The sequence below is a fragment of the Sus scrofa genome, unplaced genomic scaffold, assembly GCF_000003025.6.
Source record: "Sus scrofa isolate TJ Tabasco breed Duroc unplaced genomic scaffold, Sscrofa11.1 Contig1409, whole genome shotgun sequence".
Lineage (NCBI taxonomy): Eukaryota > Metazoa > Chordata > Mammalia > Artiodactyla > Suidae > Sus > Sus scrofa.
This window is the reverse complement of record NW_018084870.1, coordinates 106,653-239,178: the sequence shown is the minus strand read 5'-3', so window position 1 is coordinate 239,178 and position 132,526 is coordinate 106,653. Positions and strand designations below refer to the sequence as shown.

General features: G+C 39.5%; 5 protein-coding genes, 1 long non-coding RNA gene and 4 pseudogenes across 6 annotated transcripts; 3 read left to right on the top strand and 7 right to left on the bottom strand.

Annotated features, from left to right (window-relative positions):
* Positions 1–21,907: 21,907 nt before the first annotated feature.
* Positions 21,908–24,398, top strand: LOC110258144 (annotated as a pseudogene).
* LOC110258152 lies at positions 23,758–24,132 on the bottom strand (annotated as a pseudogene).
* A 4,497-nt stretch (positions 24,399–28,895) lies between the features above and the next one.
* LOC110258143 lies at positions 28,896–29,811 on the top strand (annotated as a pseudogene).
* A 6,900-nt stretch (positions 29,812–36,711) lies between these two features.
* LOC110258153 (olfactory receptor 4C45-like) lies at positions 36,712–37,929 on the bottom strand. The gene has a single exon (XM_021081306.1). It carries the CDS (start codon positions 37,788–37,790, stop codon positions 36,837–36,839), a length of 954 nt encoding a protein of 317 aa, XP_020936965.1. The 5' UTR covers positions 37,791–37,929; the 3' UTR covers positions 36,712–36,836.
* Positions 37,930–54,120: 16,191 nt separating this feature from the next.
* LOC110258154 (olfactory receptor 4C45-like) lies at positions 54,121–55,181 on the bottom strand. The gene has a single exon (XM_021081307.1). It carries the CDS (start codon positions 55,072–55,074, stop codon positions 54,121–54,123), a length of 954 nt encoding a protein of 317 aa, XP_020936966.1. The 5' UTR covers positions 55,075–55,181.
* A 15,817-nt stretch (positions 55,182–70,998) lies between these two features.
* LOC110258155 (olfactory receptor 4C45-like) lies at positions 70,999–72,059 on the bottom strand. The gene has a single exon (XM_021081308.1). The coding sequence runs from the start codon at positions 71,950–71,952 to the stop codon at positions 70,999–71,001; it is 954 nt and encodes a 317-aa protein (XP_020936967.1). The 5' UTR covers positions 71,953–72,059.
* Positions 72,060–72,885: 826 nt separating this feature from the next.
* LOC110258150 lies at positions 72,886–132,010 on the top strand. Its single transcript, XR_002340995.1, has 4 exons — positions 72,886–72,975; positions 97,294–97,392; positions 114,590–114,688; positions 131,878–132,010. It is a non-coding gene; the product is annotated as an uncharacterized LOC110258150 (long non-coding RNA).
* On the bottom strand, positions 95,419–96,430 carry LOC110258147 (annotated as a pseudogene).
* On the bottom strand, positions 112,335–114,110 carry LOC110258149 (olfactory receptor 4C45-like). Its single transcript, XM_021081305.1, has one exon. It carries the CDS (start codon positions 113,661–113,663, stop codon positions 112,710–112,712), a length of 954 nt encoding a protein of 317 aa, XP_020936964.1. The 5' UTR covers positions 113,664–114,110; the 3' UTR covers positions 112,335–112,709.
* On the bottom strand, positions 129,622–131,525 carry LOC110258148 (olfactory receptor 4C45-like). The gene has a single exon (XM_021081304.1). The coding sequence runs from the start codon at positions 130,949–130,951 to the stop codon at positions 129,998–130,000; it is 954 nt and encodes a 317-aa protein (XP_020936963.1). The 5' UTR covers positions 130,952–131,525; the 3' UTR covers positions 129,622–129,997.
* Positions 132,011–132,526: the final 516 nt, after the last annotated feature.

Sequence of the window (132,526 nt, the reverse complement as noted above, 5' to 3'; positions counted from 1 at the left end):
CCTCAGCCCTTTGGTGTCCATACCAGGAAGACAAGCCCCCCCCCCCTTAGCTGAAAAACCAGTTGGGATTACTGGAGGCTATAAGAAACTGAGACTATGCTCTTAAACACACACACACACACACAGGCACACACATGCTCATGGGTGCTTACTCCCAGTCACAGTATAAGGCAGCAGGTAGAAAACTTCCTGGGGTTCTTGTTTGCCTGCCAGGACCATCTCAGTGTGCTGTCCAGCCCACAGCAGGCTCCTGCTTCACCCCTATTCCTCCTGGTGTTTCTCCTCATTAAGACAGAGGCTGCCATTGCCGGTGAGGATGGGCACACTTTGGGTTAACAAAGCCAGTTTGGACCCTGGTCTTGCCTCTAATCAGGATAGAGGCAGCCATTGCCAACATATGTTTTGGGAGAGAGCAAGGCTGGCTCCAGAGTGGATACAGCCACTGCTAGAACACCTGCCCCTGCACACACTCTCTGAAGGGAAGGAGGCTAGCTTGGGTGGAAACCTCCATCCCCAGAGTGTGTCGTGTGCACACTTGACAGGGGATGGGGCAGGCTCAGTTGTGTGGCACCAACCCCCCAGGCCCCAACCCATCCTGTAATGAAGGTAGAAACACTGGGAAAAAAGTGAAACCAACACACTCCAGACATGTCCCAAACCAGGGTAGAGACTGACACCACACCTGGGAGAAACCCAATTCCCTAAGGGATCCCTCCCATAGTAGGGCAGTGAGGGCCATTGAGTGGACCACCAAAGCCACTGGGCACACATAGACCACACAGGAATGCTCCCACCAAAGAATGTGCCTTCAAGATCAGGATAGGTGACTAAAACACTGCTTTCACAGAGAGAGAGTTAAACAAAAGGAGAAAACTGAAGGATACACTTCAAACAAAAGAAAAACAACAACTAAAAAAAAAAAATCCCAAAGAACCTAAGCAAAACAGAGATAAATAATTTGCAATTCAAAAGATTGTAATAAGAATGCTAACTGAATTGGTAAAAGAACAGGCAAACACTGAGAATTTTAACAAAGATTTAGAAAATATAAAAAAGAACTAGTTAAAGCTGAAGAATAAAATAACAGAAATGAAAAATGCAGTGAATCAACAGCAGAATTAGGTGATTCAGAAGAATGAATAAGTGATTTGGTAGATAAAATAATGGAAGTCACTAAACCAGAACAGCAAAAAGAAAAACAAATTGAAAAAAATGAAAATGTTTAAAGGACTTTTGTCACAGCATCAAATGTACCAACATTCATATTATATGGCTCCCAGAAGGAGAAGAGAGAAAGGGGTAGAAAATGTATTTGATGAAATTATATCTGAAAACTGAACTTGAAGAAGGAAATTGATATGGTGGTAAGGAATCACAGAGAATCCCAAACAAGATAAACCCAGAGAGCCACATGAGGACATAATTAAAATGGCAAAAGTTAAAAAGAGAATTCCAGAGTTCCCGTCGTGGCGCAGTGGTTAACGAATCCGACTAGGAACCATGAGGTTGCGGGTTCGGTCCCTGCCCTTGCTCAGTGGGTTAATGATCCGGCGTTGCCGTGAGCTCTGGTGTAGGTTGCAGATGCGGCTCGGATCCAGTGTTGCTGTGGCTCTGGCATAAGCCGGTGGCCACAGCTCTGATTCGACCCCTAGCCTGGGAACCTCCATATGCCGTGGGAGCGGCCCAAAGAAATAGCAAAAAAAAAGACAAAAAAAAAAAAAAAAGAGAATTCCAAAGGCAGTAAAATAAAAAGAGCCACATATAAGGGTACCCCCGTAAGGGTAGCAGCTGATTTTTTCAGTAGAAACTTTGAAAGCCACAAGGGAGTGGTGTGATATAGTGCCGAAAGGGAAAAACCTACAACCTATGATATTCTGCGAGCAAAGTTATCATTGGAATTGAAAGAGAGATAAAGAGCAAAAATTAAAAGAACTCATTAATACTAAACTATCCTTAGTTATTATTAACTTCTTATTAACTAAGAAGTGTTAGAGGGTCTTCTTTAAGAGAAAAGAAAAGGCTACAACAAGAAATAAGAAATGATAGGAAGGGAAAAATCCCACTGGTAAAGGCAAATATACAATAAAGACTGTGGATCAACCACTTAAATAAGCTAGAGTGAAAGTTAAAAGACAAAAGTTATAAAATCAACTATAACTATGATAAATAGTTAAAGGAAAGACATGAAGATGTAAAATATGACATCAAAAATATGGGGGAGGAGTAAAAATTATAATTCTAAAATTGAGATTTGTAGAATGTTTAAACTTCAATAACTATCAATTTAAAACAAGTAGATAAAATTATAGGTCATTGTGCCTGAACTCAGTGATAACCACAAATAAAAAAACTATGGTAGATACACAAAAGTAGAGAGAAAGGAACACAAACATAACACTAAAGAAAATCATCAAACTACAAGGGAAAGAACAGAGAAGAACAACAACCAGAAAACAAAATCACCATAAGCCCATACTTATTAAGAAACACTTTAAATATCCATAGACAAAATGCTCCAATCAAAAGCCATTGGGTGGTTATTTGGATAAAATAAAGAAGACCCATCCATTTACTGCCCAAGAGACTCACTTCAGCACTAAAGACAACCCCACCCACTGAAAGTGAGGGGATGAAATAAGGTATTCCATGCCAGTGGAAATGAAAAGAAAGTTGGGGTAGCAATTTACATAACAGACAAAGTAGACCTTAAAACAAAATCTGTAATAAAGGACAAAGAAGGACATTATATAATGATAAAGGGATCATTACAAGAAGAAGAAATAACATTCATAAACATAAGTGTCGAGTACAGGAACATCCAAATAAATAAATATTAACATAAATAAAGGGAGGAATGAATAATAATGCAATAATAGGAGGGGACTTTAACACCCCACTTACATCAATGGACAGAACATCCAGATGTTTAACATCCATTTAACATCCTATCCACCCTCCAATGCCCATTTGCAATGCTCCTGCCTTTCGGAAGCTTTCAGGATTATCCCAAGCAGATCTGTCTTCTTCCCTCTTTGAATTTCCATGGCACTCAGAATCTTTTCAAGCTTTTACTACCTATATTTCAGTGTTTTATTTCCTTACCCTCCTTCCCCCCAGCTGTCACTCTCTTGGGAATATGTTATGAATCTTAACTTATATCTAGCTCTAAATGATATACAATGAAACAATAAACATTTGGTCAGTTAAATTTCTGAACGTCAGTAGTGCTTTAGACTATATGTGACTAATGGTTATTACATCTATTTTCATCTCAATTATCTGAATAATATACTAACATTATACCACTAAGACCAACCAATAATCACTGAGAATTGTTTCAGAGAATAAATATATGTGCAAAAAAAGAGCATGTATTGTGTGAATATTTTACTATTAACCAAGAGACTTCCAATTTTACCACTAACCAAGAATATTTTAATCTCATTTCATCCCAGAACACTCAGCTGATGTAGGTATGAGTCTCCTGTTTTATAAAGAGACTGAGGCTGTGGGAGGTCATTGCTTTGATACTGGTCACAGAGTTAGTAACTCCCAGTGTCTGAGTTCAAACCCAGGACTGCCTGATTTCTAGGCTCTTGCTCTCCCTGTGCATTCCTCTGCTTCTCTTTAAACATCATCAGAATGCTGACATAGCTAAACCTCTGAATTCTAAATCTGAGGTCTCATAATCTCCTTATTGTCAGGCATTTTTCCATGAAATCATTTTAATGTTAGGGATTTTTTTTTAATATAGCATGTACTGCCTTATGATGTTCACAAGTATTCCTGGGTCCACATAAAACCAGGGCCTGAGATACCAGATCTGGGAGTGGAGGGTAGGAAAGCAGCAAGATATGATAGTTCTGTTAGCTCAGCCTCCTGTTCTCATGACAGCAAAATCTGGTCACTGAACTGCCAGAGTTACCTAATATATGGGATCAAAACCCAATATATTGGTGAAGAAATTTTTTAAAATGCTGAAAAAAGGCAGCATTATTGAGAATAACATACATTTCAGAAAATGGGAAAAAGAAATCAAAAGATTAATGTGAATTGAGCGTCCACCAATAATATTCCTAAAATTAGATCTCAGGGAAGACAAAGCTCACTTTACAGCTGAGAAAACTTCAGGGCAAGGACTCATCAGAAGCCCTTGATTTTGTTTTTTTGTTTTTTTGGTAGCAGTTGTTTGCGAATAATGATTTAGAATCCAGAATTCCTCAGATACCTCCGGGATGGGTGCAGGGGCAGAGCAGGGGAGGATGGGAGGCAGCTGAACAGGTAGCTGTGGGATTTCAATAAAAGCAGCTGATTATCTCATTAAAAATATGTTTTATATAAGATTTATGTTGATGAAAAACAGTCAAATCGTTAAAAAAGTTTAAACCTACTCCAATATGCTGTGTCTATACCTCTTTCTTGATTGGTCATAGTCAATCAAGTTTGGATGTGGAGTTGCAGACTTTAGGAAATGACTTCCATTCTGAGCAGGGGAAGCAAAGCCAAAGCTTCTTCTAAAAGTCATATCCAGAGAGTCAAGGCAAGAACCTCCCTGTTGAGAGTGAAGGTGTGCCTCAGAACACATAGCATGTCCCATTGGGGTGAATGCCCTTGAACATGTGGCGTTGACTCAGCCCAGCCTGAAACTGCCTCCACTCCTGGGATGATGAAACTCTTGTGTCTTTCTATTATGGTTGCAGACTGTGGCATAAGACTTATGGCATTGAGTCTTCCTCGTAATCTTTCTTTCTTTTTTTTTAATTTGTGAGTCACAAAGGAAATAGAAATACCTTCTAGTCTGACCTCCTTGCCCATTAGATATTCCAAGTTTTATGATTCTTTGTACTTAAAATTTAATAAAAAATGTTTTGAAATAAATAGAAATAGAGAAGAACCTGGAAATAAAGCCGTTGCATGCTATCTCCCACTTGACTCTGACATGCAACAATTGAGATCTAATAATACTTGATATTAAATAAGCACCTACTAAGAAACTGCATCAAATACTTCTACACTCTCTCACTGTCGCTGTCTTAGGTGGTGTGTAGTATCATCACCAATCTGAAATATGTGGAGAGAGAGTTTCTGAGGTGTCAAGCAACTTGCCCAATGTCATTCAGCTAGGGAATGGGAGAACTGGAAATCAGTTTTACAGAATCTGCACCTAGATTCTTGCTGACTGTGATGGTGCTGCCCAGAGCAGTTTGCCCTTGATGGCCTAAACACCAACTGTGTTGTTCCAAGCACTTGGTCATTTGGTTTTACAGAAGAATGTCCTTGCTGAGTTTTTTTTTGGGGGGGGGGATGGTGAAGAGTATCACAAAATACCAGCTAGAAACAACAAGCATGTTTTACACTTATCATAAGACCAAATAAAAATAAAATATGGTAGAATTTCTTTTTTGTGAAATATGCTTAGGTAACTTATCTGCTATCAACGTCTTTTTGGGGGTCATACATGGTGATTATATTATTTTTGGTTATAGCATTCCTTCAATGGAAGGACCTGGCTGGCTATTTCCAAGGCTGTTTCTCCTTTTTTGTCCTGTGGTTAAAGATAACCATCTGATCAAACCATTTTCAGACTTTTAGAAGGGAGTAGGAAAATGATTTTGCAGTAAAATACATATATTTTCTTCTGGGAATTTCTGGGAGCAGGAAATGCTTAATAAGCTTGGGCAGAATGTCCCAGGAGAGGACAATTATTTCCTGGTTCCCACCTCTGGCATTGTCATTGCTTATTGTTCTAATTTTCATGTGTATCTGAGTTTGGCTCCTCTGAGTGAAACCCCTTTGTGCCAACCTCAGTGAGTATATGCCAAAGGCATTTTGGTTCTTCCTCTCAGTCTTCTGTCAATCCTGTATCAGGATCCTAAGTCCCTGGGAGATGTAGGAACTGGAGCTTATCTAAGACCTTATAATACATGGTGGAGGACTCTCTGGACTCTTCTGCTAGTAACAAATATAATTTGACTTTTTTTGCTACCACAGTAACAGAATGACTGTTGATACAAAGGGTGCTCAAATATAGGTCTGTGGGATTTCACTTTCCTTATCCCCACCGTCTAAAATACTGCCCTTGACAGTGAACCAGAGATAACAATCAGTGTCCTCCCATCACTGATGTGCTCACTGTAGACTTACTGCAGGTTTCCAAGGTTATTGTCAGGCCCAGAAGAGAAGTCCTGCCCATATAAAATGAGAAAATTAATAAAATGTATTTCCAAAGGTGACTGTGTTGAGATTTAAACTGATATATGCAAGGAGGTAAGCCTCTGTCTGGCACATATTAGTGTAAGTAAATATTAGCTCTTTGACATAAGATTATGTGCAATTGTGAAGTCCTATATATGTATAATTTTTTAAGCCCTATAAGTATCATTTATTCCTTCAATCTGGAAATATACATTGAGCGCCTGCAATGTGTCAGGCAATGTTCTAAGCACTCAGCATGCATTAGAGAAGAAAAGAGACAGTGAACCTTGCCCATGGAGCTCATATTCTAGTAAGGAGAGGCAGACAATAAAATATAAATATAATAAATTAATTATATTCTATATTTGAAAGCAGTCTGTGGTATGGAAAGAAGAAAAAGCAAAACATAGCAAAAGGGGCTGGGTGTGCTGAGAGGTTGCAGTTTTAGCTTTCTTTTTAAAAAAAAATTTCAGTTAAAGTATAGTTGATTTACAGTGTTCTGTCAATTTCTGCTATACAGCAAAGTGTCCCATATATATATATATATATATATACATATATATATATATATATATATAACATACACACACACATTCTTTTTCTTATATTATCTTCCATCATATTCTATCACAAGTGATTGGATATAGTTCCCTGTGCTATACAGCAGGACCTCATTGCTTATTCATTCTACATGTAATAGTTTGTGTCAACTAACCTCAATTTCCCAGTCCATCCCACTCCCTCTGCCTCCCCCTTGGCAAGCGCAGGTCTGTCCTCTATGTCTGTGAGTCTTTTTCTGGTCTATAGATAGGTTCATTTGTGCCCCATTTTAGATTCCACATGTAAGTGATATTATATGGTATTTGTCTTTCTCTTTTTGACTTAATTTACTTAATAATGATTTTTACTTAATAATTTACTTAATAATGATTTTTAAAAATGATTTTTACTTAATAATGTCTTCTATTCCTTTTTCTCTTTCTATTCCCCACATTGTCCCTGCCCTTTCCCCCAAAGCTCTCATAGCTATCAGATTAATTATTCACTCTTCAGATATATTAATCACCTAGCATCTTATAAGTTTGTTCTTTTTTCCCCACCTGGGTTTATTCAATATAAGTCCCTGCCCAGCCCTTCCTCAGAGAAATGACTAAGCTGGGGAACAAAACACAGGAGGGCTGCTGAGGAGTGAGTGTGGATGGGGTGGAGCCTGGGGTGAGGTTAGGATGTACCTGGGACATTGGCTCAGCCTCAGTGCCCACCCCTGGACCACCAGCAGGCTCCAGGTGGGGTCAGTGAAGGTGTTTGTGAGAATAGGTTTTTGATTTTCTGCCAGTGTTTTAAGCCTGCATCCTTGACCCTGGTGCCTTTCCTGGTAGGAGCTAGAGATATAGCCGAAAAGAAACAGACAAAAATCCTTTTACTTATGGAGCTTATATTTAAGTGTGTGTGATAAAAGCTGACATTGAATTCTTCTAATATTCCTTTCTGGGACTATTTTAGAGTATTGATTCAATTATTTTAATAAGTATGAGACAATTAAGGCTTTCTGTTTCTTTTTGGATCAGTTTTAGTAGAAGGTTATATTCATTTCATCAAACCTTTTGAATTCATGAAATAAATTCATAGTTCACTTTTAATAGTTGGGAGGGGGATCCTTGATGGGCTTCCCTTACAGTTGAGAGATTATTAATACCTCAATGAGTGTCCTATTCAGGGTCTGCTTGTTCCACATTGATATTTCTCAGATAATCTTGTCCCCTGTAATGCTCCTATGATGCCATGTTTAATTTTATCAATTGATGCTGGAGATCTCAGTTGATCTGTATGCCAGAATTGCCATATAACATGTAAGGTACTATTACGACAGAGAATGGGAGCTCCACAGGGTGGAAAACTTGATGAACTCATTTCTGTGCTAATTCTGGAATGTTTTAGTGCACTGCAGTTAACATGAATCTTGTTTAATGGATTATATTATTTATCTTGTTTAAACTAACCATCTGGAAATGGACATAGGTCCAAAAAATTTCTTTCAAATAATCCCCAGATGGGCATTCCTGTCATGGCACAGCGGAAACAAATCTGAATGGGAACCATGAGGTTGCAGGTTCGATCCCTGGCCTCGCTCAATGGGTTAAGGATCCAGCGTTGCCATGAGCTGTGGTGTAGGTCATAGACTTGGCTTGGACCCCGCATTGCTGTGGCTGTGGTGTAGGTCAGCAGCTACAGCTTCGATTGGACCCCTAGCCTGGGAACCTCCATATGCTGTGGGTGTGGCCCTAAAAAGACAAAAAGACAGCAACAACAAAAAAATCCCCAGATAAAAAATAATACCATTAACACACACACACACACATCTCTTTAGTTGTGATACATCTCATCCTTTAATGTAATAAAGCCATTAAGGTTAGCAACGTGTTTAATTTTTTTCTTTTTAGGGCTGCACTCATGGCATGTGGAAGTCTCCAGACTAGGGGTTGAATTAGAGCTGTAGCCTCTGGCCTACGCCACAGCCACAGCCACAGCAGTGACATATCAGAGCCACATCTGCAACCTACATCGCTGCTCATGGCAATGCCAGATCCTTAACCCACTGAGTGAGGCCAGAGATTGAACCTGAGTCCTCGTGGATACTAGTCAGATTCATTTCCTCTGAGCCAGACGAAACTCCAGTAACATGTTTTAAAATATTTTATTTCACATTTCTCATTCTTTAAATTTTTTGATATATTTAAAAATCTATCAAGTATCTTTTTTTTTTTTTTTTGTCTTTTTGCCATTTCTTGGGCTGCTCTCTCAGCATATGGAGGTTCCCAGGCTAGGGGTCAAATTGGATCCATAGCCGCCAGCCCATACCAGAGCCACAGCAACACGGGATCCGAGCCGCGTCTGCAACTTACACCACAGCTCACGGCAACGCCGGATCCTTAACCCACTGAGCGAGGCCAGGAATCAAACCTGTGTCTTCACAGATACTAGTTGGATTCATTAACCACTGAGCCACGATGGGAACTCCCCAAGTATCTGCTATTTAGGCTACACATGTAGATGATTTATTAAATGTATAAATTAAAACTTTTTAGTAGTAGAGGCAAGATTAAACAGTTGAGACAACTGCACTATTCCCCATGTTTGTTTTCTTCTTCACACTAATGCAATGTCTATTTCTTTGCTTCTTTATTTGTTTATTGTCTCTCTCCTACCAGGATTTAAGCTCCTTGAGGGCAGGAACTTTTTCATCTGGGCACACAGACTGCATTTCCTAACCTTCTTACCTCCATGTGGGCTCTTGTCACTAAAGCGTGGAAATAATGTTCCTGTTTAGGTTTGGTCCATAAAATGTCCCCAGTGATCCTTCATCTATCTCTCATCTTTGGCTGACTGGGTGCAGATGACCCAGCAGATGGTTCTGATACCCTGGAGACTGGAAGTGTCACAAGTTGGAATGGGCCTGTATCCAGGAGTCATAGCCTGGTGGAGAACTGCCCACAAGTCCTGCCTGATAATACAGATCTGCATTGGACTTAGTGTGAATGAGAAATAAAGTTTTATTGGGATTAAGCTACTGAGTTTTGGGCTTTTTAAAAAAATTATTATTACTATTATTATTTTTTGTCTTTTTGTCTTTTCTAGGGCTGCACTCGCAGCTAATGGAGGTTCCCAGGCTAGGTGTCCAATCGGGGCTGTAGCTGCTGGCCTACGCCAGAGCCACAGCAAATTGGGATTCGAGCTGCGTTTGCAGCCTACACCACAGCTCATGCAACGCTGGATCCTTAATCCATTGAGCGAGGCTGGGGATAGAACCTGCAACCTCATGGTTCCTAGTCGGATTCATTAACCACTGCGCCATGACGGGAACTCCATGGAGTTTATTTTTGTGTATGGTGTTAGGTGTTGGACTCTTTGTAATGACCCCAAGTTCATTTAACTCTTTTATGAATTTTGATTAAATTTTCCAAAATCCTATCTTAATCCTGTTTTTAGGGTGTGAATTGAAGAAAAAAAAAAGATAAATAGCAATCAATAAGTTACTTTTTTTCCTAGAGCTTTGCAATGTTTACAATCTGTTCATTTATTTATTTATTTTTTGTTTGATCCCATCAACACCCTCTCTGACGTTTATAAGCCCTAATCACCAATCAGGGGTTGGAGCTTAGTTATAGAGAAGGGCATTGCAGAACTTGAAATAGAGGGATCCCGAGTTTAGGAGGGCTGGGGTGTGGTGGAAAAATCCATGGAGCACGTGGGAACGAATGGGAGATGTGAGAGGCTATCATCCAGGGGCCATGAAGTGGCAGAGGCAAGGTACCCAGGTGAGAGTTGAGTACATCTGTGCAGTATGAAACAGACTGCCTGATTTCTTTCACAGCCCTGAGTACCGTTCTCTCTGTGATAACAGGGACCACGCTGGTTTCATCTGCTGCTTCCCCATCAAGCAGCCCAATACCTGACGTAATTCATAATGAGTAAATGAATAGAGGATCTAAGAGTTTTTCCATATCTCAATTCTATTTTACTTTGATTTGATTTATTCTAGGAGGTGTTTGCTGATCCACTAAGGTGGAGAGCTCCATCCGTATGAAAGCTAATCAGAAAGGGACCCACCAGGGTTGCCAAGGCCACTCTCAGGAATACACTACTGCTCTTTTGCTGTGTTAACACTGGGTTAATACTGTAATATTAATATTTTCTTTCTTTTTGAATAAAAACATTCCTTGGGTCATTCATATCTGTTAGAACGCTGCAAGTTGTTGTTGTTGTTGTTGTTGTTTTCTTTTTACAGCTGCACTGCAGCACCAAGGAAGTTCCCAGGCTAGGGGTCAAATCAGAGCGGCAGCTTCTGGCCTGCACCATAGCCACAGCAATATTGGATCTGAGCTGCATCTGTGACCTAATGTTTTAGCCCATAAATCTCCTGTTTACCCAGAGTGAACGTCTGCTCCTTTTGGCAGAATCTGTCTAATTGTTATTCCCAGCCCATCACAACTGATTTTTTTTTTCTGCACCTATCGCATGTGGAAGTTTCTGGGCCAGGAATCAAACTTGCAATCCTGATCTGTGCCTCAGCTGCGGCAACGCCAGATCCTTAACCCACTGTGCCAAATGGGAACAGCCACAATGGATCATTTAAAACTTCAGGATCATTCCTTTTTGAACCCCTAATGTGTATTCAAATGGCTTCAGTGAAAATCCTGACTGGGCCACTCATTGGTCATGGGAGGTAATCTTGAGCATGCTACTTATCTTCTCTTTGGCACAAGTCCTTCAATGTAAAGATGGCACTCAACTTTTTTGGATCATTGTGGAGATGGAGTGAGCTAATGCATGTAGAGAGCTTGGGACAGAGCCCCAAATGATTACACATCAGTATGTGCTTGTTCTTACTCTCTCTATAAAAAACTAATTCTATTCCTTGGTTGTTCTCGCTCTGATTCCTCCTCCCCGGAAGCTTTTTTTTGTAGATATTGCCTGTCTTTCCATATCCTTTTAGTGAGACTTTTCCCTCTTGTCTGTAAGTCTGAGGATTTTTCTGTAGCAGAGTCATCTTAGACACTAAACTTTGGCTGGGTATATGAGCCTTTCTGACTTTGTTGAAATTCTTGTATATGGTTTTCTCGAGGTGATGGGTTCACTACATCGTGTCTCCTCATGACCAAGATAACTGCAATACGACCAGGAGAGTGCAATACATGTTTAGAGCTCTAGTCTTAATCTATTAGGTGTTTGTTTTTTAGGGCTGCACCTGCGGCGTATGAAGAGTCCCAGGCTAGGTGTTGAATTGGAGCTGTAGCTGCCAGCCTACACCACAGCCACAGCAATGCAGGATCTGAGCCATGTCTGTGACCTACACCACAGCTCACAGCAATGCCAGATCCTTAACCCACTGAGAAAGGCCAGGGATTGAACTTGCGTCCTCATGGATGCTAGTCATGTTTGTTAACCTCTGAGCCATGACGGGAACTCCTCAATCTTTTAGCTTTTTGTCTGTAGTTTAGGTTGATATGTCTGCAAGGAATGTGGAAAATGGAGGATGAATTCCTTCATTGCTAAGATTGTACCTAGGTCCATTTTCCCCAAGCCACCAAGAGAAGGTATTTTTGGGTGGAGTGATTGTGGGTGAGAGTTTCAGATCTACTGTGGATCCAGGGAGCTGTGGGTGAACTCTGATTTTATTTGGCTTACAAATAATTTGTGATATGTCCATCATGATTTTCCATAGCTCATCTTTCAAGATGTGGAGAGAATGTTTAGAATCCTTCTTTCAGACTTGCAGTTGCTGAAATCACTAACTTTGGAGTTGCATGGGACAAAATCAGTGGATTGATGGCCAGCGTCCTGAAGGAGTGAGCTGGCCTAGAGGGATCCCTGAAGGTCATTTGTGATGATGCCAGGGGAAAAAGTAAAAGTATAATTTATTCCTTTATATAAACAGAAGAGGACATCGAGGCATAAAGAGGTTAAAAATCTGCTCAAGTTCACATTATCAGTAAGTGCCAAGGGAGTTCCTATTGTGGCTCAGTGAGTTACGAACACGAAATAGTGTCCATGAAGATTTGGGTTCCATCCCTGGCCTCACTCAGTGGGTTAGGGATCTGGAGTTGCTGGAAATTGTGGTGTGGGTTGCAGATGTGGCTCAGATCCCACATTGCTGTGGCTGTGGCAGAGGCCTGCAGCTGCAGCTCCGACTTGACTCCTAGCCCTGGAACTTCTATATGCTGTAGGCGAGGCCATAAAAAGAAATAAAGTGCCAAGCCTGGGATGCAAATCCAGGTCACAGATTATGTTCAGATTATAATTTGCAAAAGCAGTGGTTCACAAATGCAAGGGAAAAGTTCAGTTTACTAATAAGGCGGGTTAATTATAGCTGATAATACTTTCTCCACCTCCAGTTTTCCTCACTTTACAAGTGAGAATACTGTGGCTTAGGAAGATGAAGTGAATCTCCAAAGGTCTCAGTTACATATGGCTGACTTAGGACCAGGCCTCCTGACTCCAGGTCAGGCACTATTACCACCAAGTTGTGCTGCTTAGGAAAGAGAATTATGAAACTCTGAAGCAGTTTTCTAAAATAAGAGGATGATACAATGAAAAGTGTGTGAATCTGACATCAGATATAGCTGTGGTCAAGTTGTTTTCTTACTTACTAGCCTTGGGATAGTAGGTAGGAGAAGAAATTTCACTGATGTTTAATTTCATCATCGATGAAGGAGAAAATAAAATCTGCTTTTCAGTCTCATTGTAATGATAAAACAGGATGGTGTATAACAAAGTTCTGAGTTACTCATTCAAGCAGACCAATTATAGGGACATATGATTTTCTTTGCCAGTTCCCAAACTGGCTCCCCAAGAAAATTGGGAAACGTCATTCATCTACTAAGTTACTTCTCAGTTCATTTGAAATTGCTCTTTACAGCTTTAATAATTTCCAAAAGAGAGACCTGGATAGAAAAACAAAGAATGTTACCTACTATCAGCAGTGGCCAAAAAAATATAAATTTTTTAAAAAAGATAAAATTTAGAAAAAATATCCTTATATCCATTACTGGCTGGAATGAAAGAGAGAAAGAATTGACCTCATTTTGGTGACAACTGTGTAAATTGGGAGGTCCCTTTTGGTGAGAGATATTACAAATCTTTATAATATCTGTACTGCTCTATTTTGTATACATCTGAGAAATTATTCTAGGGATCCAGAAATAATTTAATACATGATGAGTTTTTTGTGGTGTTAGAAATAATGACATTATTAGATACATCCACTTAGAATAATATGCAGTCATTAAAAGTGATACTTTTTGGAGTTCCCATCGTGGTGCAGCAGAAATGATTCTGACTAGGAACCATGAGGTTGTGGGTTCGATCCCTGGCCCTGCTCAGTGGGTTAAGGATCCGGCATTGCTGTGAGCTGAGGTGTAGGCTGTAGATGCAGCTCAGATCTGGCATTGCTGCAGCTGTGGCATAGGTTAGCAGCTACAGCTCCAATTCGACCCCTAGCCTGGGAACCTCCATATGCCTCAGGTGCAGCCTTAAAAAAAAAAAAATTAAAAAATGATACTTTTAAAGAGTTTCTAATGATATGGGAAATGTTTCAATTATAATACTAATCAGGATGGTATATTAAATATATGATGAGATTTCACATGAGAAGTGAGCAAAAATCTACATATGGAAGAAAGACTGGAAGAAAAATACACTAGAAAATTGATAGTTTTTCTTTTTGGATGGCAGGGTTAAGAGTAATTTTTTTCATCCCCTTTAAATATTTTCTGAAGTTTGCCTAATCATCATGTGTTATGTTTGTAACTACTTTTACTCTCCTTTTCCTTAGAGGATCTGCTGATACACAACCTTGGCAAAAAGCAGAGATAACCACTCGGTCTTTTTTCTGTTCCTTTGTCCTCTCCATGGGCTGAGTAATCTGGGTTCTGAGATGACACATTATGATGTAGGAGGGGTACAACCTGAGGAGTCAGAAGACATGGGGTCTGCGTTCAATCTCTCACAACCTCGCTTCTGTGACTTGGGCTGCCTACTTAGTATTTTCAGCTCAAAATGTTAGCATTTTAAAACTAAAGATGTTTGCCCCAAATTCTCACCAAATCACTGTTCTTAATGAGTTTTTAGTAAAGAAAATGGGAAGTGATGATTTAAGCGGCCCCCTGTAGCCCATAAATGGATGAAATCCCTTATGCAGTTTTTGAACCCATGTCACTTAGTGGGAGATTTCCAAGTCAGGGAAGTGATTATGAAACCATGCAGTTTATCACTGCATTTTTCCTCTCTGCAGGAAGCTTCTTTAATCCTGTCTAGGCATCATTCAAAGCAGGGGAAGGAGGATCAGACGTTGCAGAAGGATGGACCAGATGACCTGTTAGGATTTCTATTTGTTCTCTCACTCTGTCATGTTAGAATGTAATAAAAATTCTTTTTTTTCTTTTATTATTATTTTCCCACTGTACACCAAGGGGGTCAGGTCATCCTTAGATGTATACATTGCAGTTACAGTTTTTTTCCCCCACCCTTTCTTCTGTTGCGACATGAGTATCTAGACATAGTTCTCAATGCTATTCAGCAGGATCTCCTTATAAATCTATTCTAGGTTGTGTCTGATAAGCCCAAGCTCCCAATTCCGCCCACTCCCTCCCCCTCCCATCAGGCAACCACAAGTCTCTTCTCCAAGTCCATGATTTTCTTTTCTGAGGAGATGTTCATTTGTGCTGGATATTAGATTCCAGTTATAAGTGATATCATATGGTATTTGTCTTTGTCTTTCTGGCTCATTTCACTCAGCATGAGATTCTCTAGTTCCATCCATGTTGCTGCAAATGGCATTATGTCGTCCTTTTTTATGGCTGAGTAGTATTCCATTGTGTATATATACCACCTCTTCCGAATCCAGTCATCTGTTGATGGACATTTGGATTGTTTCCATGTCCTGGCTATTGTGAATAGTGCTGCAATGAACATGCGGGTGCATGTGTCTCTTTTAAGTAGAGCTTTGTCCGGATAGATGCCCAAGAGTGGGATTGCAGGGTCATATGGAAGTTCTATGTATAGATTTCTAAGGTATCTCCAAACTGTTCTCCATAGTGGCTGTACCAGTTGACATTCCCACCAGCAGTGCAGGAGGGTTCCCTTTTCTCCACAGCCCCTCCAGCACTTGTTATTTGTGGATTTATGAATGATGGCCATTCTGACTGGTGTGAGGTGGTATCTCATGGTAGTTTTGATTTGCATTTCTCTTATAATCAGCGATGTTGAGCATTTTTTCATGTGTTTGTTGGCCATCTGTATATCTTCCTTGGAGAAATGTCTATTCAGGTCTTTTGCCCATTTTTCCATTGATTGATTGGTTTTTTTGCTGTTGAGTTGTATAAGTTGCTTGTATATTCTAGAGATTAAGCCCTTGTCAGTTGCATCATTTGAAACTATTTTCTCCCATTCTGTAAGTTGTCTTTTTGTTTTCTTTTTGCTTTCCTTTGCTGTGCAAAAGCTTTTCAGTTTAATGAGGTCCCATGGGTTTCTTTTTGCTCTAATTTCTATTGCTTTGGGAGACTGACCTGAGAAAATATTCATGATGTTGATGTCAGAGAGTGTTTTGCCTATGTTTTCTTCTAGGAGTTTGATGGTGTCCTGTCGTATATTGAAGTCTTTCAGCCATTTGGAGTTTGTTTTTGTGCATGGTGTGAGGGTGTGTTCTAGTTTCATTGCTTTGCATGCAGCTGTCCAGGTTTCCCAGCAATGCTTGCTGAATAGACTTTCCTTTTCCCATTTGATGTTCTTGCCTCCCTTGTCAAAGATGAATTGACCATAGGTGTCAGGGTTGATTTCCGGAGTCTCTATTCTGTTCCATTGGTCTGTCTTGTCTGTTTTGGTACCAGTACCACACTGTTTTGATGACTGTGGCTTTGTAGTATTTCTTGAAGTCTGGGAGAGTTATGCCTCCTGCTTGGTTTTTGTTTCTCAGGATTGCTTTGGCGATTCTGGGTCTTTTGTGGTTCCATATAAATGTTTGGATTGTTTGTTCTAGTTCTGTGAACAATGTCATGGGTAATTTGATAGGGATTGCATTGAATCTGTAGATTGCTTTGGGTAGGATGGCCATTTTCACAATATTGATTTTTCCAATCCAGGAACATGGAATATCTTTCCATTTCTTTACATCTTCTTTGATTTCTTTGATTAAGGTTTTATAGTTCTCGGCATATAGGTCCTTTACCTCTTTGGTCAGGTGTATTCCGAGGTATTTGATTTTGTGTGGTACAACTTTAAAAGGTATCGTATTTTTGTATTCCTTTTCTAATGTTTCATGCTGGTATACAGAAATGCAACTGACTTCTGAATGTTAATCTTATATCCTGCCACTTTGCTGAATTTATTAATCAGTTCAAGGAGTTTTGGGGTTGAGTCCTTAGGGTTTTCTAGGTATAGTATCATATCATCTGCATACAGTGACAGTTTGATCTCTTCTCTTCCTATATGGATGCCTTTTATTTCTTTTGTTTGTCTAATTGCTGTGGCTAAGACTTCCAAAACTATGTTGAAGAGCAGTGGTGAGAGTGGGCATCCCTGTCTTGTTCCAGATTTGAGTGAGAAGGCTTTCAGTTTTTTCCCATTGAGGATTATATTTGCTGTGGGTTTCTCATAAATGGCTTTGATTATATTCAGGAATGTTCCCTCTATACCCACTTTGGCGAGGGTCTTGATCATGAATGGATGTTGAACTTTGTCAAATGCTTTTTCTGCGTCTATTGAGATGATCATATGATTTTTGACCTTTTTTTTGTTAATGTGGTGTATGATGCTGATTGATTTGCGTATGTTGAACCATCCTTGTGAACCTCGGATGAACCCAACCTGGTCATGGTGTATAATTTTTTTGATATGTTGTTGGATTCGGTTGGCTAAGATTTTGTTGAGAATTTTTGCATCTATATTCATCAATGATATTGGCCGATAGTTTTCTTTTTTGGTGGTATCTTTGCCTGGTTTTGGAATGAGGGTGATGGTGGCATCATAGAATGTCTTTGGGAGTATTCCTTCTTCTTCAACCTTTTGAAAGAGTTTAAGGAGGATGGGCACCAATTCCTCTTTATATGTTTGGTAAAATTCACCTGTGAAGCCATCTGGTCCTGGACTTTTATTTGTAGGGAGTGATTTTATGACCTCTTCAATTTCATTTCTAGTGATGGGTCTGTTCAGTTGGTCTGTTTCTGCTTGATTCAGTTTTGGCAGGCTGTAAGATTCTAGAAAATTGTCCATTTCTTCCAGATTGTCAAATTTATTGCCATATAGTTGTTCATAGTATTCTCTTATGGTTTTTTTATTTCTGCTGTATCCGTTGTGATTTCTCCTTTTTCATTTCTAATTTTGGTTATTTGGGTTCTTTCTCTCCTCTTTTTAGTGAGTCTGGCCAGGGGTTTGTCAATTTAGTTCACCTTTTCAAAGAACCAGCTCTTGGTTTTATTAATTTTCTCTATTGTTTTTTGAGTCTCTATTTGATTGATTTCTTCTTTGATCTTTATAATTTCCTTCCTTCTGCTGACTTTAGGACTTTTTTGTTCTTCTTTTTCTAATTCGTTTAGGTGGAGGGTTAAGTTGTCAATTTGGGATCTTTCTTCTTTTTTGAGAAAGGCCTGGATTGCTATAAATTTCCCTCTGAGCATTGCTTTCGCAGCATCCCATAGATTTTGAGAGGTTGTGTCTTCATTATCATTTGTTTCAAGGTAGTTTTTAATTTCCTTCTTGATTTCCTTATTGACGCATTGGTTTTTTAGTAGCATGTTGTTTAGTCTCCATGGAGTAGGTTTTTTCTCTTTCCTTTTCCCATGGTTGATTTCTAATTTCATGGCATTGTGGTCAGAGAAGATACTTGAGATAATTTCTACGCTCCTAAATTTATTGAGGTTAGCTTTGTGTCCCAATATGTAGTCGATTCTTGAGAATGTTCCATGAGCATTTGAGAAGAATGTGTATTCTGATTTTTTTGGATGTAGTGTCCTGAAGATATCAATGAAGTCTAACTTTTCTATTGTTTCCTTTAGGATCTCTGTTGCTTTATTGGTTTTCTGTCTAGAGGATCTGTCCATTGATGTGAGGGGGGTATTTAGGTCTCCTACTATGATTGTATTCTCATCAATATCTCCCTTTATGTCTGTTACTATTTGTTGTATGTATCTGGGTGCTCCTATATTTGGGGCATATATGTTGACGATAGTAACATCCTCTCCTTGGATGGATCCCTTAATCATTAAATAGTGTCCTTCTTTGTCTTTCTTTATGTCTTTTGTTTTAAAGTCTATTTTGTCTGATATGAGCGTTGGGACTCCTGCTTTTCTGTCATGTCTATTGGCGTGAAATATTTTTCCCCACCCTTTCCCTTTCAATCTATATGTATCTTTTGTCCTAAGGTGAGTTTCTTGTAGGCAGCAGATTGAAAGTTTTTGCCTTTTTTATCCACTCAGCCACTCTGTGTCTTTTGATTGGGGCATTCAGTCCATTGACATTTAAGGTGATAATTGATAGATGATTATTTATTGCCATTTGAATCTCGTGTTCCAGTTGATTCTATGGTTCTCCATTTTTTTTTTTTTTTTTTTGGTTGGATGGTCTCCTGTTATTATCTGCTTGAGTGTTTTTTTTTTTTTTCATTTTTTGCAAATGCAATATTTGGTTTTGTCTTGTGGTTGCCCTGTTTTTTAAGTATGCTAACCCCTTCCCATAAATGTGTGTTTTAGCCTGATGGTCCTGTAAGTTCAAACACTTCATTACTATATTAAAATTAAGAAGAGAGACATACATATAAGCAAAAAGGGTTATTTACCTCCTGACATCCCTTGCCCACATTTTATGGTTTTGATGACTCTTTTTTATTTTTTTCTATTTAATTTTATTTTGTTTGAAGCATGTTCATGATTAAATCTGTATGCTGGCTTATTTGAGTGACTTCTCTCTGATTGCAGTTTCCTCAGTCCTAGTTCTTCCTCTTCTTCTTCTTTTTTTTTTTCTTTTCTTTTTTCTTCCCTTTCCTTCCTTTCTTTTTGGTTTAGAGATGCCCTTTCAATATTTCCTTTAACCTGGGTTTTGTGTTGCTGTATTCTTTAAGTTTTTGTTTGTTGGGAAAAATTTTTATTTCCCCTTCTATTTTAAATGATATTCTTGCTGGATAGAGTATTCTAGGTTGCATATTTTTTCCTTTGAGCACTTTAAATATCTCTTGCCATTCCCTCCTGGCCTGTAGTGTTTCTGTAGAGAAATCAGCTGATATTCTTATGGGGGTTCCCTTGTAGGTAACATTCTGTTTTTCTCTTGCTGCCTTTAGGATCCTCTCTTTATCACTAACTTTTGCCATTTTTATTATGATGTGTCTTGGTGTGGGTCTGTTTGGGTTCAGTTTGTTTGGGGCCCTCTGTGCTTCTTGTATCTTGAATCCAGTATCCTTTAGACTTGGGAAGTTTCCAGCAATAATTTCTTCAAATATATTTTCCATTCCCTTATCTTTTTCTACTCCTTCTGGAATTCCTATTATGCGTAGATTGGCCTGCTTTATATTATCCCATAGGTCTCTTATATTGCTTTCCAGTTTTTTGATTCGGTTTTCTGTCTGTTGACCAGATTGAGTGATTTCCATTATTCTATCTTCCATATCACTGATTCGTTCTTCTGCATTATTCATTCTGGTTTTTACTGCCCCTAGTTCAGTTTGCTTCTCTGCACATGAGTGTTCTAGTTTTTCTTGGCTCCTCCTTATATTTTCTAGCTCCTTTCTGAGGGTGTCTGCATTACTGTTCATATCTTCTCTTAATTCCTTCAGTATTTTCACTATTTCTCTTTTGAACTCCAGGTCTGTCTGACTGCAGAGATCGGTTTCATTGTTGAATGTTTTAGGTGAGTTCTCCTATTGGTTTGCCTGGGGGTGGTTTCTCAGCTTCTTCGTCTTGCTTGTTGTTTTCTTTCTCCTGAGGGAGTTGTACTCTCCGTGATCGGGCAGTGTTTGCCCTGTCTCTGCCGTGGAATATTCTGAGGGCTGGCGTTGTTGGTCAATCTTTTTTGAGGCACTGTATCTTTTCTGGAGTGTTGATGGGGCTAAGAGTGTTTCTTTGAAGCAAAGGAGGACTTCCTGAGGGCAGACAGGCCTGGGAGGTCCACACCACGATGGTAGCAGATTTCACTTGCTCATGCAGAGCTTGCTCTAGTGTTTTTAGGCTGTGGGGTTCTTGCAGGGGGTTGGCGGTGTTGGGCAGCTGCTCTTCAGGGGTGCATCACCCCCTGGGGGCTGGAGCAGCTATCTGGGTCACTGACAACCTAAGAGGCTTTTCCCTAGGGCAGCCCAACTCAGAAGGACAGCCTAAGAATGTAGGCGGATCTTTTCACAGTCTGGCTGAGCTTGTTGCAGCTTTTCTGGGCTGCAGGGGGTCCTGCCTGGAGCTGGCAGTCCTATGCAGCTGGTCCACTAGAGCATCCCCTGGGGGCTTGGGCGGGTAGCAGGGCCGTTGGAAACCGAAGAGGCTTCTCCCTGGGGCAACCCAACTCAGAAAAACCGTCCGAGAATTAGGCCGATCTAGAATGTAATAAAAATTCTGATAAGAAGCTATTGACCTCCTTAGATGCCAGTGTAAGTTTCCTATATTGTTTGGGGTTTTAGTTTTTTATTCATTCAGCACATACTCATTGAGCACTGCTCTAGGTCTGGCAATAAGGATATCAAGCACAAAAAATTCCTGCTTTCAAGGAACTCCAAGTGTAGTGTAGGAGGGTGGGGGAAGACCCATGCAAGATAGCATGCAAAGAGCTAGGCTGAAGATGCTATATGAATACAGCAGAGTCCTTATCGTCTATCCTAGGGTGGGTAGAAGAGGTCATCTTTCTTGTGGAGGTGATAGCTAAGCCTAGCATGTTTAAGAATAGGTCAGTTGAATTGGGAAAGGGAGTGTAGGATGGGGTGGGTGGGATGGTGGCAGTGAGGTGTGAATGAGCATGACTTGGTCAGGAATTTAGGAAAGTTTAATGTGGCTAAAGCACATGGTAGTGGACAGAGATGGGAGCTGAAGGAGAATATGGATGGGTCAGTTGGGCCCAGGCTTTTGTAATGAGACTAAAATGCCTAGATTTTATTTTGAAGGCTGAGAGGAGTCTTTGGAGATTTAAACTGGGTAATGACATGACTGAATGATTAAATGTTATAAGTATCACTGTGGTTGCAGTGTGGATGATTGAGCAGGTGTCTGGGGAAGATGTAAGGGGAGACCAACTGAGATGTTGTTGGAGCAACCATCGACTTATTTTGCTAATTAATCTAAATTTAGTGCTGAGAACTATGGTTGGGGTCTGGCAGGTACATAACCATGTTTTCAGAATAAATAAATGAATGGATGGATGAAGCTAAAGGAACAAGATTTGTGGGTGTGATTAATGTTGGAATTATGAGATGTACTAGTGAAGGGAGCGGTCAAGGTTGACTCTCATGTTATGGTGGATGGTGGAGGAAATATAGAAGGAGGAGCTAGTTGATAATGGGTGAGATGAGGAATTCAGTTTTTGAAGAGATGCCCACTGATTTTTTTTTTTTTCTTTTTAAGACCACACCTGCGGTATATGGAAGTTCCCAGGCTAGAGGTTGAATTGGAGCTGCAGCTGCTGGCCCAAACCACAGCCACAGCAACACCAGATCCAAGTTGTGTCTGCGACCTACACCACAACTCACAGCTACATTAAATCCTTAACCCACTGAGTGAGGCCAGGGATCAAACCCTCATCCTCACGGACATAATGTCAGGTTGTTAACTTGCTGAGCCACAGTGGAAACTCTGGTAAATCTCTTTTAACTCAAGTTCTTGTTGCAGCTCAGGATTCATGGATAGTCCAAGAACGGTACAGAGTTTTTCATGCTGGGACTTTCACAAAACCCTGAGGCGCCAAGAGTGTTATTTGTGCTCTTTTTGATTGTCTACCTGGTCTCTATTTGGTGCAACCTACTTATCATGATCACCATTATCTTCAGCCCACCTTGGGCTCTCCTATGTATTTTTTCCTCTTCTATTTTTCCTTTATCGATACTTGCTATTCTTCATGTGTGACCACCAAACTCACTGCTGACTCCTTGTATGAGGAAAGCAAATCATTGTACCCATTTCTTATGAGGGCTGCCTGGCTCAGTTCTCTGTTGCCCATTTTTTTGGAGGTGTTGAGATCTTTCTGCTCACAGTAATGGCCTGTGACTGCTATGTGGCCATCTGCAAGCCCCTGTGCTATACGACCATCATGACCTGGCATCTCTGTGCCCTACTGGTGGGGCTGGCTTGGCTGCGAAGCTTTCTGCATTCATTGGTTCAGCTATTGCTGGTCCTTCTGTTGCCCTTCTGTGGACCTAAACTCATCAATCATTTTTTTTCTGTGACTTGTACCCCTTGCTAGAACTTGCCTGCACCAACGCATATGTCACTGGTCCACTGGTGGTGGCCAACAATGGGGTGATCTGCCTGTTGACCTTCCTCATGCTGGCTGCCTCCTACATTATCATCCGCATTCCTTGAGGTCCCACCATGCAAAGGGGAGGCGCAAAGCCCTCTCCACCTGTGGGGCCCACTTCATTGTTGTTACCTTATTCTTTGTTCCCTGTATATTTATTTACATGTGGCCATCATCCACTTTATCCACAGACAAAACAGTGGCTGGTTTTTTTTAAATGTTTTTTTTCCTAGATTGTTATGAGATTAATGTAGTTTGATAACATCCAATTTACTTTCTAGATTAACCAAATAATATTAAATGGTGATAAGTATAACCTGCACATACATGATTTTGAGAAAAATTTAATACGTTAACTTCACCATACAACTATATTCTAATGGTATTCTTTTTAAACATAAAGAAATGGATCCCTATAAGACCAAAATAACCCAAAGGCCATGAGGTTAGTTTTTACTTTTTCCTTTTTTTTTTTTGTTTAAACAAAATGTGCACCATGATGGTTCCACAAGTAAGGCAAATGCCTTGAATATGAAAGCTGTAGTTTGCAATGTACCACATTTAGAACCCAGGGGAAGTGAATCATTCTAATTAAACAATCAGGAAACACCATGACAAGTTGGTTTGCAGCATCCAAAGTGTCCATTTAAGTGTTTTTTTCTTAATGATCAGAGCTTCCACGTTATCACCAGTTTCTTCATTGTGTTTTATGTGTGATCCATCATAGAGTGGGAACTTCTTGGGCCTCCAGCAGTGGCAGTACACAGGTTTATCTCCCAAATCCTCCATGTCAAAAGCATGTACTACCTTGGGGTTGTCTTTCTGGATGTGAAGGTTTACCATAGATTTGTTGCAATGATCTTTAACATAAAATCTTTTGTAAGCTAGATAACCAAATGCAGCTGTCCCAGCAGCAATGGTAACTGCTGAGATCCATTCAACTCATACACTGGAAGTCGTACTCATGGTGCCGTCATTTGCAAGGATGTGCACAGGACGCTGAGCACAAACCGGCTCGTGTGGACAGCAGGGATTCAAAGGGCCACAAGTGATAGTTCTAAGGGCTCCAGGATGCTACCACGCAGGTGTCGTGACAGGCCTAGTGACTATATTTCATTGTGTGTTTTTTTCTTCCCCTCTATTGTGTTTTGACACTCATGTTCAACTCCCTGATTTATACACTGAGAAATGCAGAGGTGAAAAATGCTATGAAAAATCTCTGGAACAAATGAGCCATTGTGGATGGAGGATGCAGGTATAGTAGGGAAAGAAATAACCTGTTGTTCTCAGTAAGAATTCTTAAATAATAATAATAATAATAAATGTAAAGAATGGCAAAAAATTGGACATATACCTCACAACATAAATACGCAAATAGCCAATGTGCACATGAAAACTTGCTCAGCCCCATTAGTCACCAGGGAAATATGAATGAAAACCATAATGGTATACCATTATCCTCTTTAAAGAATAGCTAAAATTGCAAAGATTAAAATTTTAAATATTGGAGAGGATGTGAGATAACTTACACTCATATATTCCTGATGGGGCATAAGGAAAAGTAATAAATTAGTTAAATAGAGCACCAAGACAAAGGGCCTTGTAAGTGGCCAGTATGCAAAAAATTCAGAAAACTAGAAATTTGTTTCTTAATGACATGCTCTATAAAACATAAGTCATGAAATCAATTGACTTGCCCAATAGTCAAAATAAAATATGTCTTAACTATGAAAAAAAAAAAGAATTCTTATTGTCATGATGAAAGCTCAGGAATCATTAAAAATGTCAAAATAAAACTGATTTGAATGTTTGACATTCCAGCTTATATATCTATGTTTCCTGTTATTGACCAGGCACATGTGTATATGTCACTTCATTTTTTTAAGTTTACCCTAGAGTGTGGAGCATGGAAATACCACTTCTCGCTCATCAGCTTGTGTTCGAGATGGTGCTCTGGTCAACCTGGGGCACTGAGAGTCTATCACAAGAAGGATCCCCTTGTTGAAATGTTACTAACCTGATCCTCCAACTGCACATCATAATACTGATCACAGTAGTCATTGTGGTTCACCTATAACTGATTCCTGTCGACAGTGATATCAGAAAGCATCTATAGCTTGAGTCCTTGAGAATACATAAAATCAATTAAGAATGACTGAACCCAAATCATGGAAGTGTATAGAATAGTATTATAGTAAAATTAATATAGATATGATTATAGACTATAACTGTAATGAGGCGTTAAATTCTGAAATAACTTTTGTATACATGTGAACACGTATATATGTATATATGTGAACACATGATATATAGTTTATTGAGCATTGACTTGATATTAGGCATGGGGTTAACCAGTTTATAAACAAGATCTCATAAGATCCTTATAAGAAGTTGACATGGTTTTCTTTCTACAAATGAAGAATCTTAATTCACAGAGGCTGATTTATTTAGCCAAGGTTGAGCTAGAATTTAAATCCAGATCTTTCTGCCTTCAAGTTTGAGTTTGCCAGTAGGCTTGGGGCTTTACTGATCTTCCTCTGCATGTTTTATTTTGTTTGTGTTTTCTGCTTGTAAGCATCCCGTTATCAATGTCCTTATTTTCAATCTCTGATAAGTAATTGCCCAGAGTCATTATCAAGTATATTATCAACTCAAAAGTTTCAAGTTATAATGAGACATACAAATGGAAAGCAAATCCTTCTCCTGGTAACAAGTGGATTAGAGAGAATCAAAGCCCTCTTGGAGTTCTCGTTGTAGCTCAGTGGGTTGAAAACCTGACTATTATCCATGAAAATGCTGGTTCAATCTCTGGCCTTGCTCAGTGGTTTAAAGATCTGGTGTTGCCATTAGCTGTGGTGTAGGTCAGCAGCTGCAGCTCCCATTCCACCCTTAGCCTGGAGACTTCCGTATGCCATTACTGGGGCCCTTTGAAAAAAAAGCACCTGGTATTATTCTGGGAAACTTCAGCTCAGATGCATTCCTGCGATCAATAATACCTGCCTAATCTGTGCTTTGCCTAAGTAAGAAAAACAGTTTGAATCTTATCCAGTAGTTCAATCACAGGAAGCAGTGAAATTTGGGATGCTATGCTTGGAGCTGGTTTAAATGTCCCTTTAATAAATCTCCCAGGTCCACTATTCTATGACGTTAGGACATAGAAAAAACAAAAAAGGACAAACCACCTGAGACCTGTTTATTTCCTCAGATCCAGCCAACCTAAGTTTTCTGTAATCTATGTTAAAGGTTAAATAAAGAGTTCCTGTCATGGCTCAGTGGTTAAGGAACCCGACTGGGAACCATGAGGTTGTGGGTTCGATCTGATCCCTGGCCTTGCTCAGTGGGTTAAGGATCTGGCTTTGCCATGAGCTGTGGCGTAGGTTGCAGATGGGCTCCGATCCTGTGTTGCCGTGGCTCTGGTGCAGGCCGGCAGCTACAGCCCCAATTAGACCCCTAGCCTGCAAACCTCCATATGATATGCCGTGGGAAGCGGTTCTGGAAAAGGCAAAAAGACCAAAAAAAAAAAAAAAAGGTTAAATAAGAAGAAATACAACTCACATAAAAATGCCAGGGAATAAATTTACTAAAATTCTCATTACTTTCCACAAAATAATTTTGTTTTTCATGGATAACACAAAAAGGAGACTTATTTATTTTTTTTGCTTTTTTTTAAAAGTAAATTTCTTTGTACTCCCAAAAATTTGAATTACAGAGATGAACGAGCTTCATATTTTCATTTGGGGGCATATAATTTCATTATTTGGCTAAACTGTACACTTAACCCACTGATTGTTTTTACCCTCATGTTCTGTATGAGGATAAGTAGGGCATTTTTAATATTTGTAATATTTTAACACATGCATAACTTAGGTCCTTGGCTCCTTAAGCCTCGTGAGGAATTTGTTGCCCACAGCACTGATGACAGGGACTTCACAGACACCACTTATTGAATATTTATTCCGTTCGGGCTCTGTACAAAGTCTTGACATGCACTGTTTTCATTTACTGCTCTTTGCAAACTCAGAGTGTAACAATACTCTTATTTTCATTTTATAGTTAAGAACATAGAGTCTTTGAGAAGTTGTCTATGATTACATAGAAAATAAATAGCAGAGGAAGTATTCAACCTAAATGAGCTTAAGTGACAGTATGGTATGGTGAAACCCACAGACTCTATACCAGGACTGCTTGGGTGCAAGTCCTAGCTCTGCCACTTATCCGCTGAGTATACTTCTATGGGTTTCTAAATGTGTCTCTCAGTTTCTTCCTCTACAAAATGAGGATAAAAACAGTAATCTACCTTATGGGGATGACAGGAGGATTAAATGAGCTGTTGTATGTAAAGCAGCTAGGACAGTGCTTGGCAAAGCCTGTTACATAGGTGTTGGCTCTTAGGACTGCTGTCTGTACTCTTAGTCACAGTGTTCTTCTCTGAAAAGATCCCCATCCATCAGACCTGTCACGTGCAGAAGCAGTAGTTGTCATCTTGTAATAAAGCTTGGAAAGAGAAAAAGGATGCAGCTTTCTGATCAGTACAGGAATCTTCTCTCCAGCATGCCTTATATCTGGCTGTCTCTTTCTTCCTTTGAAACTCAATGATTGTACTTGAATTCTTACCATATGATAGGGCATGAAGTCCTCGGCAAGTTGGGAGTTTCAGCTACTTTAAGAAGACTTAGGTTTCCCAGGAAAATAATAGATTGTTGGTGGGTGGGATGAGTGACAGCTTTTTGTTTAGCCAAAACTTAGATAAGCACAGGCATTTCCTGAATGTAATTAAGAATAAAGGGTGAGTAGGAATATTTGCCAGATGAGATTCTAATTTATATTTAGTTAAGATAGGACATCTGTTCTCCCTCCTTCTGTAGCTTCCTTTATGCAGTGAATAGGCAGATAATCATTTAATAGAGTCTTTCACTGGTGGTCACAAAACCTTTTTTTTTTTAAACTTTGACTCCTCCCTGTAGGCTTCAGAGGAAATGGTAGGCTTTCACGAGCAGGATGTCACCAAACCCAGGGAAAGCAGAGCCCAGAAGTATGTATAATGTAGAAAGCAAGGGAGAAGAGTAATTTAACCTCTTATACACGATACTGTCCACAGCACAGGTGTGAAGTGGGAATAAATGCAAGGAGAGAAATGGAGAATTTGGTCAAGTTTCCAATTTCACCCAAGTCAGCTTCTCCCACTCCTCCTTCAGCTTGCTTTATATCAGTTTGTGTTACTGCTGGAAACACAACAGAAAGTGTAGCAAACCTCATGGTGAAGTCCAAGAAGTAAGATTTAATTCAGAGGGTATGGACTATACATGCAGAGATTCAGGAGAGTCTTAATATTCATGGGTTTCTCAAGCACCTTTGTATGTTATGTGGAACTCTGATGAAAACTGTCAGACGTACTCCAGTTGAATTAAAAAATCAATGTCTGCTGGATTTTCAATTTCAGGAGAAACCGAATAAATTAAAATAGAGGTAATTAAATTATCATTTTCATTTAATGACTTAGATATCTAGTGCCCAGTAATGCTAAAGCTAACAGACATGCTCCCGTCTTGTAGTTAACAGGATGAATTGGCACATGAATTTTGGAACAGAAAGGGTTAAGAGGAATAAAGGGAAGTGAGCATGGCTAAAAGAAATCTTTTCCCTCCCTACAATGACTTCTGTTCCAATCATGTTTCTCTCTTGACTTAACAGGCAATATTGTACCCGCAACCTTTCTGTCCTTGGACTTTATGGCAATACCACACAATATCATAGAATTTTTCATGGTGGAATGCTCACAGAACCCAGAGATGCAGAGGGTTCTCTTTGTGGTCTTTTTGATCATTTATGTGGTCACAGTTTGTGGAAATATTCTCATTGTGGTCACCATCACTTTCATCCCACCCTGGCTTCTCCCATGTATTTTTTTCCTGGCCATCCTGTCCTTTATTGACACCTGCTACTCTTCCTTTATGGCCCCTAGACTCATTGTTAATGCCTTGTATGAGGGGAGATGCCTTGTATTTCTTATGAGAGCTACATGACTCAGCTCTTTGGATCCTATTTTTTTTTTTTTGGAGATGTTGATATCACTCTGCTCACAGTGATGGCCTGTGACCACTACGTGTCATCTGCAAGCCCCTGCACTACACGGCCATCATGACCTGGCATCTCTGTGCCCTGCTGGTGGAGGTGGCTTGGTTGGGGGGCTTCCTGAATTCACTGGCTTAGCTTTTGTTGGTCCTTCAGTTGTCCTTCTGTGGACCTAATGTGATCAATTACTTTTTCTGTGACTTGTATCCCTTGCTGGAACTTGCCTGCACCAACACATATGTCATTGGTCTGCTGGTGGTGGCCAACAGTGGGATCATCTGCCTGTTGACCTTCCTCATGCTGGCTGCCTCCTACTTTGTCATCCTGCATTTCTTGAGGTCCCACAATACAGAGGGGAGGCGCAAAGCCCTCTCCACCTGTGGGGCCCACTTTCCTGGTGTTGCCTTGTTCTTTGTGCCCCATATAATTACTTATATGTGTCCATCATCTATTTTATCTATGAACAAAAACATGGCAGTGTTTTATGGTATCCTGACTCCTATGTTGAATCCACTCATTTATACCCTAAGAAGTGAAGAGGTAAAAAATGCCATGACAACTTCCTGCACATAGTAAGAAATTGCAGGTGGATAATGAATGGTAAAGCAGGAAAGAAAAACTGCTTTATTTCTGAAAGAGGAACGACTCCAAAGTTGTTGTTTTTTTTTTTGCCATACAACATCTTAATCCATTTTATCTATTCTTTAATCTTCACAGACTTTATTGGTTTACTTAGACTTTCACTTGAATTTCATATTTTAATTATATAATGACCATATGAGACATGTATGGCATGAATGATTGTTATCTCTTTTAGAAATGAGGAAACCGTGTCTTCTAATGTGGTTAATTGATTAAGGTTGTCTAGTTCTGAACTGCCTAAACCAAAACTCAGAATCAGTTATTATTATTTTTCATTGGTATATGGAGTTCCTGGACCAGGCACCAGATCTGAGCCATAGTTGTGGCCACACCTGGATCCTTTAACACACTTACACCACAGCAGGAACTCCAAACTCAGGTATTTTTGATTCATCATCCCAATCTTTAAATAGAAATCTACGTTGACATCAATTGAGTCTGTGTGACAATTGAAATATAGAAATGAGAGAAAAAACACAGCAAATAACTTCACACATGCCATATATAGTTGTCAGTGTGTTGTAGGCCTGGTTTCTATTGCTTCTCATCACCCTTTATGACATCAGCAGCATAGCTGCACATTATAGCAGAGGGTAAGATCTTGGTTGGGAGACAGATTAACCTAAATTTGCATTTTAGGCTTCCTCATGGCATGATTCTGCATAAGTGACCAAACTTTTATGAGCCTCTGAAGCTCGCCTTTAAAATAATAATTAAAAAAAGACGAAAAAAAAATAAAGATAATACATGTCCAAATTATTACTATTAGAATTAAACTAGATAATCTGTGTAAAGCTCTTAATCCAGTTTGTGGCACATATGTGCCCCAAATTTTAGCCGACATTATTTCCACTTCAACCCTTTCATAATCTTCCAAAAGAGGCTATTTTCTTTCTTTTCTATATCTATTAAATTTGAAATATATGCTCCACTTAGAACAGAATGGCTTATTTTTTGGCCAGTGATGCAATGTGGCATTTCCTTTTTATTGTTCCTAACTCCTTCTCTTTCAAACTCTAAGGGATTCCAGGATTCTGGAATTTAAAACACATACCCATGCCTATTCCATTCCTTTCCTGATTTTAAAAACTGATTACACCCCATTCCATGCTGCACTCTCTAAGACTGTAGGCTCTTGGAATTTCCTGGTGGCTCAGGTTAAGGATCTGGCATTGTCACTGCTGTGGTTCTGGTTACTGCTGTGGTATGGGTTTGATCCCTGGCCTGGGAACTTCTGCATGGTCCAAATGCAGCCAAAAACAAAACAAAACAAAACAAAAAGTCTGTAGGCTCCTATAATTTATAATAAGCTTATGCTTTGTTTAACAAATAATCAGTAATTACTCATATTGCAATTATTCACTTTTTACACTAAAAAAAAAAAACAAACAAACCTAGAAATTGGTATGTAAAACAGTTTCCCTCCTCTAAGTGGTCAGAATCAGTCACCAACTACCAATACATTCAGGAGATCATCAGGAAATAGTTATTGTGTTACCCCCAAACTTCTATGCCTAACAAAAAAAAAGTTGCACAGTTCTTCAGCAAAATAGTCTCTTTTGACTTTGCCACATTTTGATACTGTAGTTAATAATAACTAAGTATAACTGAGATCTTGAGTTCTATGTCTATTCGTTTCTGCTGTGAGATAATAAAAGTATAATTGAGCCAATTCTCCAATTAGCTAAGAACTATGAAATCAGAGTGAGGGTTACCAAAAAAGAGCCTATCTTTTTTGGCAGCTTGCCACAAATTAATCTCAAGGAGCTTTCTAGGAAAAAACAAAAAATACTTTAGTTGGAATTTGAAAAGCACTTTTATTTTTAGCTCAGTTAAAATAGCAACTAGCATATGGAGTTCCCCTCATGGCTCAGCGGTTAGTGAAACCAACGGGCATCCATGAGTACCTGGGTTTGATCCCATCCATAAGGACCCAGTGTTGCTATGGGCTGTGGTGTAGATAGCAGACATGGCTGGGATCCCACATTGCTGTATCTGTGGCATAGGCCAGCGGCTATAGCTTCAATTTGACCCCTAGCCTGGGAACCTCCATATGCCGCGGGTGCGGCCCTAAAAAAAAGACAACAACAAAATATCAAATAGCATAAAGGACTGATCCGGGTGCCCCCTTGTTTGGTGTTGTCCAAATCAAGGTTCACAATGGCCCAATTATCTTGTGAATGCTGCTTATTCTTGAAAATTTTCAATCTGCTAGAATAAATACATAAGTGAGTTTCACCAGAAGTGTGCTAGTTGGTTTAAAAAGTATTACAACTTTTACCAAGAAAGGGATATCTCCATTTTGGAGACTATATGAAATACCTTCCCTCCCAAACACACGTCTATATTAAAACTTAGAAAACAAGAACGAAAGATTGGCAACACACACATGCATATGTGTGTGTAAATCCACTTACAAGCCTGTTACCTAGAGGTAATCACTGTCAACAATTTGTTAACTTTCCTCCAGTTATCACCATCTTTTTCTCCTCCTCCACTTCTTTCAACTCCTTCTAGAAACTTGGTTAAGCCTCTACCCTCCTAAAAGTTACTCTCTGGGGCCAAATTTCTTTGTTCAAGTTACAAGACAAATCCTTTCTGATCCTCAGTTTTCTTGTCCCCAAATGGGCAACTTCATCCTTCTGTCCTTATGAAAGGAGAATGAGTACAAAGTGCATCGTGTCTGACAAGTAGTTGAGTCTAATGAGTGTTTCTCTCCCTGTCAGTGGGAAATAGAAGAAGACCAGAAATAATGTAAGGCTCTGAATTTTAAATACTGTTGAAAATATTCTTGTGGAATAAAAAGAGAACACCTGGATTTGAGATTTTTATTCCACAGCTTGTTGTTACCTGGCTATTGGTGAGCTACTTAAAACATAGTTTTCTACCTCCCTTGAATTTGCCCTACCTCAAGCAGAGTTTTCTTTTATTTATTTACCTATTTTTAATGGACCACAGCAGAATGAACACACATTCCTATCAGACACACTTACTAATGAAAAAAAATTACGAGAGGAAAGTACTACTTTATGTATAAACTAGTGCAGATGGAGAAGAGAATAATTTCAAAGGACTTTCCTGTTAGATGGGCATCAAAACACTCATGAAGTTATAAACTACTGACTAGTCACTACTCAGGGCTTTGCAGACACATGCATTTCAGGTCTATCTGTGAAAGAAAGACCACCTTTGAGTTGGTTTAAATGATGCAGGCCAGAGGGTTTCAGAAGAGAACTGTAAAGATTCCAGAGAAATGTGAGAAATTTAGTTTGTTGTTTGTTTCTACTAAGGGAACGCAGAATGGGTTTGGGAAAGTACACAAGCTTTGAGTTAGATGGACCTAGATTTGAATTGTGTCAGCCAAATTTTAGCTATTTGATCCCAAGCAATGTAATGAACCTCTCTTTACATATGTATTAATATATAATGACCCCTTGTTTCCTATTTTATGAAGTGGGAATAGCAATATTACTGCACTTATAGGGCTGTAGTGAGAATTAAATCACAAAATGGATACATAACACTTTGCACATAGTAAACACACAAGATGAGCTGTCAAAATTTTTCACACTAGCATTGATTTATTGATGTTCATACCTTCCTAAGGGTAGGTTCACCATTATGTTCAAGTAAAGAACTATTTTAGACAGAGGTAAGTTCCAGGGTTTGAGGCTTAAAATAAATGAAAGACATAAATTAAGCAGAAATTTGCTGCCTCCAAAACATATAAAATGAATGATTAGTTTAAGAATTCATTCACAGAAAGGGCTCAGGAGACCACTATAATCATCATTATCATAAGTGTCATCATCACTGTCTCTTTTTTTTTTTTTATCTTTTACAGCTGTTCCTGGGGCATATGAAAGTTCCTGGGCCAGGGGTCAAATCGGAGATACAGCTGCTGGCCAACGCTGTAGCCACAGCAATATAAGAGTCAAGTATCTGTGACATATGCTCTCAGCTTGTGGCAATGCTGGATCCTCAACCCACTGATCAACGTCAGGGATCAGACCCACATCCTCATAGACACTAGTCAAGTTCTTAACCTGTTGAGCCACAGTGGGAACTCCATAATCACAGTCTTTCTTTTTACATTATCCTAGTTCATTCTGTTTTTCTTGGGAGCTACAACTAAATGTCTGCAAGATAAATGTGATTTTTTAAACACTCAGTTGCTTGCAAGTACCTACAAAATGACCACTCATAGGAAATTATGGCAAAACATCTATTTTGTGATGGCCTTATGTGTACAGTGAGATCTAACCTGATATAGTGTCCTGCGAACATGAGAAATGCCAGCATCACATGATAGTCAAATTCCTGGTTGAGCTTCTATCAGGGAGGTTAAATAAGCAGTAAGGTTATAAGTTTTGAAATCATCATATCTAATTCTGAAATAATTCAGAACTTCCTTTTGGCCTTAATACACCATCTATTGGTTCCTTTTTGAGTTGCTGTGTTAAAACAGGCCGTGCAGTGCTATGAGCTGCAGCATGAGAGTAGCAGTTAAAGTGGGGTCTTTTCCTAGAACTGAATCATCTGGATTTAAGTCCTAGCTCTCCCACTTAATAGCTTTGTAAGTTCTTCTCCGTACCTCAATTTCCTCCTTGGGAAAATAGGAGAATAAGAGGACACACCTCGAAAGGTTATACAATGATAACTGGGTCACTTTGCTGTATAGCAGAAATGGACAGAACATTGCAAGTCAACTATAATAAAAAAAATTTTTTAAACTGTTACTAAAAAAAAAAAAAAAATTCCCTTGTTGAGAAATCTCCTGAAGCAAGTTTCTGAGCTCTTCCCCAGACATCACAAGCTCTATACAGGGACTGGCCTTTTGGTCTCTAGCACTGGGCTCTCCTTTCTCCTCTTCCTTCCAGAGGACCAGAAAAGGACAGGATCCATCATTAATGAGAACCTTTGAAAGCATCTCACAGTTGATCCAACCAGCTCTCCCATTTGCTTTTTTTTTTCTTTCTTTCTTTGTGTTTTTTAGGGCCCCACCCACAGCATATGGACGATCCCAGGCTAGGGGTTGAATTGGAGCTGTAGCTGCCAGCCTATGGCACAGCCACAGCACCACCAGATCCGAGCCGTGTGTGCGATCTACACCACAGCTCATGGCAGTGCCAGATCATTAACCCACTGAGAGAGGCCAGGGATCAAACCTGCAACCTCATGGTTCCTAGTCAGATTTGTTTCCTCTGAGCCATAATGGGAACTCCTTTTTTTTTTTTTTTTCTTTTTTTTCCATTTGTAACTATAGACATATTTAAGGACATTTTAATCCCAGAATAGGGACTTGGTGCTGGGCTGGCTCTTAATATCCACAGATCTTCTCACTGGCTGGGATGATACATGTTAAAGTGAGGCTGGCACAGATGTCTGGTCTCCCTGCGATCATGCTGAGGGAATGGCAGTAGCTGTGTTCTTGGGCTCCTCTGTCAGGAACTGCCGTCCCCAGCACACCTTATTCTCTGGTGGCATCTCTGAGATGCTGGATCAATATCTGAGCAGTTTTCATTAATTTTCAGCTGACTCATTTTTCCAACTTAAGCCATTTAATTCTCACAATTTAAGGAAGTACATAATGTTATTTTCCTTTTACAGATTAAAAAAAAAAAACAGGTAGGAGAAAAAGAAAACAGATAGAAGCACCTTGCTAACATTTATAAGACAGATGAATGCTGGAGATGAGAAATGAAGGTGTTTTGATCCAAAGCTCTTAATCTCTGACTTCAAAGCATCTATTTCTAAGTTCCTTAGAATTTCATTATAGTCAAGGTGTGCATTATTTTCTATAATCCAGATTTGGGCTTGGTGTCCAGGACACACTTGTTATTAAATCGTTGGTAATTTTTGTAAGTGTTTCATTTTCAGAATCTTCTATTCCTTTATCCATGGCTAAAACTAGACTTTAATGTACAGATATTTTCTGGACTAATGGAATTTATCAATTATGTTTCCTTTATTCTGGCCAACTTGGTTCCAACACTTTTTGTAGACTGTTGTGTAATACAGAGAATGATGGAAATGTAATTTTTGAAGAGTACATTTATGTGCAAACGCTCTCTTCCTGGGATTGTGTTAAGGAAAAAGTTTGGGTTTTTTTTTACTGCTGTGGGGGGATAACATTTATAAACTTCTAAAACTTAGGAGGGTCAGAAAAAGTATATTTTGATAAATGTACTTTTGAAAACTCTTTCCCTGTTCTACATTTTTTCCATGTGTCATTGTTCTTCCTCTTTTAAAATAAAACTGTCTTCTCCTGGGTATAATGAGTGTTCAAGAATATCACTATTGGAGTTTCTGTCATGGCACAGTGGAATGGAATCCGACTAGGAACTGTGAGGTTGTGGATTTGATTCCTGGTCTCATTCAGTGGGTTCAGGATCTGGCATTGCCGTGAGCTGTGTGGTGTCAGCTGCAGACATGGCTTGGATCCTGCGTTGCTGTGGCTGTGGTGTAGACTGGCAGCTGTAGCTCCAATTTGACCCCTAGCCTGGGAACCTCCATATACCACAGGTGTGGCCCTAAAATGCAATAATTAAAAAAAAAGAATGTCGGTATTGATATACTTAGTATCCACAATCAGGAAAATATTATGACATTAGTGGGTCCTTCATGCTTTTTTGTCCTCATGGGTTGTTTCTTCCATAAAAATATTAAAAATTCTTTTATGATAGCATTGGTATATACATCACTACAATCCAAATTGAATTATTAATTTTTTCTTCTTGTGTTAAAAGAAAAATTGCAGGGGTTCCTAAATGTATCTTCGGCTCTAGACTCTGTGCCCACTATCCTACAATGGGCATCCTCCCTGATCACAATATATGGGGTCTTAAAGAAAATTGATCCAGATAGGATAATACTCCCAAGTTGATCAACTAAGAACAGGAATAAATCACCATGAAATACCGCAAGATTTTTTTTCTTCGTACCCCACACAAGATTTATTTACCACCTGTTTTCATTATTTGTCCCCAGAGTTTTTTAAAGACATCCTTCACTTCTGCATTTCTGAGCGTATAGATTAAAGGGTTCAGCATGGGGGTTACTATGGTGCAAAACACAGTCACAACTTTGTCAGTGGGGAAGGAGGTCATGGGTCTCAAGTACAGGAATGAACATGGTACAAAGAACAAGATAACAACTGTGACATGAGAGGCGCAGGTAGACAGAGCCTTGCGACGCCCTTCAGAGCTATGAGTCCTCAGGGACCTCAGGATGGCACCATAGGAAGCAACCAGCATGCAAAAGATTACCAAACACAGGGGCCCACTGTTGGCAGCAATCAGGGGCCCCAAGGTGTGCGTGTCTGTGCAGGCTAGCTCCAGGAGAGGGATTAAATCACACATGAAATGATCAATGACATTGGGGCCACAGAATGGTAACTGGACCATGAACAAAACCTGGATCCCTCCGTGAATAAACCCTAAGGCCCCAGCCATTCCGACCAGAAATGCACGCACAGGTGGGCTCATGATGGTCATGTAGTGCAAGGGCTTACAGATGGCTACATAGCGGTCATAGGCCATGACAATCAACATGATGATCTCAGATCCAGCAAAGAAATGTTCAGCAAAGAGCTGGGTCATGCAGCCCTTGAAGGATACGGTGTTTGTTCCAGAGATCAGGTCAAAGATCATTTTGGGTGCGATGGAAGAAGAGTAGAACACATCTATAAGGGACAAATAGGACAGAAAGAAGTACATGGGAGAAGCCAGGGCTGGGCTGATGAAGATGGTGACTGAGATGAGCAGGTTGCCTGCCAATGTGATCAAGTAGGTGGTTAACAAAACACCAAATAAGAGTTTCTGCAGTTCTGGATTCTGGGTCAGCCCCAGTAGGATGAATTCTGTGACATTGCTCACCCTTGCCGTCAACTCATCTCTGGATGAGAACATGTGGTCCTTCTGGAAAGAGCACAGTATTACTGAGTGATGATGTTTAAAAATTCAATACGAAAAGATTTCATCCCCTCTTTAGTCGCGGATTGGGGGAGCGACACTTTCTACCCGCTCTGAGATTTTACAGATAATCATAAAGAAGAAAGGAAGGAGGGTAGATTTCTCCTTATTCATATTAATTTAATATATAGTGACAAAACCTTAAAACATGACACTAAAAGCAAGATGTTATTGTGAACATTGACTTATGGTTGACTTCTAAACTTTCTCTGCAGCTCTAAAGTTCTCACAGATAGCTTTCTTTCACGTTGGGGGGCATGTTTCATCAATCATAATTATTATTTAAAGTTCAGCTTATCTAACGGCATGAATATTTTTAGGTATAGGCACACAATACTCTTTTTAAAAAAAGTCATCAACTGTGTATCAGATATGAGAGTAGCATCCAAGCCTTTCTCTGTCTATACCAGCTGTGTTGTCTGAGCTCTTCCTGCCTTCCGTCAAATGAAAGCATATGCACACACAGGGACAGAGATACAGATGGGGTTTTTGTCCCTCAAAATGGCAAGGAACTATCTTTATAACAGCTCATTGATCAGCATTCACTCAACCATCCAGGGTATTTTGTCTGGCTCAGCATGACTCTTCCACGCTCGCTCTTTCCCTGTCTTTGAATGTGAACATGTGAGTGGTACAGAGTTCCCTGAAAAGCTCTCAATATTCCTGAAATGAATTTTCTGTGCAATTGCTCTCTCATCACACCTAGAATCCTGCTCTGGATGAGATCTATTATACCCTCCTCACATTTTACAAATGGAATTAAATGAGCCGTGAAGTTTCCCTGAGTCTACTACTGACGAGACAGAAATGTTACAGTCACCTGAGATAACCCACTTTCCCTTCCATCATGTTTAATCCGTTAGGGTGAACTTGAAGTTTTAGCTGCTCACTGGTGGAAGTATTGACTCTATGTAAGAATACATTCTTCTTCTGGGGAACGATCTGTTCGTGGATATTCAAAAGTGAGTACACATTGTTATTAGAAAAGACTGTAAGATATTTTACTCTTTATCCCTTTCTCATTTTGCTTCCTTCTCCAGTCCTTGCTAAGAAGCATAACCATGTGTTTTTCCTCTAAAATTCCTGGGCACTGACTTCCTTGCCATGATTCCTCAGTGTCAGTAAGGATGAGGGAAGATCTTGTAATTTTCAGGAAAGCATAGTCTCTGAGTGGTTTCTTCTGTGTCCATGGCTCCTTCGGCTGGTGACTGTGTGGTTCATCATTCTTAAATGATTTCATTGACCCGCTCTAACTTCAATGTGGTGACATGGAATTCATGAAAAAGGGAAGGAATTTCTAATCCTTACAAACAGAGATGTGCAGACTCAATCTACTTGGTGGGACATAAATGTGAACCACAATCTTGTGAAAATGAGTAGTCGTTCTCAAGAGTGTCCTGCCTGGGAAAATCAGACAGTGTTTTCTTCATTTGTTTTTGCCTGGGCCCATGGCATGTGGATGTTCTTGGGCCGGGCATCAAATCAGTGCCACAGAACTGACAGCTTCAGGTCCTTTACCTGCTGAGCCCTCAGGGAACTGCCAGACAGTGTTTTCTCTTGCTCTTTTGGTATCATTGTGTCCACCTTCATTTTTAGAGAGAAGGATTAAGCCTCAATGGACAGACCTCCCATTCCAAGAACTATCTCAGTGAAACTGAATTGGCTAAATTAAGTTAATCTACTTAAATGTTGGGAAAAAGAATTCTTTACCACTCACCTGGATTGGTTGATTGTGTATCCTCACTGTTTAGATTAGGCCCAGTCACTGCTTCTTCCCCTCAGGCATTTGCCCTATAGCTGCAAATCTACATGCATTAGCCAGGGAGACACTGGAATTCTTCTCTCCCTAGACAAGTCTCTTAGTCTGGTTTCAGTGTATTTTTGTTCTCACTGGCAGTCTGGATTTACTCAGAAAATGAATTGTTGTAGTTAGGAAAGTTGGTTAGCTGTGAGATGTAATTTGGACTCACTTTCTTGGCTTCTACTGAAACCATAAACAAATCTTCAAAATATAATTATGAAAAGTTCTTCAAATGGAGAAGTATAAACTGTATGAGTAAATGAAATCCATTTGATTGAACATGCTTTTCTCCAGGCAATTCTGCCAAAGTGTTGTTTCCCAAAAAGTCTATGAGCAACGGGGAGAGAATTCCTTTTATTTCTGATACAAGCCACATTCAAACTCGTACTAGGCTTGGCAGCAGTGTCTCCCCAGGAGATCTTCAGCTTGTTGATGCATGGCCCTGTGGCTCTTGTTTCCTTAAAGGTCCTTCTTTGTAATTCATTCTTTGCTGACTCTAGAGAAATGTTTAAATAGCCTTTCACCAAGTGCAAGTTTGGGTAATGCGTTGACCTCTCAAGTCCTCCGAGAACTAGTAATTGGCCCTGTTGGCATCTTTTCTGAAGCATCAGCCAAAGCCTTGCCTTTACTCCCACTTGGCTCCCACAGACAACCTTAGAGGCCACGGTTAGAAATGCACTTGGGCTTTGGTGAAACATATGCCTCTGGCCATAGTTTAGGATGGGATTTGTGTAAGCTTCTTGGAAAAGTTTGTGTTGGGGCTTCCTTGTTCATTTTGACACAGGTGGGCCTGGCATAAGATATATGGGGGTAGTTTCAGGCATAGGTCAGAGCCCAGATGATGCCGGAAAGATGTTACCGGAGTCTGGGTTCTTTGTGCAGTCGAAGAATGGAGTCCGCAAAAACCCAGGCAACAAGCACACAAAGTCTTTATTACAGGAAAGCAAATAGCTCCCATGGCTGCTGTGTGGGGGGAGAAGTGCCCCCTTCTCTATATAAAGTTTTTAATTCCTTCAAGTGTGTGTGTGGGGGGGTACCAACATGGGGTGCAGAAAGATGTGGTTTTCTCCCACTGGCCTTGCTCAATATCCTATATCAGTCCTTATCCAATAGGGGTTTTAGGTGTGGAAATGTCCTGTAGGTCTCATGGTTTTCTTTGCCCTTTTCTTCCCATAAACTGAGTCACAGGGGCTTAGGGATTAATGTCCATCTGGGGGTAGGTACACCTCCTATAGTAAAGAAGGCCTGTGGGGATGTTACTCCCTGGAGCCTTCAGCACAAGTGATAATCAATAGCCATACCAAAGAAGGCGTCTAAGCCCATGTTCCTCTACTGACTACCTGAGTTAGTATTCTGCCTCACAGAGAATGGACTTGTCTGTGAAAACATGATTCTTCTAAATGTATGGTTATGCTAAGAATGGAAATGTCACTTTTTAAAGCTATGTGCCAGGTTGACACCTTGAAACAGAGCAGGACCCTGTGCGGCTCCTAGACACGGATACCCAGAGCAATATCTTTGAGATTTTCTGCCAAAGCAGTCATCATTCCAGAAAGAAGGTCTTACTTTGGGAACCACCATAGCTCATCGCAGGACACTCTGAGGCCAGATTAAAAGAATACAGGCTCTGAGCAAACTCTGATCCTTAGCAGCAAACCCACCCTTGAGCCATTTCCATAAAACTCCTCACCAAACCCTACCAGGGTGGGACACAATCCGGCTGATTCCCCTTTTGCCTGGCAAAGCAGTAAAGCTATTCTTTTCTTGTACGACCAAAACCTCGTGTCTCCAAGGTCCAGTTCAGCGCCAGTGCACAGAGGCTGGGCTTCAGCAACAAGATTATCCTGGGACATTGTGACATTTTTATTAGTGACTGAGAGACACAAGTGGCAGGTTTCCCAGCTCCCTAAGATTGAGTAAGTCACGATCATATCAACTTCATTTAGGGTGAATGGGCACCATTGCCCTGCTGTATTATTACATAGCTTTTTTGTGTCTGCCTCACAGAGAGAGAATCATGGGAACTTCACGTACTATGCTTTCACAGAGTAGCCATGGGAAATCACACCCAGACATGGATAAAGACACCCAGAGGGAGCGAATAGAAACACTGTGGCAAAGAGGCGGCCTACAGCTTCCTCTCCCTCAGCTTCTGAGGTGATAAAGAGCTGGCTGGAACCCTGCACAGAATTGCCTTTCTCTTTCAGCAGCCTTTACCTTGAAACCAGATCAACACACTCCTGAAGTTGAGAGCAGAGAGGGAAGCAATGATGTCAGCTCTACCCTCAACAGTGAACAGTTTTTCTCGTGTGTTTGCTGCCTGCCTCTTGCACAGTCTGTCCCTCTCCTTGATTTTTTTAAAAATTGTGGCAAAACACACATGGGATTTACCATTTAAATCATTTTGCACGTGCAGGTCAGTGGCATCCAGTACATTCACATTGTGTGCAGCCATCCTCACCAGCTATCTCCAAAATTTGTTCCTCTTTTCAGGCTGAACCTCCACATCCACTAAATCATTACTTCTCATTCCTGCTTTCTCCCAGCCCCTAGAAACCACTGTTATTCTCTGTGTCTGAGTTGGATTTTTCTAATATATTGCACATAAATGCAATTATGTAGTATTTGTCCTTCTATAACTGACTTTTTCGACTTAGAATAGTGATCTCAAAGCTCATCTATGTTGTCACATTGGGCATGATTTCCTTCTTTTTAAAAACTGAAGAATATTCCATGTATATACAGCATATTAAAAATGCATTCCTCTGTCAATTGACATGTAGGTGGTTTCTACATCTTGGCTCTTATGAATAACGCTGAAGTGAATATAGCACAGCAAATATGTCCTTGAGATCCTACATTATTTTGAATAAACACCCAAAATAATGGGATTACTGGTTCATATGGTACTTCTATTTTTAATGTTTTGAGGAATGCCCATACTGTTTTCCATAGAGGCTGTAGCAATTTACATTCCCACCAGGAGTGTACAAGTGTCCCCTTTTCTCCCCATTGAGGTCAATAATTGTTTTCCCTTGTCTGTTCTATCATAGCAATTCTAAATATATGAGGTAATAGCTCACTGTGGTTTTGATTTGCATTTCCCCAATGATTATTGATGTAGAATATCTTTTCATATTCTTGTTGGCCATGTGTGTGTCTTCTTTGGAGAAATGTTTTTCCAACCCTTTGCCCATTTAAGAAATCAGGCTGTTTTTGCTATTGAGTTGTATGGGTTCTTTATATATTTTGGATACTAACTCCTCATCAGATACATGGTTTGCACATAATTTTTCAAATTCCAACACAGTTGCGTTTTCACTCTCTTGTTTCTTGTGTTGTAGAGAAGCTTTTAATTTTGATGTTGTCCCATTTGGATATTTTCACTTTTGTTACTTGTGCCTTTGGTGTCCTTTCCAGAAATGTCCAATGTCACACTACCCCAAAAAATGTAATTGGACATTTCCCAGAAATTTCCAATGTCACACTACCTCAAAAAACACTGACCAACAACACCAGCCCTCAGGTAACATTCCACAGCAGTGACAAGGCAAACACTGCCCAGCCACGGGGAGTACAACTGTACCGTGAAAGAGAAAACAACAAGCAAGATGAAGAAGCTGAGAAACCACCCCCAGTTACACCAACAGGAGAACTTACCTAAAGCAGTCAACAGGGAAACAGATCTCTGCAGTCTGACAGACCTGGAGTTCAAAAGAGAAATAGTGAAAATACTGAAGGAATTAGGAGAAGATATGAACAGTAATGCAGACACCCTCAGAAAGGAACTAGGTCATATAAGGAGGAGCCAAGAAAAACTAGAACATTCATTTGCAGAGATGCAAACTGAGCTAAGGGCAGTAAAAACCAGAATGAATACTGCAGAAGAACAAATCAGTGATGTGGAAGATAGAATAATGGAAATCACCCAATCCGGTCAGCAGACAGAAAACCAAATCAAAAAGCATGAAAGCAATATAAGAGACCTATGGGATAATATAAAGCGGGCCAATCTACGCATAATAGGAATTCCAGAAGGAGTAGAAAAAGATAAGGCAATGGAAAATATATTTGAGGAAATTATTGCTGGAAACTCCCCAAATCTAAAGGATACTGAGTTCAAGGTACAGTGCTCCAAACAAGTTGAACCCAAATAGACCCACACCAAGACACATTATAATAAAAATGGCAAAAGTTAGTGATAAAGAGAGGCAGCAAGAGAAAAGCAGAATGTTACCTACAAGGGAACCCCCATAAGGTTATCAGCTGATTTCTCTACAGAAACTCTACAGGTCAGGAGGGAATGGCAAGAGCTACTTAAAGTGCTAAAAGGAAAAATTATGCAACCTAGAGTACTCTATCCAGCAAGAATATCATTTAAAATAGAAGGGGAAATAAAAATTTTTTCCTACAAACAAAAGCTAAAAGAATACAGCGATCCAAAACCCAGGCTAAAAGAAATACTGAAAGGGCATCTCTAAACCAAAAAGAAAGGAGGGAAAGGAGGAAAAAGAAAAAACAAAGAAGAGGAAGAACTAGGACTGAGGAAACCACAATCAGAGAGCAGTCACTCAAATAAGCCAGCATACAGATTTAGTCATGAACATGCTTCAAACAAAGTAAAATTAAAAAGAAAAAAAAAGATCCTCAAAATCATAAAATGAGGGCAAGGGATGCTAGGAAATAAATAGACCCTTTTATTTGTTTTTTTGTTTCTCTTCTTAATTTTAACATAGTAATGAAGTGTTTGAACCTACAGGACCATCAGGCTAAAACACACAATTATAGGAAAGGGTTAGCAGACTTAAGAAACAGGGCAACCACAAGCCAAAACCAAACATTGCATTCACAAAAAATGAAAAAAGAAAATAAACCCACTCAAGCAGATAATAACTGGAGACCATCCAGCCAAAAAAAGAAAGGAAGGAAGAATGGAGAACCGTAGAATCAACTGGAACACGAGGGTCAAAATGGCAATAATAATCTATCAATTATCACCTTAAATGTCGATGGACTGAATGCCCCAATCAAAAGACACAGAGTGACTGAGTGGATAAAATAGCAAAAACCTTCAATATGGTGCCTACAAGAAACTCACCTTAGGACAAAGGACACATACAGATTTAAAGTGAGGGGGTGGGGAAAAAATATTTCATGCCAATAGACATGACAGGAAAGCAGGAGTCACAATCTTCATATCAGACAAAATAGACTATAAAACAAAAGACATAAAGAAAGACAAAAAGGGACACTATTTAATGATTAAGGGATCCATCTATGGAGAGGATGTTACTATCATCAACATATATGCTCCAAATACAGGAGCACCCAGATACATACAACAAATACTAACAGACATAAAGGGAGAAATTGGTGGGAATACAATCATAGTAGGAGACGTTAACACCCCCCTCACACCAATGGACAGATCCTCTAGACAGAAAACCAATAAAGCAACAGAGATCCTAAAGGAAACCATAGAAAAGTTAGACTTCATTGATATCTTCAGGACACTACATCCAAAAAAATCAGAATACACGTACTTCTCAAATGCACATGGAACAGTCCCAAGAATCGAACACATATTGGGACACAAAGCTAACCTCAACAAATTTAGGAACATAGAAATTATCTCAAGTATCTTCTCTGACCACAATACCATGAAACTAGTAATCAACCATGGGAAAAGAAATGAGAAAAAACCTACTACGTGGAGACTAAACAACATGCTACTAAAAAACCAATGGGTCAATGAGGAAATCAAGAAGGAAATTTAAAACTACCTTGAAACAAATGATAATGAAGACACAACCTCTCAAAATCTATGGGATGCTGCGAAAGCAGTGCTCAGAGGGAAATTTATGCGATACAGGCCTTCCTCAAAAAAGAAGAAAGATCCCAAATGGACAACATAACCCTCCACCTAAATGAATTAGAAAAAGAAGAACAAAAAAGACCTAAAGTCAGCAGAAGGAAGGAAATTATAAAGATCAAAGAAGAAATCAATAAAATAGAGATTCAAAGAACAATAGAGAAAATTAATAAAACCAAGAGCTGGTTCTTTGAAAAGGTAAACAAAATTGACAAACCCCTGGCCAGACTCACTAAAAAGAGGAGAGAAAGAACTCAAATAACCAAAATTAGAAAAGAAAAAGGAGAAGTCACAATGGATACTGCAGAAATACAAAAAACCATAAGAGAATACTATGAACAACTATATGCCAACAAGTTTGACAATCTGGAAGAAATGGACAATTTTCTAGAATCCTACAGCCTGCCGAAACTGAATCAAGAAGAAACAGACCAACTGAACAGACCGATCACTAGAAATGAAACTGAAGAGGTCATAAAATCACTCCCTACAAATAAAAGTCCAGGACCAGATGGCTTCACAGGTGAATTCTATCAAACATATAAAGAGGACCTGGTGCCCATCCTCCTTAAACTCTTTCAAAAGGTTGAAGAAGAAGGAATACTCCCAAAGACATTCTATGAGGCCACCATCACCCTCATTCCAAAACCAGACAAAGACACCACCAGAAAAGAAAACTATCGGCCAATATCTTTGATGAATATAGATGCAAAAATTCTCAACAAAATCTTAGCCAACCGAATCCAACAACATATCAAAAAAACCATACACCATGACCAGGTAGGTTTTATCCCAGGTTCACAAGGATGGTTCAACATATGCAAATCAATCAACGTCATACACCACATTAATGAAGGAAAAGTCAAAAAACATATGATCATCTCAATAGATGCAGAAAAAGCATTTGGCAAAGTTCAACATCCATTCATGATCAAGACCCTCGCCAAAGTGGGTATAGAGGGAATATTCCTGAACATAATCAAAGCCATTTATGACAAACCCACAGCAAATATAATACTCAATGGGGAAAAACTGAAAGCCTTCTCACTCAAATCTGGAACAAGACAGGGATGCCCACTCTCACCACTGCTCTTCAACATCGTTTTGGAAGTCCTAGCCACAGCAATTAGACAAACCAAAGAAATAAAAGGTATCCATATGTGAAAAGAAGAGATCAAACTGTCACTGTATGCAGATGACATGATACTATACATAGAAAACCCAAAAACTACTTGAACGGATTAATAAATTAGGCAAAGTAGCAGGATAGAAGATTAACATTCAGAAGTCAGTTGCATTTCTGTGTACCAGCAATGAAATACTAGAAAAGGAATACAAAAATACGATACCTTTTAAAATTGCACCTCAAAAAATCAAATACCTTGGAATACACCTGACCAAGGAGGTAAAGGACTTATATGCCGAGACTATAAAACTATAATCAAAGAAATCAAAGAAGATGTAAAGAAATGGAAAGATTTCCCATGTTCATGGATTGGAAAAATCAACACTGTAAAAATGGCCATACTACCCAAAGCAATCTACAGATTCAATGCAATCCCTATCAAATTACCCATGACATTTTTCACAGAAGTAGAACACACAATCCAAAAATTTATATGGAAAAACAAAAGACCCAGAATTGCCAAAACAATCCTGAGAAACATATGTATGTCTTCTTTGGAGAAATGTTTATTCCAACCCTTTGCCCATTTAAGAAATCAGGCTGTTTTTTGCTATTGAGTTGTATGGGTTCTTTATATAATTTGGATACTAACTCCTCATCAGATACATGGTTTGCACATAATTTTTCCCATTCCAACACAGTTGCGTTTTCACTCTCTTGTTTCTTGTGTTGTAGAGAAGCTTTTAATTTTGATGTTTTTTGTGTGTATTTTCGCTTTTGTTACTTGTGTTTTTGGTGTCCTTTCCAAGAAATGTCCAATGTCACGAAGTTTTTCCACTATGTTTTATTCTAGGAGTTTTACAATTTCATCTTTTACATTTAAGCCTTTAGTCCATTTGAGTTGATTTTTGTGACTGGTGAAAGATGAGGGCCCAATTTCAGTCTTTTGCATGTGGATATCTAATTTTTCCTGCACCATTTAGTAAAGACACTATTCTTTGTCCATTGTGTGCTCTTGGCATCCTTGTCAAAGATCAGTTGACCATACGCATATGCATGGGTTTATTGCTGGGACCTCTATCTGTTCCATTGGTCTCTATGTCTGTCTTTGTGTCAGTCAGTACCACACTGTTTTAGGCATGTAGGAACATTCCCAGACTGGTTTAGAAATAAGTAAGTGTAAGCAGAAAGGTGTAGATTCTAGATGGTAGTTCCCTTAACTCTATCAGGGTGTCATCCTCCTGTTTTGTCTTGCTTCCTTTGGCCACACCCTCAGCATGCAGAAGTTCCCAGGCCAAGAATCAAACATGCACCTCAGCAGCCACCAAAGCCCTCAAGCCACTGCAGTGACAATGCTGGATCCCTAACCCACTGAGTCACAAGGAAACTCGCAGTACCAGTTTTAATTTCTCTCACTTTATAATATAGTTTGAAATCAGGAATAGGGATGCCTTCAACATTCTTCTTTCTCATGATTTTTTTTTTTTTTGTCTATTCAGGGTCTTTTGTGGTTTTGTTTGAATTTTGGGATTGCTTTTTCTAGTTCTGTGAGAAATGCCACTAAGATTTTGATAGGGATTGTCTAAACTTTGTAGAGGGCATTGAGTAGTATGGAGAGCTCGACAGTATTGAATCTTATAATCCATGAAGTTTAGCTGTCTTTACATTTATTTCTGTGTGTGTGTGTGTGTGTGTGTGTGTGTGTGTGTGTGTTTACTTTCACCAATGGTTTGCAGTCTTTGGTTTAGAAGTCTTTCATATTTGTAGTTAAGTTTATTTTTAATTATTTTGTTCTTGTTGATGCTCTTGTTAAATGGGATTCTTTCCTTATTTTTTTCTTTTTTTGTGTGTTTGTCTTTTTAGGGCTGCACCCATGGCAGAGGGAGGTCCCCTGGCTAGGGGTCTAATTGGAGCTACAGCCACTGGCCTGCACCACAGCCACACAATGTGGGATCTGAGCCGTGTCTGGGACCTACACCACAGCTCACAGCAATGCCAGATCCTTAACCCACTGAGCGAGACCAGGGATTGAACCTGCGTCCTCATGGATCCCAGTCAGATTTGTTTCCACTGAGCCATGTCATGACGGGAACTCCATGGGATTCTTTTCTTAATTTCCTTTTTCGATAGTTTGTCCTTAGTGTAGTATACAGAAATAGAAATGATCTTTCACATTGATCTTATATCCTGCTGCTTTACTTAGAATTTGGTAATTAGTTCTAACCGTTTCTTTTTTGTGTTTTTGTTTCTTTTTGTGTGTGGAGTCCTTCATGACTTCTACAAAAAGTTCATATCATCTGGAAATAGATACTTTTACTTCTTTCTTTATGATTTGGATGCCTCTTATTTGTTCTTCTTCTGATTGCGCTGACTAGAATTTCCAGTGTTATGTTGAACAGAGCAATGAGACCGGGAATGTGTTCCCATTCCTAACCTTTGAGGAAAAGATTTCAGTTGTTCATGTGTTCAGTTGTTGAATAAAGAAGTTCTTTAATTATTGAGTGTGGTATAATCTGTGGGCTTGTCATATATGACCTTCTGTATATTAGGTTGGGATAATTTCCTTCTACTCTTAGTTTGTTGAGAGTTTTGTCATAAAAAGCTGTTGAAGCTGGTCAACTGCTTTTTCTGCATCTATTGATATTATCACATGATTTTTATCCTTTATGGTGCCGTGTGGTACATCACATTTACTGATTTTTGCATGTTGACCCATCCTTGCATCCAGGGATACATCCCAGGTAATTTTGGTGTACAGTCCTTTTAATATGCTGTTGAATTCAGTTTTCTATACATCACTGAGGTTTTTTGTTTGTTTGGTTGGTTGGTTGATTGGTTTTTTTTTTTTTTTTTGCATTTATGTTCATCAGGGATGTTGGCCTCTAATTTTCTTTCCCTCTGGTGTGTGTGTTTGGCTTTGGTGAACAGAGTAGTGTTACCCTTATCAAATGAGTTTAGAAGTGTTTTTTCCTCTTTAATTTCTTGAAAGAATTTAAGAAGGATTGGCATTAGTTCATTTTAAAACCTTTGGTAGAATTTACCAGTGGACCAACCCATCTTGTCTTGCTTTTTTTTTTTCTTTTTCTTTCTGAGGAGTTTTTGAATACTTCCTTAATGTCCTTGCTTACTGTTGGTGTGTTCAGATTATTTCCTTTTTTAAAAAAATTGAAGTGTATTTGATTTATGATGTTGCATTAGTTTCAGGTGTATAGCACAGTGATTCAGTTACGTAATTTTTTCCAGATTATTTTCCTTTATAGGTTATTAGAAAATATTGAGTTCTACTTCCCTGTGCTATACTGTAGGCCCTTGTTGGCTATCTATTTTATGTATGGTAGTGTGTGTATGTTCATCCTAAATTCCTAATTAATCCTGCTTTCTGTTCCTTTCCCCCTTTGGTAAGCATAAGTTTGCTTTCTGTGTCTGTGATTCTATTTCTCTTTTGAGCATAGGTTCATTTGCATCATTATTTTTGTATTTCACATATAAGTGTTATCATATGATATTTGTCTTTCTCTGTCTGACTTACTTCACTTAGTATGGTAATAGGTAGGTCTGCCCATGTTGCTACCAATGGCATTATTTCTCTTTTTATGGCTGGGTAATATTTCATTGTGGGTATATATATGTGTGTGTGTGTGTGTCACATCTACTTTATCCATTCCCCTGCCAATGGACACATTTAGGTTGGTTCCATATCTTGGCTATTGTAAATAGTACTGCCATGACCCCTTGGTGTGCATGGATCTTTTCAAATTATGGTTTTCCCCAGATATATGCCCAGAAGTAGGATTCCTGGATCATATGGTAGCTCTATTTTTAGTTTCTTAAGGGAATCCCTGCTGTTTTTCTTAGGGACTCTGCCAATTTATATTCCCACCAACAGTACAGGAGAGTTCCCTTTTCTCCACACCTTCTCCAACATTTATTATTTGTAACCTTTTTGAAGATGGTCCGTCTGACCAGTGGGAGGTAGTGTTTCTTTTGTTCATTTGCTTTTGCTTCTTTTTTTTTTTTAAGCGTGTAGTCGACTTACCCTGTTGCATCCATTTCTGCTGCACAGCATAGTGACCGAGTCACACACATATATACAAACAATCTTTTTCTCATATTATCTTCCATCATGTTTTGATTTGCATTTCTCTAATAATTAGCAATGTTGAATATTTTTTCACATGCCTGTAGGCCATGTGTGTGTCTTCCTTGAAGAAATGTTTTTTTAGACCTTCTGATCATTTCTTTGATTGGGTTTGTTTCTTTTTTTTGGTATTGAGCTGTATAAACTGTTTGTATATATTGGAAATTAATCCCTTGTCAGTTGCATCATTTGCAAATCTGTCCTCTCAGGCTGTAGGTTGTCTTTTCATTTTGTTTATGGTTTCCCTTGCTGTGTGAAAGCTTTTAAGTTTAATTAGGTCCCATTTGTTTATTTTTGTTTTTATTTCCATTACTCTAGAGACAGATTTAAAAAAATATTGCTGTGATTTTTGTCAAAGTGTGTCCTGCCTATGTTTTCCTTTAGGGGTTTTATACTATAGTATATTATCATGTAGTCTTACATTTAAGTCTTTAATCCATGTTGAGTTTATTTTTGTATAAGGTGTCAGAGAACGTTCTCATTTCATTCTTTTTTTTAATTTTTTTTTTTCTTTTTAGGGCTGCACCCATGGCATATGGAAGTTCCCAGGTGAGGGACTGAATCAGAGGTGCAGGTACTGTCCTATGCCACAGCCACAGCAACCCAAGATCCAAGGCGTGTCTGCAAACTGCACCACAGCTCATGGAAATGCCCAATGCTTACCCCGCTGAGTGAGGCCAGGGATTGAACCCATGTCCTCATGGATACTAGTGAGATTCTTAATCTGCCGAGCCACAACAGGAACTCCTCTAATTTCATTCTTTTATTTATTTATTTATTTATTTTTACATTTTTTACATTTCTTTTTTTATTAAGATTTTTATTTTTTCTATTATAGTTGATTTACAATGTTCTGTCAGTGTACATTTTTACACTTTTAAAATGTATTTTCAAAATACACATTTAAAAATATTGTTCTAGGTATCCATGGGGACAACAAATTTCTTCTCTAGAGCTATAAAATTAAAAGTGACTCAATATCTTTTTAACTGGACATGGTTTTCTGATGTCATCTCTTCCATGGTTTATTTTCTTAAGTCCTTGCTTAGTGAGGAGAGAGTTTGTCTCTGAGTAAAGATTTTTTTGTCCCACTCTGTTTTTCCTGAAAACCCATACCAAGCTTGAGAACAGCATCTCCATCACTCACGTTTCCACTTTGCTGGAAAACTCCCCATCAAATAAAATGCATGTATATGTATATTTATAAAACATACTCATTTTTCTGTATGTCGGAATCTAACACAGTAGATGCTGAGTGCAGGGCTCTGCTGATGTACTTACTTTTCAAATAATCAGATGATTAGTAAGCAGTACTGTTGGAACCTGCAAAAATGGATGCTGACAACTTTTACTTATTGCCAGGTGGTAGATAAATATTAGAACAGTTTGAGTGTGCAGTTGGGCCAGAGTTTGAAGTATGTACCTGGCCATGCTTTGAGATTAGACTGGGGTGGAGTATATCTGAAACATTCATCAGAAGGTCTGACTGTGGTTTTCCTGATCCTGGCTTCAGCTGAGTTTAAGCCTCACTGTGTTCAGATGAAAAAAGTCTCCCTTTGATGATAATCCATGTTGTTTGGTTGTCCTTAGAAATGCCAGTCTTCAGGTTGTTTACTTCCACATTTTCTGGAGACTGTGATCTTTTCATTCAAGATTGACCAAGAGGCATTAGAATTTTTGTTATTCTCATTCCTCAAGTTAGGTGATTTAAAGGCATGGATATACTTTTTTTTTTTTCATGAGGGCATAGGATGCCATATGCCATAATCTATTTGGGGGAATAATGGTTGTTTCCTAATCCACAATGGGGAATCATGAGGCATCAAGTTAGAGGTTTTGCTTATATGCAGAAGTGATTGACAAGAATCACACTCAGCCCAAGTTCTTTGGGGAAGGCACATGCAGGCATGTGGAGGAAATCACTGTAAGGAAGAAAGCTATTTCCTCTTTCAGCTTCTGATGTGGAGTCAGTGGCAACCTTGTGAGGAATGGTCTGGGATGATGTTCCTGACTGGGCACTTTGCGTTCAAGCTCTTCCTCTCCCTCAGGAGCTGATGAAAAACAAAGAGTATCCTCCCCAGTCAGAATGATGTGCCACTGGGAGAATGGTTTTATTTCAGAAAAATTTTTTTTTTTTTTTTTTTTTTGCTTTTTCTAGCACCCGTGGCATTTGGATGTTCCCAGGCTAGGGGTGTAATTGGAGCTGCAGCATCCAGCCTACACCACAGCAACAGCAACATGTGATCTGAGCCACGTCTTCAACCTACACCACAGCTTATGGCAAGCCCTGTCCTTATCCCACTAAGTGAGGCCATGGGGTCCAGCCTGCAACCTCATGGTTCCTAGTTGGATTCATTTCTGCTGCACCATGCTGGGAAATCTGAAAATGTAATTTTAAAAAAATGTATATTTATGTGCAAATGCTGTCTTTTTGGGATTGTGGTAAGGGAAAAGTTTTTTTTTAGTTTTTTTTTTATTGCTGTGGTTGAATAAGATTTATAAACTTCTAAAAGTTAGGAAGGTCAGAAAAAGTATATTTTGATAAATATACTTTTTGAAGACTCCCTGCTGTTCTACAATTCTTTTTTCATATATAGTTGTTTTTCATCGTTTAAAGTAAAACTTTAGCTATGCTGCTGGCTATAATGAGGGTTCAAGAATATTGCTACTGGGCGTTCCCATTGTTGCTTAGCAGTTAACAAACTGACTCGAGTAGTATCCATGAGGACAAGAGTATAGTCCTGGCCTCACTCAGAGGCTTGAGGATCTGGCATTGTGGTGAGCTGTGGTGTAGTTCACAGACATGGCCTGGATTTGCATTGCTGTTGCTATGGCATAGGCTGGCGGCTACAGCTGGGATTGGACCCCTAACCCGGGAAACTCCATATGCCGCGGGTGCAGACCTATAAAGATTAAAAAGACAAAAATATCGCTATTGATGTGCTTCATAGCCAGAGTCCTGAGAACATTTTGATGTTTGTGAGTTCTTGGGACTTTTGTGTCCTCATGAGTCCTTTCCTCCCTAAAAATATTAAAACTGTGGTTTTGCAACTGCATTGGTATATAGATGACTACAATCCAGGTTGTGTTATTAATTGTTTCTTCTTGTTTTAAAAGAAATTGAAAATTGCAGGGGCTCCTAAAACTATCTTGGGCTCTAGGGTCTGTGCCTACTATGCTTCAATGGGCATCCTCCCTGATCACAATATATGGGGTCCTAAAGAAAATTGATCCAGATAGGATAATACTCCGAAGTTGAATCAACTAAGAACGGGAATAAATCACCATGAAATACCACAAGATTTTTTTTCTTCATACCCCACACAAGATTTATTTACCACCTGTTTTCATTATTTGTCCCCAGAGTTTTTTAAAGACATCCTTCACTTCTGCATTTCTGAGCGTATAGATTAAAGGGTTCAGCATGGGAGTTACTATAGTGCAAAACACAGTCACAGCTTTGTCAGTGGGGAAGGAGGTCATGGGTCTCAAGTACAGGAATGAACAAGGTACAAAGAACAAGATAACAACCATGATATAAGAGGCACAGGTAGACAGAGCCTTGCGACGCCCTTCAGAGCTATGAGTCCTCAGGGACCTCAGGATGACACCATAGGAAGCAACCAGCATGCAAAAGATTACCAAACACATGGACCCACTGTTGGCAGCAATCAGGGGCCCCAAGGTGTGCATGTCTGTGCAGGCTAGCTCCAGGAGAGGGATTAAATCACACATGAAATGATCAATGACATTGGGGCCACAGAATGGTAACTGGACCATGAACAAAACCTGGATCCCTCCGTGAATAAACCCTAAGGCCCCAGCCATTCCGACCAGAAATGCACGCACAGGTGGGCTCATGATGGTCATGTAGTGCAAGGGCTTACAGATGGCTACATAGCGGTCATAGGCCATGACAATCAACATGATGATCTCAGATCCAGCAAAGAAATGTTCAGCAAAGAGCTGGGTCATGCAGCCCTTGAAGGATACGGTGTTTGTTCCAGAGATCAGGTCAAAGATCATTTTGGGTGCGATGGAAGAAGAGTAGAACACATCTATAAGGGACAAATAGGACAGAAAGAAGTACATGGGAGAAGCCAGGGCTGGGCTGATGAAGATGGTGACTGAGATGAGCAGGTTGCCTGCCAATGTGATCAAGTAGGTGGTTAACAAAACACCAAATAAGAGTTTCTGCAGTTCTGGATTCTGGGTCAGCCCCAGTAGGATGAATTCTGTGACATTGCTCACCCTTGCCGTCAACTCATCTCTGGATGAGAACATGTGGTCCTTCTGGAAAGAGCACAGTGTTACTGAGTGATGATGTTTAAAATTCAATACAAAAAGATTTCATCCCCTCTTTAGTCATGGATTGGGGGAGCTACACCTTCTACCCGCCTCTGAGATTTTACAGATAATCCTAAAGAAGAAAGGAAGGAGGGTAGATTTCTCCTTATTCATATTAATTGAACGTATAGTGAAAAACTTTAAAACATGACACTAAAAGCAAGATGGTATTGTGAACATTGACTTATGGTTGATCTCTAAACTTTCTTTGCAGCTCTAAAGTTCTCACAGATAGCTTTCTTTCATGTTGGAGGACACGTTTCATCAATCATAATTATTATTTAAAGTTCAGCTTGTCTATGGGCATGAATATTTTTAGGTATAGGCACACAATATTCTTTTTAAAAAAAGTCATCAACTGTGTATCAGATATGAGAGTAGCATCCAAGCCTTTCTCTGTCTATACCAGCTGTGTTGTCTGAGCTCTTCCTGCCTTCTGTCAAATGAAAGCACATGCACACACAGGGACAGGGATACAGATGGGGTTTTTGTCCCTCAAAATGGCAAGGAACTATCTTTATAACAGCTCATTGAGCAGCATTCACTCAACCGTCCAGGGTGTTTTGTCTGGCTCAGCATGACTCTTCCACGCTCGCTCTTTCCCTGCCTTTGAATGTGAACATGTGAGTGGTACAGAGTTCCCTGAAAAGCTCTCGATATTCCTGAAATGAATTCTGTGCAATTGCTCTCTCATCACACCTAGAATCCTGCTCTGGATGAGATCTATTATACCCTCCTCACATTTTACAAATGGAATTAAATGAGCCGTGAAGTTTCCCTGAGTCTACTACTGATGAGACAGAAATGTTACAGTCACCTGAGATAACCCAACTATCCCTTCCATCATGTTTAATCCATTACGATGAACTTGAAGTTTTAGCTGCTCACTGGTGGAAGTATTGACTCTATGTAAGAATACATTCTTCTTCTGGGGAACGATCTGTTCGTGGATATTCAAAAGTGAGTACACATTGTTATTAGAAAAGACTGTAAGATATTTTACTCTTTATCCCTTTCTCATTTTGCTTTCTTCTCCAGTCCTTACAAAAAAACATAACCATGTGTTTTTCCTCTAAAATTCCTGGGTACTCACTTCCTTGCCATGATTCCTCAGTGTCAGTAAGGATGAGGGAAGATCTTGTAATTTTCAGGAAAGCATAGTCTCTGAGTGGTTTCTTCTGTGTCCATGGCTCCTTCGGCTGGTGACTGTGTGGTTCATCATTCTTAAATGATTTCATTGACCCGCTCTAACTTCAATGTGGTGACATGGAATTCATGAAAAAGGGAAGGAATTTCTAATCCTTACAAACAGAGATGTGCAGACTCAATCTACTTAGTGAGACATAAACGTGAACCACGATCTTGTGAAAATGAGTAGTCGTTCTCAAGAGTGTCCTGTCTGGGAAAATCACAAGAGTGTTTTCTTCATTTGTTTTTGCCTGGGCCCATGGCATGTGGATGGTCTTGGGGCGGGAATCAAATCAGTGCCACAGAACTGACAGCATCAGGTCCATTACCTGCTGAGCCCTCAGGGAACTGCCAGACAGTGTTTTCTCTTGCTCTTTTGGTATCATTGTGTCCACCTTCATTTTTAGAGAGAAGGATTAAGCCTCAATGGACAGACCTCCCATTCCAAGAACTATCTCAGTGAAACTGAATTGGCTAAATTAAGTTAATCTACTTAAATGTTGGGGAAAAGAATTCTTTACCACTCACCTGGATTGGTTGATTGTGTATCCTCACTGTTTAGATTAGGCCCAGTCACTGCTTCTTCCCCTCAGGCATTTGCCCTATAGCTGCAAATCTACATGCATTAGCCAGGGAGACACTGGAATTCTTCTCTCCCTAGACAAGTCTCTTAGTCTGGTTTCAGTGTATTTTTGTTCTCACTGGCAGTCTGGATTTACTCAGAAAATGAATTGTTGTAGTTAGGAAAGTTGGTTAGCTGTGAGATGTAATTTGGACTCACTTTCTTGGCTTCTACTGAAACCATAAACAAATCTTCAAAATATAATTATGAAAAGTTCTTCAAATGGAGAAGTATAAACTGTATGAGTAAATGAAATCCATTTGATTGAACATGCTTTTCTCCAGGCAATTCTGCCAAAGTGTTGTTTCCCAAAAAGTCTATGAGCAACGGGGAGAGAATTCCTTTTATTTCTGATACAAGCCCACATTCAAACTCGTACTAGGCTTGGCAGCAGTGTCTCCCCAGGAGATCTTCAGCTTGTTGATGCATGGCCCTGTGGCTCTTGTTTCCTTAAAGGTCCTTCTTTGTAATTCATTCTTCGCTGACTCTAGAGAAATGTTTAAATAGCCTTTCACCAAGTGCAAGTTTGGGTAATGCGTTGACCTCTCAAGTCCTCCGAGAACTAGTAATTGGCCCTGTTGGCATCTTTTCTGAAGCATCAGCCAAAGCCTTGCCTTTACTCCCACTTGGCTCCCACAGACAACCTTAGAGGCCACTGTTAGAAATGCACTTGGGCTTTGGTGAAACATATGCCTCTGGCCATAGTTTAGGATGGGATTTGTGTAAGCTTCTTGGAAAAGTTTGTGTTGGGGCTTCCTTGTTCATTTTGACACAGGTGGGCCTGGCATAAGATATATGGGGGTAGTTTCAGGCATAGGTCAGAGCCCAGATGATGCCGGAAAGATGTTACCGGAGTCTGGGTTCTTTGTGCAGTCGAAGAATGGAGTCCGCAAAAACCCAGGCAACAAGCACACAAAGTCTTTATTACAGGAAAGCAAATAGCTCCCATGGCTGCTGTGTGGGGGGAGAAGTGCCCCCTTCTCTATATAAAGGTTTTTAATTCCTTCAAGTGTGTGTGGGGGGGTACCAACATGGGGTGCAGAAAGATGTGGTTTTCTCCCACTGGCCTTGCTCAATATCCTATATCAGTCCTTATCCAATAGGGGTTTTAGGTGTGGAAATGTCCTGTAGGTCTCATGGTTTTCTTTGCCCATTTCTTCCCATAAACTGAGTCACAGGGGCTTAGGGATTAATGTCCATCTGGGCGTAGCAAACTCTGATCCTTAGCAGAAAACCCACCCTTGAGCCATTTCCATAAAACTCCTCACCAAACCCTACCAGGGTGGGACACAATCCGGCTGATTCCCCCCCTTGTCTGGCAAAGCAGTAAAGCTATTCTTTTCTTGTATGACCAAAATCTCTTGTCTCCAAGGTCCAGTTCGGCGCCAGTGCACAGAGGCTGGGCTTCAGCAACAAGATTTTCCTGGGACATTGTGACATTTTTAATAGTGACTGAGAGACACAAGTGGCAGGGCTCCCAGCTCCCTAAGATTGAGTAATTAAGTCACGATCATATCAACTTCCTTTAGGGTGAGTGGGTGCCAGATTGCCATTCTGTATTATTACATAGCTTTTTTGTGTCTGCCTCACAGACAGAGAATCATGGGAACCTCACGTTCTATGCTTTCACAGAGTAGCCATGGGAAATCACACCCAGACAGGCACTCCATGGATAAAGACACCCAGAGGGAGCGAATAGAAACACTGTGGCAAAGAGGCGGCCTACAGCTTCCTCTCCCTCAGCTTCTGAGGTGATAAAGAGCTGGCTGGAACCCTGCGCAGAATTGCCTTTCTCTTTCAGCAGCCTTTACCTTGAAACCAGATCAACACACTCCTGAAGTTGAGAGCAGAGAGGGAAGCAATGATGTCAGCTCTACCCTCAACAGTGAACAGTTTTTCTCGTGTGTTTGCTGCCTGCCTCTTGCACAGTCTGTCCCTCTCCTTGATTTTTTTAAAAATTGTGGCAAAACACACATGGGATTTACCATTTAAATCATTTTGCACGTGCAGGTCAGTGGCATCCAGTACATTCACATTGTGTGCAACCATCCTCACCAGCTATCTCCAAAATTTGTTCCTCTTTTCAGACTGAACCTCCACATCCACTAAATCATTACTTCTCATTCCTGCTTTCTCCCAGCCCCTAGAAACCACTGTTATTCTCTGTGTCTGAGTTGGATTTTTCTAATATATTGCACATAAATGCAATTATGTAGTATTTGTCCTTCTATAACTGACTTTTTCCACTTAGAATAATGATCTCAAAGCTCATCTATGTTGTCACATTGGGCATGATTTCCTTCTTTTTAAAGGCTGAAGAATATTCCATGTATATACAGCATATTAAAAAATGCATTCATCTATTGATTGACATGTAGGTGGTTTCTACATCTTGGCTCTTGTGAATAATGCTGAAGTGAATATAGCATAGCAAATATGTCCTTGAGATCCTACATTATTTTGAATAAACACCCAAAATAATGGGATTACTGGTTCATATGGTACTTCTATTTTTAATGTTTTGAGGAATGCCCATACTGTTTTCCATAGAGGCTGTAGCAATTTACATTCCCACCAGGAGTGTACAAGTGTCCCCTTTTCTCCCCATTGAGGTCAATAATTGTTTTCCCTTGTCTGTTCTATCATAGCAATTCTAAATATATGAGGTAATAGCTCACTGTGGTTTTGATTTGCATTTCCCCAATGATTATTGATGTAGAATATCTTTTCATATTCTTGTTGGCCATGTGTGTGTCTTCTTTGGAGAAATGTTTTTCCAACCCTTTGCCCATTTAAGAAATCAGGCTGTTTTTGCTATTGAGTTGTATGGGTTCTTTATATATTTTGGATACTAACTCCTCATCAGATACATGGTTTGCACATAATTTTTCAAATTCCAACACAGTTGCGTTTTCACTCTCTTGTTTCTTGTGTTGTAGAGAAGCTTTTAATTTTGATGTTGTCCCATTTGGATATTTTCACTTTTGTTACTTGTGCCTTTGGTGTCCTTTCCAAGAAATGTCCAATGTCACACTACCCCAAAAAATGTAATTGGACATTTCCCAGAAATTTCCAATGTCACACTACCTCAAAAAACACTGACCAACAACACCAGCCCTCAGGTAACATTCCACAGCAGTGACAAGGCAAACACTGCCCAGCCACGGGGAGTACAACTGTACCGTGAAAGAGAAAACAACAAGCAAGATGAAGAAGCTGAGAAACCACCCCCAGTTACACCAACAGGAGAACTTACCTAAAGCAGTCAACAGGGAAACAGATCTCTGCAGTCTGAGAGACCTGGAGTTCAAAAGAGAAATAGTGAAAATACTGAAGGAATTAAGAGAAGATATGAACAGTAGTGCAGACACCCTCAGAAAGGATCTAGATCACATAAGGAGGAGCCAAGAAAAACTAGAACATTCATTTGCAGAGATGTAAACTGAGCTAAGGGCAGTAAAAACCAGAATGAATACTGCAGAAGAACAAATCAGTGATGTGGAAGATAGAATAATGGAAATCACCCAATCCGGTCAGCAGACAGAAAACCAAATCAAAAAACAGGAAAGCAATATAAGAGGCCTATGGGATAATATGCATAATAGGAATTCCAGAAGGAGTAGAAAAAGATAAGGCAATGGAAAATATATTTGAGGAAAATATTGCTGGAAACTCCCCAAATCTAAAGGATACTGAGTTCAAGGTACAGTGCTCCAAACAAGTTGAACCCAAATAGACCCACACCAAGACACATTATAATAAAAATGGCAAAAGTTAGTGATAAAGAGAGGCAGCAAGAGAAAAGCAGAATGTTACCTACAAGGGAACCCCCATAAGGTTATCAGCTGATTTCTCTACAGAAACTCTACAGGTCAGGAGGGAATGGCAAGAGCTACTTAAAGTGCTAAAAGGAAAAATTATGCAACCTACAATACTCTATCCAGCAAGAATATCATTTAAAATAGAAGGAGAAATAATAATTTTTCCCAACAAACAAAAGCTAAAGGAATACAGCGATACAAAACCCAGGCTAAAAGAAATACTGAAAGGGCATCTCTAAACCAAAAAGAAAGGAAGGAAAGGAGGAAAAAGAAAAAACAAAGAAGAGGAAGAACTAGGACTGAGGAAACCACAATCAGAGAGCAGTCACTCAAATAAGCCAGCATACAGATTTAATCATGAACATGCTTCAAACAAAGTAAAATTAAAAAGGAAAAAAAGATCCTCAAAATCATAAAATGAGGGCAAGGGATGCTAGGAAATATATAGACCCTTGTTTTTGTTTGTTTGTTTCTCTTCTTAATTTTAATATAGTAATGAAGTGTTTGAACCTACAGGACCATCAGGCTGAAACACACAATTATAGGAAGGGGTTAGCAGACTTAAAAACAGGGCAACCACAAGCCAAAACCAAACATTGCATTCACAAAAAATGAAAAAAGAAAATAAACCCACTCAAGCAGATAATAACTGGAGACCATCCAGCCAAAAAAAGAAAGGAAGGAAGAATGGAGAACCGTAGAATCAACTGGAACACGAGGTTCAAAAAGGCAATAAATAATCTATCAATTATCACCTTAAATGTCGATGGACTGAATGCCCCAATCAAAAGACACAGAGTGGCTGAGTGGATAAAATAGCAAAAACCTTCAATATGGTGCCTACAAGAAACTCACCTTAGGACAAAGGACACATACAGATTTAAAGTGAGGGGGTGGGGAAAAAATATTTCATGCCAATAGACATGACAGGAAAGCAGGAGTCGCAACGCTCATATCAGAAAATAGACTATAAAACAAAACACATAAAGAAAGACAAAAAGGGACACTATTTAATGATTAAGGGATCCATCTATGGAGAGGATGTTACTATCATCAACATATATGCCCCAAATACAGGAGCACCCAGATACATACAACAAATACTAACAGACATAAAGGGAGAAATTGGTGGGAATACAATCATAGTAGGAGACGTTAACACCCCCCTCACACCAATGGACAGATCCTCTAGACAGAAAACCAATAAAGCAACAGAGATCCTAAAGGAAACCATAGAAAAGTTAGACTTCATTGATATCTTCAGGACACTACATCCAAAAAAATCAGAATACACGTACTTCTCAAATGCACATGGAACAGTCCCAAGAATCGAACACATACTCGGACACAAAGCTAACTTCAACAAATTTAGGAACATAGAAATTATCTCAAGTATCTTCTCTGACCACAATGCCATGAAACTAGAAGTCAACCACGGGAAAAGAAATGAGAAAAAACCTACTACGTGGAGACTAAACAACATGCTACTAAAAAACCAATGGGTCAATGAGGAAATCAAGAAGGAAATTTAAAACTACCTTGAAACAAATGATAATGAAGACACAACCTCTCAAAATCTATGGGATGCTGCGAAAGCAGTGCTCAGAGGGAAATTTATGCGATACAGGCCTTCCTCAAAAAAGAAGAAAGATCCCAAATGGACAACATAACCCTCCACCTAAATGAATTAGAAAAAGAAGAACAAAAAAGACCTAAAGTCAGCAGAAGGAAGGAAATTATAAAGATCAAAGAAGAAATCAATAAAATAGAGATTCAAAGAACAATAGAGAAAATTAATAAAACCAAGAGCTGGTTCTTTGAAAAGGTAAACAAAATTGACAAACCCCTGGCCAGACTCACTAAAAAGAGGAGAGAAAGAACTCAAATAACCAAAATTAGAAAAGAAAAAGGAGAAGTCACAATGGATACTGCAGAAATACAAAAAACCATAAGAGAATACTATGAACAACTATATGCCAACAAGTTTGACAATCTGGAAGAAATGGACAATTTTCTAGAATCCTACAGCCTGCCGAAACTGAATCAAGAAGAAACAGACCAACTGAACAGGCCGATCACTAGAATGAAACTGAAGAGGTCATAAAAACACTCCCTACAAATAAAAGTCAAGGACCAGATGGCTTCACAGGTGAATTCTATCAAACATATAAAGAGGACCTGGTGCCCATCCTCCTTAAACTCTTTCAAAAGGTTGAAGAAGAAGAAATACTCCCAAAGACATTCTATGAGGCCACCATCACCCTCATTCTAAAACCAGACAAAGATACCACCAGAAAAGAAAACTATCGGCCAATATCATTGATGAATATAGATGCAAAAATTCTCAACAAAATCTTAGCCAACCAAATCCAATGACATATCAAAAAAATCATACACCATGACCATGTAGGTTTTATCCCAGGTTCACAAGGATGGTTCAACCTACGCAAATCAATCAACATCATACACCACATTAATGAAGGAAAAATCAAAAATCATACGATCATCTCAATAGACGCAGAAAAAGCATTTGACAAAGTCCAGCATCCATTCATGATCAAGAACCTCGCCAAAGTGGGTATAGAGGGAACATTCCTGAACATAATCAAAGCCATTTATGACAAACCCACAGCAAATATAATACTCAATGGGGAAAAACTGAAAGCCTTCTCACTCAAATCTGGAACAAAACAGGGATGCCCACTCTCACCACTGCTCTTCAACATCGTTTTGGAAGTCCTAGCTACAGCAATTAGACAAACCAAAGAAATAAAATGTATCCATATGTGAAAAGAAGTGATGAAACTGTCACTGTATGCAGATGACATGATCCTATACATAGAAAACCCAAAAACTACTTGAACGGATTAATAAATTAGGCAAAGTAGCAGGATAGAAGATTAACATTCAGAAGTCAGTTGCATTTCTGTGTACCAGCAATGAAATACTAGAAAAGGAATACAAAAATACAATACCTTTTAAAATTGCACCTCAAAAAATCAAATACCTCGGAATACACCTGACCAAGGAGGTAAAGGACTTATATGCCGAGACTATAAAACTATAATCAAAGAAATCAAAGAAGATGTAAAGAAATGGAAAGATTTCCCATGTTCATGGATTGGAAAAATCAACACTGTAAAAATGGCCATACTACCCAAAGCAATCTACAGATTCAATGCAATCCCTATCAAATTACCCATGACATTTTTCACAGAAGTAGAACACACAATCCAAAAATTTATATGGAAAAACAAAAGACCCAGAATTGCCAAAACAATCCTGAGAAACATATGTATGTCTTCTTTGGAGAAATGTTTATTCCAACCCTTTGCCCATTTAAGAAATCAGGCTGTTTTTTGCTATTGAGTTGTATGGGTTCTTTATATAATTTGGATACTAACTCCTCATCAGATACATGGTTTGCACATAATTTTTCCCATTCCAACACAGTTGCGTTTTCACTCTCTTGTTTCTTGTGTTGTAGAGAAGCTTTTAATTTTGATGTTTTTTGTGTGTATTTTCGCTTTTGTTACTTGTGTTTTTGGTGTCCTTTCCAAGAAATGTCCAATGTCACGAAGTTTTTCCACTATGTTTTATTCTAGGAGTTTTACAATTTCATCTTTTACATTTAAGCCTTTAGTCCATTTGAGTTGATTTTTGTGACTGGTGAAAGATGAGGGCCCAATTTCAGTCTTTTGCATGTGGATATCTAATTTTTCCTGCACCATTTAGTAAAGACACTATTCTTTGTCCATTGTGTGCTCTTGGCATCCTTGTCAAAGATCAGTTGACCATACGCATATGCATGGGTTTATTGCTGGGACCTCTATCTGTTCCATTGGTCTCTATGTCTGTCTTTGTGTCAGTCAGTACCACACTGTTTTAGGCATGTAGGAACATTCCCAGACTGGTTTAGAAATAAGTAAGTGTAAGCAGAAAGGTGTAGATTCTAGATGGTAGTTCCCTTAACTCTATCAGGGTGTCATCCTCCTGTTTTGTCTTGCTTCCTTTGGCCACACCCTCAGCATGCAGAAGTTCCCAGGCCAAGAATCAAACATGCACCTCAGCAGCCACCAAAGCCCTCAAGCCACTGCAGTGACAATGCTGGATCCCTAACCCACTGAGTCACAAGGAAACTCGCAGTACCAGTTTTAATTTCTCTCACTTTATAATATAGTTTGAAATCAGGAATAGGGATGCCTTCAACATTCTTCTTTCTCATGATTTTTTTTTTTTTTGTCTATTCAGGGTCTTTTGTGGTTCTGTTTGAATTTTGGGATTGCTTTTTCTAGTTCTGTGAGAAATGCCACTAAGATTTTGATAGGGATTGTCTAAACTTTGTAGAGGGCATTGAGTAGTATGGAGAGCTCGACAGTATTGAATCTTATAATCCATGAAGTTTAGCTGTCTTTACATTTATTTCTGTGTGTGTGTGTGTGTGTGTGTGTGTGTGTGTGTGTGTGTGTGTGTGTTTACTTTCACCAATGGTTTGCAGTCTTTGGTTTAGAAGTCTTTCATATTTGTAGTTAAGTTTATTTTTAATTATTTTGTTCTTGTTGATGCTCTTGTTAAATGGGATTCTTTCCTTATTTTTTTCTTTTTTTGTGTGTTTGTCTTTTTAGGGCTGCACCCATGGCAGAGGGAGGTCCCCTGGCTAGGGGTCTAATTGGAGCTACAGCCACTGGCCTGCACCACAGCCACACAATGTGGGATCTGAGCCGTGTCTGGGACCTACACCACAGCTCACAGCAATGCCAGATCCTTAACCCACTGAGCGAGACCAGGGATTGAACCTGCGTCCTCATGGATCCCAGTCAGATTTGTTTCCACTGAGCCATGTCATGACGGGAACTCCATGGGATTCTTTTCTTAATTTCCTTTTTCGATAGTTTGTCCTTAGTGTAGTATACAGAAATAGAAATGATCTTTCACATTGATCTTATATCCTGCTGCTTTACTTAGAATTTGGTAATTAGTTCTAACCGTTTCTTTTTTGTGTTTTTGTTTCTTTTTGTGTGTGGAGTCCTTCATGACTTCTACAAAAAGTTCATATCATCTGGAAATAGATACTTTTACTTCTTTCTTTATGATTTGGATGCCTCTTATTTGTTCTTCTTCTGATTGCGCTGACTAGAATTTCCAGTGTTATGTTGAACAGAGCAATGAGACCGGGAATGTGTTCCCATTCCTAACCTTTGAGGAAAAGATTTCAGTTGTTCATGTGTTCAGTTGTTGAATAAAGAAGTTCTTTAATTATTGAGTGTGGTATAATCTGTGGGCTTGTCATATATGACCTTCTGTATATTAGGTTGGGATAATTTCCTTCTACTCTTAGTTTGTTGAGAGTTTTGTCATAAAAAGCTGTTGAAGCTGGTCAACTGCTTTTTCTGCATCTATTGATATTATCACATGATTTTTATCCTTTATGGTGCCGTGTGGTACATCACATTTACTGATTTTTGCATGTTGACCCATCCTTGCATCCAGGGATACATCCCAGGTAATTTTGGTGTACAGTCCTTTTAATATGCTGTTGAATTCAGTTTTCTATACATCACTGAGGTTTTTTGTTTGTTTGGTTGGTTGGTTGATTGGTTTTTTTTTTTTTTTTTGCATTTATGTTCATCAGGGATGTTGGCCTCTAATTTTCTTTCCCTCTGGTGTGTGTGTTTGGCTTTGGTGAACAGAGTAGTGTTACCCTTATCAAATGAGTTTAGAAGTGTTTTTTCCTCTTTAATTTCTTGAAAGAATTTAAGAAGGATTGGCATTAGTTCATTTTAAAACCTTTGGTAGAATTTACCAATGGACCAACCCATCTTGTCTTGCTTTTTTTTTTTCTTTTTCTTTCTGAGGAGTTTTTGAATACTTCCTTAATGTCCTTGCTTACTGTTGGTGTGTTCAGATTATTTCCTTTTTTAAAAAAATTGAAGTGTATTTGATTTATGATGTTGCATTAGTTTCAGGTGTATAGCACAGTGATTCAGTTACGTAATTTTTTCCAGATTATTTTCCTTTATAGGTTATTAGAAAATATTGAGTTCTACTTCCCTGTGCTATACTGTAGGCCCTTGTTGGCTATCTATTTTATGTATGGTAGTGTGTGTATGTTCATCCTAAATTCCTAATTAATCCTGCTTTCTGTTCCTTTCCCCCTTTGGTAAGCATAAGTTTGCTTTCTGTGTCTGTGATTCTATTTCTCTTTTGAGCATAGGTTCATTTGCATCATTATTTTTGTATTTCACATATAAGTGTTATCATATGATATTTGTCTTTCTCTGTCTGACTTACTTCACTTAGTATGGTAATAGGTAGGTCTGCCCATGTTGCTACCAATGGCATTATTTCTCTTTTTATGGCTGGGTAATATTTCATTGTGGGTATATATATGTGTGTGTGTGTGTGTCACATCTACTTTATCCATTCCCCTGCCAATGGACACATTTAGGTTGGTTCCATATCTTGGCTATTGTAAATAGTACTGCCATGACCCCTTGGTGTGCATGGATCTTTTCAAATTATGGTTTTCCCCAGATATATGCCCAGAAGTAGGATTCCTGGATCATATGGTAGCTCTATTTTTAGTTTCTTAAGGGAATCCCTGCTGTTTTTCTTAGGGACTCTGCCAATTTATATTCCCACCAACAGTACAGGAGAGTTCCCTTTTCTCCACACCTTCTCCAACATTTATTATTTGTAACCTTTTTGAAGATGGTCCGTCTGACCAGTGGGAGGTAGTGTTTCTTTTGTTCATTTGCTTTTGCTTCTTTTTTTTTTTTAAGCGTGTAGTCGACTTACCCTGTTGCATCCATTTCTGCTGCACAGCATAGTGACCGAGTCACACACATATATACAAACAATCTTTTTCTCATATTATCTTCCATCATGTTTTGATTTGCATTTCTCTAATAATTAGCAATGTTGAATATTTTTTCACATGCCTGTAGGCCATGTGTGTGTCTTCCTTGAAGAAATGTTTTTTTAGACCTTCTGATCATTTCTTTGATTGGGTTTGTTTCTTTTTTTGGTATTGAGCTGTATAAACTGTTTGTATATATTGGAAATTAATCCCTTGTCAGTTGCATCATTTGCAAATCTGTCCTCTCAGGCTGTAGGTTGTCTTTTCATTTTGTTTATGGTTTCCCTTGCTGTGTGAAAGCTTTTAAGTTTAATTAGGTCCCATTTGTTTATTTTTGTTTTTATTTCCATTACTCTAGAGACAGATTTAAAAAAATATTGCTGTGATTTTTGTCAAAGTGTGTCCTGCCTATGTTTTCCTTTAGGGGTTTTATACTATAGTATATTATCATGTAGTCTTACATTTAAGTCTTTAATCCATGTTGAGTTTATTTTTGTATAAGGTGTCAGAGAACGTTCTCATTTCATTCTTTTTTTTAATTTTTTTTTTTCTTTTTAGGGCTGCACCCATGGCATATGGAAGTTCCCAGGTGAGGGACTGAATCAGAGGTGCAGGTACTGTCCTATGCCACAGCCACAGCAACCCAAGATCCAAGGCGTGTCTGCAAACTGCACCACAGCTCATGGAAATGCCCAATGCTTACCCCGCTGAGTGAGGCCAGGGATTGAACCCATGTCCTCATGGATACTAGTGAGATTCTTAATCTGCCGAGCCACAACAGGAACTCCTCTAATTTCATTCTTTTATTTATTTATTTATTTATTTTTACATTTTTTACATTTCTTTTTTATTAAGATTTTTATTTTTTCTATTATAGTTGATTTACAATGTTCTGTCAGTGTACATTTTTACACTTTTAAAATGTATTTTCAAAATACACATTTAAAAATATTGTTCTAGGTATCCATGGGGACAACAAATTTCTTCTCTAGAGCTATAAAATTAAAAGTGACTCAATATCTTTTTAACTGGACATGGTTTTCTGATGTCATCTCTTCCATGGTTTATTTTCTTAAGTCCTTGCTTAGTGAGGAGAGAGTTTGTCTCTGAGTAAAGATTTTTTTGTCCCACTCTGTTTTTCCTGAAAACCCATACCAAGCTTGAGAACAGCATCTCCATCACTCACGTTTCCACTTTGCTGGAAAACTCCCCATCAAATAAAATGCATGTATATGTATATTTATAAAACATACTCATTTTTCTGTATGTCGGAATCTAACACAGTAGATGCTGAGTGCAGGGCTCTGCTGATGTACTTACTTTTCAAATAATCAGATGATTAGTAAGCAGTACTGTTGGAACCTGCAAAAATGGATGCTGACAACTTTTACTTATTGCCAGGTGGTAGATAAATATTAGAACAGTTTGAGTGTGCAGTTGGGCCAGAGTTTGAAGTATGTACCTGGCCATGCTTTGAGATTAGACTGGGGTGGAGTATATCTGAAACATTCATCAGAAGGTCTGACTGTGGTTTTCCTGATCCTGGCTTCAGCTGAGTTTAAGCCTCACTGTGTTCAGATGAAAAAAGTCTCCCTTTGATGATAATCCATGTTGTTTGGTTGTCCTTAGAAATGCCAGTCTTCAGGTTGTTTACTTCCACATTTTCTGGAGACTGTGATCTTTTCATTCAAGATTGACCAAGAGGCATTAGAATTTTTGTTATTCTCATTCCTCAAGTTAGGTGATTTAAAGGCATGGATATACTTTTTTTTTTTTCATGAGGGCATAGGATGCCATATGCCATAATCTATTTGGGGGAATAATGGTTGTTTCCTAATCCACAATGGGGAATCATGAGGCATCAAGTTAGAGGTTTTGCTTATATGCAGAAGTGATTGACAAGAATCACACTCAGCCCAAGTTCTTTGGGGAAGGCACATGCAGGCATGTGGAGGAAATCACTGTAAGGAAGAAAGCTATTTCCTCTTTCAGCTTCTGATGTGGAGTCAGTGGCAACCTTGTGAGGAATGGTCTGGGATGATGTTCCTGACTGGGCACTTTGCGTTCAAGCTCTTCCTCTCCCTCAGGAGCTGATGAAAAACAAAGAGTATCCTCCCCAGTCAGAATGATGTGCCACTGGGAGAATGGTTTTATTTCAGAAAAATTTTTTTTTTTTTTTTTTTTTTTTTGCTTTTTCTAGCACCCGTGGCATTTGGATGTTCCCAGGCTAGGGGTGTAATTGGAGCTGCAGCATCCAGCCTACACCACAGCAACAGCAACATGTGATCTGAGCCACGTCTTCAACCTACACCACAGCTTATGGCAAGCCCTGTCCTTATCCCACTAAGTGAGGCCATGGGGTCCAGCCTGCAACCTCATGGTTCCTAGTTGGATTCATTTCTGCTGCACCATGCTGGGAAATCTGAAAATGTAATTTTAAAAAAATGTATATTTATGTGCAAATGCTGTCTTTTTGGGATTGTGGTAAGGGAAAAGTTTTTTTTAGTTTTTTTTTTATTGCTGTGGTTGAATAAGATTTATAAACTTCTAAAAGTTAGGAAGGTCAGAAAAAGTATATTTTGATAAATATACTTTTTGAAGACTCCCTGCTGTTCTACAATTCTTTTTTCATATATAGTTGTTTTTCATCGTTTAAAGTAAAACTTTAGCTATGCTGCTGGCTATAATGAGGGTTCAAGAATATTGCTACTGGGCGTTCCCATTGTTGCTTAGCAGTTAACAAACTGACTCGAGTAGTATCCATGAGGACAAGAGTATAGTCCTGGCCTCACTCAGAGGCTTGAGGATCTGGCATTGTGGTGAGCTGTGGTGTAGTTCACAGACATGGCCTGGATTTGCATTGCTGTTGCTATGGCATAGGCTGGCGGCTACAGCTGGGATTGGACCCCTAACCCGGGAAACTCCATATGCCGCGGGTGCAGACCTATAAAGATTAAAAAGACAAAAATATCGCTATTGATGTGCTTCATAGCCAGAGTCCTGAGAACATTTTGATGTTTGTGAGTTCTTGGGACTTTTGTGTCCTCATGAGTCCTTTCCTCCCTAAAAATATTAAAACTGTGGTTTTGCAACTGCATTGGTATATAGATGACTACAATCCAGGTTGTGTTATTAATTGTTTCTTCTTGTTTTAAAAGAAATTGAAAATTGCAGGGGCTCCTAAAACTATCTTGGGCTCTAGGGTCTGTGCCTACTATGCTTCAATGGGCATCCTCCCTGATCACAATATATGGGGTCCTAAAGAAAATTGATCCAGATAGGATAATACTCCGAAGTTGAATCAACTAAGAACGGGAATAAATCACCATGAAATACCACAAGATTTTTTTTCTTCATACCCCACACAAGATTTATTTACCACCTGTTTTCATTATTTGTCCCCAGAGTTTTTTAAAGACATCCTTCACTTCTGCATTTCTGAGCGTATAGATTAAAGGGTTCAGCATGGGAGTTACTATAGTGCAAAACACAGTCACAGCTTTGTCAGTGGGGAAGGAGGTCATGGGTCTCAAGTACAGGAATGAACAAGGTACAAAGAACAAGATAACAACCATGATATAAGAGGCACAGGTAGACAGAGCCTTGCGACGCCCTTCAGAGCTATGAGTCCTCAGGGACCTCAGGATGACACCATAGGAAGCAACCAGCATGCAAAAGATTACCAAACACATGGACCCACTGTTGGCAGCAATCAGGGGCCCCAAGGTGTGCATGTCTGTGCAGGCTAGCTCCAGGAGAGGGATTAAATCACACATGAAATGATCAATGACATTGGGGCCACAGAATGGTAACTGGACCATGAACAAAACCTGGATCCCTCCGTGAATAAACCCTAAGGCCCCAGCCATTCCGACCAGAAATGCACGCACAGGTGGGCTCATGATGGTCATGTAGTGCAAGGGCTTACAGATGGCTACATAGCGGTCATAGGCCATGACAATCAACATGATGATCTCAGATCCAGCAAAGAAATGTTCAGCAAAGAGCTGGGTCATGCAGCCCTTGAAGGATACGGTGTTTGTTCCAGAGATCAGGTCAAAGATCATTTTGGGTGCGATGGAAGAAGAGTAGAACACATCTATAAGGGACAAATAGGACAGAAAGAAGTACATGGGAGAAGCCAGGGCTGGGCTGATGAAGATGGTGACTGAGATGAGCAGGTTGCCTGCCAATGTGATCAAGTAGGTGGTTAACAAAACACCAAATAAGAGTTTCTGCAGTTCTGGATTCTGGGTCAGCCCCAGTAGGATGAATTCTGTGACATTGCTCACCCTTGCCGTCAACTCATCTCTGGATGAGAACATGTGGTCCTTCTGGAAAGAGCACAGTGTTACTGAGTGATGATGTTTAAAATTCAATACAAAAAGATTTCATCCCCTCTTTAGTCATGGATTGGGGGAGCTACACCTTCTACCCGCCTCTGAGATTTTACAGATAATCCTAAAGAAGAAAGGAAGGAGGGTAGATTTCTCCTTATTCATATTAATTGAACGTATAGTGAAAAACTTTAAAACATGACACTAAAAGCAAGATGGTATTGTGAACATTGACTTATGGTTGATCTCTAAACTTTCTTTGCAGCTCTAAAGTTCTCACAGATAGCTTTCTTTCATGTTGGAGGACACGTTTCATCAATCATAATTATTATTTAAAGTTCAGCTTGTCTATGGGCATGAATATTTTTAGGTATAGGCACACAATATTCTTTTTAAAAAAAGTCATCAACTGTGTATCAGATATGAGAGTAGCATCCAAGCCTTTCTCTGTCTATACCAGCTGTGTTGTCTGAGCTCTTCCTGCCTTCTGTCAAATGAAAGCACATGCACACACAGGGACAGGGATACAGATGGGGTTTTTGTCCCTCAAAATGGCAAGGAACTATCTTTATAACAGCTCATTGAGCAGCATTCACTCAACCGTCCAGGGTGTTTTGTCTGGCTCAGCATGACTCTTCCACGCTCGCTCTTTCCCTGCCTTTGAATGTGAACATGTGAGTGGTACAGAGTTCCCTGAAAAGCTCTCGATATTCCTGAAATGAATTCTGTGCAATTGCTCTCTCATCACACCTAGAATCCTGCTCTGGATGAGATCTATTATACCCTCCTCACATTTTACAAATGGAATTAAATGAGCCGTGAAGTTTCCCTGAGTCTACTACTGATGAGACAGAAATGTTACAGTCACCTGAGATAACCCAACTATCCCTTCCATCATGTTTAATCCATTACGATGAACTTGAAGTTTTAGCTGCTCACTGGTGGAAGTATTGACTCTATGTAAGAATACATTCTTCTTCTGGGGAACGATCTGTTCGTGGATATTCAAAAGTGAGTACACATTGTTATTAGAAAAGACTGTAAGATATTTTACTCTTTATCCCTTTCTCATTTTGCTTTCTTCTCCAGTCCTTACAAAAAAACATAACCATGTGTTTTTCCTCTAAAATTCCTGGGTACTCACTTCCTTGCCATGATTCCTCAGTGTCAGTAAGGATGAGGGAAGATCTTGTAATTTTCAGGAAAGCATAGTCTCTGAGTGGTTTCTTCTGTGTCCATGGCTCCTTCGGCTGGTGACTGTGTGGTTCATCATTCTTAAATGATTTCATTGACCCGCTCTAACTTCAATGTGGTGACATGGAATTCATGAAAAAGGGAAGGAATTTCTAATCCTTACAAACAGAGATGTGCAGACTCAATCTACTTAGTGAGACATAAACGTGAACCACGATCTTGTGAAAATGAGTAGTCGTTCTCAAGAGTGTCCTGTCTGGGAAAATCACAAGAGTGTTTTCTTCATTTGTTTTTGCCTGGGCCCATGGCATGTGGATGGTCTTGGGGCGGGAATCAAATCAGTGCCACAGAACTGACAGCATCAGGTCCATTACCTGCTGAGCCCTCAGGGAACTGCCAGACAGTGTTTTCTCTTGCTCTTTTGGTATCATTGTGTCCACCTTCATTTTTAGAGAGAAGGATTAAGCCTCAATGGACAGACCTCCCATTCCAAGAACTATCTCAGTGAAACTGAATTGGCTAAATTAAGTTAATCTACTTAAATGTTGGGGAAAAGAATTCTTTACCACTCACCTGGATTGGTTGATTGTGTATCCTCACTGTTTAGATTAGGCCCAGTCACTGCTTCTTCCCCTCAGGCATTTGCCCTATAGCTGCAAATCTACATGCATTAGCCAGGGAGACACTGGAATTCTTCTCTCCCTAGACAAGTCTCTTAGTCTGGTTTCAGTGTATTTTTGTTCTCACTGGCAGTCTGGATTTACTCAGAAAATGAATTGTTGTAGTTAGGAAAGTTGGTTAGCTGTGAGATGTAATTTGGACTCACTTTCTTGGCTTCTACTGAAACCATAAACAAATCTTCAAAATATAATTATGAAAAGTTCTTCAAATGGAGAAGTATAAACTGTATGAGTAAATGAAATCCATTTGATTGAACATGCTTTTCTCCAGGCAATTCTGCCAAAGTGTTGTTTCCCAAAAAGTCTATGAGCAACGGGGAGAGAATTCCTTTTATTTCTGATACAAGCCCACATTCAAACTCGTACTAGGCTTGGCAGCAGTGTCTCCCCAGGAGATCTTCAGCTTGTTGATGCATGGCCCTGTGGCTCTTGTTTCCTTAAAGGTCCTTCTTTGTAATTCATTCTTTGCTGACTCTAGAGAAATGTTTAAATAGCCTTTCACCAAGTGCAAGTTTGGGTAATGCGTTGACCTCTCAAGTCCTCCGAGAACTAGTAATTGGCCCTGTTGGCATCTTTTCTGAAGCATCAGCCAAAGCCTTGCCTTTACTCCCACTTGGCTCCCACAGACAACCTTAGAGGCCACGGTTAGAAATGCACTTGGGCTTTGGTGAAACATATGCCTCTGGCCATAGTTTAGGATGGGATTTGTGTAAGCTTCTTGGAAAAGTTTGTGTTGGGGCTTCCTTGTTCATTTTGACACAGGTGGGCCTGGCATAAGATATATGGGGGTAGTTTCAGGCATAGGTCAGAGCCCAGATGATGCCGGAAAGATGTTACCGGAGTCTGGGTTCTTTGTGCAGTCGAAGAATGGAGTCCGCAAAAACCCAGGCAACAAGCACACAAAGTCTTTATTACAGGAAAGCAAATAGCTCCCATGGCTGCTGTGTGGGGGGAGAAGTGCCCCCTTCTCTATATAAAGGTTTTTAATTCCTTCAAGTGTGTGTGGGGGGTACCAACATGGGGTGCAGAAAGATGTGGTTTTCTCCCACTGGCCTTGCTCAATATCCTATATCAGTCCTTATCCAATAGGGGTTTTAGGTGTGGAAATGTCCTGTAGGTCTCATGGTTTTCTTTGCCCATTTCTTCCCATAAACTGAGTCACAGGGGCTTAGGGATTAATGTCCATCTGGGCGTAGCAAACTCTGATCCTTAGCAGAAAACCCACCCTTGAGCCATTTCCATAAAACTCCTCACCAAACCCTACCAGGGTGGGACACAATCCGGCTGATTCCCCCCCTTGTCTGGCAAAGCAGTAAAGCTATTCTTTTCTTGTATGACCAAAATCTCTTGTCTCCAAGGTCCAGTTCGGCGCCAGTGCACAGAGGCTGGGCTTCAGCAACAAGATTTTCCTGGGACATTGTGACATTTTTAATAGTGACTGAGAGACACAAGTGGCAGGGCTCCCAGCTCCCTAAGATTGAGTAATTAAGTCACGATCATATCAACTTCCTTTAGGGTGAGTGGGTGCCAGATTGCCATTCTGTATTATTACATAGCTTTTTTGTGTCTGCCTCACAGACAGAGAATCATGGGAACCTCACGTACTATGCTTTCACAGAGTAGCCATGGGAAATCACACCCAGACAGGCACTCCATGGATAAAGACACCCAGAGGGAGCGAATAGAAACACTGTGGCAAAGAGGCGGCCTACAGCTTCCTCTCCCTCAGCTTCTGAGGTGATAAAGAGCTGGCTGGAACCCTGCGCAGAATTGCCTTTCTCTTTCAGCAGCCTTTACCTTGAAACCAGATCAACACACTCCTGAAGTTGAGAGCAGAGAGGGAAGCAATGATGTCAGCTCTACCCTCAACAGTGAACAGTTTTTCTCGTGTGTTTGCTGCCTGCCTCTTGCACAGTCTGTCCCTCTCCTTGATTTTTTTAAAAATTGTGGCAAAACACACATGGGATTTACCATTTAAATCATTTTGCACGTGCAGGTCAGTGGCATCCAGTACATTCACATTGTGTGCAACCATCCTCACCAGCTATCTCCAAAATTTGTTCCTCTTTTCAGACTGAACCTCCACATCCACTAAATCATTACTTCTCATTCCTGCTTTCTCCCAGCCCCTAGAAACCACTGTTATTCTCTGTGTCTGAGTTGGATTTTTCTAATATATTGCACATAAATGCAATTATGTAGTATTTGTCCTTCTATAACTGACTTTTTCCACTTAGAATAATGATCTCAAAGCTCATCTATGTTGTCACATTGGGCATGATTTCCTTCTTTTTAAAGGCTGAAGAATATTCCATGTATATACAGCATATTAAAAAATGCATTCATCTATTGATTGACATGTAGGTGGTTTCTACATCTTGGCTCTTGTGAATAATGCTGAAGTGAATATAGCATAGCAAATATGTCCTTGAGATCCTACATTATTTTGAATAAACACCCAAAATAATGGGATTACTGGTTCATATGGTACTTCTATTTTTAATGTTTTGAGGAATGCCCATACTGTTTTCCATAGAGGCTGTAGCAATTTACATTCCCACCAGGAGTGTACAAGTGTCCCCTTTTCTCCCCATTGAGGTCAATAATTGTTTTCCCTTGTCTGTTCTATCATAGCAATTCTAAATATATGAGGTAATAGCTCACTGTGGTTTTGATTTGCATTTCCCCAATGATTATTGATGTAGAATATCTTTTCATATTCTTGTTGGCCATGTGTGTGTCTTCTTTGGAGAAATGTTTTTCCAACCCTTTGCCCATTTAAGAAATCAGGCTGTTTTTGCTATTGAGTTGTATGGGTTCTTTATATATTTTGGATACTAACTCCTCATCAGATACATGGTTTGCACATAATTTTTCAAATTCCAACACAGTTGCGTTTTCACTCTCTTGTTTCTTGTGTTGTAGAGAAGCTTTTAATTTTGATGTTGTCCCATTTGGATATTTTCACTTTTGTTACTTGTGCCTTTGGTGTCCTTTCCAAGAAATGTCCAATGTCACACTACCCCAAAAAATGTAATTGGACATTTCCCAGAAATTTCCAATGTCACACTACCTCAAAAAACACTGACCAACAACACCAGCCCTCAGGTAACATTCCACAGCAGTGACAAGGCAAACACTGCCCAGCCACGGGGAGTACAACTGTACCGTGAAAGAGAAAACAACAAGCAAGATGAAGAAGCTGAGAAACCACCCCCAGTTACACCAACAGGAGAACTTACCTAAAGCAGTCAACAGGGAAACAGATCTCTGCAGTCTGAGAGACCTGGAGTTCAAAAGAGAAATAGTGAAAATACTGAAGGAATTAAGAGAAGATATGAACAGTAGTGCAGACACCCTCAGAAAGGATCTAGATCACATAAGGAGGAGCCAAGAAAAACTAGAACATTCATTTGCAGAGATGTAAACTGAGCTAAGGGCAGTAAAAACCAGAATGAATACTGCAGAAGAACAAATCAGTGATGTGGAAGATAGAATAATGGAAATCACCCAATCCGGTCAGCAGACAGAAAACCAAATCAAAAAACAGGAAAGCAATATAAGAGGCCTATGGGATAATATGCATAATAGGAATTCCAGAAGGAGTAGAAAAAGATAAGGCAATGGAAAATATATTTGAGGAAAATATTGCTGGAAACTCCCCAAATCTAAAGGATACTGAGTTCAAGGTACAGTGCTCCAAACAAGTTGAACCCAAATAGACCCACACCAAGACACATTATAATAAAAATGGCAAAAGTTAGTGATAAAGAGAGGCAGCAAGAGAAAAGCAGAATGTTACCTACAAGGGAACCCCCATAAGGTTATCAGCTGATTTCTCTACAGAAACTCTACAGGTCAGGAGGGAATGGCAAGAGCTACTTAAAGTGCTAAAAGGAAAAATTATGCAACCTACAATACTCTATCCAGCAAGAATATCATTTAAAATAGAAGGAGAAATAATAATTTTTCCCAACAAACAAAAGCTAAAGGAATACAGCGATACAAAACCCAGGCTAAAAGAAATACTGAAAGGGCATCTCTAAACCAAAAAGAAAGGAAGGAAAGGAGGAAAAAGAAAAAACAAAGAAGAGGAAGAACTAGGACTGAGGAAACCACAATCAGAGAGCAGTCACTCAAATAAGCCAGCATACAGATTTAATCATGAACATGCTTCAAACAAAGTAAAATTAAAAAGGAAAAAAAGATCCTCAAAATCATAAAATGAGGGCAAGGGATGCTAGGAAATAAATAGACCCTTGTTTTTGTTTGTTTGTTTCTCTTCTTAATTTTAATATAGTAATGAAGTGTTTGAACCTACAGGACCATCAGGCTGAAACACACAATTATAGGAAGGGGTTAGCAGACTTAAAAACAGGGCAACCACAAGCCAAAACCAAACATTGCATTCACAAAAAATGAAAAAAGAAAATAAACCCACTCAAGCAGATAATAACTGGAGACCATCCAGCCAAAAAAAGAAAGGAAGGAAGAATGGAGAACCGTAGAATCAACTGGAACACGAGGTTCAAAAAGGCAATAAATAATCTATCAATTATCACCTTAAATGTCGATGGACTGAATGCCCCAATCAAAAGACACAGAGTGGCTGAGTGGATAAAATAGCAAAAACCTTCAATATGGTGCCTACAAGAAACTCACCTTAGGACAAAGGACACATACAGATTTAAAGTGAGGGGGTGGGGAAAAAATATTTCATGCCAATAGACATGACAGGAAAGCAGGAGTCGCAACGCTCATATCAGAAAATAGACTATAAAACAAAACACATAAAGAAAGACAAAAAGGGACACTATTTAATGATTAAGGGATCCATCTATGGAGAGGATGTTACTATCATCAACATATATGCCCCAAATACAGGAGCACCCAGATACATACAACAAATACTAACAGACATAAAGGGAGAAATTGGTGGGAATACAATCATAGTAGGAGACGTTAACACCCCCCTCACACCAATGGACAGATCCTCTAGACAGAAAACCAATAAAGCAACAGAGATCCTAAAGGAAACCATAGAAAAGTTAGACTTCATTGATATCTTCAGGACACTACATCCAAAAAAATCAGAATACACGTACTTCTCAAATGCACATGGAACAGTCCCAAGAATCGAACACATACTCGGACACAAAGCTAACTTCAACAAATTTAGGAACATAGAAATTATCTCAAGTATCTTCTCTGACCACAAAGCCATGAAACTAGAAATCAACCACGGGAAAAGAAATGAGAAAAAACCTACTACGTGGAGACTAAACAACATGCTACTGAAAAACCAATGGGTCAATGAGGAAATCAAGAAGGAAATTTAAAACTACCTTGAAACAAATGATAATGAAGACACAACCTCTCAAAATCTATGGGATGCTGCGAAAGCAGTGCTCAGAGGGAAATTTATGCGATACAGGCCTTCCTCAAAAAAGAAGAAAGATCCCAAATGGACAACATAACCCTCCACCTAAATGAATTAGAAAAAGAAGAACAAAAAAGACCTAAAGTCAGCAGAAGGAAGGAAATTATAAAGATCAAAGAAGAAATCAATAAAATAGAGATTCAAAGAACAATAGAGAAAATTAATAAAACCAAGAGCTGGTTCTTTGAAAAGGTAAACAAAATTGACAAACCCCTGGCCAGACTCACTAAAAAGAGGAGAGAAAGAACTCAAATAACCAAAATTAGAAAAGAAAAAGGAGAAGTCACAATGGATACTGCAGAAATACAAAAAACCATAAGAGAATACTATGAACAACTATATGCCAACAAGTTTGACAATCTGGAAGAAATGGACAATTTTCTAGAATCCTACAGCCTGCCGAAACTGAATCAAGAAGAAACAGACCAACTGAACAGGCCGATCACTAGAATGAAACTGAAGAGGTCATAAAAACACTCCCTACAAATAAAAGTCAAGGACCAGATGGCTTCACAGGTGAATTCTATCAAACATATAAAGAGGACCTGGTGCCCATCCTCCTTAAACTCTTTCAAAAGGTTGAAGAAGAAGAAATACTCCCAAAGACATTCTATGAGGCCACCATCACCCTCATTCTAAAACCAGACAAAGATACCACCAGAAAAGAAAACTATCGGCCAATATCATTGATGAATATAGATGCAAAAATTCTCAACAAAATCTTAGCCAACCAAATCCAACGACATATCAAAAAAATCATACACCATGACCATGTAGGTTTTATCCCAGGTTCACAAGGATGGTTCAACCTACGCAAATCAATCAACATCATACACCACATTAATGAAGGAAAAATCAAAAATCATACGATCATCTCAATAGACGCAGAAAAAGCATTTGACAAAGTCCAGCATCCATTCATGATCAAGAACCTCGCCAAAGTGGGTATAGAGGGAACATTCCTGAACATAATCAAAGCCATTTATGACAAACCCACAGCAAATATAATACTCAATGGGGAAAAACTGAAAGCCTTCTCACTCAAATCTGGAACAAAACAGGGATGCCCACTCTCACCACTGCTCTTCAACATCGTTTTGGAAGTCCTAGCTACAGCAATTAGACAAACCAAAGAAATAAAATGTATCCATATGTGAAAAGAAGTGATGAAACTGTCACTGTATGCAGATGACATGATCCTATACATAGAAAACCCAAAAACTACTTGAACGGATTAATAAATTAGGCAAAGTAGCAGGATAGAAGATTAACATTCAGAAGTCAGTTGCATTTCTGTGTACCAGCAATGAAATACTAGAAAAGGAATACAAAAATACAATACCTTTTAAAATTGCACCTCAAAAAATCAAATACCTCGGAATACACCTGACCAAGGAGGTAAAGGACTTATATGCCGAGACTATAAAACTATAATCAAAGAAATCAAAGAAGATGTAAAGAAATGGAAAGATTTCCCATGTTCATGGATTGGAAAAATCAACACTGTAAAAATGGCCATACTACCCAAAGCAATCTACAGATTCAATGCAATCCCTATCAAATTACCCATGACATTTTTCACAGAAGTAGAACACACAATCCAAAAATTTATATGGAAAAACAAAAGACCCAGAATTGCCAAAACAATCCTGAGAAACATATGTATGTCTTCTTTGGAGAAATGTTTATTCCAACCCTTTGCCCATTTAAGAAATCAGGCTGTTTTTTGCTATTGAGTTGTATGGGTTCTTTATATAATTTGGATACTAACTCCTCATCAGATACATGGTTTGCACATAATTTTTCCCATTCCAACACAGTTGCGTTTTCACTCTCTTGTTTCTTGTGTTGTAGAGAAGCTTTTAATTTTGATGTTTTTTGTGTGTATTTTCGCTTTTGTTACTTGTGTTTTTGGTGTCCTTTCCAAGAAATGTCCAATGTCACGAAGTTTTTCCACTATGTTTTATTCTAGGAGTTTTACAATTTCATCTTTTACATTTAAGCCTTTAGTCCATTTGAGTTGATTTTTGTGACTGGTGAAAGATGAGGGCCCAATTTCAGTCTTTTGCATGTGGATATCTAATTTTTCCTGCACCATTTAGTAAAGACACTATTCTTTGTCCATTGTGTGCTCTTGGCATCCTTGTCAAAGATCAGTTGACCATACGCATATGCATGGGTTTATTGCTGGGACCTCTATCTGTTCCATTGGTCTCTATGTCTGTCTTTGTGTCAGTCAGTACCACACTGTTTTAGGCATGTAGGAACATTCCCAGACTGGTTTAGAAATAAGTAAGTGTAAGCAGAAAGGTGTAGATTCTAGATGGTAGTTCCCTTAACTCTATCAGGGTGTCATCCTCCTGTTTTGTCTTGCTTCCTTTGGCCACACCCTCAGCATGCAGAAGTTCCCAGGCCAAGAATCAAACATGCACCTCAGCAGCCACCAAAGCCCTCAAGCCACTGCAGTGACAATGCTGGATCCCTAACCCACTGAGTCACAAGGAAACTCGCAGTACCAGTTTTAATTTCTCTCACTTTATAATATAGTTTGAAATCAGGAATAGGGATGCCTTCAACATTCTTCTTTCTCATGATTTTTTTTTTTTTTTTTGTCTATTCAGGGTCTTTTGTGGTTCTGTTTGAATTTTGGGATTGCTTTTTCTAGTTCTGTGAGAAATGCCACTAAGATTTTGATAGGGATTGTCTAAACTTTGTAGAGGGCATTGAGTAGTATGGAGAGCTCGACAGTATTGAATCTTATAATCCATGAAGTTTAGCTGTCTTTACATTTATTTCTGTGTGTGTGTGTGTGTGTGTGTGTGTGTGTGTGTGTGTGTGTGTGTGTGTGTGTTTACTTTCACCAATGGTTTGCAGTCTTTGGTTTAGAAGTCTTTCATATTTTTAGTTAAGTTTATTTTTAATTATTTTGTTCTTGTTGATGCTCTTGTTAAATGGGATTCTTTCCTTATTTTTTTCTTTTCTTTTGTGTTTGTCTTTTTAGGGCTGCACCCATGGCAGAGGGAGGTCCCCTGGCTAGGGGTCTAATTGGAGCTACAGCCACTGGCCTGCACCACAGCCACACAATGTGGGATCTGAGCCGTGTCTGGGACCTACACCACAGCTCACAGCAATGCCAGATCCTTAACCCACTGAGCGAGACCAGGGATTGAACCTGCGTCCTCATGGATCCCAGTCAGATTTGTTTCCACTGAGCCATGTCATGACGGGAACTCCATGGGATTCTTTTCTTAATTTCCTTTTTCGATAGTTTGTCCTTAGTGTAGTATACAGAAATAGAAATGATCTTTCACATTGATCTTATATCCTGCTGCTTTACTTAGAATTTGGTAATTAGTTCTAACCGTTTCTTTTTTGTGTTTTTGTTTCTTTTTGTGTGTGGAGTCCTTCATGACTTCTACAAAAAGTTCATATCATCTGGAAATAGATACTTTTACTTCTTTCTTTATGATTTGGATGCCTCTTATTTGTTCTTCTTCTGATTGCGCTGACTAGAATTTCCAGTGTTATGTTGAACAGAGCAATGAGACCGGGAATGTGTTCCCATTCCTAACCTTTGAGGAAAAGATTTCAGTTGTTCATGTGTTCAGTTGTTGAATAAAGAAGTGCTTTAATTATTGAGTGTGGTATAATCTGTGGGCTTGTCATATATGACCTTCTGTATATTAGGTTGGGATAATTTCCTTCTACTCTTAGTTTGTTGAGAGTTTTGTCATAAAAAGTTGTTGGAGCTGGTCAACTGCTTTTTCTGCGTCTATTGATATTTTCACATGATTTTTATCCTTTATGGTGCCGTGTGGTACATCACATTTACTGATTTTTGCATGTTGACCCATCCTTGCATCCAGGGATACATCCCAGGTAATTTTGGTGTACAGTCCTTTTAATATGCTGTTGAATTCAGTTTTCTATACATCACTGAGGTTTTTTGTTTGTTTGGTTGGTTGGTTGATTGGGTTTTTTTTTTGCATTTATATTCATCAGGGATGTTGGCCTCTAATTTTCTTTCCATCTGGTGTGTTTGTTTGGCTTTGGTGAACAGAGTAGTGTTACCCTTATCAAATGAGTTTAGAAGTGTTTTTTCCTCTTTAATTTCTTGAAAGAATTTAAGAAGGATTGGCATTAGTTCATTTTAAAACCTTTGGTAGAATTTACCAGTGGACCAACCCATCTTGTCTTGCTTTTTTTTTTTCTTTTTCTTTCTGAGGAGTTTTTGAATACTTCCTTAATGTCCTTGCTTACTGTTGGTGTGTTCAGATTATTTCCTTTTTTAAAAAAAATTGAAGTGTATTTGATTTATGATGTTGCATTAGTTTCAGGTGTATAGCACAGTGATTCAGTTACGTAATTTTTTCCAGATTATTTTCCTTTATAGGTTATTAGAAAATATTGAGTTCTACTTCCCTGTGCTATACTGTAGGCCCTTGTTGGCTATCTATTTTATGTATGGTAGTGTGTGTATGTTCATCCTAAATTCCTAATTAATCCTGCTTTCCGTTCCTTTCCCCCTTTGGTAAGCATAAGTTTGCTTTCTGTGTCTGTGATTCTATTTCTCTTCTGAGCATAGCTTCATTTGCATCATTATTTTTGTATTTCACATATAAGTGATATCCTATGATATTTGTCTTTCTCTGTCTGACTTACCTCACTTAGTATGATAATAGGTAGGTCTGCCCATGTTGCTACCAATGGCATTATTTCTCTTTTTATGGCTGGGTAATATTTCATTGTGGGTATATATATGTGTGTGTGTGTGTCACATCTACTTTATCCATTCCCCTGCCAATGGACACATTTAGGTTGGTTCCATATCTTGGCTATTGTAAATAGTACTGCCATGACCCCTTGGTGTGCATGGATCTTTTCAAATTATGGTTTTCCCCAGATATATGCCCAGAAGTAGGATTCCTGGATCATATGGTAGCTCTATTTTTAGTTTCTTAAGGGAATCCCTGCTGTTTTTCTTAGGGACTCTGCCAATTTATATTCCCACCAACAGTACAGGAGAGTTCCTTTTTCTCTATCCTTTCTCCAACATTTATTATTTGTAACCTTTTTGAAGATGGTCCGTCTGACCAGTGGGAGGTAGTGTTTCTTTTGTTCATTTGCTTTTGCTTCTTTTTTTTTTTAGCGTATATTCGATTTATCCTGTTGCATCCATTTCTGCTGCTCAGCATAGTGACCAAGTCACACACATATATACATACAATCTTTTTGTCATATTATCTTCCATCATGTTTTGATTTGCATTTCTCTAATAATTAGCAATTTTGAGTATTTTTTCACATGCCTGTTGGCCATGTGTGTGTCTTCTTTGAAGAAATGTTTTTTTAGACCTTCTGATCATTTCTTTGATTGGGTTTGTTTCTTTTTTTGGTATTGAGCTGTATAAACTGTTTGTATATATTGGAAATTAATCCCTTGTCAGTTGCATCATTTGCAAATCTTTCCTCTCATGCTGTAGGTTGTCTTTTCATTTTGTTTATGGTTTCCTTTGCTGTGTGAAAGCTTTTAAGTTTAATTAGGTCCCATTTGTTTATTTTTGTTTTTATTTCCATTACTCTAGGAGACAGAGTTAAAAAAAAATGCTGTGATTTATGTCAAAGTGCGTCCTGCCTATGTTTTCCTTTAGGAGTTTTATAGTATAGTATATTATCTTGTAGTCTTACATTTAAGTCTTTAATCCATTTTGAGTTTATGTTTTTTGCTTTTTAGGGCTCCACCTATGGCATATAGAATTTCCCAGGCAAGGGACTGAATCAGAGGTGCAGGTACTGTCCTATGCCACAGCCACAGCAACCCAAGATCCAAGGGTTTTTTTTTTTTGCTTTTTAGGGCTCCACCTATGGCATATAGAATTTCCCAGGCAAGGGACTGAATCAGAGGTGCAGGTACTGTCCTATGCTTTTTTTTTTTTTTTGCTTTTTAGGGCTGCACCTATGGCATATAGAATTTCCCAGGCAAGGGACTGAATCAGAGGTGCAGGTACTGTCCTATGCCACAGCCACAGCAACCCAAGATCCAAGGCGTGTCTGCAAACTGCACCACAGCTCATGGAAATGCCCGATGCTTACCCTGCTGAGTGAGGCCAGGGATTGAACCCATATCCTCATGGGTACTGGTGAGATTCTTAATCTGCAGAGCCACAACAGGAACTCCTCTAATTTCATTCTTTTATTTTTTTTTCATTGTTTACATTTCTTTTTTTATTAAGATTTTTATTTTTTCTATTATAGTTGATTTACAATGTTCTGTCAGTGTACCTTTCTAAAATGTATTTTTAAAATACACATTTAAAAATATTGTTATAGGTATCCATGGGGACAACAAATTTCTTCTCTAGAGCTATAGAATTACAAGTGACTCAATATCTTTTTAACTGGACATGGTTTTCTGATGTCAACTCTGCCATGGTTTATTTTCCTAAAGTCCTTGCTTAGTGGGTTGAGAATTTGTCTCTGAGTAAAAGTTTTTTGTCCCACTCTGTTTTTCCAGAAAACCCATACCAAGCTTGAGAACAGCATCTTCATCATTCATATTTCCACTTTGCTGGAAAACTCCCCATCACATAAAATGCATGTATATGTATATATATATATATACATACATATATATATATATATATATATGAAACGGATTCACTTTTTTGTAAATTGGAAACTAACACAGTGCAGGGCTCTGCTGATGTACTGACTTCAAATAATCAGATGATTAGTAAGCAGTACTGTTGGAACCTGGGAAAATGGATGCTGACAACTTTTACTTATTACCAGGTGGTAAGATAAATATCATTAAAACAATCTGAGTATGCAGTTGGGCCTGAGTGTGAAGTATGTACCAGCTCATGCTTGAGATTAGATTAGGGTGGGGTATATCTGAAACATTCATTGGAAGGTCTGAATGTGGTTTTCTTGATCCTGGCTTTGCTCTGGTGCTGGGTTTAAGCCTCACTGTGTTCAGATGAAAAAAGTCTCCCTTTGATGATGATCCATGTTTAGTTGTTCTTAGAAATGCCAGTCTTCAGGTTGTTTACCTAAATTTCCTGGAAGACTGACCTTTTCATTCAAGATTGACCAAGAGGCTTTAGAATTTCTGTTATTCTCATTCCTCAGGTTAGGTGATTTAAAGACATGGATATAACTTTTTTTTTTTTCATGTGGGCATAGGATGCCATATACCATAATCTATTTGGGGGAATAATGGTTGTTTCCTAATCAGCAATGGGGAATCATGAGGCATCAAGTTAGAGGTTTTGCTTATATACAGAAGTGATTGATAAGAATCACACTCAGTCCAAGTTCTTTGGGGAAGGCACATGCAGGCATGTGGAGAAAATCACTGTAAGGAGGAAGGCTCTTTCCTCTTTCAGCTTCTGATGTGGAATCGGTGGCAACCTTGAGAGGAATGGTCTGGGATGATGTTCCTGACTGGGCACTTTGCGTTCAAGTTCTTCCTCTCCCTCAGGAGCTGATGAAAAATAAAGAAGAGTATCCTCCCCAGTCAGAATGATGTGCCATTGGGAGAACAGCTTTTTTTCACAAAAATTTTTTTTTTCCTTTTCTCTCTCTTTTTTTTTTTCCTTTTTCTAGGTCTGTATCCTTGGCACATGGAGTTTTCCAGGCTAGGGGTGTAATCGGAGCTGCAGTAGCCAGCCTACCTACAGTAGCAGCTCATGCAAATGCCTGATCCTTAACCCGCTGAGTGAGGCCAGGGATTGAACCCATGTCCTCATGGATACTAGTCAGATTCTTTTTTTTTTTTTTCCCGACTGTACAGCAAGGGGGTCAGGTTATCCTTACGTGTATACATTACAATTACATTATTCCCCCACTCTTTCTTCTGTTGCAACATGAGTATCTAGACATAGTTCTCAATGTTATTCAGCAGGATCTCCTTGTAAATCTATTCTAAATTGTGTCTGATAAGCCCAAGCTCCTAATCCCTCCCACTCCCTCCCCCTCCCATCAGGGAACCACAAGTCTCTTCTCCAAATCCATGATTTTCTTTTCTAAGGAGATGTTCATTTGTGCTGGGTATTAGATTCCAGTTATAAGGGATATCATATGGTATTTGTCTTTGTCTTTCAGGCTCATTTCACTCAGGATGAGATTCTCTAGTTCCATCCATGTTGCCTGAAATAGCATTATGTCATTCTTTTTTATGGCTGAGTAGTATTCCATTGTGTATATATACCACATCTTCCGAATCCAATCCTCTGTCGATGGACGTTTGGGTTGTTTCCATGTCCTGGCTATTGTGAATAGTGCTGCAATGAACATGCGGGTGCACGTGTCTCTTTTAAGTAGAGCTTTGTCCAGATAGATGCCCAAGAGTGGGATTGCAGGATCATATGGAAGTTCTATGTATAGATTTCTAAGGTATCTCCAAACTGTTCTCCATAGTGGCTGTACCAGTTTACATTCCCACCAGCAGTGCAGGAGGGTTCCCTTTTCTCCACAGACTCTCCAGCACTTGTTATTTGTGGATTTATGAATGATGGCCATTCTGACTGGTGTGAGGTGGTAACTCATGGTAGTTTTGATTTGCATTTCTCTTATAATCAGCGATGTTGAGCATTTTTTCATGTGTTTGTTGGCCATCTGTATATCTTTGGAGAAATGTCTATTCAGGTCTTTTGCCCATTTTTCCATTGATTGATTGGTTTTTTTGCTGTTGAGTTGTATAAGTTGCTTATATATTCTAGAGGTTAAGCCCTTGTCAGTTGCATCATTTGAAACTATTTTCTCCCATTCTGTAAGTTGCCTTTTTGTTTTCTTTTTGCTTTCCTTTGCTGTGCAAAAGCTTTTCAGTTTAATGAGGTCCCATGGGTTTCTTTTTGCTCTAATTTCTATTGCTTTGGGAGACTGACCTGAGAAAATATTCATGATGTTGATGTCAGAGAGTGTTTTGCCTATGTTTTCTTCTAGGAGTTTGATGGTGTCCTGTCGTATATTGAAGTCTTTCAGCCATTTGGAGTTTGTTTTTGTGCATGGTGTGAGGGTGTGTTCTAGTTTCATTGCTTTGCATGCAGCTGTCCAGGTTTCCCAGCAATGCTTGCTGAATAGACTTTCTTTTTCCCATTTGATGTTCTTGCCTCCCTTGTCAAAGATGAATTGACCATAGGTGTCAGGGTTGATTTCCGGAGTCTCTATTCTGTTCCATTGGTCTGTCTGTCTGTTTTGGTACCAGTACCACCCTGTTTTGATGACTGTGGCTTTGTAGTATTTCTTGAAGTCTGGGAGAGTTATGCCTCCTGCTTGGTTTTTGTTTCTCAGGATTGCTTTGGCGATTCTGGGTCTTTTGAAAAGATATCGTATTTTTGTATTCCTTTTCTAATATTTCATTGCTGGTATACAGAAATGCAACTGACTTCTGAATGTTAATCTTATATCCTGCTACTTTGCTGAATTTATTAATCAGTTCAAGGAGTTTTGGGGTTGAGTCCTTAGGGTTTTCTAGGTATAGTATCATGTCATCTGCATACAGTGACAATTTGATCTCTTGTCTTCTTATATGGATGCCTTTTTTTTTCTTTGGTTTGTCTAATTGCTGTGGCTAGGACTTCCAAAACGATGTTGAAGAGCAGTGGTGAGAGTGGGCATCCCTGTCTTGTTCCAGATTTGAGTGAGAAGGCTTTCCGTTTTTCCCCGTTGAGGATTATATTTGCTGTGGGTTTGTCATAAATGGCTTGATTATGTTCAGGAATGTTCCCTCTATACCCACTTTGGTGAGGGTCTTGATCATGAATGTATGTTGAACTTTGTCAAATGCTTTTTCTGCATCTATTGAGATGATCATATGATTTTTGACTTTTTTTTTGTTAATGTGGTGTATGATGCTGATTGATTTGCGTATGTTGAACCATCCTTGTGAACCTGGGATGAACCCTACCTGGTCATGGTGTATAATTTTTTTGGTATGTTGTTGGATTCGGTTGGCTAAGATTTTGTTGAGAATTTTTGCATCTATATTCATCAATGATATTGGCCGATAGTTTTCTTTTTTGGTGGTATCTCTGTCTGGTTTTGGAATGAGGGTGATGGTGGCCTCATAGAATGTCTTTGGGAGTATTCCTTCTTCTTCAACCTTTTGAAAGAGTTTAAGGAGGATGGACACCAGGTCCTCTTTATATGTTTGATAGAATTCACCTGTGAAGCCATCTGGTCCTGGACTTTTATTTGTAGGGAGTGATTTTATGACCTCTTCAGTTTCATTTCTAGTGATCAGTCTGTTCAGTTGGTCTGTTTCTTCTTGATTCAGTTTCGGCAGGCTGTAGGATTCTAGAAAATTGTCCATTTCTTCCAGATTGTCAAACTTGTTGGCGTATAGATGTTCATACTATTCTCTTATGGTTTTTTTGTATTTCTGCAGTATCCATTGTGATTTCTCCTTTTTCATTTCTAATTTTGGTTATTTGGGTTCTTTCTCTCCTCTTTTTAGTGAGTCTGGCCAGGGGTTTGTCAATTTTGTTTACCTTTTCAAAGAACCAGCTCTTGGTTTTATTAATTTTCTCTATTGTTCTTTGAATCTCTATTTTATTGATTTCTTCTTTGATCTTTATAATTTCCTTCCTTCTGCTGACTTTAGGACTTTTTTGTTCTTCTTTTTCTAATTCATTTAGGTGGAGGGTTAAGTTGTCCATTTGGGATCTTTCTTCTTTTTGAGGAAGGCCTGTATCGCTATAAATTTCCTTCTGAGCACTGCTTTCGCAGCATCCCATAGATTTTGAGAGGTTGTGTCTTCATTATGATTTGTTTCAAGGTATGTTTTAATTTCCTTCTTGATTTCCTCATTGACCCATTGGTTTTTCAGTAGCATGTTGTTTAGTCTCCACGTAGTAGGTTTTTTCTCATTTCTTTTCCCGTGGTTGATTTCTAGTTTCATGGCATTGTGGTCAGAGAAGATACTTGAGATAATTTCTATGTTCCTAAATTTGTTGAGGTTAGCTTTGTGTCCCAATATGTGTTCGATTCTTGGGACTGTTCCATGTGCATTTGAGAAGTACGTGTATTCTGCTTTTTTTGGATGTAGTGTCCTGAAGATATCAATGAAGTCTTCCTTTTGTATGGTTTCCTTTAGGATCTCTGTTGCTTTATTGGTTTTCTGTCTAGAGGATCTGTCCATTGATGTGAGGGGGGTATTTAGGTCTCTTACTATGATTGTATTCTCATCAATATCTCCCTTTATGTCTGTTAATATTTCTTGTATGTATCTGGGTGCTCCTATATTAGGGGCATATATGTTGACGATAGTAACATCCTCTCCTTGGATGGATCCCTTAATCATTAAGTAGTGTCCTTCTTTGTCTTTCTTTATGTCTTTTGTTTTAAAGTCTATTTTGTCTGATATGAGCGTTGCGACTCCTGCTTTCCTGTAATGTCTATTGGCGTGAAATATTTTTCCCCACCCTTTCCCTTTCAATCTATATGTATCTTTTGTCCTAAGGTGAGTTTCTTGTAGGCATCATATTGGAGGTTTTTGCCTTTTTATCCACTCAGCCACTCTGTGTCTTTTGATTGGGGCATTCAGTCCATCGACATTTAAGGTGATAATTGATAGATGATTATTTATTGCCATTTGAACCTCGTGTTCCAGTTGATTCTGTGGTTCTCCATTCTTCCTTTCTTTTTTTTTTTTTTTTTTGGTTGGATAGTCTCCTGTTTTTATCTGCTTGAGTGTATTTTTTTTTCATTTTTTGCAAATGCAATATTTGGTTTTGGCTTGTGGTTGCCCTGTTTTTTAATTATGCTAACCCCTTCCCATAATTGTGTGTTTTAGCCTGATGGTCCTGTAAGTTCAAACACTTCATTACTATATTAAAATTAAGAGAGGCATACATACAAACAAAAAGGGTTATTTACCTCCTAACATCCCTTGCCCACATTTTATGGTTTTGATGACTCTTTTTTATTTTTTTCTTTTTAATTTTATTTTGTTTGAAGCATGTTCATGATTAAATCTGTATGCTGGCTTATTTGAGTGAGTGCTCTCTGATTGCGGTTTCCTCAGTCCTAGTTCTTCCTCTTCTTCTTCTTTTTTTTTTTTTTCTTTTTTCTTCCCTTTCCTTCCTTTCTTTTTGGTTTAGAGAAGCCCTTTCAATATTTCCTTTAACCTGGGTTTTGTGTTGCTGTATTCTTTAAGTTTTTGTTTGTTGGAAAAAAATTTTATTTCCCCTTCTATTTTAAATGATATTCTTGCTGGATAGAGTATTCTAGGTTGCATATTTTTTCCTTTTAGCACTTTAAATATCTCTTGCCATTCCCTCCTGGCCTGTAGTGTTTCTGTAGAGAAATCAGCTGATATGCTTATGGGGGTTCCCTTGTAGGTAACATTCTGTTTTTCTCTAGCTGCCTAAGGATCCTCTCTTTATCACTAACTTTTGCCATTTTTATTATGATGTGTCTTGGTGTGGGTCTGTTTGGGTTCAGTTTGTTTGGGGCCCTCTGTGCTTCTTGTATCTTGAACCCAGTATCCTTTAGACTTGGGAAGTTTCCATCGATAATTTCTTCAAATATATTTTCCATTCCCTTATCTTTTTCTACTCCTTCTGGAATTCCTATTATGCGTAGTTTGGCCCGCTTTATATTATCCCATAGGTCTCTTATATTGCTTTCCAGTTTTTTGATTCGGTTTTCTGTCTGTTGACCGGATTGAGTGATTTCCATTATTCTATCTTCCATATCACTAATTCGTTCTTCCTCATTATTCATTCTGGTTTTTACTGCCCCTAGTTCAGTTTGCATCTCTGCACAAGAATGTTCTAGTTTTTCTTGGCTCCTCCTTATATTTTCTAGTTCTTTTCTGAGGGTGTCTGCATTACTGTTCATATCTTCTCTTAATTCCTTCAGTATTTTCACTATTTCTCTTTTGAACTCCAGGTGTGTCTGACTGCAGAGATCGGTTTCATTGTTGACTGTTTTAGGTGAGTTCTCCTGTTGGTTTGACTGGGGGTGGTTTCTCAGCTCTTCATCTTGCTTGTTGTTTTCTTTCTCCTGAGGGAGTTGTACTCTCTGTGATTGGGTAGTGTTTGCCTTGTCACTGCCGTGGAATATTTCCTGAGGGCTGACGTTGTTGGTCAATCTTTTCTGAGTCAGTGTGGCTTTTCTGGAGTGTTGATGGGACTAACAGTGTTTCTTTGAAGCAAAGGCGGACTTTCTGAGGGCAGATAGGACTGAGAGGTCCACACCACGATGGTAGCAGATTTCACTTGGTCTTGCAGAGCTTGCTCTGGTGTTTTTAGGCTCTGGAGTTCTCACTGGTGTTTGGTGGTGTTGGGCAGCTGCTCTTCAGGGGTGCATCACCCCCTGGGGGCTGGAGCAGCTATCTGGGTCACTGAGAACCTAAGAGGCTCTTCCCTAGGGCAGCCCAACTCAGAGGGACAGCCTGAGAATGTAGGCGATCTTTTCACAATCTGGCCAAGCTTGTTGCAACTTTTCTGTGCTGCAGGGGCTCTTCTAGGGGGCTGGTGGTGCTGAGCAGTTATTTCACGGGAGTGGGGCACCCCGTGGGGGCTTGGTCGGGTAGCAGGGCCCTTGGAGACCCAAGAGGCTCCTCCCCAGGGCAGCCCAACTCAGGAAAACCGTCTAAGATCTTTTCCCAACTCGGCCAGGCTTGTTTCAGCTTTTCTGGGCTGCAGGGGTTTCTGCCTGGAGCTGGCAGTCCTATGCAGCTGGTCCACTAGAGCATCCCCTGGGGGCTTGGGCGGGTAGCAGGGCCATTGGAAACCTAAGATACTCCACCCCGGGGCAACCCGACTCAGAAAAACCATCCAAGAATTAGGCAGATCTATTCACAGCCTGGCTAGGCTTGTTCTAGCTTTTCTGGGCTGTAGGCCTTTTCTCGGGGGCTGGTGGTGTTTGGTGCTGCTCTGCAGAAGTGTAGCCCCTCCAAAGGACAAGCAGGCTTGTGCAGGGACAGCCCCTGCGGTGATAGGCTTCAGGCATTTGTTGAGGCCAGCCCTCCTGGATGGCAGGCAGCCCCAGGTCGGGTGAGATCGTAGGGCGTGGCGGGGGTGGGGGGAGGGGATGCACTGTGAAGCACTGCTTTCAGCTAGCTAGCGGGCCTGTAAGCTTGCTGTGGCATGGGGGTATCCTATGGGGACCCACCCCTTCTTCTCTCCCCTCCCCAGCACAGGCACAGACCAGGCTCTTCTCCCAGGTTCCCTCTGATGCAGCTTTCCACTTCCCCGCCCCTAGAGTATTGCTCCCTTCCTATGTGACAGCTTTGTTTTCTAGTCTCCCAGGCAGTCTCTGCCCCTTCAAATGGTTTCTAGACCTCCCAAGCAGTTTCTGCTCTGCCCCGCCCCCCTAGCCAGGGGACTAATCTCTGGAGCCGAGGTCTCGGTGCCCAGCCCCCCCCAGGCATCCCCCAGCCCCCTCTCGGGGACTAACCTTCAGAGGCGAGGTCTCGGTGCCCAGGCCCTACCCAGGCGTCCCCCGGCCCTTTCTCAGGGATTAACCTTCAGAGGCGAGGTCTCAGTGCCCAGCCCCCACCCAGGCGTCCCCCGGCCCTTTCCCGGGGACTAACCTCTGGAGCCGAGGATTCGGTGCCCAGCCCCCACCCAGGCGTCTCAAATTTGGTGACTGTGCCCGTAGTTCAGATGGTCCCTTGGGTTCTTGATCGGCTTTTCCGTACTCTAACTTACTGCTACACTCTTCTCTGCATCTGGAGATTCCTCCGGTTCGTTTGATCTTTCCCCCGAGTAAGTGACTTTCCAGGGTGCGGGATCCCTTTCTCCTCCGCAGTTCCCTTTCGGGAGCGCCCGTCCCGCTCGGATTCACCTTCTCTCCCTCTCCTCTTTTCTCCCGTTCTGCCCAATAATGTCATGAACTTCTTGCCGTTATTGGAGTTTAGGTTCCTCTGCCAGCGATTGGTTGCTGTTCTGTGCGAGTCATTTATTCTGTAGATGTGCTTTTTTTGTTGTTTTGGTTGGAGAGGCCGAAGGTGTCCCCCTACTCCTCCGCCATCTTGTCCTCTCGATACTAGTCAGATTCTTAATCTGCCGAGCCGCAAGAGGAACTCCTTTAATTTTATTCTTTTATTTATCTCAGCTGCATCTGTGACCTACACCACAGCTCAGGGTAACGCCGGATCCTTAACCCACTGAGTGAGGCCATGGGTCCAGCCCACAACCTCATGGTTGCTATTAGATTTGTTTCTACTGTGCCATGCCAGGATCTCCAAAAATGTAATTTTTGAAAAAGCACATTTATGTGTAAATGCTCCATTTTGGGATTGTGATAAGGGAAAAAAAAATTTTAATTTTCTTTATTGCTATGCTGGGGTACAATTTATAACTTTCTCATACTTAGGAGGGTCAGGAAAAGTATGTTGATACATGTCATTTTTGTGGACTTCTTGCTATTCTACAATTCTTTTCTCATGTATAGGTGTTTTTCATCTTTTAAAGTAAAACTAGCTATGCTGCTGGATATAATGCGTGTTCAAGAATATCGCTACTGGGAGTTCCCATTGTAGCTTAGCGGTTAACAAACTGACTCGAGTAGTATCCATGAGGACAAGGGTATAATTCCTGGCCTCACTCAGAGGCTTGAGGATCTGGCATTGTGGTGAGCTGTGGTGTAGTTCACAGACATGGCCTGGATTTGCATTGCTGTTGCTATGGCATAGGCTGGCGGCTACAGCTGGGATTGGACCCTAACCCAGAACTAACAAATGCCGCGGGTGCAGCCTTATAAAGACAAAAAGACAAAACAAAAATATCGCTATTGATGTGCTTCATAGCCAGAGTCCTGAGAACATTTTGACGTTTGTGAGTTCTTGGGACTTTTGTGTCCTCATGAGTCCTTTCCTCCCTAAAAATATTAAAACTCTGGTTTTGCAACTGCATTGGTATATAGATGACTGCAATCCAGGTTGTGTAATTGATTGTTTCTTCTTGTTTTAAAAGAAATTGAAAATTGCAGGGGCTCCTAAAACTATCTTGGGCTCTAGGGTCTGTGCCTACTATGCTTCAATGGGCATCCTCCCTGATCACAATATATGGGGTCCTAAAGAAAACTGATCCAGATAGGATAATACTCACAAGTTGATCAACTAAGAACAGGAATAAATCACCATGAAATACCACAAGATTTTTTTTCTTCATACCCCACACAAGATTTATTTACCACCTGTTTTCATTATTTGTCCCCAGAGTTTTTCAAGGCATCCTTCACTTCTGCATTTCTGAGCGTATAGATTAAAGGGTTCAGCATGGGAGTTACTATGGTGCAAAACACAGTCACAGCTTTGTCAGTGGGGAAGGAGGTCATGGGTCTCAAGTACAGGAATGAACAAGGTACAAAGAACAAGATAACAACCGTGACATGAGAGGCACAGGTAGACAGAGCCTTGTGACGCCCTTCAGAGCTATGAGTCCTCAGGGACCTCAGGATGACACCATAGGAAGCAACCAGCATGCAAAAGATTACCAAACACATGGACCCACTGTTGGCAGCAATCAGGGGCCCCAAGGTGTGTGTGTCTGTGCAGGCTAGCTCCAGGAGAGGGATTAAATCACACATGAAATGATCAATGACATTGGGGCCACAGAATGGTAACTGGACCATGAACAAAACCTGGATCCCTCCATGAATAAACCCTAAGGCCCCAGCCATTCTGACCAGGAAAGTGCACACAGGTGGGCTCATGATGGTCATGTAGTGCAAGGGCTTACAGATGGCTACATGGCGGTCATAGGCCATGACAATCAACAAGACAATCTCAACTGCACCAAAGAAATGTTCAGCAAAGAGCTGAGTCATGCAGCCCTTGAAGGATATGGTGTTTGTTCCAGAGATCAGGTCAAAGATCATTTTGGGTGCGATGGAAGAAGAGTAGAACACATCTATAAGGGACAAATAGGACAGAAAGAAGTACATGGGAGAAGCCAGGGCTGGGCTGATGAAGATGGTGACTGAGATGAGCAGGTTGCCTGCCAATGTGATCAAGTAGGTGGTTAACAAAACACCAAATAAGAGTTTCTGCAGTTCTGGATTCTGGGTCAGCCCCAGTAGGATGAATTCTGTGACATTGCTCACCCTTGCCGTCAACTCATCTCTGGATGAGAACATGTGGTCCTTCTGGAAAGAGCACAGTATTACTGAGTGATGATATTTAAAATTCAATACAGAAAGACTTCATCCCCTCTTTAGTCGTGGATTGGGGGAGCTACACCTTCTACCCACCTCTGAGATTTTACAGATAATCCTAAAGAAGAAAGGAAGGAGGGTAGATTTGTCCTTATTCATATTAATTGAATATATACTGACAAAACCTTCAAACACGACACTAAAAGCAAGATGGTATTTTGAACATTGACTTATGGTTGATCTCTAAACTTTCTTTGCAGCTCTAAAGTTCTCACAGATAGCTTTCTTTCACGTTGGGGGGCATGTTTCATCAATCATAGTTATTTAAAGTTCAGCTTATCTATGGGCATGAATATTTTTAGGTATAGGCACACAATACTCTTTTTGAAAAAGTCATCAACTGTGTATCAGATATGACAGTAGCATCCAAGCCTTCCTCTGTCTATACCAGCTGTGTTGTCTGAGCTCTTCCTGCCTTCTGTCAAATGAAAGCACATGCACACACAGGGACAGGGATACAGATGGGGTTTTTGTCCCTCAAAATGGCAAGGAACTATCTTTATAACAGCTCATTGAGCAGCATTCACTCAACCGTCCAGGGTGTTTTGTCTGGCTCAGCATGACTCTTCCACGCTCAGTCTTTCCCTGTCTTTGAATGTGAACATGTGAGTGATACAGAGTTCCCTGAAAAGCTCTCGATATTCCTGAAATGAATTTTCTGTGCAATTGCTCTCTCATCACACCTAGAATCCTGCTCTGGATGAGATCTATTATACCCTCCTCACATTTTACAAATGGAATTAAATGAGCCGTGAAGTTTCCCTGAGTTTCCTACTGAGAAGACAGAAATGTTACAGTCACCTGAGATAACCCACTTTCCCTTCCATCATGTTTAATCCATTAGGATGAACTTGAAGTTGTAGCTGCTCACTGGTGGAAGTATTGACTCTATGTAAGAATACATTCTTCTTCTGGGGAACGATCTGTTCGTGGATATTCAAAAGTGAGTACACGTTCTTATTAGAAAAGACTGTAAGATATTTTACTCTTTATCCCTTTCTCATTTTGCTTCCTTCTCCAGTCCTTGCTAAGAAGCATAACCATGTGTTTTTCCTCTAAAATTCCTGGGTACTGACTTCCTTGCCATGATCCCTCAGTGTCAGTAAGGATGAGGGAAGATCTTGTAATTTTCAGGAAAGCATAGTCTCTGAGTGGTTTCTTCTGTGTCCATGGCTCCTTCGGCTGGTGACTGTGTGGTTCATCATTCTTAAATGATTTCATTGACCCGCTCTAACTTCAATGTGGTGACATGGAATTCATGAAAAAGGGAAGGAATTTCTAATCCTTACAAACAGAGATGTGCAGACTCAATCTACTTAAAGAGACATAAATGTGAACCACAATCTTGTGAAAATTTGTAGTCATTCTCAAGAGTGTCCTGTCTGGGAAAATCACAAGAGTGTTTTCTTCATTTGCTTTTGCCTGGGCCCATGGCATGTGGATGGTCTTGGGCCGGGGATCAAATCAGTGCCACAGAACTGACAGTGTCAGGTCCTTTACCTGCTGAGCCCTCAGGGAACTGCCAGACAGTGTTTCCCTTGCTCTTTTGGTATCATTGTGTCCACCTTCATTTTTAGAGAGAAGGATTAAGCCTCAATGGACAGACCTCCCATTCCAAGAACTATCTCAGTGAAACTGAATTGGCTAAATTAAGTTAATCTACTTAAATGTTGGGAAAAAGAATTCTTTACCACTCACCTGGATTGGTTGATTGTGTATCCTCACTGTTTAGATTAGGCCCAGTCACTGCTTCTTCCCCTCAGGCATTTGCCCTATAGCTGCAAATCTACATGCATTAGCCAGGGAGACACTGGAATTCTTCTCTCCCTAGACAAGTCTCTTAGTCTGGTTTCAGTGTATTTTTGTTCTCACTGGCAGTCTGGATTTACTCAGAAAATGAATTGTTGTAGTTAGGAAAGTTGGTTAGCTGTGAGATGTAATTTGGACTCACTTTCTTGGCTTCTACTGAAACCATAAACAAATCTTCAAAATATAATTATGAAAAGTTCTTCAAATGGAGAAGTATAAACTGTATGAGTAAATGAAATCCATTTGATTGAACATGCTTTTCTCCAGGCAATTCTGCCAAAGTGTTGTTTCCCAAAAAGTCTATGAGCAACGGGGAGAGAATTCCTTTTATTTCTGATACAAGCCCACATTCAAACTCGTACTAGGCTTGGCAGCAGTGTCTCCCCAGGAGATCTTCAGCTTGTTGATGCATGGCCCTGTGGCTCTTGTTTCCTTAAAGGTCCTTCTTTGTAATTCATTCTTTGCTGACTCTAGAGAAATGTTTAAATAGCCTTTCACCAAGTGCAAGTTTGGGTAATGCGTTGACCTCTCAAGTCCTCCGAGAACTAGTAATTGGCCCTGTTGGCATCTTTTCTGAAGCATCAGCCAAAGCCTTGCCTTTACTCCCACTTGGCTCCCACAGACAACCTTAGAGGCCACTGTTAGAAATGCACTTGGGCTTTGGTGAAACATATGCCTCTGGCCATAGTTTAGGATGGGATTTGTGTAAGCTTCTTGGAAAAGTTTGTGTTGGGGCTTCCTTGTTCATTTTGACACAGGTGGGCCTGGCATAAGATATATGGGGGTAGTTTCAGGCATAGGTCAGAGCCCAGATGATGCCGGAAAGATGTTACCGGAGTCTGGGTTCTTTGTGCAGTCGAAGAATGGAGTCCGCAAAAACCCAGGCAACAAGCACACAAAGTCTTTATTACAGGAAAGCAAATAGCTCCCATGGCTACTGTGTGGGGGGAGAAGTGCCCCCCTTCTCTATTGTCCTATAAAGGTTTTTAATTCCTTCAAGTGTGTGTGTGGGGGGGTACCAACATGGGGTGCAGAAAGATGTGGTTTTCTCCCACTGGCCTTGCTCAATATCCTATATCAGTCCTTATCCAATAGGGGTTTAGGTGTGGAAATGTCCTGTAGGTCTCATGGTTTTCTTTGCCCTTTTCTTCCCATAAACTGAGTCACAGGGGCTTAGGGATTAATGTCCATCTGGGGGTAGGTACACCTCCTATAGTAAAGAAGGCCTGTGGGGATGTTACTCCCTGGAGCCCTTCAGCCACAAGTGATAATCAATAGCCATACCAAAGAAGGCGTCTAAGCCCATGTTCCTCTACTGACTACCTGAGTTAGTATTCTGCCTCACAGAGAATGGACTTGTCTGTGAAAACATGATTCTTCTAAATGTATGGTTATGCTAAGAATGGAAATGTCACTTTTTGAAGTTATGTGCCAGGTTGACACCTTGAAACAGAGCAGGACCCTGTGCGGCTCCTAGACACGGATACCCAGAGCAATATCTTTGAGATTTTCTGCCAAAGCAGTCATCATTCCAGAAAGAAGGTCTTACTTTGGGAACCACCATAGCTCATCGCAGGACACTCTGAGGCCAGATTAAAAGAATACAGGCTCTGAGCAAACTCTGATCCTTAGCAGCAAACCCACCCTTGAGCCATTTCCATAAAACTCCTCACCAAACCCTACCAGGGTGGGACACAATCCGGCTGATTCCCCTTTTGCCTGGCAAAGCAGTAAAGCTATTCTTTTCTTGTATGACCAAAACCTCGTGTCTCCAAGGTCCAGTTCGGCGCCAGTGCACAGAGGCTAGGCTTCAGCAACAAGATTATCCTGGGACATTGTGACATTTTTATTAGTGACTGAGAGACACAAGTGGCAGTGCTCCCAGCTCGTTAAGATTGAGTAAGTCACAATCATATCAACTTCATTTAGTGTGAGTGGGTGCCAGATTGCCATGCTGTATTATTACATAGCTTTTTTGTGTCTGCCTCACAGACAGAGAATCATGGGAACTTCACGTACTATGCTTTCACAGAGTAGCCATGGGAAATCACACCCAGACATGGATAAAGACACCCAGAGGGAGCGAATAGAAACACTGTGGCAAAGAGGCGGCCTACAGCTTCCTCTCCCTCAGCTTCTGAGGTGATAAAGAGCTGGCTGGAACCCTGCACAGAATTGCCTTTCTCTTTCAGCAGCCTTTACCTTGAAACCAGATCAACACACTCCTGAAGTTGAGAGCAGAGAGGGAAGCAATGATGTCAGCTCTACCCTCAACAGTGAACAGTTTTTCTCGTGTGTTTGCTGCCTGCCTCTTGCACAGTCTGTCCCTCTCCTTGATTTTTTTAAAAATTGTGGCAAAACACACATGGGATTTACCATTTAAATCATTTTGCACGTGCAGGTCAGTGGCATCCAGTACATTCACATTGTGTGCAACCATCCTCACCAGCTATCTCCAAAATTTGTTCCTCTTTTCAGACTGAACCTCCACATCCACTAAATCATTACTTCTCATTCCTGCTTTCTCCCAGCCCCTAGAAACCACTGTTATTCTCTGTGTCTGAGTTGGATTTTTTCTAATATGTTGCACATAAATGCAATTATGTAGTATTTGTCCTTCTATAACTGACTTTTTCCACTTAGAATAATGATCTCAAAGCTCATCTTTGTTGTCACATTGGGCATGATTTCCTTCTTTTTAAAGACTGAAGAATATTCCATGTATATACAGCATATTAAAAAATGCATTCATCTATTGATTGACATGTAGGTGGTTTCTACATCTTGGCTCTTGTGAAAAACGCTGAAGTGAATATAGCACTGCAAATATGTCCTTGAGATCCTACATTATTTTGGATAAATACCCAAAATAATGGGATTACTGGTTCATATGGTACTTCTATTTTTAATGATTTGATGAATGCCCATACTGTTTTCCATAGAGGCTGTAGCAATTTACGTTTCCACCAGCAGTGTACAAGGGTCCCCTTTTCTCCCCATCGAGGTCAATAATTGTTTTCCCTTGTCTTTTCTATCATACCAATTCTAACATGTATGTGGTAATAGCTCACTGTGGTTTTGATTTGCATTTCCCCAATGATTATTGATGTGGAATATCTTTTCTTATTCTTGTTGGCCATGTGTGTGTCTTCTTTGGAGAAATGTTTTTCCAACCCTTTGCCCATTTAAGAAATCAGGCTGTTTTTGCTATTGAGTTGTATGGGTTCTTTATATATTTTGGATACTAACTCCTCATCAGATACATGGTTTGCACATAATTTTTCAAATTCCAACACAGTTGCGTTTTCACTCTCTTGTTTCTTGTGTTGTAGAGAAGCTTTTAATTTTGATGTTGTCCCATTTGGATATTTTCACTTTTGTTACTTGTGCCTTTGGTGTCCTTTCCAGAAATGTCCAATGTCACACTACCTCAAAAAATGTAACTGGACATTTCCCAGAAATTTCCAATGTCACACTACCTCAAAAAACACTGACCAACAACACCAGCCCTCAGGTAACATTCCACAGCAGTGACAAGGCAAACACTGCCCAGCCACGGGGAGTACAACTGTACCGTGAAAGAGAAAACAACAAGCAAGATGAAGAAGCTTAGAAACCACCCCCAGTTACACCAACAGGAGAACTCACCTAAAGCAGTCAACAGGGAAACAGATCTCTGCAGTCTGAGAGACCTGGAGTTCAAAAGAGAAATAGTGAAAATACTGAAGGAATTAAGAGAAGATATGAACAGTAATGCAGACACCCTCAGAAAGGAACTAGGTCATATAAGGAGGAGCCAAGAAAAACTAGAACATTCATTTGCAGAGATGCAAACTGAGCTAAGGGCAGTAAAAACCAGAATGAATACTGCAGAAGAACAAATCAGTGATGTGGAAGATAGAATAATGGAAATCACCCAATCCGGTCAGCAGACAGAAAACCAAATCAAAAAACATGAAAGCAATATAAGAGACCTATGGGATAATATAAAGCGGGCCAATCTACGCATAATAGGAATTCCAGAAGGAGTAGAAAAAGATAAGGCAATGGAAAATATATTTGAGGAAATTATTGCTGGAAACTCCCCAAATCTAAAGGATACTGAGTTCAAGGTACAGTGCTCCAAACAAGTTGAACCCAAATAGACCCACACCAAGACACATTATAATAAAAATGGCAAAAGTTAGTGATAAAGAGAGGCAGCAAGAGAAAAGCAGAATGTTACCTACAAGGGAACCCCCATAAGGTTATCAGCTGATTTCTCTACAGAAACTCTACAGGTCAGGAGGGAATGGCAAGAGCTACTTAAAGTGCTAAAAGGAAAAAATATGCTACCTACAATACTCAATCCAGCAAGAATATCATTTAAAATAGAAGGAGAAATAAAAAATTTTCCCAACAAACAAAAACTTAAAGAATACAGCAACACAAAACCCAGGCTAAAAGAATTACTGAAAGGTCTTCTCTAAACTAAAAAGAAAGGAAGGAAAGGGAGGAAAAAGAAAAAAAAAAGAAGAGGAAAAAATTAGAACTGAGGAAACCACAATCAGAGTGCAGTCACTCAAATAAGCCAGCATACAGATTTAGTCATGAACATGCTTCAAACAAAATAAAATTAAAAAGAAAAAAAAAGACGCATCAAAATCAAGCAATGCTAGGAAATAAATAGACCCTTGTTTTTGTTTGTTTGTTTCTCTTCTTAATTTTAATATAGTAATGAAGTGTTTGAACCTACAGGACCATCAGGCTGAAACACACAATTATAGGAAGGGGTTAGCAGACTTAAAAAACCAGGGCAACCACAAGCCCAAACCAAACATTGCATTCACAAAAAATGAAAAAAGAAAAAAAACCACTCAAGGAGATAATAACTGGAGACCATCCAGCCAAAAAAAGAAAGGAAGGAAGAATGGAGAACCGTAGAATCAACTGGAACACGAGGTTCAAAATGGCAATAAATAATCTATCAATTATCACCTTAAATGTTGATGGCCTGAATGCCCCAATCAAAAGACACAGAGTGGCTGAGTGGATAAAATAGCAAAAACCTTCAATATGCTGCCTACAAGAAACTCACCTTAGGACAAAAGATACATAAAGATTGAAAGTGAAAGGGTGGGGAAAAATATTTCATGCCAATAGACATGACAGGAAAGCAGGAGTTGCAATCCTCATATCAGACAAAATAGACTATGAAACAAAAGACATAAAGAAAGGCAAAGAAGGACACTATTTAATGATTAAGGGATCCATCCAAGGAGAGGATATTACTATCATCAACATATATGCCCCAAATACAGGAGCACCCAGATACATACAACAAATACTAACAGACATAAAGGGAGAAATTGATGGGAATACAATCATAGTAGGAGACGTTAACACCCCCCTCACACCAATGGACAGATCCTCTAGACAGAAAACCAATAAAGCAACAGAGATGCTAAAGGAAACCATACAAAAGGAAGACTTCATTGATATCTTCAGGACACTACATCCAAAAAAATCAGAATACACGTACTTCTCAAATGCACATGGAACAGTCCCAAGAATCGACCACATATTGGGACACAAAGCTAACCTCAACAAATTTAGGAACATAGAAATTATCTCAAGTATCTTCTCTGACCACAATGCCATGAAACTAGAAATCAACCATGGGAAAAGAAATGAGAAAAAACCTACTAGCGGAGACTAAACAACATGCTACTGAAAAACCAATGGGTCAATGAGGAAATCAAGAAGGAAATTAAAACATACCTTGAAACAAATGATAATGAAGACACAACCTCTCAAAATCTATGGGGTGCTGCGAAAGCAGTGCTCAGAGGGAAATTTATAGCGATACAGGCCTTCCTCAAAAAAGAAGAAAGATCCCAAATGGACAACTTAACCCTCCACCTAAATGAATTAGAAAAAGAAGAACAAAAAAGACCTAAAGTCAGCAGAAGGAAGGAAATTATAAAGATCAAAGAAGAAATCAATAAAATAGAGATTCAAAGAACAATAGAGAAAATTAATAAAACTAAGAGCTGGTTCTTTGAAAAGGTAAACAAAATTGACAAACCCCTGGCCAGACTCACTAAAAAGAGGAGAGAAAGAACCCAAATAAAGTTAGAAATAAAAAAGGAGAAATCACAATGTATACGCAGAAATACATAAAGCCATAAGAGAATACTATGAACAACTATATACCAACAAGTTTGACAATCTGGAAGAAATGGACAATTTTCTAGAATCCTACAGCCTGCCGAAACTGAATCAAGAAGAAACAGACCAACTGAACAGACCGATCACTAGAAATGGAATTGAAGAGGTCATAAAAACACTCCCTACAAATAAAAGTCCAGGACCAGATGGCTTCACAGGTGAATTCTATCAAACATATAAAGAGGACCTGGTGCCCATCCTCCTTAAACTCTTTCAAAAGGTTGAAGAAGAAGGAATACTCCCAAAGACATTCTATGATGCCACCATCACCCTCATTCCAAAACCAGACAAAGATACCACCAGAAAAGAAAACTATCGGCCAATATCTTTGATGAATATAGATGCAAAAATTCTCAACAAAATCTTAGCCAACCAAATCCAACGACATATCAAAAAAATCATACACCATGACCAGGTAGGGTTCATCCCAGGTTCACAAGGATGGTTCAACATATGAAAATCAATCAGCATCATACACCACATTAACGAAGGAAAAGTCAAAAATCATATGATCATCTCAATAGACGCAGAAAAAGCATTTGGCAAAGTCCAACATCCATTCATGATCAAGACCCTCGCCAAAGTGGGTATAGAGGGAATATTCCTGAACATAATCAAAGCCATTTATGACAAACCCACAGCAAATATAATACTCAATGGGGAAAAACTGAAAGCCTTCTCACTCAAATCTGGAACAAGACAGGGATGCCCACTCTCACCACTGCTCTTCAACATCGTTTTGGAAGTCCTAGCCACAGCAATTAGACAAACCAAAGAAATAAAAGGTATCCATATGTGAAACGAAGAGATCAAACTGTCACTGTATGCAGATGACATGATACTATACATAGAAAACCCTAAGGACTCAACCCAAAAACTACTTGAACTGATTAATAAATTCAGCAAAGTAGCAGGATAGAAGATTAACATTGAGAAGTCAGTTACATTCCTGTATACCAGCAATGAAATACTAGAAAAGGAATACAAAAATACGATACCTTTTAAAATTGCACCTCAAAAAATCAAATACCTCGGAATACACCTGACCAAGGAGGTAAAGGACTTATATGCCGAGACTATAAAACTATAATCAAAGAAATCAAAGAAGATGTAAAGAAATGGAAAGATTTCCCATGTTCATGGATTGGAAAAATCAACACTGTAAAAATGGCCACACTACCCAAAGCAATCTACAGATTCAATGCAATCCCTATCAAATTACCCATGACATTTTTCACAGAACTAGAACAATCCAAAAATTTATATGGAAAAACAAAAGACCCAAAATCGCCAAATCAATCCTGAGAAACATATGTATGTCTTCTTTGGAGAAATGTTTATTCCAACCCTTTGCCCATTTAAGAAATCAGGCTGTTTTTTGCTATTGAGTTGTATGGGTTCTTTATATATTTTGGATACTAACTCCTCATCAGATACATGGTTTGCACATAATTTTTCCCATTCCAACACTGTTGCGTTTTCACTCTCTTGTTTCTTGTGTTGTAGAGAAGCTTTTAATTTTGATGTTTTTTGTGTGTATTTTCGCTTTTGTTACTTGTGTTTTTGGTGTCCTTTCCAAGAAATGTCCAATGTCACGAAGTTTTTCCACTATGTTTTATTCTAGGAGTTTTACAATTTCTGGTTTTACAATTTCATCTTTTACATTTAAGCCTTTAGTCCATTTGAGTTGATTTTTGTGACTGGTGAAAGATGAGGGCCCAATTTCAGTCTTTTGCATGTGGATATCTAATTTTTCCTGCACCATTTAGTAAAGACACTATACTTTGTCCATTGTGTGCTCTTGGCATCCTTGTCAAAGGTCAGTTGACCATACGCATATGCATGGGTTTATTGCTGGGACCTCTATCTGTTCCATTGGTCTCTATGTCTGTCTTTGTGTCAGTCAGTACCACACTGTTTTAGGCATGTAGGAACATTCCCAGACTGGTTTAGAAATAAGTAAGTGTAAGCAGAAAGGTGTAGATTCTAGATGGTAGTTCCCTTAACTCTATCAGGGTAACATCCTCCTGTTTTGTCTTGCTTCTTTTGGCCACACCCTCAGCATGCAGAAGTTCCCAGGCCAAGAATCAAACATGCACCTCAGCAGCCACCAAAGACCTCAAGACACTGCAGTGACAACGCTGGATCCCTAACCCAGTGAGTCACAAGAAAACTCGCAGTACCAGTTTTAATTTCTCTAGCTTTATAATATAGTTTGAAATCAGGAATAGGGATGCCTTCAACATTCTTCTTTCTCATAATTTTTCTTTTTTGTCTATTCAGGGTCTTTTGTGGTTCTGTTTGAATTTTGGGATTGCTTTTTCTACTTCTGTGAGAAATGCCACTAAGATTTTGATAGGGATTGTCTAAACTTTGTAGAGGGCATTGAGTAGTATGGAGAGCTCGACAGTATTGAATCTTACAATCCATGAACATAAGCTGTCTTTTCATTTATTTGTGTGTGTGTGTGTGTGTTTACTTTCACCAATGGTTTGCAGTCTTTGGTTTAGAAGTCTTTCATATTTGTAGTTAAGTTTATTTTTAATTATTTTGTTCTTGTTGATGCTCTTGTTAAATGGGATTCTTTCCTTATTTTTTTCTTTTCTTTTGTGTTTGTCTTTTTAGGGCTGCACCCATGGCAGAGGGAGGTCCCCTGGCTAGGGGTCTAATTGGAGCTACAGCCACTGGCCTGCACCACAGCCACACAATGTGGGATCTGAACCGTGTCTGGGACCTACACCACAGCTCACAGCAATGCCAGATCCTTAACCCACTGAGCGAGGCCAGGGATTGAACCTGCATCCTCATGGATCCCAGTCAGATTTGTTTCCACTGAGCCATGTCATGACGGGAACTCCATGGGATTCTTTTCTTAATTTCCTTTTTCGATAGTTTGTCCTTAGTGTAGTATACAGAAATAGAAATGATCTTTCACATTGATCTTATATCCTGCTGCTTTACTTAGAATTTGGTAATTAGTTCTAACCGTTTCTTTTTTGTGTTTTTGTTTCTTTTTGTGTGTGGAGTCCTTCATGACTTCTACAAAAAGTTCATATCATCTGGAAATAGATACTTTTACTTCTTTCTTTATGATTTGGATGCCTCTTATTTTTTCTTCTTCTTCTAATTGCGCTGACTAGAATTTCCAGTGTTATGTTGAACAGAGCAATGAGACCGGGAATGTGTTCCCATTCCTAACCTTTGAGGAAAAGATTTCAGTTGTTCATGTGTTCAGTTGTTGAATAAAGAAGTTCTTTAATTATTGAGTGTGGTATAATCTGTGGGCTTGTCATATATGACCTTCTGTATATTAGGTTGGGATAATTTCCTTCTACTCTTAGTTTGTTGAGAGTTTTGTCATAAAAAGCTGTTGAAGCTGGTCAACTGCTTTTTCTGCGTCTATTGATATTTTCACATGATTTTTATCCTTTATGGTGCCGTGTGGTACATCACATTTACTGATTTTTGCGTGTTGACCCATCCTTGCATCCAGGGATACATCCCAGGTAATTTTGCTATACAGTCCTTTTAATATGCTGTAGAATTCAGTTTTCTATATGTCACTGAGGGTTTTTGGTTGGTTGGTTGGTTGGTTTTTTTTTTTTTTTTTTTTGCATTTATGTTCATCAGGGATATTGGCCTCTAATTTTCTTTCCCTCTGGTGTGTGTGTTTGGCTTTGGTGAACAGAGTAGTGTTACCCTTATCAAATGAGTTTAGAAGTGTTTTTTCCTCTTTAATTTCTTGTAAGAATTTAAGAAGGATTGGCATTTTAAAACCTTTGGTAGAATTTACCAGTGGACCAACCCATCTTGTCTTGCTTTTTTTTTTTCTTTTTCTTTCTGAGGAGTTTTTGAATACTTCCTTAATGTCCTTGCTTGCTGTTGGTGTGTTCAGATTATTTCCTTTTTTAAAAAAAATTGAAGTGTATTTGATTTATGATGTTGCATTAGTTTCAGGTGTATAGCACAGTGATTCAGTTACGTAATTTTTTCCAGATTATTTTCCTTTATAGGTTATTAGAAAACATTGAGTTCTACTTCCCTGTGCTATACTGTAGGCCCTTGTTGGCTATCTATTTTATGTATGGTAGTGTGTGTATGTTCATCCTAAATTCCTAATTAATCCTGCTTTCCATTCCTTTCCCCCTTTGGTAAGCATAAGTTTGCTTTCTGTGTCTGTGATTCTATTTCTCTTCTGAGCATAGGTTCATTTGTATCATTATTTTTGTATTTCACATATAAGTGTTATCATATGATATTTGTCTTTCTCTGTCTGACTTACTTCACTTAGTATGATAATAGGTAGGTCTGCCCATGTTGCTACCAATGGCATTATTTCTCTTTTTATGGCTGGGTAATATTTCATTGTGGGTATATATATGCGTGTGTGTGTCACATCTACTTTATCCATTCCCCTGCCAATGGACACATTTAGGTTGGTTCCATATCTTGGCTATTGTAAATAGTGCTGCCATGACCCCTGGGTGTGCATGGATCTTTGCAAATTATGGTTTTCTCCAGAAGTAGGATTCCTGGATCATATGGTAGCTCTATTTTTAGTTTCTTAAGGGAATCCCTGCTGTTTTTCTTAGGGACTCTGCCAATTTATATTCCCACCAACAGTACAGGAGAGTTCCCTTTTCTCCACACCTTCTCCAACATTTATTATTTGTAACCTTTTTGAAGATGGTCGGTCTGACCAGTGGGAGGTAGTGTTTCTTTTGTTCGTTTGCTTTTCCTTCTTTTTTTTTTTAAGCGTATAGTCGATTTACCCTGCATCCATTTCTGCTGCACAGCATAGTGACCGAGTCACACACATATATACAAACAATCTTTTTGTCATATTATCTTCCATCATGTTTTGATTTGCATTTCTCTAATAATTAGCAATTTTGAATATTTTTTCATGTGCCTGTTGGCCATGTGTGTGTCCTCTTTGAAGAAATGTTTTTTTAGACTTTCTGATCATTTCTTTGATTGGGTTTGTTTCTTTTTTTTGGTATTGAGCTGTATAAACTGTTTGTATATATTGGAAATTAATCCCTTGTCAGTTGCATCATTTGCAAATCTGTCCTCTCAGGCTGTAGGTTGTCTTTTCATTTTGTTTATGGTTTCCTTTGCTGTGTGAAAGCTTTTAAGTTTAATTAGGTCCCTTTTGCTTATTTTTGTTTTTATTTCCATTACTCTAGGAGACAGATTTAAAAAAAATATTGCTGTGATTTTTGTCAAAGTGTGTCCTATGTTTTCCTTTAGGGGTTTTATAGTATAGTATATTATCGTGTACTCTTACATTTAAGTCTTTAATCCATTTTGAGTTTAGTTTTGTATAAGGTGTCAGAGAACGTTCTCATTTCATTCTTTTCTTTTTTTAAATTTTTTTTTTTTTTTTTTTTTTTTTTTTTTTGCTTTTTAGGGCTTCACCCATGGCATATGGAAGTTCCCAGGCGAGGGACTGAATCAGACGTGCAGGTACTGTCCTATGCCACAGCCACAGCAACCCAAGATCCAAGGCATGTCTGCAAACTGCACCACAGCTCATGGAAATGCCCGATGCTTACCCCGCTGAGTGAGGCCAGGGATTGAACCCATGTCCTCATGGATACTAGTGAGATTCTTTATCTGCCGAGCCACAACAGGAACTCCTCTAATTTCATTCTTTTATTTATTTATTTATTTATTTTTACATTTTTTACATTTCTTTTTTTATTAAGATTTTTATTTTTTCTATTATAGTTGATTTACAATGTTCTGTCAGTGTACATTTTTACACTTTTAAAATGTATTTTCAAAATACACATTTAAAAATATTGTTCTAGGTATCCATGGGGACAACAAATTTCTTCTCTAGAGCTATAAAATTAAAAGTGACTCAATATCTTTTTAACTGGACATGGTTTTCTGATGTCATCTCTTCCATGGTTTATTTTCTTAAGTCCTTGCTTAGTGAGGAGAGAGTTTGCCTCTGAGTAAAGATTTTTTTTGTCCCACTCTGTTTTTCCTGAAAACCCATACCAAGCTTGAGAACAGCATCTCCATCACTCACGTTTCCACTTTGCTGGAAAACTCCCCATCAAATAAAATGCATGTATATGTATATTTATAAAACGTATTCATTTTTCTGTATGTCGGAATCTAACACAGTAGATGCTGAGTGCAGGGCTCTGCTGATGTACTGACTTTTCAAATAATCAGATGATTAGTAAGCAGTACTGTTGGAACCTGTGAAAATGGATGCTGACAACTTTTACTTATTGCCAGGTGGTAAGATAAATATCATTAGAACAATTTGAGTGTGCAGTTGGGCCTGAGTTTGAAGTATGTACCTGGCCATGCTTTGAGATTAGACTGGGGTGGAGTATATCTGAAACATTCATCAGAAGGTCTGACTGTGGTTTTCTTGATCCTGGCTTTGGCTGGGTTTAAGCCTCACTGTGTTCAGATGAAAAAAGTCTCCCTTTGATGATGATCCATGTTGTTTGGTTGTCCTTAGAAATGCCAGTCTTCAGGTTGTTTACCTTCACATTTTCTGGAGACTGTGATCTTTTCATTCAAGATTGACCAAGAGGCTTTAGAATTCCTGTTATTCTCATTCCTCAGGTTAGGTGATTAAAAGGCGTGGATATACCTTTTTTTTTTTTTTTTTTTTTTTTTCCATGAGGGCGTAGGATGCCATATACCATAATCTATTTGGGGGAATAATGGTTGTTTCCTAATCCGCAATGGGGAATCATGAGGCATCAAGTTAGAGGTTTTGCTTATATGCAGAAGTGATTGACAAGAATCACACTCAGCCCAAGTTCTTTGGGGAAGGCACCTGCAGGCGTGTGGAGGAAATCACTGTAAGGAGGAAGGCTCTTTCCTTGTTCAGCTTCTGATGTGGAGTCAGTGGCAACCTTGTGGGGAATGGTCTGGGATGATGTTCCTGACTGGGCACGTTGCATTCAAGCTCTTCCTCTCCCTCAGGAGCTGATGAAAAATAAAGAAGAGTATCCTCCCCACTCAGAATGATGTGCCACTGGGAGAATGGTTTTTTTCAGAAAATTTTTTTTCTTTGCTTTTTCTAGCACCCATGGCATTTGGAGGTTCCCAGGCTAGGGGTGTAATCAGAGCTGCAGCAGCGAGCCTACACCACAGCAACAGCGACATGTGAACTGAGCCACATCTTCAACCTACACCACAGCTCATGGCAACGCCATGTCCTTATCCCACTGAGTGAGGCCATGGGGTCCAGCCCGCAAAGTCATGGCTTCTAGTTGGATTCGTTTCTGCTGCACCATGCTGGGAAATCTGAAAATGTAAGTTTTAGAAAAGTATATTCATGTGCAAATGCTGTCTTTTTGGGATTGTGGTAAGGGAAAAGTTTTTTTTTAGTTTTTTTTTTTTATTGCTGTGGTTGAATAAGATTTATAAACTTCTAAAACTTAGGAAGGTCAGAAAAAGTATATTTTGATAAATGTACTTTTTGAAGACTCCCTGCTGTTCTACAATTCTTTTTTCATATATAGTTGTTTTTCATCGTTTAAAGTAAAACTTTAGCTATGCTGCTAGCTATAATGAGTGTTCAAGAATATCGCTACTGGGAGTTCCCATTGTTGCTTAGCAGTTAACAAACTGACTCGAGTAGTATCCATGAGGACAAGGGTATAATTCCTGGCCTCACTCAGAGGCTTGAGGATCTGGCATTGTGGTGAGCTGTGGTGTAGTTCACAGACATGGCCTGGATTTGCATTGCTGTTGCTATGGCATAGGCTGGCGGCTACAGCTGGGATTGGACCCTAACCCAGAACTAACAAATGCCGCGGGTGCAGCCTTATAAAGATAAAAAGACAAAACAAAAATATCGCTATTGATGTGCTTCATAGCCAGAGTTCTGAGAACATTTTGACGTTTGTGAGTTCTTGGGACTTTTGTGTCCTCATGAGTCCTTTCCTCCCTAAAAATATTAAAACTATGATTTTGCAACTGCATTGGTATATAGATGACTACAATCCAGGTTGTGTTATTAATTGTTTCTTCTTGTTTTAAAAGAAATTGAAAATTGCAGGGGCTCCTAAAACTATCTTGGGCTCTAGGGTCTGTGCCTACTATGCTTCAATGGGCATCCTCCCTGATCACAATATATGGGGTCCTAAAGAAAACTGATCCAGATAGGATAATACTCCGAAGTTGAATCAACTAAGAACGGGAATAAATCACCATGAAATACCACAAGATTTTTTTTCTTCATACCCCACACAAGATTTATTTACCACCTGTTTTCATTATTTGTCCCCAGAGTTTTTTCAAGGCATCCTTCACTTCTGCATTTCTGAGCGTATAGATTAAAGGGTTCAGCATGGGTGTTATTATGGTGTAAAACACAGTCACAGCTTTGTCAGTGGGGAAGGAGGTCATGGGTCTCAAGTACAGGAATGAACAAGGTACAAAGAACAAGATAACAACCGTGACATGAGAGGCACAGGTAGACAGAGCCTTGTGACGCCCTTCAGAGCTATGAGTCCTCAGGGACCTCAGGATGACACCATAGGAAGCAACCAGCATGCAAAAGATTACCAAACACATGGACCCACTGTTGGCAGCAATCAGGGGCCCCAAGGTGTGCATGTCTGTGCAGGCTAGCTCCAGGAGAGGGATTAAATCACATATGAAATGATCAATGACATTGGGGCCACAGAATGGTAACTGGACCATGAACAAAACCTGGATCCCTCCATGAATAAACCCTAAGGCCCCAGCCATTCCGACCAGGAAAGTGCACACAGGTGGGCTCATGATGGTCATGTAGTGCAAGGGCTTACAGATGGCTACATAGCGGTCATAGGCCATGACAATCAACATGATGATCTCAGATCCAGCAAAGAAATGTTCAGCAAAGAGCTGGGTCATGCAGCCCTTGAAGGATATGGTGTTTGTTCCAGAGATCAAGTCAAAGATCATTTTGGGTGCGATGGAAGAAGAGTAGAATGCATCTATAAGGGACAAATAGGACAGAAAGAAGTACATGGGAGAAGCCAGGGCTGGGCTGATGAAGATGGTGACTGAGATGAGCAGGTTGCCTGCCAATGTGATCAAGTAGGTGGTTAACAAAACACCAAATAAGAGTTTCTGCAGTTCTGGATTCTGGGTCAGCCCCAGTAGGATGAATTCTGTGACATTGCTCACCCTTGCCGTCAACTCATCTCTGGATGAGAACATGTGGTCCTTCTGGAAAGAGCACAGTATTACTGAGTGATGATATTTAAAATTCAATACAGAAAGACTTCATCCCCTCTTTAGTCGTGGATTGGGGGAGCTACACCTTCTACCCGCCTCTGAGATTTTACAGATAATCCTAAAGAAGAAAGGAAGGAGGGTAGATTTCTCCTTATTCATATTAATTGAATATATACTGACAAAACCTTCAAACAGGACACTAAAAACAAGATGGTATTGTGAACATTGACTTATGGTTGATCTCTAAACTTTCTTTGCAGCTCTAAAGTTCTCACAGATAGCTTTCTTTCATGTTGGAGGACACGTTTCATCAATCATAATTATTATTTAAAGTTCAGCTTGTCTATGGGCATGAATATTTTTAGGTATAGGCACACAATGTTCTTTTTAAAAAAAGTCATCAACTGTGTATCAGATATGAGAGTAGCATCCAAGCCTTTCTCTGTCTACACCAGCTGTGTTGTCTGAGCTCTTCCTGCCTTCTGTCAAATGAAAGCACATGCACACACAGGGACAGGGATACAGATGGGGTTTTTGTCCCTCAAAATGGCAAGGAACTATCTTTATAACAGCTCATTGAGCAGCATTCACTCAACCGTCCAGGGTATTTTGTCTGGCTCAGCGTGACTCTTCCACGCTCAGTCTTTCCCTGTCTTTGAATGTGAACATGTGAGTGGTACAGAGTTCCCTGAAAAGCTCTCGATATTCCTGAAATGAATTTTCTGTGCAATTGCTCTCTCATCACACCTAGAATCCTGCTCTGGATGAGATCTATTATACCCTCCTCACATTTTACAAATGGAATTAAATGAGCCGTGAAGTTTCCCTGAGTTTCCTACTGAGAAGACAGAAATGTTACAGTCACCTGAGATAACCCACTTTCCCTTCCATCATGTTTAATCCATTAGGATGAACTTGAAGTTGTAGCTGCTCACTGGTGGAAGTATTGACTCTATGTAAGAATACATTCTTCTTCTGGGGAACGATCTGTTCGTGGATATTCAAAAGTGAGTACACGTTCTTATTAGAAAAGACTGTAAGATATTTTACTCTTTATCCCTTTCTCATTTTGCTTCCTTCTCCAGTCCTTGCAAAAAAACATAACCATGTGTTTTTCCTCTAAAATTCCTGGGTACTGACTTCCTTGCCATGATCCCTCAGTGTCAGTAAGGATGAGGGAAGATCTTGTAATTTTCAGGAAAGCATAGTCTCTGAGTGGTTTCTTCTGTGTCCATGGCTCCTTTGGCTGGTGACTGTGTGGTTCATCATTCTTAAATGATTTCATTGACCCGCTCTAACTTCAATGTGGTGACATGGAATTCATGAAAAAGGGAAGGAATTTCTAATCCTTACAAACAGAGATGTGCAGACTCAATCTACTTGGTGGGACATAAATGTGAACCACAATCTTGTGAAAATGAGTAGTCGTTCTCAAGAGTGTCCTGCCTGGGAAAATCACAAGAGTGTTTTCTTCATTTGTTTTTGCCTGGGCCCATGGCATGTGGATGGTCTTGGGGCGGGAATCAAATCAGTGCCACAGAACTGTCAGCTTCAGGTCCTTTACCTGCTGAGCCCTCAGGGAACTGCGTGACAGTGTTTTCTCTTGCTCTTTTGGTATCATTGTGTCCACCTTCATTTTTAGAGAGAAGGATTAAGCCTCAATGGACAGACCTCCCATTCCAAGAACTATCTCAGTGAAACTGAATTGGCTAAATTAAGTTAATCTACTTAAATGTTGGGAAAAAGAATTCTTTACCACTCACCTGGATTGGTTGATTGTGTATCCTCACTGTTTAGATTAGGCCCAGTCACTGCTTCTTCCCCTCAGGCATTTGCCCTATAGCTGCAAATCTACATGCATTAGCCAGGGAGACACTGGAATTCTTCTCTCCCTAGACAAGTCTCTTAGTCTGGTTTCAGTGTATTTTTGTTCTCACTGGCAGTCTGGATTTACTCAGAAAATGAATTGTTGTAGTTAGGAAAGTTGGTTAGCTGTGAGATGTAATTTGGACTCACTTTCTTGGCTTCTACTGAAACCATAAACAAATCTTCAAAATATAATTATGAAAAGTTCTTCAAATGGAGAAGTATAAACTGTATGAGTAAATGAAATCCATTTGATTGAACATGCTTTTCTCCAGGCAATTCTGCCAAAGTGTTGTTTCCCAAAAAGTCTATGAGCAACGGGGAGAGAATTCCTTTTATTTCTGATACAAGCCCACATTCAAACTCGTACTAGGCTTGGCAGCAGTGTCTCCCCAGGAGATCTTCAGCTTGTTGATGCATGGCCCTGTGGCTCTTGTTTCCTTAAAGGTCCTTCTTTGTAATTCATTCTTTGCTGACTCTAGAGAAATGTTTAAATAGCCTTTCACCAAGTGCAAGTTTGGGTAATGCGTTGACCTCTCAAGTCCTCCGAGAACTAGTAATTGGCCCTGTTGGCATCTTTTCTGAAGCATCAGCCAAAGCCTTGCCTTTACTCCCACTTGGCTCCCACAGACAACCTTAGAGGCCACGGTTAGAAATGCACTTGGGCTTTGGTGAAACATATGCCTCTGGCCATAGTTTAGGATGGGATTTGTGTAAGCTTCTTGGAAAAGTTTGTGTTGGGGCTTCCTTGTTCATTTTGACACAGGTGGGCCTGGCATAAGATATATGGGGGTAGTTTCAGGCATAGGTCAGAGCCCAGATGATGCCGGAAAGATGTTACCGGAGTCTGGGTTCTTTGTGCAGTCGAAGAATGGAGTCCGCAAAAACCCAGGCAACAAGCACACAAAGTCTTTATTACAGGAAAGCAAATAGCTCCCATGGCTGCTGTGTGGGGGGAGAAGTGCCCCCTTCTCTATATAAAGGTTTTTAATTCCTTCAAGTGTGTGTGTGGGGGGGTACCAACATGGGGTGCAGAAAGATGTGGTTTTCTCCCACTGGCCTTGCTCAATATCCTATATCAGTCCTTATCCAATAGGGGTTTAGGTGTGGAAATGTCCTGTAGGTCTCATGGTTTTCTTTGCCCTTTTCTTCCCATAAACTGAGTCACAGGGGCTTAGGGATTAATGTCCATCTGGGGGTAGGTACACCTCCTATAGTAAAGAAGGCCTGTGGGGATGTTACTCCCTGGAGCCCTTCAGCCACAAGTGATAATCAATAGCCATACCAAAGAAGGCGTCTAAGCCCATGTTCCTCTACTGACTACCTGAGTTAGTATTCTGCCTCACAGAGAATGGACTTGTCTGTGAAAACATGATTCTTCTAAATGTATGGTTATGCTAAGAATGGAAATGTCACTTTTTGAAGTTATGTGCCAGGTTGACACCTTGAAACAGAGCAGGACCCTGTGCGGCTCCTAGACACGGATACCCAGAGCAATATCTTTGAGATTTTCTGCCAAAGCAGTCATCATTCCAGAAAGAAGGTCTTACTTTGGGAACCACCATAGCTCATCGCAGGACACTCTGAGGCCAGATTAAAAGAATACAGGCTCTGAGCAAACTCTGATCCTTAGCAGCAAACCCACCCTTGAGCCATTTCCATAAAACTCCTCACCAAACCCTACCAGGGTGGGACACAATCCGGCTGATTCCCCTTTTGCCTGGCAAAGCAGTAAAGCTATTCTTTTCTTGTATGACCAAAACCTCGTGTCTCCAAGGTCCAGTTCGGCGCCAGTGCACAGAGGCTAGGCTTCAGCAACAAGATTATCCTGGGACATTGTGACATTTTTATTAGTGACTGAGAGACACAAGTGGCAGTGCTCCCAGCTCGTTAAGATTGAGTAAGTCACAATCATATCAACTTCATTTAGTGTGAGTGGGTGCCAGATTGCCATGCTGTATTATTACATAGCTTTTTTGTGTCTGCCTCACAGAGAGAGAATCATGGGAACTTCACGTACTATGCTTTCACAGAGTAGCCATGGGAAATCACACCCAGACATGGATAAAGACACCCAGAGGGAGCGAATAGAAACACTGTGGCAAAGAGGCGGCCTACAGCTTCCTCTCCCTCAGCTTCTGAGGTGATAAAGAGCTGGCTGGAACCCTGCACAGAATTGCCTTTCTCTTTCAGCAGCCTTTACCTTGAAACCAGATCAACACACTCCTGAAGTTGAGAGCAGAGAGGGAAGCAATGATGTCAGCTCTACCCTCAACAGTGAACAGTTTTTCTCGTGTGTTTGCTGCCTGCCTCTTGCACAGTCTGTCCCTCTCCTTGATTTTTTTAAAAATTGTGGCAAAACACACATGGGATTTACCATTTAAATCATTTTGCACGTGCAGGTCAGTGGCATCCAGTACATTCACATTGTGTGCAGCCATCCTCACCAGCTATCTCCAAAATTTGTTCCTCTTTTCAGACTGAACCTCCACATCCACTAAATCATTACTTCTCATTCCTGCTTTCTCCCAGCCCCTAGAAACCACTGTTATTCTCTGTGTCTGAGTTGGATTTTTTCTAATATGTTGCACATAAATGCAATTATGTAGTATTTGTCCTTCTATAACTGACTTTTTCCACTTAGAATAATGATCTCAAAGCTCATCTTTGTTGTCACATTGGGCATGATTTCCTTCTTTTTAAAGACTGAAGAATATTCCATGTATATACAGCATATTAAAAAATGCATTCATCTATTGATTGACATGTAGGTGGTTTCTACATCTTGGCTCTTGTGAAAAACGCTGAAGTGAATATAGCACTGCAAATATGTCCTTGAGATCCTACATTATTTTGGATAAATACCCAAAATAATGGGATTACTGGTTCATATGGTACTTCTATTTTTAATGATTTGATGAATGCCCATACTGTTTTCCATAGAGGCTGTAGCAATTTACGTTTCCACCAGCAGTGTACAAGGGTCCCCTTTTCTCCCCATCGAGGTCAATAATTGTTTTCCCTTGTCTTTTCTATCATACCAATTCTAACATGTATGTGGTAATAGCTCACTGTGGTTTTGATTTGCATTTCCCCAATGATTATTGATGTGGAATATCTTTTCTTATTCTTGTTGGCCATGTGCATGTCTTCTTTGGAGAAATGTTTATTCCAACCCTTTGCCCATTTAAGAAATCAGGCTGTTTTTGCTATTGAGTTGTATGGGTTCTTTATATATTTTGGATACTAACTCCTCATCAGATACATGGTTTGCACATAATTTTTCAAATTCCAACACAGTTGCGTTTTCACTCTCTTGTTTCTTGTGTTGTAGAGAAGCTTTTAATTTTGATGTTGTCCCATTTGGATATTTTCACTTTTGTTACTTGTGCCTTTGGTGTCCTTTCCAAGAAATGTCCAATGTCACACTACCCCAAAAAATGTAATTGGACATTTCCCAGAAATTTCCAATGTCACACTACCTCAAAAAACACTGACCAACAACACCAGCCCTCAGGTAACATTCCACAGCAGTGACAAGGCAAACACTGCCCAGCCACGGGGAGTACAACTGTACCGTGAAAGAGAAAACAACAAGCAAGATGAAGAAGCTGAGAAACCACCCCCAGTTAAACCAACAGGAGAACTCACCTAAAGCAGTCAACAGGGAAACAGATCTCTGCAGTCTGAGAGACCTGGAGTTCAAAAGAGAAATAGTGAAAATACTGAAGGAATTAGGAGAAGATATGAACAGTAATGCAGACACCCTCAGAAAGGAACTAGGTCATATAAGGAGGATCCAAGAAAAACTAGAACATTCATTTGCAGAGATGCAAACTGAGCTAAGGGCAGTAAAAACCAGAATGAATACTGCAGAAGAACAAATCAGTGATGTGGAAGATAGAATAATGGAAATCACCCAATCCGGTCAGCAGACAGAAAACCAAATCAAAAAACATGAAAGCAATATAAGAGACCTATGGGATAATATAAAGCGGGCCAATCTACGCATAATAGGAATTCCAGAAGGAGTAGAAAAAGATAAGGCAATGGAAAATATATTTGAGGAAATTATTGCTGGAAACTCCCCAAATCTAAAGGATACTGAGTTCAAGGTACAGTGCTCCAAACAAGTTGAACCCAAATAGACCCACACCAAGACACATTATAATAAAAATGGCAAAAGTTAGTGATAAAGAGAGGCAGCAAGAGAAAAGCAGAATGTTACCTACAAGGGAACCCCCATAAGGTTATCAGCTGATTTCTCTACAGAAACTCTACAGGTCAGGAGGGAATGGCAAGAGCTACTTAAAGTGCTAAAAGGAAAAAATATGCTACCTACAATACTCAATCCAGCAAGAATATCATTTAAAATAGAAGGAGAAATAAAAAATTTTCCCAACAAACAAAAACTTAAAGAATACAGCAACACAAAACCCAGGCTAAAAGAATTACTGAAAGGTCTTCTCTAAACTAAAAAGAAAGGAAGGAAAGGGAGGAAAAAGAAAAAAAAAAGAAGAGGAAAAAATTAGAACTGAGGAAACCACAATCAGAGTGCAGTCACTCAAATAAGCCAGCATACAGATTTAGTCATGAACATGCTTCAAACAAAATAAAATTAAAAAGAAAAAAAAAGACGCATCAAAATCAAGCAATGCTAGGAAATAAATAGACCCTTGTTTTTGTTTGTTTGTTTCTCTTCTTAATTTTAATATAGTAATGAAGTGTTTGAACCTACAGGACCATCAGGCTGAAACACACAATTATAGGAAGGGGTTAGCAGACTTAAAAAACCAGGGCAACCACAAGCCCAAACCAAACATTGCATTCACAAAAAATGAAAAAAGAAAAAAAACCACTCAAGGAGATAATAACTGGAGACCATCCAGCCAAAAAAAGAAAGGAAGGAAGAATGGAGAACCGTAGAATCAACTGGAACACGAGGTTCAAAATGGCAATAAATAATCTATCAATTATCACCTTAAATGTTGATGGCCTGAATGCCCCAATCAAAAGACACAGAGTGGCTGAGTGGATAAAATAGCAAAAACCTTCAATATGCTGCCTACAAGAAACTCACCTTAGGACAAAAGATACATAAAGATTGAAAGTGAAAGGGTGGGGAAAAATATTTCATGCCAATAGACATGACAGGAAAGCAGGAGTTGCAATCCTCATATCAGACAAAATAGACTATGAAACAAAAGACATAAAGAAAGGCAAAGAAGGACACTATTTAATGATTAAGGGATCCATCCAAGGAGAGGATATTACTATCATCAACATATATGCCCCAAATACAGGAGCACCCAGATACATACAACAAATACTAACAGACATAAAGGGAGAAATTGATGGGAATACAATCATAGTAGGAGACGTTAACACCCCCCTCACACCAATGGACAGATCCTCTAGACAGAAAACCAATAAAGCAACAGAGATGCTAAAGGAAACCATACAAAAGGAAGACTTCATTGATATCTTCAGGACACTACATCCAAAAAAATCAGAATACACGTACTTCTCAAATGCACATGGAACAGTCCCAAGAATCGACCACATATTGGGACACAAAGCTAACCTCAACAAATTTAGGAACATAGAAATTATCTCAAGTATCTTCTCTGACCACAATGCCATGAAACTAGAAATCAACCATGGGAAAAGAAATGAGAAAAAACCTACTAGCGGAGACTAAACAACATGCTACTGAAAAACCAATGGGTCAATGAGGAAATCAAGAAGGAAATTAAAACATACCTTGAAACAAATGATAATGAAGACACAACCTCTCAAAATCTATGGGGTGCTGCGAAAGCAGTGCTCAGAGGGAAATTTATAGCGATACAGGCCTTCCTCAAAAAAGAAGAAAGATCCCAAATGGACAACTTAACCCTCCACCTAAATGAATTAGAAAAAGAAGAACAAAAAAGACCCAAAGTCAGCAGAAGGAAGGAAATTATAAAGATCAAAGAAGAAATCAATAAAATAGAGATTCAAAGAACAATAGAGAAAATTAATAAAACTAAGAGCTGGTTCTTTGAAAAGGTAAACAAAATTGACAAACCCCTGGCCAGACTCACTAAAAAGAGGAGAGAAAGAACCCAAATAAAATTAGAAAAGAAAAAGGAGAAGTCACAATGGATACTGCAGAAATACATAAAGCCATAAGAGAATACTATGAACAACTATACGCCAACAAGTTTGACAATCTGGAAGAAATGGACAATTTTCTAGAATCTTACAGCCTGCCGAAACTGAATTAAGAAGAAACAGACCAACTGAACAGACCGATCACTAGAAATGAAACTGAAGAGGTCATAAAAACACTCCCTACAAATAAAAGTCCAGGACCAGATGGCTTCACAGGTGAATTCTATCAAACATATAAAGAGGACCTGGTGCCCATCCTCCTTAAACTCTTTCAAAAGGTTGAAGAAGAAGGAATACTCCCAAAGACATTCTATGATGCCACCATCACCCTCATTCCAAAACCAGACAAAGATACCACCAGAAAAGAAAACTATCGGCCAATATCTTTGATGAATATAGATGCAAAAATTCTCAACAAAATCTTAGCCAACCAAATCCAACGACATATCAAAAAAATCATACACCATGACCAGGTAGGGTTCATCCCAGGTTCACAAGGATGGTTCAACATATGCAAATCAATCAACATCATACACCACATTAACGAAGGAAAAGTCGAAAATCATATGATCATCTCAATAGACGCAGAAAAAGCATTTGGCAAAGTCCAACATCCATTCATGATCAAGCTCGCCAAGGTGGGTATAGAGGGAATATTCTTGAACATAATCAAAGCCATTTATGACAAACCCACAGCAAATATAATACTCAATGGGGAAAAACTGAAAGCCTTCTCACTCAAATCTGGAGGAAGACAGGGATGCCCACTCTCACCACTGCTCTTCAACATCGTTTTGGAAGTCCTAGCCACAGCAATTAGACAAACCAAAGAAATAAAAGGTATCCATATGTGAAAAGAAGAGATCAAACTGTCACTGTATGCAGACGACATGATACTATACCTAGAAAACCCTAAGGACTCAACCCAAAAACTACTTGAACTGATTAATAAATTCAGCAAAGTAGCAGGATAGAAGATTAACATTGAGAAGTCAGTTACATTCCTGTATACCAGCAATGAAATACTAGAAAAGGAATACAAAAATACGATACCTTTTAAAATTGCACCTCAAAAAATCAAATACCTTGGAATACACCTGACCAAGGAAGTAAAGGACTTATATGCCGAGACTATAAAACTATAATCAAAGAAATCAAAGAAGATGTAAAGAAATGGAAAGATTTCCCATGTTCATGGATTGGAAAAATCAACACTGTAAAAATGGCCATACTACCCAAAGCAATCTACAGATTCAATGCAATCCCTATCAAATTACCCATGACATTTTTCACAGAACTAGAACAATCCAAAAATTTATATGGAAAAACAAAAGACCCAGAATCGCCAAATCAATCCTGAGAAACATATGTATGTCTTCTTTGGAGAAATGTTTATTCCAACCCTTTGCCCATTTAAGAAATCAGGCTGTTTTTTGCTATTGAGTTGTATGGGTTCTTTATATATTTTGGATACTAACTCCTCATCAGATACATGGTTTGCACATAATTTTTCCCATTCCAACACAGTTGCATTTTCACTCTCTTGTTTCTTGTGTTGTAGAGAAGCTTTTAATTTTGATGTTTTTTGTGTGTATTTTCGCTTTTGTTACTTGTGTTTTTGGTGTCCTTTCCAAGAAATGTCCAATGTCACGAAGTTTTTCCACTATGTTTTATTCTAGGAGTTTTACAATTTCTGGTTTTACAATTTCATCTTTTACATTTAAGCCTTTAGTCCATTTGAGTTGATTTTTGTGACTGGTGAAAGATGAGGGCCCAATTTCAGTCTTTTGCATGTGGATATCTAATTTTTCCTGCACCATTTAGTAAAGACACTATTCTTTGTCCATTGTGTGCTCTTGGCATCCTTGTCAAAGATCAGTTGACCATACGCATATGCATGGGTTTATTGCTGGGACCTCTATCTGTTCCATTGGTCTCTATGTCTGTCTTTGTGTCAGTCAGTACCACACTGTTTTAGGCATGTAGGAACATTCCCAGACTGGTTTAGAAATAAGTAAGTGTAAGCAGAAAGGTGTAGATTCTAGATGGTAGTTCCCTTAACTCTATCAGGGTGTCATCCTCCTGTTTTGTCTTGCTTCTTTTGGCCACACCCTCAGCATGCAGAAGTTCCCAGGCCAAGAATCAAACATGCACCTCAGCAGCCACCAAAGACCTCAAGACACTGCAGTGACAACGCTGGATCCCTAACCCACTGAGTCACAAGGAAACTCGCAGTACCAGTTTTAATTTCTCTAGCTTTATAATATAGTTTGAAATCAGGAATAGGGATGCCTTCAACATTCTTCTTTCTCATAATTTTTCTTTTTTGTCTATTCAGGGTCTTTTGTGGTTCTGTTTGAATTTTGGGATTGCTTTTTCTACTTCTGTGAGAAATGCCACTAAGATTTTGATAGGGATTGTCTAAACTTTGTAGAGGGCATTGAGTAGTATGGAGAGCTCGACAGTATTGAATCTTACAATCCATGAACATAAGCTGTCTTTTCATTTATTTGTGTGTGTGTGTGTGTGTGTTTACTTTCACCAATGGTTTGCAGTCTTTGGTTTAGAAGTCTTTCATATTTGTAGTTAAGTTTATTTTTAATTATTTTGTTCTTGTTGATGCTCTTGTTAAATGGGATTCTTTCCTTATTTTTTTCTTTTCTTTTGTGTTTGTCTTTTTAGGGCTGCACCCATGGCAGAGGGAGGTCCCCTGGCTAGGGGTCTAATTGGAGCTACAGCCACTGGCCTGCACCACAGCCACACAATGTGGGATCTGAACCGTGTCTGGGACCTACACCACAGCTCACAGCAATGCCAGATCCTTAACCCACTGAGCGAGGCCAGGGATTGAACCTGCATCCTCATGGATCCCAGTCAGATTTGTTTCCACTGAGCCATGTCATGACGGGAACTCCATGGGATTCTTTTCTTAATTTCCTTTTTCGATAGTTTGTCCTTAGTGTAGTATACAGAAATAGAAATGATCTTTCACATTGATCTTATATCCTGCTGCTTTACTTAGAATTTGGTAATTAGTTCTAACCGTTTCTTTTTTGTGTTTTTGTTTCTTTTTGTGTGTGGAGTCCTTCATGACTTCTACAAAAAGTTCATATCATCTGGAAATAGATACTTTTACTTCTTTCTTTATGATTTGGATGCCTCTTATTTTTTCTTCTTCTTCTAATTGCGCTGACTAGAATTTCCAGTGTTATGTTGAACAGAGCAATGAGACCGGGAATGTGTTCCCATTCCTAACCTTTGAGGAAAAGATTTCAGTTGTTCATGTGTTCAGTTGTTGAATAAAGAAGTTCTTTAATTATTGAGTGTGGTATAATCTGTGGGCTTGTCATATATGACCTTCTGTATATTAGGTTGGGATAATTTCCTTCTACTCTTAGTTTGTTGAGAGTTTTGTCATAAAAAGCTGTTGAAGCTGGTCAACTGCTTTTTCTGCGTCTATTGATATTTTCACATGATTTTTATCCTTTATGGTGCCGTGTGGTACATCACATTTACTGATTTTTGCGTGTTGACCCATCCTTGCATCCAGGGATACATCCCAGGTAATTTTGCTATACAGTCCTTTTAATATGCTGTAGAATTCAGTTTTCTATATGTCACTGAGGGTTTTTGGTTGGTTGGTTGGTTGGTTTTTTTTTTTTTTTTTTTTGCATTTATGTTCATCAGGGATATTGGCCTCTAATTTTCTTTCCCTCTGGTGTGTGTGTTTGGCTTTGGTGAACAGAGTAGTGTTACCCTTATCAAATGAGTTTAGAAGTGTTTTTTCCTCTTTAATTTCTTGTAAGAATTTAAGAAGGATTGGCATTTTAAAACCTTTGGTAGAATTTACCAGTGGACCAACCCATCTTGTCTTGCTTTTTTTTTTCTTTTTCTTTCTGAGGAGTTTTTGAATACTTCCTTAATGTCCTTGCTTGCTGTTGGTGTGTTCAGATTATTTCCTTTTTTAAAAAAATTGAAGTGTATTTGATTTATGATGTTGCATTAGTTTCAGGTGTATAGCACAGTGATTCAGTTACGTAATTTTTTCCAGATTATTTTCCTTTATAGGTTATTAGAAAACATTGAGTTCTACTTCCCTGTGCTATACTGTAGGCCCTTGTTGGCTATCTATTTTATGTATGGTAGTGTGTGTATGTTCATCCTAAATTCCTAATTAATCCTGCTTTCCATTCCTTTCCCCCTTTGGTAAGCATAAGTTTGCTTTCTGTGTCTGTGATTCTATTTCTCTTCTGAGCATAGGTTCATTTGTATCATTATTTTTGTATTTCACATATAAGTGTTATCATATGATATTTGTCTTTCTCTGTCTGACTTACTTCACTTAGTATGATAATAGGTAGGTCTGCCCATGTTGCTACCAATGGCATTATTTCTCTTTTTATGGCTGGGTAATATTTCATTGTGGGTATATATATGCGTGTGTGTGTCACATCTACTTTATCCATTCCCCTGCCAATGGACACATTTAGGTTGGTTCCATATCTTGGCTATTGTAAATAGTGCTGCCATGACCCCTGGGTGTGCATGGATCTTTGCAAATTATGGTTTTCTCCAGAAGTAGGATTCCTGGATCATATGGTAGCTCTATTTTTAGTTTCTTAAGGGAATCCCTGCTGTTTTTCTTAGGGACTCTGCCAATTTATATTCCCACCAACAGTACAGGAGAGTTCCCTTTTCTCCACACCTTCTCCAACATTTATTATTTGTAACCTTTTTGAAGATGGTCGGTCTGACCAGTGGGAGGTAGTGTTTCTTTTGTTCGTTTGCTTTTCCTTCTTTTTTTTTTTAAGCGTATAGTCGATTTACCCTGCATCCATTTCTGCTGCACAGCATAGTGACCGAGTCACACACATATATACAAACAATCTTTTTGTCATATTATCTTCCATCATGTTTTGATTTGCATTTCTCTAATAATTAGCAATTTTGAATATTTTTTCATGTGCCTGTTGGCCATGTGTGTGTCCTCTTTGAAGAAATGTTTTTTTAGACTTTCTGATCATTTCTTTGATTGGGTTTGTTTCTTTTTTTTGGTATTGAGCTGTATAAACTGTTTGTATATATTGGAAATTAATCCCTTGTCAGTTGCATCATTTGCAAATCTGTCCTCTCAGGCTGTAGGTTGTCTTTTCATTTTGTTTATGGTTTCCTTTGCTGTGTGAAAGCTTTTAAGTTTAATTAGGTCCCTTTTGCTTATTTTTGTTTTTATTTCCATTACTCTAGGAGACAGATTTAAAAAAAATATTGCTGTGATTTTTGTCAAAGTGTGTCCTATGTTTTCCTTTAGGGGTTTTATAGTATAGTATATTATCGTGTACTCTTACATTTAAGTCTTTAATCCATTTTGAGTTTAGTTTTGTATAAGGTGTCAGAGAACGTTCTCATTTCATTCTTTTCTTTTTTTAAATTTTTTTTTTTTTTTTTTTTTTTTTTTTTGCTTTTTAGGGCTTCACCCATGGCATATGGAAGTTCCCAGGCGAGGGACTGAATCAGACGTGCAGGTACTGTCCTATGCCACAGCCACAGCAACCCAAGATCCAAGGCATGTCTGCAAACTGCACCACAGCTCATGGAAATGCCCGATGCTTACCCCGCTGAGTGAGGCCAGGGATTGAACCCATGTCCTCATGGATACTAGTGAGATTCTTTATCTGCCGAGCCACAACAGGAACTCCTCTAATTTCATTCTTTTATTTATTTATTTATTTATTTTTACATTTTTTACATTTCTTTTTTTATTAAGATTTTTATTTTTTCTATTATAGTTGATTTACAATGTTCTGTCAGTGTACATTTTTACACTTTTAAAATGTATTTTCAAAATACACATTTAAAAATATTGTTCTAGGTATCCATGGGGACAACAAATTTCTTCTCTAGAGCTATAAAATTAAAAGTGACTCAATATCTTTTTAACTGGACATGGTTTTCTGATGTCATCTCTTCCATGGTTTATTTTCTTAAGTCCTTGCTTAGTGAGGAGAGAGTTTGCCTCTGAGTAAAGATTTTTTTTGTCCCACTCTGTTTTTCCTGAAAACCCATACCAAGCTTGAGAACAGCATCTCCATCACTCACGTTTCCACTTTGCTGGAAAACTCCCCATCAAATAAAATGCATGTATATGTATATTTATAAAACGTATTCATTTTTCTGTATGTCGGAATCTAACACAGTAGATGCTGAGTGCAGGGCTCTGCTGATGTACTGACTTTTCAAATAATCAGATGATTAGTAAGCAGTACTGTTGGAACCTGTGAAAATGGATGCTGACAACTTTTACTTATTGCCAGGTGGTAAGATAAATATCATTAGAACAATTTGAGTGTGCAGTTGGGCCTGAGTTTGAAGTATGTACCTGGCCATGCTTTGAGATTAGACTGGGGTGGAGTATATCTGAAACATTCATCAGAAGGTCTGACTGTGGTTTTCTTGATCCTGGCTTTGGCTGGGTTTAAGCCTCACTGTGTTCAGATGAAAAAAGTCTCCCTTTGATGATGATCCATGTTGTTTGGTTGTCCTTAGAAATGCCAGTCTTCAGGTTGTTTACCTTCACATTTTCTGGAGACTGTGATCTTTTCATTCAAGATTGACCAAGAGGCTTTAGAATTCCTGTTATTCTCATTCCTCAGGTTAGGTGATTAAAAGGCGTGGATATACCTTTTTTTTTTTTTTTTTTTTTTTTCCATGAGGGCGTAGGATGCCATATACCATAATCTATTTGGGGGAATAATGGTTGTTTCCTAATCCGCAATGGGGAATCATGAGGCATCAAGTTAGAGGTTTTGCTTATATGCAGAAGTGATTGACAAGAATCACACTCAGCCCAAGTTCTTTGGGGAAGGCACCTGCAGGCGTGTGGAGGAAATCACTGTAAGGAGGAAGGCTCTTTCCTTGTTCAGCTTCTGATGTGGAGTCAGTGGCAACCTTGTGGGGAATGGTCTGGGATGATGTTCCTGACTGGGCACGTTGCATTCAAGCTCTTCCTCTCCCTCAGGAGCTGATGAAAAATAAAGAAGAGTATCCTCCCCACTCAGAATGATGTGCCACTGGGAGAATGGTTTTTTTCAGAAAATTTTTTTTCTTTGCTTTTTCTAGCACCCATGGCATTTGGAGGTTCCCAGGCTAGGGGTGTAATCAGAGCTGCAGCAGCGAGCCTACACCACAGCAACAGCGACATGTGAACTGAGCCACATCTTCAACCTACACCACAGCTCATGGCAACGCCATGTCCTTATCCCACTGAGTGAGGCCATGGGGTCCAGCCCGCAAAGTCATGGCTTCTAGTTGGATTCGTTTCTGCTGCACCATGCTGGGAAATCTGAAAATGTAAGTTTTAGAAAAGTATATTCATGTGCAAATGCTGTCTTTTTGGGATTGTGGTAAGGGAAAAGTTTTTTTTTAGTTTTTTTTTTTTATTGCTGTGGTTGAATAAGATTTATAAACTTCTAAAACTTAGGAAGGTCAGAAAAAGTATATTTTGATAAATGTACTTTTTGAAGACTCCCTGCTGTTCTACAATTCTTTTTTCATATATAGTTGTTTTTCATCGTTTAAAGTAAAACTTTAGCTATGCTGCTAGCTATAATGAGTGTTCAAGAATATCGCTACTGGGAGTTCCCATTGTTGCTTAGCAGTTAACAAACTGACTCGAGTAGTATCCATGAGGACAAGGGTATAATTCCTGGCCTCACTCAGAGGCTTGAGGATCTGGCATTGTGGTGAGCTGTGGTGTAGTTCACAGACATGGCCTGGATTTGCATTGCTGTTGCTATGGCATAGGCTGGCGGCTACAGCTGGGATTGGACCCTAACCCAGAACTAACAAATGCCGCGGGTGCAGCCTTATAAAGATAAAAAGACAAAACAAAAATATCGCTATTGATGTGCTTCATAGCCAGAGTTCTGAGAACATTTTGACGTTTGTGAGTTCTTGGGACTTTTGTGTCCTCATGAGTCCTTTCCTCCCTAAAAATATTAAAACTATGATTTTGCAACTGCATTGGTATATAGATGACTACAATCCAGGTTGTGTTATTAATTGTTTCTTCTTGTTTTAAAAGAAATTGAAAATTGCAGGGGCTCCTAAAACTATCTTGGGCTCTAGGGTCTGTGCCTACTATGCTTCAATGGGCATCCTCCCTGATCACAATATATGGGGTCCTAAAGAAAACTGATCCAGATAGGATAATACTCCGAAGTTGAATCAACTAAGAACGGGAATAAATCACCATGAAATACCACAAGATTTTTTTTTCTTCATACCCCACACAAGATTTATTTACCACCTGTTTTCATTATTTGTCCCCAGAGTTTTTTCAAGGCATCCTTCACTTCTGCATTTCTGAGCGTATAGATTAAAGGGTTCAGCATGGGTGTTATTATGGTGTAAAACACAGTCACAGCTTTGTCAGTGGGGAAGGAGGTCATGGGTCTCAAGTACAGGAATGAACAAGGTACAAAGAACAAGATAACAACCGTGACATGAGAGGCACAGGTAGACAGAGCCTTGTGACGCCCTTCAGAGCTATGAGTCCTCAGGGACCTCAGGATGACACCATAGGAAGCAACCAGCATGCAAAAGATTACCAAACACATGGACCCACTGTTGGCAGCAATCAGGGGCCCCAAGGTGTGCATGTCTGTGCAGGCTAGCTCCAGGAGAGGGATTAAATCACATATGAAATGATCAATGACATTGGGGCCACAGAATGGTAACTGGACCATGAACAAAACCTGGATCCCTCCATGAATAAACCCTAAGGCCCCAGCCATTCCGACCAGGAAAGTGCACACAGGTGGGCTCATGATGGTCATGTAGTGCAAGGGCTTACAGATGGCTACATAGCGGTCATAGGCCATGACAATCAACATGATGATCTCAGATCCAGCAAAGAAATGTTCAGCAAAGAGCTGGGTCATGCAGCCCTTGAAGGATATGGTGTTTGTTCCAGAGATCAAGTCAAAGATCATTTTGGGTGCGATGGAAGAAGAGTAGAATGCATCTATAAGGGACAAATAGGACAGAAAGAAGTACATGGGAGAAGCCAGGGCTGGGCTGATGAAGATGGTGACTGAGATGAGCAGGTTGCCTGCCAATGTGATCAAGTAGGTGGTTAACAAAACACCAAATAAGAGTTTCTGCAGTTCTGGATTCTGGGTCAGCCCCAGTAGGATGAATTCTGTGACATTGCTCACCCTTGCCGTCAACTCATCTCTGGATGAGAACATGTGGTCCTTCTGGAAAGAGCACAGTATTACTGAGTGATGATATTTAAAATTCAATACAGAAAGACTTCATCCCCTCTTTAGTCGTGGATTGGGGGAGCTACACCTTCTACCCGCCTCTGAGATTTTACAGATAATCCTAAAGAAGAAAGGAAGGAGGGTAGATTTCTCCTTATTCATATTAATTGAATATATACTGACAAAACCTTCAAACAGGACACTAAAAACAAGATGGTATTGTGAACATTGACTTATGGTTGATCTCTAAACTTTCTTTGCAGCTCTAAAGTTCTCACAGATAGCTTTCTTTCATGTTGGAGGACACGTTTCATCAATCATAATTATTATTTAAAGTTCAGCTTGTCTATGGGCATGAATATTTTTAGGTATAGGCACACAATGTTCTTTTTAAAAAAAGTCATCAACTGTGTATCAGATATGAGAGTAGCATCCAAGCCTTTCTCTGTCTATACCAGCTGTGTTGTCTGAGCTCTTCCTGCCTTCTGTCAAATGAAAGCACATGCACACACAGGGACAGGGATACAGATGGGGTTTTTGTCCCTCAAAATGGCAAGGAACTATCTTTATAACAGCTCACTGAGCAGCATTCACTCAACCGTCCAGGGTGTTTTGTCTGGCTCAGCGTGACTCTTCCACGCTCGCTCTTTCCCTGCCTTTGAATGTGAACATGTGAGTGGTACAGAGTTCTCAGAAAAGCTCTCGATATTCCTGAAATGAATTTTCTGTGCAATTGCTCTCTCATCACACCTAGAATCCTGCTCTGGATGAGATCTATTATACCCTCCTCACATTTTACAAATGGAATTAAATGAGCCGTGAAGTTTCCCTGAGTTTCCTACTGAGAAGACAGAAATGTTACAGTCACCTGAGATAACCCACTTTCCCTTCCATCATGTTTAATCCATTAGGATGAACTTGAAGTTGTAGCTGCTCACTGGTGGAAGTATTGACTCTATGTAAGAATACATTCTTCTTCTGGGGAACGATCTGTTCGTGGATATTCAAAAGTGAGTACACATTGTTATTAGAAAAGACTGTAAGATATTTTACTCTTTATCCCTTTCTCATTTTGCTTCCTTCTCCAGTCCTTGCAAAAAAATATAACCATGTGTTTTTCCTCTAAAATTCCTGGGTACTGACTTCCTTGCCATGATCCCTCAGTGTCAGTAAGGATGAGGGAAGATCTTGTAATTTTCAGGAAAGCATAGTCTCTGAGTGGTTTCTTCTGTGTCCATGGCTCCTTTGGCTGGTGACTGTGTGGTTCATCATTCTTAAATGATTTCATTGACCCGCTCTAACTTCAATGTGGTGACATGGAATTCATGAAAAAGGGAAGGAATTTCTAATCCTTACAAACAGAGATGTGCAGACTCAATCTACTTAAAGAGACATAAATGTGAACCACAATCTTGTGAAAATGAGTAGTCGTTCTCAAGAGTGTCCTGCCTGGGAAAATCACAAGAGTGTTTTCTTCATTTGTTTTTGCCTGGGCCCATGGCATGTGGATGGTCTTGGGGTGGGAATCAAATCAGTGCCACAGAACTGTCAGCTTCAGGT

Bases quoted from the DNA above. Each gene is read 5' to 3' on its own strand.
- LOC110258155 (XM_021081308.1), bottom strand. From the start codon at position 71,952: ATGTTCTCATCCAGAGATGAGTTGACGGCAAGGGTGAGCAATGTCACA.
- LOC110258154 (XM_021081307.1), bottom strand. From the start codon at position 55,074: ATGTTCTCATCCAGAGATGAGTTGACGGCAAGGGTGAGCAATGTCACA.
- LOC110258148 (XM_021081304.1), bottom strand. From the start codon at position 130,951: ATGTTCTCATCCAGAGATGAGTTGACGGCAAGGGTGAGCAATGTCACA.
- LOC110258153 (XM_021081306.1), bottom strand. From the start codon at position 37,790: ATGTTCTCATCCAGAGATGAGTTGACGGCAAGGGTGAGCAATGTCACA.
- LOC110258149 (XM_021081305.1), bottom strand. From the start codon at position 113,663: ATGTTCTCATCCAGAGATGAGTTGACGGCAAGGGTGAGCAATGTCACA.